This window comes from Notechis scutatus, chromosome 12 (genome assembly GCF_049901735.1).
Source record: "Notechis scutatus isolate UNSWTSFEM ecotype Mainland chromosome 12, rNotScu1.2, whole genome shotgun sequence".
Taxonomy (NCBI): domain Eukaryota; kingdom Metazoa; phylum Chordata; class Lepidosauria; order Squamata; family Elapidae; genus Notechis; species Notechis scutatus.
The window spans coordinates 1,061,196-1,204,958 of NC_142020.1; the positions used below are offsets into that span (position 1 = coordinate 1,061,196).

At 49.1% G+C, this 143,763-nt stretch overlaps 1 protein-coding gene across 1 annotated transcript; it reads right to left on the reverse strand.

The window, feature by feature from the left end:
• Window positions 1-16,024: 16,024 nt before the first annotated feature.
• Window positions 16,025-112,962, reverse strand: LOC113422566 (heparan sulfate glucosamine 3-O-sulfotransferase 4). Its single transcript, XM_087942170.1, is given in 6 exon segments — window positions 16,025-16,956; window positions 21,166-21,839; window positions 110,945-111,356; window positions 111,359-111,472; window positions 112,074-112,265; window positions 112,926-112,962. Coding segments are annotated over 5 exon segments (1,392 nt in total). The 3' UTR covers window positions 16,025-16,956; window positions 21,166-21,202.
• Between the last annotated feature and the right edge of the window lie 30,801 nt (window positions 112,963-143,763).

Sequence of the window (143,763 nt, forward strand, 5' to 3'; positions counted from 1 at the left end):
GATATCACCAGCTTTGCAACTTCTCTCAACTCATGAATATGACAGGCAAGTTCAAAACAACTCATTGACTTTCCTTTATGGGTTTTAGCAGCCTTTGTCCTTTTGCAGAGGGAATAGATAGAAACCTTTGGGTGCAGTTGGGCCAGACCTCTCTGGTCTTCCTGCCTCAGCAGGTTTGTGTGGCTGGCTGGGGCTTTCGAGCCTACGGAGGTTGCTCGGTGCTGCCCTGGATCTGGTTCAGAGTTCCTAGCACCACCTGGAAATAAGGAGAAACTTTCTGACAGTGAGAACAATCCACCCATGGAACAGAAGTTGCCTTCGGAAGTTGTGGGAGCTTCATCCCTGGAGGCTTTCAAGAAGAGGCTGGACTGCCATCTGTCAGAAATGGTGTAGGGTCTCCCGCTTGGGTGGGGGGGGGTTGGACTAGATGACCTACAAAGTCCCTTCCAACTCTGTTAATCTGTAAACATTTCTGGCTACAATTTTGAGGACAGATCCTTTATCCAAGTGGCACAATGAGTCCATCCCTAATACTTTCATCTCGCGGCCACCTGCTAATTATTTACCATTTCTGCTTTTAAAAATGGGCTTTGGTTTAATTTTTGAGTGTATTGATTTAAAACTTTGTTTGTTTTTATTGTAATTGCCTTATTTAAGAAGATTGCGTTGTAAATCACTTAGGGACCTCTGGGAGGAAGCATGCAACCAGAGCTAACTAATAAACAATCAGTGCTAAATAAATAAAGCATGGAAACACCAAGGAAGGAATCTGGAGTTTTTGAGTTCTCCCCTTCTTCACAATCACGTTGCTCTGCCTCTGAAAGGATGTTGCACAAAATGAAGACATCTAGATTCAGCACGAAACTCGCAGGCTGTCAAACATTCAGAACATCAGGCTGTCAAGCTGGCAGGGCAGGTGCCCAGAAGGCTCCTTGCTGGAAAAAAAAGGTCTGCATCCTGCAGGCAAAGCGGCCCAAAGGGAAGAGCGGCACCGATGCCCCTTCAGCACTGCCCAGGAGGGGCTCCTTCATCTGGCTACAGCGCTCCGCCCTCAGGCCCAGCCCTGGGCTCCCCCAAAGCAACGCTTCCAAGTTCCTTGCAGGAAGAGAAGCATCCCGGACTGCCTACAGCTGCTGCTGGGGAAGGGGGGAGGAGGGCCCAAAAACGGGACTCGGGGGCCTTTGGAAACAAGGCCTGGGTCTCCCTCTGCTCTGGAGCCTCCTCTTCCATTTCCCCTTCCTTCCATCTCACTGCTTTCTCCAACAGGCTCGGAGTGCCAAGGCCCCCTTCCACAGCTGTCGGGCTGCTGAAATTCTCCTCCTTGCTTTCTTAAACTTTCACAGAAGCATTTTGCATCCAGAAAGTAAAATATGCAGATTAGCTACATAACTGAAAAATTGCATGCAAATTAATTCAGAATTACTGTTCCATAACATAAAGAAAAGCTAGGCAGCAAAAAATAAGCTGGAATTAGCCGGTGCCAGAAAGTATTTCCTTGGGGGAAGAAGATGGTGCCCATGAATTAAATATTGTATACTTTTTAAAAAAACAAAAACAAATTAGAATTACTCCTCAGAGGACCTCATACAGGAACCAGGCAGCGGTTGGTCCAAAGAGAGGTGTTCTGTGGGAGCACTGGCCGGGGGGATTGTGGCTTCCCTTCTTGGAAGAGCCGGGGAAGGCGAACCTCCTGTCCTGTGGCAGCAGCCGTGGGATTCAAAGTTTTTAATAACCAGTTCTGTGGGGGTGGCCCTTCTTCTTCTTCTTCTTCTTCTTCTTCTTCTTCTTCTTCTTCTTCTTCTTCTTCTTCTTCTTCTTCTTCTTCTTCTTCTTCTTCTTCTTCTTCTTCTTCTTCTTCTTCTTCTTCTTCTCCTCTCCTCCTCTCCTCTCCTCCTCCTTCTCCTCCTCCTCCTCCTCCTCCTCCTCCTCCTCCTCCCTCCTTCTCCTTCTCCTTTTGCAGCATCCTCCCTGGTTTTTCTGCCTCCTGGGCCTCAGGCAAGCCTGCTCCCGGAAGGCTTCCTGGGGCCCAGGAAGGCAAAAAATGGAGCAAGGGGGAGAGACAGCACCCCTCAGAGTACCCCCTCCCCGCATGCCCCTTTTTGCCTCCTGGGTGAAGCAGTAAGACAGTGAGGAGGATCCTGGCACAGGACCGGAACAGCTGATTGTCAGGAGGGGACAAAAAAGAAATACCCTAAGGAGTGACTGGGTGGGGAGGGGAGGGGCAGGCGGAGAGGGGAGGGGCCAGCCAGGGGCACAAATTGGCTGTTCTCTGAACTGCGCTGAATCATAACAACCGGTTCTATAGAACCGGTCCGAACCGGTAGAATCCCACCCCTGTGTGGCCGGTTGAGAAAGCAACCTCAGGGCAGAGGTTGGCCCTCCGCCTCACTTTAGACAGGGCAGCCTCAAAAGGAAGGAGGACTTGCATTCACAAGATTCCCGGGTCCAGGTTTGATGTAGGACGCCATTCAGTTATAAGTCAGGACGTTTCATGTGAACTGGGCTCCGCTTCCTCTCCCGGTGCTTTAAATTTGGAAGATTTTACAAGCAACTATGATTTGGTCAACCATCCCTAGTATGATACCCTACTGACCCTTGCAAACATTTTTTCTTGTTGGAAGAAAAATAAATGGATGTGTTGGGCTACCCACAGCATATTCTTCCTTCCTCAGGAGTCTAATATGGGCTTGAGAGGTAAACATGTCTGGCGAGCCACAAGTTGAAGCATATTCAGCTGCATCGGCAAAAGGAAACCACAGGTGGAAGCTTAACAGTTCTCCCTTTCAGGACATTTCTCTTTGGCCCCAGGTTGGAGCCTCTTCTGATGGGCTTCCCACCCATTGCTCCTTGTCCTGCCCATAGGTTGCTATGCAGAATAAACCGACCCACTCTTCCCTGCGGCAGCCCTCCAAACCCACAGGTTGAGTATCATTCCCACCCTAATTTCAGCTTTGGGGCATCGTGTTCATTGTGTGAATGTTGCCAGTCCCAAACGGTAACATGTTTTGCACTTTTTCTCCCTGACTGTCTGCAGCTCTTTCTGGAAAGTGGGAAGCTTTCTGCCTTATTGATTTTGCATCTCAAGTGTTTGTTTTGTGTATTGGTACTTGGCTTGCTTGTAACGCTTTTAATTCCCCTGAGAGTATTTCCAGATCAGCTTCTGCGGTGGGGTTAAGCTAGGACTTGTCTCCCTGCACAGCGAGGGGCCAGTCAAAAGCTTGCTCTGCAAAATCTTCCTCTCGTAGACTCTTTTCTCTTTTCCTCCCTGGGTTTTATGTACAAGGCAGACCTTGCTCTACACGTCCCGAATCTCTTCTGTGCCACCATTCATGGGCCTTCCCACCCACGGGAAGGTTGGAGTCCTGAGTTTGCAACAACTGCATCTCTTTGTCTCCTACAGTGACTTTTATATCATACAACACTTTTGATTCTCCTGAGCAGCCCTTCAGATTCTGCTGTAACTGGGTTTTTACAGCTTCTCCCTTTACCTGAGGTTGTACTCCCTTTATGTGATTATATGTATCTATTGGAGAGTACATTCTAATATTCTTTGGAATTGGAACTTGATTTGACCACTCTTCTCCATAGTCACTGTAGAGCCCACCCATGGTCTTTTTCCCTGTAACAAAAAGGCTGAACATGTCAAAATAAGCACCCAGCGTCCTTCTCTGCACACTTACTTGACCTCTTTTTTCCAGAGTTGTGTAGGAAGTTGGCACCCACACCTCTCCTAGAGAAATGAAATATCCTAGGAAATATTTAAAAGGCAGAATATTTCCCCTAAAAAGAGTCAGAAGCAGAAACTCACCTCAGAAGCAGAAGCTCACCCCCCCCACCTTTGCTAATGGGGGGGGGCATTAAGGCCTGGGCCAGAGTATTCTACATAACAAAGGCTTCTGCCCATCTCACCACCTGGCCTGGGAAGACTGCATCAGCCAGCACTCAGGTGAAGCCATGTGGTCCAGACAAAGCCTACAAAGTTAGCTAAGACCCCTCCACCCCAGGGAGTCTGACAGCCAATGGGATACAATTCTTACACAGGAACAGGAAACACTAAGGTGGGGCCCAACAGAGGGTATAAAAACAAGGGTGTCTCAGCATCTTGTCCCTTTTCTTTTCCTTCACCCAACATCTTGAAGCATGTGATCATCCTTTTCACTTTGGAGCTCCAAGCCATGTGGTCCTGCCCACCATTAAACCATCTTTCCAAACATTCTCCATGTTTCCAGTGTCTTTTCCCCCACTTGGAACTGAACCCAGAAGGATGTTTCTTCCAACAGTTAGTTAAGACTCTGTCAACTCTCTAGCATGGTGTGGGTTTGCTCTGATTCCAGCTTTGCCAGCTTTGAAGTGCAAATGGCAGAGGGGAAGAGTGTGGTTTGAATGGCCAGGATCCCAGGCTCTTAATCAGCTCATCAGCCATGGCTGGTGCTGTTGATGATGGTGCAAGATTTTGCCTGGAGCTTTCTAGGGGATGAGTCCCAGATAACCCAACTATGCTGGTTTCTTTGAGTGGTGTTGCAGCTAAACCATGGCGATGCATGAGGTGGACCGGAAGCATGGGTGGTCCTTGCTTCTCCTTTGGCTTCCTGTGCTGCCTAGTGGCCCTCTGGGCAGGACTGGCCATGAGTTCCCCATCCTTGATCACTGCTGGCCAAGAGAATCTGCCTGGAGGTCTGGCGAGAGTTGGGTCTGCCCCACACCATCATCAGAGGAGTTTTGTGCAGGAGGGTCAGCAGATCTGCTGTGAAGCTCTGTGGAACAACAGCTCTGTCCTCGTTCTCTCTCCTGATCCTTTGCCAGCCCTGTCCTCCAATGGGGGGGGGGTCTAAAGGGGGGAGTGCCTCACCCCCCCCATTTCATCCTGATGGGCTGGCCTCCAATTCTGCCAGCTGCCTAAGAGCTGCTTTCCTGGGCCTGGAAAGAGGGAGTGGCTGTGGGGAGTTCTTCTGTATCCAGGGGCTTATCATCTCGGCTCCTGGATGGGGTGGCATTGCCCCAGTGCATTATCTGGGGGTCGTCCGGGACTTGCAAATCCTGATCCTAGCCCAGAGGACCTTTCCTCAACTTTGCCTTGTGTGTCACTTATGCCCTGTCTTGGATGAGGAAGTCCTCTCGGTCACTCATGGCCTGGTCCTCTCTTGTATGGACAACATGCTCTGCACTGAGCTGCCCTTGGAGAGGACCTGGGAGCTTCCGCTCCTGAACAATGCAGGGGTGTGGACAGTTAGGGGCACCCCTAAGGCCACCCAGGCATCACCTCCGCTGCATGAACTGCACTGGGTGCCAGTTTGCCTCCAGGTGCAGCTCAAGATGTTGGTTATTTCCTCTGCATGGCATGGGACCAGGTGATCCGAGGGACCCTCTCATCCCTATTAACTTCAAGTCACCCCACCCTGTCTAGCAGGAAGGGCACATTATTGACCTCTTTGGTGGGTTCTAGGATGAGAGCCTCCCCTGCCATTGCCCCACCCCTGTGGGACCTCTTCTCCCTGGGCTGGAAGTGAGGTTGGCAACCCTTCCGGAAGAGAGTTAAGACAGACTCTGCCATCAGACTCTGCCACCTGGCTGGTGCCTTGTGGAAGCGCTCTCTCTCTCTCTCTCTCTCTCTCTCTCTCTCTCTCTCTCTCTCTCTCTCTCTCTAACTTCATAGGTTTTTGTTGTGACTCGGAGGTCTGAGCCTGCCTTGTTAGAAGATACAGACTTAAGCAATGAGGAAGAGAGGGATTTGGCCTCGAGGTTTGAGCCTGCTTTGCTGGAGGATTCGGAATCATCTTCCTCCCCAGGACCTTCCTCCCTGGTTGTGCCTCAGGTGTCGGCAGATAATTAGGAGAGCGTAGCGGAGCCTCTGGCTGAGGATCAAACTGAGGAATGTTGGTTTGATGCAAGGCAAAGACGTAGACATAGACGTGAAATGCAACGTAAAAGGAAATGTCAAATCAGGGACTGAGATGAGAGACTGACACGCCCCTCAGGGAATAAAAGGGGGCGTGTTAGCTCTGAATCCTCGTTCGGGACAACTTGTTTATTTGGGATAGAAGCTTTGACAAATTCTCTGTGCGGCGTTTGCCTTTGATTTATGGTCTTGCCTTATTATCGGACTTGGCAGGCAGCTTTTGGAAGACTGCCAAGGATTTCTCCAGCCAAAGGAATTTAACTCTGTCGTTCCTGGTCCTGTCTGTTTATTTATATTCCTTTGGAAACTTGGACTCTCACCTCGTGGTCACAGGTGAGACAGAACAGGTTTTTATATGATTTCTCTGGTCTCTTTTTACTGAGACTTCCCACATAGAGTACAGACAGATGGGCCGTATATAAATGTGATTAATAAATAAGATAAATAAATGAATGTGATTTGGATGGGAATGTAAAATTGCAGCCAATCCTTCTGCCTCCCTGTCTTCCTTCAGCTTTTCTACATTTTCTCTTGAGACTAACTGTTCTTCTTCCTGCTGATGTTGCAGAGTTGTATCTTTAGCTGTTAGGTGCCCATGTACAGGCAGGTGAATACCAATGGTTACTTCCTCTGGCAATTCAGTCACAAGATTAGCACTGGTTTTCTCCACCTGATCCAAGATTTAAAGGCATAGCAGACAACGTTTCGTTTGCCCAAGGACAGCAGGGACAGCCTCTGAGCCCATATGGGAGACCTTCTGCCTGGCTCAGTGGCTGCCAGTGTCCAAGGTGCCTTTGGCTTCTATGGATGCCGTGACCCCTTTCGGCTGGGGAAGCTTCGTTCGGCGTTTTCTTGAATTATATGTCAGTGTTTCCCAACCTTGGGAACTTTTAAGACGTGTGGATTTCAACTCTCACCCAGAAAAGCTGTGGTGGCACAGTGGTTAGAATGCAGTACCGCAGGCTAATTCTGCTGACTGCCGGCTGCCAGCAGTTCGATCCTCACTGGCTCAAGGTTGACTCAGCGCTCCATCTTTCTGAGGTCAGTGAAATGATGACCCAGATTATTGGGGGCAAGATACTGATTCTATAAACAGTTTAGAGAGGGCTGTAAAGTCTAAGTGCCATTGCTAACCCCCAGAATTCCCTCTGAGAGTTAAAGTCCACACGTCTTAAAGTTCCCAAGGTTGAGAAACACTGCCCTACGTTACTACAAACAGACATTTTTGAACTACTTTTTCTACTTCTTAACAGGTTTTTGCCTTCTTTGGAGCTTCTCTTCTTTCTGGTTCAGATTGTCTAAGAGGTTTTCTTCTCTGGACATCGCTTTTTCCCTTGGAATTTTGGCTATTCCTGCTCTTTGGCCAAATTTGAAACTCCACTGTGAGTGTCTTCTGAATTCCTGGCTGCTGAATAATTCTCCACCCGTTCCACTGCCTGTTTTGCATTCAGACAGGAACAGACTGGGCTTGGCAGGACTTGGAAGGACTGTTTGTGGGCTATTTCTGCTACTTCTCTGCCCTGGCCACATGACTCCTAAACCCAGTAACTTTGCCCTTAACTAATCCCGTGCTCACCAGAACGCTCTCTGTATCTCTGCTGGATGCATCCTTGGTTCTTTCACCAGGGCCAGCATCCTCTTCTTTGCATCCTCTTCCTCTCTGACTGGAGGAGCAGGAGATTCTTGGACCAGGACTTCAACTGAGGCAGGAAGGCCTCTCAACCATTGGAGGGAAAGCTTTGGCCTCTCCTCCATCTGCCAACTCAGGGACTTTAACCTGGCAGGCGAAAGCTCCCAGCAGCTGCCAGAACCTGTCACTTCGTCTCCCTGGTCCAACCGTTGCAATTGGCATCGGGTCCTGGAGTTCTTTCTGCCTCTCTTGGCTTAAACTCATCCTGGGTGTTTGGCCTCATTAGGTGCTTTTTCTTCTACAGGCTTCTTTCTGCAGAGTTGTCTGTTGCTCCTCCTGCTGCTGCATAAGCCTTTCTTGGAAAAGTTCTAGTTATTCCCCTCACCCTCCTGGCAAAGATAGGGATGCAGTTTGGGAAATATTGTCTCCACCCTCAACGGCTGTGAGGTGTCTTGGATTGACTCTGGGTTCTGCCACCTTGACAACTGCTCTTGCCTGGAGCTCCAACTGTGGCTGGTTCTCCTCCCTCAAGCGCTGCAGCCTCGGCTCCTCAGTCCTGGCTTTGGCCAGCCTGCATCTCTGAGCATCTCCGCCAACCTTTGACCCGCGGGACCTCACCTTGCAAAGCCTCTGGATCTCAGCAGAAGAGCTCAGCCCAAACCCTCCTTTCTGTTTTGGCCGCAGGCTTTTATTCACAATACTGTGCCATTTGTCTCCCAGGCCCCATCCCTGCCAACACATTGTCCTGGAGGCTAGATGTTTGCAGGGTGAATCAGATGAACTCCACATGAAAACCTTCCTTTCGTTCTGCTTTATTCCTTACACAAAGAACACTGGTTTCTCTTTCACTCATGCAAGGCGAATCAGGTGAGCTGTAGTTTATCTTACCCAAACAAATGTCTTTGTCCAGTGTCTCTAATAGTTTAGGCTGTAAAGGATCTTCGTAAGCAGTAAAAGTGCCAGTGAATTAATTGATTGCTTGGTCTCGCGTTCCTAGGTTATTAGATTGTCTGGTTTCCTGTCTGCCATATAATTCTTCTAATGAGGCAGTGTTTAACTTCATACTGTAATTCTATGTATAGCTACCCCTAAAGCTCCCACCAGAGTTAATCAATGGCTTTATTTATGCTTAGCTGGCAACCTCTCATGGCTGTCATATTCAAGTTCATATTATTTCTTCTGCTTCTGCTTCTTCTGCTCAGGTAGGCAGAATCCTTCAAAGTCTGGTCCCCTTTTACCTTCCTTAGTTTTCTCACCACCCCAAATTCTTCAGTGTCCATCCTAGAACCAGCAGATCTTCAACAACAAATGCTATCTAGATTCATTTTGATCGGATTGATCCATTTTGATACTAGCCATCTTCTTCCTCTCAAAACTCCAGTGGCAACTGCCCCTTCCTGCCCATTCATCTGCACGTCCACTTCCTTTCTCTCCTCCCACCTCAGTGAGAAATCTCTGGGTGTGAAATTGCTTACATGTTTCATTCCCTGCTATTTCTTAGATTGAGTTTATCACCTCCAGGCACAGCTTGCCTGTCTGGAAGATTATGTGAACGGATGGCAGGAAGGACTTCGCTACACAGTTGTGTCACAATCTGCCTTCTTGGAACTTAAGCCCAATAATCTGTGTCCTATTCAGATCTTCATTCTAAGTTGTCATAAGATGATAATAGAATTACAGACTTGGAAGAAAGCTTGGAGATCTACTTCAACTCAGTTGAAGCCCAGGCCGAACTATAGGCCAGTGGCTGTTCAATCTTTCCTTGAAAACCTCCAATAATGGAGCACCCAGGACTCCAGGAGGCAGGCGGGTTGCCCAATGATTGTGGTCAGGAAATTCCACCTTATTTTGACTTTGGATTTCTCACTGTAGCATGTCCAGCCATTGGTTCTTGTCCTACACTCAGGTAGTACGCAGAACAAATTCAGAGCCTTTTCCCCTGTAATAATATTGGAATAATATCAGGTCTGTCTCCCCCTCCTCCCAGCCTTCTCTTTTTTAGGTAAACGCAGCAACTTCCATTAACTGTTCTTCCCTCACCATTTTTGTTACTTGTCTTGCACCCCTTCTCTTCTTCAATGTTATTCTTTTCATTCTTATATTGTCACAAGACACTATAAATTATTCCAGGTGCAGTTTGACGATGTCAGGCTACAGAACTTTTCCCATTCACTCAACTAGAATGAACTTCTGAAAACGTATCAAAACATATCAAAAAGGAATCCTTTATTGAGATGAGACAATTCATGTAGGAGTTCAAAGCGGCATCTGAGGTCTCTCAGGCATACAGGGATACGGAAGGGAGTTTAGAACCGCTCCCCTTGTCTCGATGTGTATTTAGTGAAACAAAAGCCAGTATGTTAATTCCTCCCCACCCCTTTTGTAAGGAACGATCTTTTTCACAGTGTCCCAGGGCATACCTAATTCCCCACCCCACCCCCTTTTTAGAGCGAACTTTTTCCAGAGATTCCCAGGACACATCTCACTGTGGAATTTTTATGATCTTCTCATCTCCTGGCTGTGCTTCTCAGAGGTGATAGGTTCTGGCCATCTGGCTTTTCTCCCTCCATTGTATCATGTGTGGGTTATACAAATTCGATATAAGATTACATATATTCAGGTTACATCAAGAAAGGATTTCTTTATCAGCCTCCCCCCCCTTTTTTTTCTTCCACTGAAGAAATGACAGATACACGGATCTGACATTGACCAGTTCAGTTTACAGCAGAACTATCACTTCCAATGATCTCAATATCATCTCTTGGTTGATGCAGCCCAAGATTGCATTGACTCTTTTAGCAACTGTAGGAGATGGTTGGCTTGTGTTTAATCTGTGGTCTACCAGGATGCCTAGACCATTCTCACCTTGTACCTGTGCATCTGGTTTTACCCTACTAAAATGTAGAAATGCAGGGTGTTTGGTGCTCTCTGAGTTTGGTTGTTTTCTTGCAGACTTTTCATTACCCAAACTAGATAACATCATAATCAACATCAAATTATGATGTTACCTAATTTGGCTAATGAAACATCTGTAAGAGAACAACCAAGTTCAGAGAGCACCAAGCATTGTTCATCTAATCCCTGAGCTACAAATATTCTTGTTTATTGGCATGTAGAACTGTGCATTTCTCTTCATTTAATTATATACTGCTCAAAAAATAAAGGGAACACAAAAATAAGACATCCTAGATCTGAATTAATGAAATATTCTTATTAAATACTTTGTTCATTACATAGTTGAATGTGCTGACAACAAAATCACACAAAAATTATCAATGGAAATCAAATTTAGCAACCCACGGAGGTCTGGATTTGGAGTTACACTCAAAATTAAAGTGGAAAAAAACACTACAGGCTGATCCAACTTTGATGCAATGTCCTTAAAACAAGTCAAAATGAGGCTCAGTAGTGTGTGTGGCCTCCACATGCCTGTATGACCTCCCTACAACACCTGGGCATGCTCCTGATGAGGTGTCAGATGGTCTCCTAAGGGATCTCCTCCCACACCTGGACTAAAGCATCCCCCAACTCCTGGACAATCTGTGGTGCAACGTGGCATTGGTGGATGGAGCGAGACATGATGTCCCAGATGTACTCAATTGGATTCAGGTCTGGGGAACAGGTGGGCCAGTCCATAGCATCAATGCCTTCATCTTGCAGGAACTGCTGACACACTCCAGCCACATGAGGTCTAGCATTGTCTTGCATTAGGAGGAACCCAGGGCCAACTGCACCAGCATATGGTCTCACAAGGGGTCTGATGATCTCATCTCGGTACCTAATGGCACTCAGGCTACCTCTGGCGAGCACATGGAGGGCTGTGCGGCCCCCTAAAGAAATGCCACCCCACCCCATTACTGACCCACTGACAAACCAGTCATGTTGGAGGATGTTGCAGGCAGCAGAACATTCTCCACGGCATCTCCAGACCCTGTCACGTCTGTCACATGTGCTCAGCGGGAACCTGCTTTCATCTGTGAAGAACACAGGGCGCCAATGGCGAATTTGCCAATCTAGGTGTTCTCTGGCAAATGCCAAACATCCTGCATGGTGTTGGGCTGTAAGTACAACCCCTACTTGTGGATATCAGGCCCTCATACCACCCTCATGGAGTCTGTTTCTGACTGTTTGAGCAGCCACATGCACATTTGTGGCCTGCTGGAGGTCATTTTGCAGGGCTCTGGCAGGGCTCCTCCTGTCCCTCCTTGCACAAAGGCAGAGGTAGTGGTCCTGATGCTGGGTTGTTGCCCTCCTATGACCTCCTCCATGTCTCCTGATGTAGTGGCCTGTCTCCTGGTAGCACCTCCATGCTCTGGACACTACGCTGACAGACACAGCAAATCTTCTTGCCACAGCTCGCATTGATGTGCCATCCTGGATGAGCTGCACTACCTGAGCCACTTGTGTGGGTTGTAGACTCCGTCTCATGCTACCACTAGAGTGAAAGCACCACCAGCATTCAAAAGTGACCAAACCATCAGACAGAAAGCATAGGAACTGAGAAGTGGTCTGTGGTCACCACCTGCAGAACCACTCCTTTATTGGGGATGTCTTGCTAACTGCCTCTGCTTTCCACCTGTTGTCTATTCCATTTGCACAACAGCATGTGAAATTGATTGTCAATCAGTGTTGCTACCTAAGTGGACAGTTTGATTTCACAGAAGTGTGACTGACTTGGAGTTACATTGTGTTGTTTAAGTGTTCCCTTTATTTTTTTGAGCAGTGTATATTGCTGGAGAGACTCCAATATTCTATATACTAGGATTCTTTCAAACATTGAGCCTGTCTTCTGAAGTGCTAGCAGTCCCTGCCCTAGCTTTGTGTGTCAGCACAAATGAGGAGCCACCTTTCCATGCACTTGTCTGCATCATTGAAAAGCCCAGGACTAATCTTTGGGATGTCCCACTGAATGCCTCAGTAGACCCAGAACTTAGAACACACATTGAACACACTTGTTCCACCAGCTGTGAATCCATTCATGTTATATTGTTCTATTTTATCCAGAAGAAGGCTAGGATCAACTTAAGCTACATCCAGCTTGTTGTACAATCTTTTGAAGAATATGTAACTTCTACCTTTAATTTATATTCAGCTACGAGTCCAAGATCCAGTATTACCCTGTGTACTTGATATATTTCGCCTAAGCAGCAAATTAGATTTATCTGTCAAATTTCAAGCTCTTATTTTCAAACCCTCCCCCCGCTTTTTGCCTCAACCAAGGTTTTTTGAAATTTATTTCTGTCTTTTTAGGTATTCACTACCTTGTCCGTTTCTGCGTTGTCTGCAAATTTAATAAGCATTTCCTTCACCTCAGTCAATTATTTATTTTTTAAGTAGAGTCCAAGCCTGAACTTGGGGCTCCCCATTCAAGTTTGATGAGGAAGAAGAAACCCCTCAGGAGCCCACAGAGTATGATTTTTGAGGCTGGTATGTTGGCCCTTCATTTTTGTGCCCCCCCCAGCCCTAAGTTGCACTTGGGAGGTGAAAGCAGCCCCACATGGGAATCGGGTCCCAACTACACTGCCAAGACAAGGATTGTGCAAGGCCTTGTTCACCGGCCTTCTGTCCTGAGGCACAGGAGCCAGGGCTCTTCCAGCCCCGTTTTCCAGAAGGTGCCGTGGATCAGGAGTGTTGCCTTGGGCCCCTTGAAAGCAACGGCTTTTTTCCAATGCATGAAACCATGGATTGGTCTGAATGCAGATGAGTAACCAACATGGGGGCTCGATGCTTGGAAACACGGCCCTCCAGCCCTCTCAGGGTGGAAAGAGAAGTAGGGGCACCTTGATGCCCTAAGTGGAGGGGGGGGAGAGATGTCATTGTAGTAGGAGCAGATGCCATCCTTTCAGTGTGAAGGGCACGTCAGTCCTGAGCATCTTTTGCCAGCCCAGAAAGGTGTGCGCATGGCCACAAGCCTTGAACACACACCCATATCATCAACTTTTGGGGTGTACCAACCAGATTGCAGGAGGAGGAAATTCTGCCGGGGCTGGCAGTGGAAGAGGAGGCTGCCAGCCAGCCGGGAGGGCTGTTGGACGGGGCCCTTGGCTTCTCCAAAGGGTACCCAAAGGGAAGGTGTGAATTTCCCCCTCCCCTTTCATGCCAGGATCCTCTGGCACAGCTGTAAACAAGGTGCTGAATGAAGCGGAACAGGCTTTTTTCCTCAGGGGATGCTGGAATCCCAGTACAGCAATATCAGGCTTCTTTTTCTGAAAACCCCTCTATTCTAATTTAATACATAATTAAACATTTGATGACTTTTTAAGTTTCTGGCGAAGGGCGGGAGAGACACGCAAGAGGGCAGGCAGTCGGTGCCCGCCTCTGAGCAGGAAGCCAGAGCTTCCACTTGCTTTGCCTGCTGCGAGTGGCGTCCAGCCTTGGCACACCCACCACTAATGGTGCTTAATGGTCCCTGTAATTGGTGTCTCAAGTTATTCAAAAGTAAATTTACTAGAAAATAATTAGCAATTTTATAGTTCACTACTTCTTCATTTTGTTGATTAAAAAAAATCCAGTTGCTTTTTTCCAGTGGCACAATTCTATGAGATGGTAAAATAATTTCCCCCAACCTGCAAGATAGGGATTAGGCACGACAGCGTGGAAACACACCAGAGACGGAGAGAATAGACGGAAGAGGTTCTGCTTGCATTATGCAGCGAAAGGAAGGCCCTTGTCGGCTTCGCAGGGAGCCTTTGATCTATCCTGACTAGTTTCTGAGCACCTGGGAGTTTCTTTCTCCTGGACCAGCGAGATTCCAAGGCTGACTTCAGGCGTTACTCCAAATACGGGCAGTCAGATCCCGAAGCTGGCCCACAACTCCCCTCGAGGGGCTCAAGCACCAAGAAAGCTGCCACCGGAGGAGTTAGGAGTTAGTGAAGCTGGGCAAGGATATGGGTGCCAAAATAGAAAGAAAATAGGGAGTCCTAAGGGAGACTGAGCCCAGGCCAGGGCTGGGAAGGACTGGACCTGAAGAGTTCGGCTGCATGGCCATGGAAGCGGTGCAAGGTGAGGAGGAGACTGGAGAGTCCCCCTTGCAGGGCAGCAGGAAAACCAGAGCATGGGGACTTCTCCCATCTCCACAGTGTAGAAAGTCAGAGCCTATCCCCTTCTAGAAGAATGAAATATTTTTAGGAATATTTATATTTCCCCAAAGGGAGAAATGGAGAAACATGTTTTTAGAGGCAGGAAGCAACCCCGACTTTCCTTAATAGCCCTCAGCAGATGTCAGCACTTAAGAGCCTCCCTTCTGCCCCAGGGACTCTGCCACCAAGCAGTGACAGCTGGTTGTTGAGGTTGGCCTTCAAACTTTGTATCTCGGTTCGAATGGTCGTCTCTTGACTGGGCTCCCAGGACTGCTCTGAAGGTAGCCCAGGAATCTAAAATAATGACTCGGTCCCTAACGCGTCAAAAGAAAGATGAAGTAGAATGGTGACAGAGGGATTATTCATGTATAAAGGACAGGAAATTGGGTTTGACAAGGAAAATGGAATTGATGATTGTAAGTTATATATAGAGGGGAAAAACAGAGCAATTAGATGAACATGAGATCTAACGATGGAAGAATGGAGGGAGACGTTTTAAGGCATACAAGCTTTGATACCAGTATTATGGCTGGTCGATGGTCTCTTATGAGAATAGGAATTTGCCCACTGTGTTATACGGAACAAAGAGTTGGACGTGTCAGGAGAAACATAAATAGTTGAGTTGGTTTGGTGAGGTAAAGAGGGCTGGATGAGGAGGAAATCCCAGACCAAATCTAGGATGAACGAGTGAAGAGACGACCATTTGAACCGAGGCATCAAAGTTTGAATGCCCAGCCTCAACAACCGCCTAACGCTGTTTGGTGGCAGAGCCCCTGGGGCAGAAGGGAGGCTGCATTCAGACACTAGGGCACACCATGGTTAGCAGCAGTCCTAGTTAGGCTCCCGTATCCAAGAAAGTGGTCAAGGGAGAATAGCCAGCCAAGGGCAGGAGAGAAGGGAGAGGCACGGCAGGGGTGCCAAGGAGCTCTAGCTGTGGTTTCTTCTCCCACCATAGCTTGGCTTTCCCTCTCTCTGCATGTTGCACAGTGCTGCTTATTTCCAAAGAGGGTGATGGGGGTGTAATAAAAGGAGGCGTGCCAGGATTAAGGATGTTGCTAAACTACAACTCCCAGCATCCTCCTCTGTGGCCTATGCTGACTGTCATTGTGGTTTGGCAGCAGCGGGAGGCCACACTGCGCCCCCCAACCCCCCACAGTTGGGTCAGTGAGAATCAGCGAGATCTGTTCGGTGTGAAGACCTCTCGTTGTCCAGACAGAAGCGGCTCTGATGAAAATGAAACGAGCATTAAGAGGTTTTTGTGCTTTTTCCCTGCATTTAATTTACTCTTCTAGAGCCAAGAGGGAGTAATATATTTTCAGCGTTGGCACCCCACCTCCCCCCCATATGACCCACCCCTTTGCCAAAGGCAGCTGTCCCCCCCACCCCCGAGAGCTGATAAATGCAGCAGAGAGAAGAAGCTGCTGTTGCAAGATTTTATTGTGGGGTGAGATTAGCTCCAGGTGGAGACTTTGCATGTCTGCCTTGTTCAGGTAGATGGTGGAGACTCGGAGGATGGGGGCAAGGAGGCGGCGGCAGGGGGGCAATTTCCCTTCCAGGCAATGAATCCTTCCATTGTCAATGGCTGAACTATAACATTGCCAGCTTTCTGGGACAATGACTCATCCTGTCCCTGGGAGCAGAAAATTAAGGATAATTTATGCCTTGCTAATTGAAATCAAATACAAAATTCAATCTCTCTGTGCCAGGGAGGCTGACATTTAAACAGGGAAGACAAAACAGAAAAAAAAAGAAAGAACGAACGAAAGAAAGGAAAAAAGGGAACGTTTCCTGAGCTGGTGGCTTCCTCAGAAGACAGACGGTCTCCTCCTCGCACAGCAAAAGGCAAGGCTGGCAGAGGAAACGCACCAGCCGTCCAGAAAACAGGAAACCAACCGGCAGCCCTCCGTACAGCGGAATTGGCCCCCTCCTCCCTTGGAAAGGGCCACACCAAGCATTCCACACCCGGGCAGCCTCCCCACCGGGATGCCGCTTTCCAGAACGGGCTCCCTGAGAACAGGGTGGTCTCCTCCGCCTGCCGTAGCAAAACTAAACATCTGAAGAAGACGCAGCACAGGATGCAGGACGTGTGAAATGGCTCTTCTTCCCCAGCTGGGGAGCAAGGACGCCCAGCTGCCCCCTCTTCTCTCGGGACAGCAGAGGGGTCTCCAGGGCAGGGCTGGGGGCTCTCGGGGCGCCTTCCTGGTCTCAGAAAGTGGGAGGAATCAGGGGCCAAAGGGACCCCCAAAGCTTTGGCTGCCTCTTCAGTCCGCTGAGCCCTCATCCCCAATGCTGGGGTCAGGGGGCAGTTGGCCCTCGGAAGTCAAGTCAGGCTTTTGTCACTGCAGGAGGATCTGTAGGGAGGAGAAGAAGAAGCACCACCTTGTTACTTGAGCAGCAGCACCCCATTGAGAGAATGACCCCCCCCAAGGAGTTGGAGCCCCCGCTTGGGACAACCCACTGCCCATCTGGCAGAAGACAAAATCTCTTGGGGCTCCTCGTGAGTGTCATGCGGTTTGGTCAAAGGCCCCATCGGCTGTTTCTCACGAGGGACGGTGCCTGTTTGCGCCATTTTGTCAGGGGCAAGAAAGAAAGAGAGGAGGGCTGTGGCTTCTCTCCTGGGGGGGAGATGAGAGGGGCCCATGTGCCCCAGGCTGCAAGCTGGAACCTCACTCATCAACCACACCAGCTGATATTGAATCAACCAGGTGGCCTTGATCACCTTGTTCTTAGGCCAGGCTGAGGTTCCTGGCGGAGCACACAGGCCAGGCCAGCAAGCAAGGAGGGGGGTCAATCTGTCCTGAGCACGAGGGAGGAATCTGGAGCCCCAGTCTGACGGGATGCAGGGGCCTTCTCCAAATCCTCCAAGGTGTGAAGCTGCCCCAGTGGGAGCCTGGGGATGGGGAGGAGGACGCAAGGGGCATAGCCCACTCAGACCGTAAACAATGGTTTATTTTCTCTCTTTTTTTTATGAAGCCATCTACCTGAACACTTTAAATCCTTGCAAAATGGATTGCATGACAACATCGTTCTCTTTTAATAGATGAAGTCAGAACTTAATCATAGGTGAAAGTCAGCTCTAGCACACACTTCACTTTTTGTTTGTTAAAATTTATAGTTGCTTTTCCTCTACAAAAGAAAAGAGAACTACACTATGTTAGAATTTTAAGAATTTTTATAAAATGATTGGTATTGTCCTCAGAAAAATTGTTTAGAATACACAGAGGCACTTCAAATGTATTCATTGGAAATGTGAACAAAGGGGGACATTTTACCATGTTTGGTGGAAGTATAAAAAGCTAGAAAATTCTGGATTCAAATACTTGTATCCAGGATCTTAAAGATTACAAACAATTGAGACAAGAGGTTTTTCTTGTGGGATTGTAGACAAACAGTTTGGGGTGGGGGAAAGTCATGGAATGTTGTTTTGTGCATGGTAGTTGCAGTGAGATTATCGTATGCACAAAGATGGAAAGATTCGGCCTTATCCTCACTGGAGGAATAGTTGGTGAAGATGATGGAACTCAGTGAGTGAGGTGGCTAAATTGACTTCTTTGATCAAAGAAAAGACTATGTTTACTGCTGGATGGGCAGCCCCTTATGGACTTTTTGCACAAAACAGAACAAATTTACAATTTATGGATTTGGTGATTCGACATAGAAAGAAGAGAGTTATGTTGTAACCTTATAGTAAGGGATAAATTTATAATTGTGCTTATATGCTGTAAAGAAGATTGGAAGCCATGAGATGCTAGAGTCTTTTTTCTTTCTTTTCTACGTTTTAATCCCCGCTTTTCTTGCACTTTTAGTTTTCTCTTTGATTTCTTTTCCTTTTCCTTTTCTTACTTTATATCTTACTTTTTTATATCTTACTTTACTGCATTAGTTTTATCTTTAATCTACCTCATATTAACTGGACCCTAAACAAATGTACAACTGAACCCATACATGCAACCTCCTACAATGCTGTAACAAATCTGGGACTGGAACAACTAGTAACCAACAATACTAGACTTAACAACTGCCTCGATCTCATCTTCTGCAATAGTTTGAATTCAATTTACGGAATACAAACTAAAGAACCCTTTTCCAACAGTGACCACAACATGATTGACTTTTGTCTCAACATACATCCACACAAAAATCATCACAATGACAAAATCCCCAATTATAACTTCAAAAAAGGCAGCTATGATCTTATAATCAACGATCTCTCTTCCCTTGATTGGCAATTTCTATTCACTGGATGCAATACTGTTGAAGACCATTACAACATATTCTTACTAGAATTCAAAAGAGCCATCAAACTATATGTACCAATAACAACTACCAAAACCAGGAAAAACAGATTAACCATAACAATAAGGAAGCTTCAGTCCAAAAAGAGATCACTTTGGCGAAAAAACAAAACTGGTAACGTTGCCAACTTCAAAAGCCGATACAAAAATCTATGCCACCAGATAAGAACTGAATGCGCTAATTATCACATTAAACAAGAGGAAAACCTTCCACGCACAAATTCCAACCGTGCTTTCTACAATTTTGTAAACAACAAACTAAAAGACTCAAGGTCCATCCCACCCCTGAAAGGACCTAATGGCAAAGACTGCAAGGACACCATCAAAGCAAACCTCTTTAACACATTCTTTGGCTCAGTATTTGTAAACAGCAATGGATCAAGCCCAGTACTTCCTAGTCGAACCACAGACAACTACAATGATCTAATACATATCAATTTTACAGAAAACATTGTTGAAAAAGCACTGCGCAATCTAAAACCATCCCTATCTATTGGACCGGATGGAATATGTGCCTACTTCTTAAAAAAGCTACCCACTGCCATAGCCGAACCTCTAAGCTTAATCTTTGAAAAATCTTTCAGGACCAGCTCCTTGCCAAAACTATGGTCACAAGCCATGGTCATCCCCATCTTCAAAAAGGGAGACCCCAGCCTAGTTGAAAATTACAGATCAATCTCCTTATGCTGCGTCACCTGTAAAGTCATGGAATCAATTATTAATCAATCCATTATCCTCCACTTAGAGACAAACAACCTACTCTCTAATAAACAATTTGATTTCGGAAAAAAACTATCCTGTAATCTGCAACTCTTAACACTGCAAAAACATATGGACTACACAACTCGATCAGGGCAAAGCAATAGACGCAATCTACATAGACTTCTGTAAAGCCTTTGATTCAGTGGTACACGATAAACTACTACTAAAACTAAAATCTTATGGTTTCTCTGGACACCTACATAACTGGGTAGAAGCATTCCTGTCAAACAGACAACAAATGGTCAAAATTGGGAGCGTCCTATCAAATTCTGTACCTGTCAACAGTGGTGTCCCCCAAGGCAGTGTTCTAGGACCAACTCTCTTCATACTCTACATAAATGACCTCTGTGATCATATTAAGAGCAACTGCATTCTCTTCGCTGATGATGTAAAGCTAATCAATACCACAGACAATACTACTACCCTGCAAAAATGTATCAGAATGGTCAATCAAATGGCAACTTCAAATCTCAACAAATAAATGCTCTGTCTTACATATTGGCAGAAAAAAATCAGAAAATAAAATACAAGCTAAGTAGTCAAGACCTTGTTGAAGATCCAAACTTTGTCAAGGACCTTGGAGTACTCATCTCAAATGATCTAAGTGCTAGAGCCCACTGTAACTACATAGCCAAAAAGGCATTAAGAGTTGTTAATCTAATCCTGCGTAGCTTCTTCTCTGGTAATATCACACTACTAACTAGAGCATACAAAACATTTGCTAGACCTATACTTGAATACAGCTCATCGGTCTGGAACCCATATCATGTATCTGATATTAACACAATTGAAAAAGTCCAGAAATATTTCACAAGGAGAGTTCTCTGCTCCTCTACTCATTGCAGAATACCTTATGCCACCAGACTCGAAACTCTAGACCTAGAAAACCTAGAGCTACACCACCTCCGGTCCGATCTAAATATAGCATATAAAATCATACATTGCAATGTCCTACCTGCAAATGAATACTTCAGCTTCAATCATAACAATACAAGAGCACACAATAGATACAAACTCAAGGTTAACCACACCAAACTTGACTGCAGAAAATACAACTTCAGCAACAGAGTGGTCAATGTTTGGAATACTCTCCCCAAACCCCAAAAACTTTAACCTTAGACTGTCTACTGTTGACCTCAACCCCTTCCTAAGAGGTTCGTAGGGCCTCTCCATCTGAGAGCAGCATCACCCACATTTCTGCTTGGAGACCCCCTGATTGTCAAAGCACCAATCGTGCCTACCGTGCCTGTCCTATTGTTTTTTTGTCTTATAAGCATCTATCTCATGTATTCAAAACTATATTTATTCTTATACCTGTATCTTGTAAGCGATTGAGAAATCAAATAAATAAATAAATAAATAAATCTGCAATAACCCCTCCCCCCCTTCTGTTAAATCATGCCCAATTCTCAAAGGCTACTTGGACAGGCTTTTCAGAAGCGGTTTGCCACTGCCTGGTAGGGTGAGAGGGTGAGATTTCCTCCCTGCAGGAAAGCCATTTACCTCTGGAGAAAAACCCGCTTCGTTTGCCACGGCTGCATCACATCCCAGCCTGCTGCTCCTCCCACTGGAAATCCTGGCCTGTCATTTGGTAAAACATGACATTAAAGGGCTTATAAAACTTGTGCAGCCTCTGAATGACGTCTTGGTCGATGACCGGGTGAGTCCGGCCCTTGGACTTGCCAAGGCACCGGGGCGCGCCACTCTCCTCCGGCTTCTTGAGGCAAGGAAAGCCCTTGGTCTGGTTGAAATGGAAGTACTTCTCGGTCACCACCCTCCGCAGGCCCAGGAAGGCCTGCACCTTGGCCAGCTCCCCCGCGGGGTCCGAGATGAGCCGCTCGCCGCTGACAAAGTGCATCTGGGCCAGCGGGAAGTACTGGAGCCAGCTCTCCAGGTGCAGCGCATAGAGGCCGATGCGGAGGGCGCTCCAGGAGGCGTCGATCAGCCCCAGAGTCCGGTTCTTGAAGGCCAGCACCTCGAAGGTGGGGATCTCGGGCTTCTTGGAGAGGGTCTGCGTGTAGTCGGAGATCGCCCGTGTCACTGGGTCCCGAACCACCACGATCAGCTTGGTGTCCTTGGCCATGGCGTGGATGCGCCCGGCCGCCTCGCCGGTCACGAAGTAGCTGGGTGTTTTCTCCATGGTGAGCTGGCCTTCCAGAGTCCGTGGCATCAGCTCCCTGTAGCGCAAGAGAGTGGGAGAGACATGAGGTCCATGTCCACCTGCTTGACTCCAGGCTGGGCGGGTGCGGAACTGGGGTGCCGGGAGCCATTAGCCCAGAGGTCTCCAACCTTGGCCACTTTAAGACTTGTGGACTTCAACTCCCAGAATTCCTCAGCCAGCTTTGCTGTTTGAAGTCCACAAGTCTTAAAGTGGCCAAGGTTGGAGACCCTGGCAGTAGGCTGCCCTTTGCTGAGATCAACAGGCAGAAGTTAATTGGCCATAAAAGCCGCCCATCCCAGCCTGAGCAGCAGCCATCTGCTCAATTAAAGTCTATTCACTTCGGAGTCTTGTATCAAAGTGGAACATTTAGGATTACACGAGACCTTTTTGTTATGATGACACGCTTTTAAATGTCTCTGCTAATAAACTTAATACAGGCAGGGATCCCTCAGCGCTTGTCCCGTAATTAAGTGTATTTACTATCTCGCAGGCGAGGAGCAATGCCTGGCTTTTATCTCACCTTCCCACGCCTTGTCAATAATTAATGGTTGTGGGGTTTGAAGGGGAACTTCCCAGGCACTTCAGGGAACCTGGGGGGAGATGGGGGGTGCGGACTGGCTCTGAGCCTGAAGCCCAGGCCAGGGGAGCGGGGGGGGGGGCTCCTGCCAGACAATATCCTCAATCTGGGGAGACAGCCATTCAGTTTGGACATGCTCAGAGGTGGAACACGACGTCCCAAAGAGGCACACCTGCTCGGGGCCAAAGGAAGGGCTCCTGTGTGGAGCCCCCACCCCCAGCAGAGCCTTGCCAGAGGCTGTCTGGCCTTGCTGGGCTCCCTCCCTGGCAGCCCCTGGCCGGAAGGCAGCTCCTCAACTGCTTGAGTGGCTGGCTCTGAAATGGACCTCGGCATGGGGGGGCAGGAAGGAAGATGGGTGTCCTTAAAGAGAGGCTCCCCTCCCCCCCCCAAGCTGGGCTCCGTTCTTCCAAGGTGGGGGGGGGCAGAGGATGGGGGGGCCAAGGAGTGTCTCCTCCGCTGCCCATTGTGGTAAAGAAAGGCTCTCCTTTACGGCATTGTGGAGAGGGATTTGGTCTCGTGGCCCCCGGCCCAAAGTAAAAGATGCTTGGGAATTCAGAGAGTTGGCAGAAAACTGGGCACCCGGCCCGAATGCCTCCCTCTGCTGCAACTGGCTTTGGGGGGCAGGGGGAGATATGGGGGTCCCAACAGGGGATCCTGCCCTGATACCCATCCCCCATCAAGGTTCAGCCCCCTTGGAGGCCCCGTCTCACTGGGAGAGCAGGGCTGGGGCAGGGAGGCGCTTGGCCCCCTCACCCAACCCTCCGTGGGGGCTGTCTGGGTGGAGATTAGGAATGCCCCCCCCCCCAAATGAGGGAGCTCTGGGCTTCCAATTGCTATGATGGGAAATAACCAACATTTCCAGTTTGGATTTTTGCTTCGTGCCAGCAGAGGCTGCAACTTGCCAGCAGCAGGAAATGCCTCTTCTCCCTTCCTGGGTTCAGCAAATGCTGCTTTTACAAGTGAAATCCCTGGAGAGGAAGCGATGTTTTTGTCAGGGCTGTTCCAATTTTGGAGCCTGCCAGAATTTGTACGTCTCCAGCCTCCCTCCACGTCTCCTGCCCGTCCAGTGGGTTCTCCTGTCCAGTGCCTGCATCACCATCTCTGCTTGGGCAGCCCAGTCATTATTTGGGGGGTAGGCAGAAGGGGTCCCAAAGGGGGCTGCCAAAAATGGGGGGTTTGGAGTGGTGCAAATCTCCTTCCAGCCTCCTGGCGAGGATATTTTCAAGGGGATGAACCCATTTGAGGTAGCAGGAAAGCCGAACCCCTTGGGCTGAATTGGTCCCCCTGAATGGGAAGGAAAGGACCCCCCCCCGTTCCACTTTGCACAGATGAAGCATCTGGTAAGCCTCTTTCTGAGCTCCCAACCCATATTCAAGACTAAAAGCATTAATGCTGAGAACGGTGTCAATCCCTCCCAAGCACACTCTCCAGTCTCTGCCAACTCTTCAGCTGCCATTCTGGGGGGGCAGAATGCAAGCTGCCCACTGGCCTGGCTCAGGACGCTGGATGCATCAAAGACTGATGACAGCCAACATCACCTCAGGGACAGGTATCTCAAAGGGGGAGGTGTTGTGCTTGGATGAAAGCAGCAGATCCGTTGGATGCCACTGGTGGGCACCTGCCTGGGCCACTTTGCAGGAAGGCTGCATGCCATGGCAGGGAGGCCCTTCCTGCCCCACATGGAGGCCTGGCACGCGAGAAGCTGCTCGCTCTTTCCTTGGCCTGCCTGGCACTTCTGCTCCCCCTCTGCCCCAGATGTGCCTGTGGAAAATAATTGTTTACCAGCCACACAATCGGCATTGAGAACAGGCATAACACAGGCGAGGGGAACCAGAAACAGCTGCAGAGGCTGAATGGTAGCCAGAGGTTGAAGGTACCCAGAATCAGAACATCTGGGAACTCCTGAGCCTGCTATAAGTCTGCATGAAGGGACCAACGAAGGAGCAGAGAAAGTAGGCAATCCCTCAGCCCACTTCCCTCTAGTAAGCCTGGGACCAATTGTCTGTCTCTTGCAAGCCCCCCCCCCCCCCAATTTACTGGAAAGGGAGAGAATGGAGAGGCCTGTGGGGGAGCTGCCATTGCCACCTGAACGAGGAGAAGGAAACAGGTGTGTGTGTGTGTGTGTGTGTGTGTGTGTGTGTGTGTAGGGGTTTATGTGCTCTCTTAGAGCAGAGGCCTCCAAACTTGGCAAATATCAGATTGCCAAGACCGATCCCTGCCTTAATGCTAAGCCTAATGGAACACCACCACCACCACCCCCGAGTGCAGCCAGTCCACATGCAGTTGTGGACCTACCTTATTCTAGGGCCGCCCAAACCAAACTTCAAGATCCCCTCAACAAGGACGTCCGAGAGAGCCTTGCCAAACCTTTGGCTGAAATCCAGGCAGGTTCTGTCCACCGCTTTCCCTTGGCCCATTAGAAGAGTTACCTTGTCGGAGGAGGGTTCTGCACAACCTGCAGGCATTGGGCAGGTCATTGGGCGGCATCCTCAGGAGAGTCAGAAAGATGACCCCACCCCATAACATACCATCCCTCCGTGGGCTTGAACAGCCATTGGTCCTCCATGCTGCAGCCACTCAACAGGAGTCAAGAGGAGCCGGGACCGGCCAGAGGCATTCTTTTGGGGGGAACTAAGAGAAGGGGAGACACCGCAGCCCACCTGGAGTAACCTGAATGTAGACCTCGTCTGCAAGAGCCCTCCCACCCCGTACCCCGTTTTCCCCAAGCCTGGCATCTCTACAGGAATTGCACCCTGGCAGATTTCTGCCCCCAACATCCCTGTCCTCACCAAATCAACCATAAAAACAAGGCCAGGTCGCTGATGCTTTTGCAAAACCCAACTGCTCTTTCTAAGGACAACGAGGCTTTTGCCTGGGTGGCTTCCACCCGGCACAAACGAAGAGCTCCTGGCCATTCTGGAGCATCAAAAAGGCTGTGCATGTGGAAAGGACAGGCATTCGGTGCCTCTCTCTCCCGCAGACTGGCTGGCTTCCGACACAGCTCCAAACCACAAGGGCTGGCTTCCCCCAACATGCTGAGCCAAAGCCCAGCAACCAGCATGAGGTGAAAATCAAGTTCCTGCTACAGTCTGTAGCTGTTGCAAGCATATCTGGGTGCCTGTTTTTGTTGCAATCTTTCTGCAGAACTTCAAGGGGAAGAGGAGATCAGGTGGCCCCCCACTGTCCCCCCATTCATTGACTCTCAGGGCACTTCTTCTGATGCTGGGGGAGGAGACCACTGGCAAACTTAGTCATCCCATAGCGTGTTATTTTACACTCTGGTTTCTGGTTTAGACCCTGGATTTAGCAGAAGTTGCCACCCTGACTCAACAGCTCTACCTTCCAGCTCAGCTCTGCTTCCCTAGCTGCACAAGATGAGCCCCGATTCTATCTGCATGATCAGCAGTTCCCAAGTGTGGTAAGTTGTAACCTGATTTTATCTATCCTAACTGGTCATATAATTAATTATATAATTTGTTAAATTTATATGCCACCCAATTTCCAGCTACTCAGTTTATTAATTTTCCAGGATTCTGGGAGTAAAAAGGAAGAAAGGACTCTTCCAACAGCTATGCGAAAGTGTATTTGTAAATAGACAAACACTAACATTTTCGTTTAATTTCTTAAGTCTTCCCCACCTCTTATTTTTGCATCACAGTGTAGCTACACCGAAGGGGAAAAGAAGGCAGGCCCACTCCTCCAGGCCAGGCCATTAAAGAACTAGAAGCCTTGTGTCATCAAACAGCTGCAGCTTTTGAGAAGAAGCACAATATGAATTGATCTCATCATATGGGTGGCTGATCTCTTTTCACAACACAGCTGCCTCCTGTGCCAACCTGGACTTATCCCTCAAGATACGAAGGTGTGTGCAAAACACACTAAGGCTGCTTCCCTCCCCACATTCAACACATATGTTTCAAGGTTTTCTGATACTAACACCAGCAGCAAATTGGTAGAAGAGGGAGAGAAGGCCCAAGTTGCTACAGCAACTGGCAGGTGGTTCTGGAAAATATGCTGAGAAGAAAATCTATGGGAACTAGAGGGCCTCTTTCAGTTCCGGTCACCGCATATCCCCTCTACACACAATCATGAACCAGGTCTTTAGCTTCAACACAACCTGTGACCATAGTGAGCCCATCAAAGGCAACTGGCAGCTTCTAACACCTCCATAGCAGGTGGGAAGTTCCCACACCCCATTCCTTTATTTAAAATCCAGAGGGGAGAAAACAGGAAAGTCTGGGCACTGAATGTGGGAGGTGTTCCCAAGATAAAAGGAACCTGGCCTTTGGAAGGGGATCCTGTGTTAAGAACCTGGTCTCCTGAACTATTAACTTCTCGCACAAGGTGAGGTGTGGTTGGATGCCATGACAACGCCCACAAGGGTCCCTTCTAGGCTTTCATTAAGGACTTAGTAGAGGAGCTGGAGGGGGTGTCAATCAAATCAGAGGTACAATTAGGAGCAAGTGTAGAAGACAAAAATGAAATTCTTGGTAGGTGAGAGAAATGGGCTGAGATTTACAGACCATTAGGAAATACCACCTGAGAAACAAAGAAACATTTCCTGGAGATGCTCCAAGTACATGAGAAGGAGAGTTTGGACGAGCAGTGACCAGAAGCTGAGAATGAGTCAGCAGCCTGATGTGGCTGCAAGAAGGGCAAATACATGGTTTGGAAGTATCATTTCCAAATCGTGGGAAGTTAACTGATATAATCATATCTAAGTTTAAAATGGAAGCATCAGAATAGGAGTAACAATACTCAATAATCATTGACAATAATGAAGTCAGCCTGGAACTCTGGGCAGCCGCATCCATTCTAAGGAAAACAGCCACAACCCCCCGCACAAACATGGCTTTCACACACACACACACACACACACACACACACACACACACAAGGATCTGAGGTGGAGCCTTGGCCCTTCCAGTCACCTGGAGAGGAAGGGAAGCTGGCTTCTCACCCAGGCCAAGGGATAGCGGGACGGCAGGTGAGCTGAAAGCCTTGCCTGCCCCAGGTCCAGCGGTCAAGCAAGTGGAAGGCATGCCAAGAACATCCTTCCAGGCCCTCAAGATGCCACCAGACTCTGATTCTGAGCTGTAAACTCCTTCCATGAAGCACCCTCCCCCGTTTCTTGCCCGCTGGGCTGAAGCCTCCCCTGCCCCACTGGGGTCACAAGGGCAGCTCAACCATGTCCAGCCTGGCGGGGCATGTCAGGATCACCTTGGCTGGCTGGCTTCAGCTTCAAGGCCAGCTGCACCTGAGCAGAAAAGAGCTGCCCCCCCTCCTCCTCCTCCCCCTCCCTCTCCAACGCAGGCTGCCTCCCAGTTCCCATTGATTATGCACGCAGCAGCGGTAATTCCCCAGCACCACCGGGGAGCATCCTGCTTCCCATTATTGGAGGCCCTGCTCGCCCCTTGTGGACTGGCCGGCTGCATAATGGCCTCTGCCTCATTTACTGCTGGTGGGGGCGGAGGGGGGGGAGAGGCTCCACTGCAGCCGAGAGGCAGTCAAGAGAGACCCTGGCCGGTAATTCCGGGGATGCTTAGCCCCCGGGCAGCGGGGTCTCTCTCTCTCCCCCCTCTCTCTCTCTGTGTGTGTCAGACAGTTCCTGCCTTGGTCCAGGAGTCCGGTGGGAAGGGGTTTGCTCCAGCCAAACAGCCATGCCTGTGGATGCCCACCAGGGTGACAGCTCAGGTGCTGATGTAGACAGAATGCTATTTAGAGAGGTTTGCACATTTAATCAGATGTTTCACTGTTTTCAGCAAGATGCGGACTCCATCCCTATCCACAGCATTTGGTTGGCCTCAGCTGAGACAGAGAATAATCAAGATTTATGACGCTCATTCATTCCAACTCTGGATCCCACTCAGTTGCCTGGAACAGCTTGGCTTCCCTCTCGGCATCGGAGCGGCTTCGCTAATGGCACCGCAAGGCTTCCCCCTCGCTCTGCCAGCTCAAGCAGGCACCTGTGCCCCCCAAGAATGCTATGCCAGGCAGGCTGACGGGATGGCACCGTCCTGCAGGCGAGCGGACTCTCTCAGAGACGGATCCTGCCAAGCAGCCTCCCGGATTTTCTTCCGAGCAGGCAAGCGCAACTGAACCCCATCTGCTGCCAAGCAAATGTCACTCTGCTATCTTTCCCCGCTGAGACGTTGGAGGAGAGCAGATCTCGCCACATGCCAAGGAGCGAACACGTCTCCCACATAAACAATGGTTCATTAGCTGGAGGAGGTAATCAAAGGCATGTTTGGTGTTCAGAGGAGCTTCCTATTTGCAAACAGAAGCTTCTCTCACAGGCCTTGAGGCACTTCGGGTGGGCGAGGAGGAGGAGGAGGAGGAGGAGGAGGAGGCGAGCCTTGGCGAGACACGGGAGACGACCAGAAAGCCGAGCAGCCCAAGCCTGAATTTCAGGGGACCGGAGCTTCACATCACTGGGCTGCAACTCAGAGTGATCTGAACCTGAAGAATTTCTCCCCCCCCCGCAGGGAAAAGCGGCTGGTTGGGGCCTGAGGGAGCAGAGGGGTCGGGAGCAGCCCCTCCTTCCTCCTGCCAGCTCAGACGGCATCTCTGAGAGAGAAACGCTTCCTTGTTTGCCTTAGTCAGAGAGAGAAAAGCAGGCGCAGAGCCTGTGAAGCAGAGGAAAAGCAGTCTGGGAGAGGATTAGGAGGAGGCTGACGATGAGTTGTTGATTGTAAATGCACAACACAAACCCTAGTTTTCACACTTGCTTCCCAACAGTGGACACAAGTACGTCAATACACGCGTGCTGGAATGGCACAAATTTATTCTATGCCTCCAGCTACACCCTTGGCTAAAATTCTCACGGTGCCTTTTTCCTTTTTGCCCTTTTCTAGACACAAAGGTTTCTCCTGCCACTTGACTGCCGGCGTCCAGGCACTCAATATCCCCAAGTCAGGGGGGAGGGCTTGCTTTTTCTTCCATGTATTGCTTTGCTGAACAAAGCCTGCCCTGCGTGTTAGCCAGAAATAAAAGAGTGACCCGAAGGAGTCAAGGCCAAGAGAAGTCGCCCTTCCTCTCTCTCTTGCATGGGCCAAAGTGCCCCTGCCTAGTTCTGGCCGTCCTATTTCAGGAAGGACATGGAGAAGCCCAAGCAGGTCCAGAAGAAAGCAAGAGGAGGAAGGGCCGGAAGGAAAAAGACAGCTGGAGGCACTGCAGAGTTTAAGCCTGACTTCATTTAAGACTTGACCTCTTGCCCAAGTCCCCCTCACTTCAGAAGGGGGAAGAGTCAACAGCCTTTCCCAGAGGTTCACAGTGGACAGATTCAATTCTGGTTCATCCCCACAACAACTTTCCCCCCTCACTCTCTTCTTAGCCACATGCTCTCAACTGGACCCAGATGCTCCACCCCTTCCCCACCCCCCCAGACCTCTCGGGACTGACTGAGTGAAACTGAGAAAGATCCAGAGGCAGGGGATGAATTCCCAGATGGCCACTAAAGCAGCCGTCTCAGGAAATAACCAGGTCTTCTTCATCACAGTACCTGAGATTCACCTACATAGGAAGTGACCAGCATATGAGGTGAAGGAGGGCCTCATCAGGTGAGTTTCCAAATGCAACCACCTGTCAACTCATAAATCATTCCTATGCCTGTTTTAGTAGCTGCCATAAAAAAGGGGGGGAGGATGGAAATCTGGAAGGGCAGTGCAGCAGTTTGAAAGCGAAAGTACATTCCAACTCTTCTCTTTAAAAGATTGTAACTAAAATACCAGAGCTTTTGCCCGCAAATATATTTAATTGGAGAACATGAATGATGACACCCAGCCCGTGAAGGTGCTCAATGGGAGAATCTGGTTTAGGAGACCCTCAGGGGGACAGGGGAAACAGAGTCACAGGGGACTGTAAGTTACATATGCCAGAATTGGCTTCATACAGGGCAGGGCCAGTATGTCGCCTCTAATAAATCCTTTGAAGTTTTTTTGTAATTTGGCTGAAGAATCATGATTTAATTAGGGTGATTTCTGGAATCCTGACACCACCCTTTACAAGTATATATCCATATATATGGTGAATACAGAGATACTTGAATTTATTTGGTAGGTACCAGGCATCGAGATTATTCAAAGTGGCAGTATTGTTCTACCTGCGCTAATGAGGCCACTCTTTGAAGACTGCATCCTGCTCTGGTTCCCGTGATACCAAAAGAATAAATAAATGCTGAGACCCTGGAAAGAGTACAGAGAAAAGCAACAAAGATTAGGGGTTCTGGAGGCTAAATTGTATGATGAACGATTAAGGGAAATAGGTATGTTTAGCCTAACCAAGAGAAGGCTTAGGGGCAATGTGATAGCTGTCCTCCAATACCTGAAGGGCTGTCAACAGGTGGATTTATTCTCGAAAGCACCAGGGCAGGACAAGAAGCAATGAAGCTCGTCAGAGGAAAGACAGTGAAAACAATTAGTTAGTGGGATAGCTTGCACCCCGAAGTGGTGAGTGCTCTGTACTGGAGGCTTAAGAAAAGTTTGGACACCCATTGGTCAGGGATGGAATAAGGACTCCTGCCTTGGTCAGGGAGTTGGACTAGAGGATCTCCAAGGTCCCTTCCAGATCAATGATTGGACACTGATAGGAAAATCCGCTAGTGGCTAGTATTACTTAGAAATTGAGAAGACAGACCTTGCTCCTTAGAAGGGAAACTAAGACCAGGATGCCGATCCCTTCGCAAGAGCCAATCTGAAAAAAGGCTGTGGAGCCTGGAGAAGATGCCTTGACTCCCGTGGAATGTAGAGGGAGTTGGGGGAGAAAGTAGAAGCCTTCCTAGGCTATGGAAAACAAGTGGGAATCCTCATGGCAGACATGGAAGTCTTTTGTTGTACCAAAGTCACGGCTCCTAGGAATGAGAGAGCACTAGGCGAGACTTTGGAACACGTGGACATCCCTGGGAGGCTGAAGGAAAGGCTCCAAGAAAAGGTTGTCAGAGAAACCAGGGAGCAGAGAGAGACAAGGGAGACATCCATCAAACACGGAAGGAAATGGGATCTTGCTAAGTATGTGAAAAGAAGCCACACCTACAGCAGTGGTGGGATTAAAAATGTTTTACCACCAGTTTGGTGGGTGCGCTTTGCGCGCACATGCACATCAAATGCACACTTTGCGCAAGTGCAGAGGCGTTCCGACTCACCTCCTGCAAGCCTGCACTCCCCCGGTCACTTCAGCAGCTGCCGCGCAGCACTCTGCTATGCTCAGAGAGATCTATGGTTGAGTTGGCTCCATCATCTGAGCTGGTCTTTCATTTGGCCGTCTCCTCTGGTGTGCCACACAAAGCAGCTGCACTTCAAAAGCAGGGAAGAAAGGTGAGTATGGGAGCCCGGGCAGGCAGGTGGGCCCAACAGCGGAGAGGCGGAGAGAACCAGTTCGGTCTCTGCTGCTCATTGGCGCTACCGGCTCGGCCAAACTGGGCTGAACCAGTAGAATACCACCACTGACCTACAGGTATATACTAATAGAAGGGAGCATCATGTCAGGCCATTTCCAGTGCAAAAGAAATGCCAAAAATTAGAAATCTGATTTCATTTAGCACAAATAAAAACGTTCCTGTAGATGGGCTTGCATGGAACAAGCAGGATCTCTTCTACTTGACTCTGAAGAGATCTGAGAGCTCCCAGGCTGGAAGATGGAAGAAATTGAGGTCAAATTCCTGAAGTCTATGCTGATAAAGAAAATCAGTGGGAAAGAAGGGAAATTGGTCCAATTCCATGATTAAGCAGATATATTGAACAAATGCAGATGATCAGATGCAACTGAAGATGAAGGCCTGACAGAGCCACGTCAGGCTCTCACCATGAAGGGTGAGAGAAGTGGTGGTGAGGGTTAAGGTTTGACTTATGAATGTCTACAGAGATTCTCAGTCATACAGGCTTCTTCAAAGAAAAACAAGAATGTCCAATTGCCTCTTGAAAAAGCACCTTTGGGACAACTTTGATTTCCCTTGCAGAAATGGAACTGCTCCTATCCATGGAATCCTGGCAATTTAATGGTAACCAAGGATGGGAAACCAGCTCCTGAATACCATGGCATTTCACCAGCCTGTCTCAAGGTTGCATAAACACCAACATAGCCATTAAGGTACTGAAATATTTACTGCAGCTTAGGCAGATAATAGCAGACAGATCGTAATTCATATACCTAGCAAAGAGTGCTAGCTGTCCTCAAAAGTAGCAAATACAGTCCAGGAAACAAGAAAGGAGTTTAAATACTTTCCAGGAGTCACAGAATGCCCAATCAGATAGTCAGCCACTCCAAGAGTCACGAACTGGAATCCTGAACTAAGACTCAAAGCAAAGCAGCTACTTCAATCTGTCTGCAGCCAACCGGCTGCAATTACTCATGGCTTGCCCTTTGCCTAGTGAGGAGCCTCACTGAGAATCATTGTCCTGCTTGCCACTGCATGTGTCTAGACCTGGAGCTGTGTGTGTGTGTGTGTGTGTGTGTGTGTGTGTGGTTTCGTGTCTCATCGTTTGACTGCTCCAGCTGAACAGGAGATGCTGGTGTCTGATCAGCCTCAAATGAATCCTGGCTTAATGAATCCTGAGACTAACAATTCTAAAGCAGACAAGCCAAAGGATAAAAAGGACAAGTATAAAAAGTGGAAAGAGGGGCACATCACTAAGGTAGAATATCAGCAAATAGCCTGAGCCTGCAAATATGAAGTCAGTAAAGCTAAGGCTCAAAATGAACTGTGGCTTGCGACTAAACTAAAAAATAACAACCAAACAGTATCTTTCAACATGTAAAAAACAAGGAAAAAAGTCAAGGAAATGATTGGTCCATTAATGGGAGAAAATGGCCAAGAAGATGACAAGCAGCAGGGAGAAAGAACTGCTTAACTCATTTTTATCTCATTTTTACAGAAAAGTGGAGAAAAAAACAGTCCAACCTATCACAAAAAACCCTGTAAAATGCATATTAGAAATGCAAGTCAAAATAAGCAAGAGAATGGTAAGAGAACACCTATCCACTCTGGACGAGTCCAAATCACCAGGACCAGATGCATTACCAGATAGCAGGAGCTGGCAGACGTGATCTCAGAACCACTGGAGCATCGGGGAAACTACCAGGAGACTGGAAAAGAGCTGATGTGGTTCTCATCTTTCAAAAAGGAAAAAAAAAAATGGATCCAGGAAACTAAGACCTATCAACCTGGCATCAATGCATGGGAAGATTCTGGAAAGGAGAATCAAGCAATATATCTGCAAACACCTAGAGGCAAACAAATCATAACCAGACAACAAGGGTTTGTCAAAAACAGGTCATGCCAGACAAATCTTATTGCATTCTCTGACAAAGTGACAAAATTAGTGGACTGGCAAAATGCTATGGATATAATTTACTTGGAATTCGGTAAGGCATTTGATAAAGTAGACCACAAACTACCACATGACAAGATAGAAAAGTGTGGGTTAAGATCATCACTACCAGATGGATTTGTAACTGGCTGACCACCTGCATTCAACGTGTAGTCCATCAATGGAACTGCATTTACATGGAGGGAAGCAGAGGTGGGATTCAGCCAGTTCTGACAGGTTCCGAAGAACTGGGAGTGGAAAATTTGAGTAGTTCGGAGAACAGCAAATCCCACCTCTGGTTGCCCCCCCCTTCTATTTTCTGCCTCCTGAGTCCCATCTGATCGGCTGGGTCTCCCTTTGCTGCCCTGCACAGGAGAATGGAGCTGGAAAGCAGGTTAGTGGGGTGGGGAGGAAATGAGATTTTGCAGTAACCTCCCCCCTGGAGTGGGGTGGATGAGAGTTGGCCTTAGCAATTTCATTGGTCTCATTGGGATCCAACCAAACTTTTTTCTTTCCATCGCAAAACACTGGAAGCCAACCTCTTCTGCAGCCTCAGCATACTCATGGCAGCCTGGGCGATGGCACTGAAAAGCCAACCCTTGAGGTTCTGAAGAAGAGACTGGACAGCCCTTTGTCTGAAATGGTATAGGGTTTCATGCTTGGGTGTGAGGGGTTGGACTAGAAGACCTCCAAGGTCCCTTCCAACTGTTATTCTGTTAAACTGCCCTGGGAGACAGGGCACGACTCTTTCTGCCCTCGGAAGACTGAGGTAAGGTCAGAATCCGATTCTGAATTGTGGGTCACAGCACCATACGTACCTAATCGTTTACAATACACAACCCCTAGGTCTGTACTTGGGAGCCCTTCCTTTCCTAGGGTTTGGCCCCAGAATTCTACTGAGAGTAGTAACTGGGTTGGGACGCCATCATTATGATGGAATTGGGACAAAATTTTGAAATGAGAGTTGGCACCTCCCCTCTTTAATTCTAACTTTCTCTACATGCCAAGCTGTTGAAGAATGGACAGCTTGGTCAGGAATGCTTCTGTCCTTAATTTAATCAAAACTGGGAACAGAAGAATAAGCGCTATAGTAGAAGAGTAATGCAGCTACTGGTAAACAGTCTTTAACAATGTGAGATGACAATTGAACTTTCACACTAACAGAAGGTCCCATTTAGCAGATCAGCTCACCCCAAGAACTTCTGTCCTTTAGAAGGGGCTCAAAGTGTGTCATCTTCAACTGGAATTTTAAGTGCCAATACAGATGGAGATGACTGGATAGAAAAGGCCTTGGAAATATTGCCTTTTGAAAGCTTTGCTTGAATTTTATATACTGATGAAGGATGCAGAAACCCTTATAGTTGTAGTAATTGCATTATTCTGCAGTCCACAAGCACCTGAAGATGCAGGTCCAACTCAATATACATGGAAGGTAAAACATAAATGTGAAATTTGCCTTGGAGGATTGTGAAGAAGGCATGAAAACAATGATTGGTTATAAGGCTCTCCTATTCATGGTTACGTAGAGAACTATCATGATTATATAGAGGAAGAGACTATTATGGAATAGACGACCAATACGTAGCCACCTGCATGTGTGCAGAATGGTTACAGGGACTGGGTACGTCTAAGTCTAATGAAAAGAACTGGGGTGTCAACTCATAAAACATTTCTATGCCCATTTTATAGTTGCCAACAGAAAGGCGGGGGAAGGAGTTTGAAAGAGCAGGGCAGCAGTTTGGAATCGAAAAGTGCATGCCATTTGCATGCAACTTGCAGAGATTGTAACTAGGCGATTGGAGTTTTTGTCGTGCAACTCTCTAATTGGAGAACATGATTGTTCTCTTAGTTCTTGGCTATGGACATGTTTCATAGGAGAATATGAATCGTGATGCACCCAAAAGGGTGGGGGGGAAACCAGGGCCAAGGGTGATAGTGAATTACGTGTCTCAGAATTGGTTTCAACCAGGTCCTGTCAACATCTTTGCTCCTAATAAATTCATTATAGATTTTGAAGTTTGGCTCGAGGCTCATGACTTAATTAGGGTAACTGCCGGAATCCTGACAGCAAGCCGACATGATGTGTGTGACATGATAGCATCTTCCAATATTTGAGGGCTTCTGCAATAATGGGGGGGGGGGGTCAAACTATTTTCCAAAGCACCAAAAAGCAAGATGAGAAACAATGGATGGAAACTAACCAAGGAGAGAAACAATCTAGAACTAAGGAGAAATTTCATGATGGTTAGAACAATGAATGAGTGGAACGGCTTGCCTTCAGAAGTTGTGAGTGCGCTCCATCAGTGGACACTTTTAAGATGAGATTGGACATCCACTTGTCTAAAATGGTATCTCCTGATTGAGCAGGGGGTTGGACTAGAAGACCTCCAAGGTCCCTTCCAACTCTATTATTCCATGCTCTATGCATCACTCTTGTGAGAACAGGTCATTGTGGCAGGTCATCAAAGTAGAGGCCTGGTTGATTCTTTGGGGCTTGAGGAGTATCCTGTTATGCTGGCAATGACGCCAGGATTGATTTGAAATCAAAGAAAGGTGTATCTCCCCCCCCCCCCCAATGTGGTGGCTTTGAGGTGAAATCCAAGAGAGTCTTGATTTCTGTCTTGTGCACACAGAATTGCTCGCTCGTGGAGTTGATGGGCCCCTAGATCCTTTTTCTGCTCTAAAACTAAGCCAAGCCTCCGCAGTCCTGCAGCTGATTTTTCCTACCCAGATGCAGGATGTTTGTCATCCTGTTTGATTTGAGACAAGGTTTAAGTCTTTTGAATGGTGTTACCATCTCTGTGGTATTAACCAAACCCCCCAGCTTGGTGTCATTTGAAATTTAAAGTGTCTTTCTTCTATAGCAAATTCTGGGTAGTTTATAGTACAGAGGATGGCAAGCTGCAATTATAGTACTTTGGGATTGTTGCAGATCCTTGGACCACTATAACTTTTGCTAACATTTATCCACCTCATTTCCTCCAAATATCATGAAACACTTTATCACAGTGATTCTCAGTGTGGCAACTTTAAGGTACACAGACTTCATCTCCCAGAATGCTGGGAGTTGAAGTCCATGTGTCTTAAAGTTGGCAAGGCTGAGAACACTGCTTTATTAAATGCTTTCTTGAGAATGTGATCATATATATAGTTAAAAAAATAACGCAATGAAATGGTGGTTTTCCATCTAGGAAACAAAAGTCAAATGCACAAAGATAAAACCTGCTGGGCAGACGTCCTGGTGAAAAGGATTGTGCTATAGTGGCTAACTAGAAAGTGAATTTGAAGTAACACTCTGATGTAGCTACACAAAACGCAAATGCTATTTCAGGCTGTAGCAAGAGGAAGGTTGTTTTCTAAATTGCAGGAAATAATTGATCCATTTAATTCTGCTTTTGGTCAGATAAAAATATGTTGCTTGGCAAAAAAACAACAACCACCCAGCATGAATTTATCCAAAACAATTCATGCCAAAGCAACAAAGATCTCTTTGTTTGATAAAGTGGCCATTTTAATTAAAGACAGGAACGTAGAGCATTTGACAAAGGCTGCCATGAGGTTTGAATCAAGGAGGTTGTAAAATGGAGATTACAAAAAAAGAAGAAGAAGAGGAAGAAGAAGAGGTTCCAAGGCCTGAAAAAGTTGGAGCACCACAGTAAGCTGTGCCTCTGCATTCCTAGTCCACCACTTAATGACCAGACTGGTGTGGCTCTGCCATTTCACAGATGCAGAGATGGTTGAATGATCATGCCCACAAGTCTGATGGGGCCTGCAACACGCTGGAGGGAAACGCCAAGAGACTTCAAGGCTGCATGCCACCCCTGGGCCATTCAATATATGTAACTGATGTGGATGAGGGATTATTCAATTGGAGGGGACATAAAGGGGGGGGGATAAAGGGGAGAGGAATAGCAAGAATGTCCAGATTCAGGGGAATCTTGACAAGCTGGAACAGAAATCCATCTTGCTGAGCAAAAATCACTTCATCAGAATTCAACTGGCAAACATTCCATCCTACATTGGGGTAGGAAAAATCAAGGAAACAAGCAAAGGATGACATGTTGGGCCGCAGTAAATGCAAACAATAATCTAAATCCTGGGCAAAGTGGATCAAGCTGAACCTACACCAAGAGTGTGATGCAACTTCAAGACAAGCAAGTAAAATCCTGGACAACAATGGCTTAGTTCAGATGAGCTATCATTTTCTACCTATAATTGTGCTGGGTGGACCACCCCAAGAATATTGCCTCCAGTTTGGGGCACCTGAAGTATGTCTGAGTGGGAGCAATCAAGATGGCAAAGAGCTGGGAAGAAAAGCTGGCTAGGAATCCTTGGAGAGGAGGAGGGCTTGCTTAGTCTGGGGAGAAGACAGCAGGGTCGGCTAGAGGTTTTGCATCATTTCTGGATTCATTCAGCTGCTTTTTTTTGTGGTGCATGGTCCAATGTTGGCCAATTCATTGGTTTTTCAACAGAGGCCACTGCATTTCTAGCTAAGTTCATTATCATCTTCATTCAGTAAAGGAATCTTCCAATATAATTTGTTGTGGAGACGGGTTGGACAGGAGGATCCCACACAGCAACATTACTGGTCAAGCTCCCAGGCCGAACTCTTTGTATCCAACTAGAGACTGACCATCCTGCCTGGAAGGCTGCTAACTTAAGCTGTGGCCAGTGCCAGCACAAAACACTTTGAAATATCCTCTGTGGACTTCCAGGTGAGGACTGGTGAACTGAAGACAATGCTGCAAAAGTGGAGCTGTTCACCACATCAAAGACCAAGGAACTGGTGAATAGACCCGTTCCTTGGAACCTCTCCAGATAAGGAGAAGATGGGAGATTGCCCATATAAACTGTGGATGACTGCTCCTTGCAAGGAGATCACAGGAAAGTGGTTTTCCAAAGCTAGGAGCATCCGGCATGAGATGGCATTAAGACAACTTGCTCATAACTATGAAGAATTTTAAAGGAAGTTTGCTACCTTCATTTTCTAATCATTTTGGGAAATCGTTATTGGATATCTTCGGAATGACAAGTTTGAAAACACCAGATGAATCTGCCTTCAATCCTGAAAGAAAATTTTAATCATAAGCTGAAAAATCATATGAACTATGATTCAGAATCTGTCTCTGACCTTGAATTTGATGGTGTTGGTTCAGCTGAACCCATGCTTCAGGATGGTCAGCCTCTGGACCAGCAGGCCAGAATTCAACTGAAGCTGATCAGCCACAGGAATCTCCTGTTCAGCTATAGTGTCAGATGACAATCCCCAAGCATGTACTGAAGTGAGGAGAACAATGTTCCTCAGCGAAGCTTCTCATGAAACAAAGGGCACTAAGATATGAGTAACTGCAGCCAGCTGGCTGCAGAAAGATTTAGTTGGCTCCTGTGTTTACAGTCCTTGTCAGAAACAACCATTTGGCTCTCCAAGTCTTGGCTCAAAGTTATGTTCTTGCTCCTTGTTTGTGACTCTTGACTCGTAGACTGACTGACTATCCAATTTGGCATCCTGTGATTCTTGGAAACATTTTTGGACGATGCTCCTGCTTCTTGGACTGATTTTGGTTCCCTTTGGGCAAGCATTCTTTACAAGGCATCTAAATCACTTTCCTGTCTTCTTTTATCTGCTTAAACTGCAGTAAATATTCCTGCTTCTAATGTACTGTGGTGTGGGTGTGTGTGTGTGTGTGTGTGTGTGTGTGTGTGTCAGCAACCTTGAAAAAGAAGAATTTAAAGAATCTGAAATAAATAGCAAGAAGCTAAATAAGATTTTGGTCTTATAGAAGTTATAAGTTATAAATGCACTAAGGCTTCAGATAAATTTGGAATTTGGAAACTTTTACAATAAGATTTTGGAATTGTAAAGTATAAATGTACTCATGTGAGAAATAGATTCTACTTTGGCTTTTACAAGTCAACAAAGAGAAGCAATTTCATGATTTCAAAAATTGGACACTATAAAGTTTTTAGGTATGGGAAAAATTTACAAGCGTGTAAAATATTGCAAAACATTATAACCATAAAAATACTGAAGGGGGCTTTTGAAGAATGGGGTCAGAAAGTAGTAGCCACAATATCAACAATGATGTCTGCTTCTATGGATAAACTTATATTCAAAAGATTTATTGAAGAAATGATAGATGTAGAACCAATTTTAGCTGGCAAGATAAAGATGGTATCAAGAAGTGGATTTATAACTGGCAAGTTAGAGAATGACTTAGAAAGGATATTTCCCTGATTTATAAAAAATCTGGCTGAGCTTTTAAAATTTAAAAGGGAAATACCAATGGTGGCGCAGTGGTTAGAGTGCAATACTGCAGGCTCCTTCTGCTGACTGCCGGCTGCCTGCAATTTGGCAGTTCAAATCCCACCAGGCTCCAGGTTGACTCAACCTTCCGTCTTTCCGAGGTGGGTAAAATGAGGACCTGGATTGTTGGGGGCAAGAGGCTGACTCTGTAAACCGCTTAGAGACGGCTGTAAGGCACTGTGGAGCAGTATAGAAGTCTAAATGCTATTGCTATAAGCCAAGAAAGTGACCTGGATAATTTTTATTAGCTGTACAAAAGATACCTGTTTAAAGCCTTGAAGAATGCCATGCAATGGGACAAAGAAGTAATAAAATCAAATGGACAATATTTGGATGAACTAAATATTAAGACTATTAAAAATCAAAGGAAGAAATATAAAGTTGGTTTATTTGATCAAGGTTAAAATATGGCATAGTGTTACTTCTGGCAACCCTTTCTATGATATCAGAACCAAAAAGATTGTTTTATGGATTTGCAGCTAATGGCACACAGCTTCTGTCCTGGGTTCAGTAAGTGAGCAGGTAAACGGGACCTCCGGGGGGCATTGTCAAGAGAACCAGGAGGTTGAAGGCCGGGGCTGCTGCTGACCAGGGATGCGGCTGCTCCTCCAGCTGAGCCAAGAAGATCCAAGGCCGGAGCCCCGCATAGACAGCGTGCATTAAAATAAATCTCACGGGGTTTTTTTTGGCATTTGCCAGCCAGCTCATCTTCGGAGCTGGAAACGACCCTTTGAGAGAGAGAAAAGGGCTCCTGCGGTAAAGAAGCTTCTGGAGCTGCTTCTCAGCAGTGGGGGGCATGCTGGGAGGGCCCTGTGGAGTTAATTGGGACAGGCCCAGCCGAGCGGTGGGGTTGTTCCACAGCAGACAGCGCTGGCTCAGCCCCGGCATGGCTCAGGAGGATCAGAGCCGCTCTCCGGTGGGAGTGCAAGCGCTCCTTTCCCCGCAGTGAGAGGCAATTGGAGGCTCCCGTTGCAGCTGCCGGCTGTCAGCACCGGCTGTAGCGTCCTCCTAATAAGCTAGCCCGCTTGGACTCTCCCCCATCAGAGCCAGATCTAACAGATCGATAACAGATAATCAGAGTTGGAAGGGACCTTGTAGGTCATCTAGTCCAACCCCTGCCCAAGCAGGAGACCCTACACCATTTCTGACAAATGGCAGTCCAAGTCTCCTTGAAGGTCTCAAGTGAGGAAGCTCCCACAACTTCCGAGGGCGACTTCTGTTCCAGGGGTTGATTGCTCTCACTGTCAGAAGCTGGGGGTGGGGTGGGGGGCTCGGAAAACGGACTTTGAGCAGGGAGCAAAATGCTCCTCTCCGCCTTGGTTTATGGGGTTGGACTCCAATAACATCTTACGGATGCCCGGATCATAGCAGAACACCCCGAGCTTTGGAAAGTAGCAGGGAGAAGGGCCGCGTTTGCAGCCCTTCCTTCCCTGATATGCTACTGCCTCCAATGAAGCCAGCCGCTACTATTTATCCCTGTAGTAAACAAGATGTTCCGTTCCTCTGGAGAACGTGCAGGATGGGGTTTCTGGGGGTCTCCCCAGAAGGAGTGGGCGGCTCTTCCCTCCACAACTCGGCTCTGTCACCCAGCTCCAGATCTGCACCACATCCTGCTGCGCCTGTGTTTAAACTCCCCTCTGGAGCTGGAGGTGATTTGCAGCTGAGCTGGAAATGGCATCCGTGAATCCTGGCAGCAAGGAATGCCTGATAAATGGGCCTCATATTTAATCCATTTATATGTCTCTTCCCACGGGAGCGATGGCCCAGATTGGGCTCTTCTTCCAGCCTGGCTGGTTGGATGCCACCCAGGGCAGCCGAGAAGGATGGAGCCCTGGAAAAGTCGTTTCAAAAGGAGCAGCTGCTGCCTAGTGTTGCCTTGGCCTTCTCAACCAGGTGTTTTATTTGCTGAAGGGAAGGGCAGGACTAAAGGGGAGGGGGCAAGTGGCAGAGGAAGGGGAAGTAGGTCTCGTCTGCCTTGGGTGGCTGCAAACTCCCAGCACAGCTCCAGGCACCAAGGTCTGCTCCAGGGAGGCTGGTGGGATCCCTCCTCAGATGCTGCAAGGGCCAGCGAGAGTGGCCTCAGGAACACAAGCACCCCAATCCGGAGGGATCAGTTCCCACATCCCCAGAGTAGGAAAGATGGCGTGTCTGCAGAATCCTGGAGAAATGATCACCCCATCAAAGAGCAGATGAACTCTGTGGCCTACCACACAGGCAAGAAGGCCAAGGACAGCCATCTTCCTCCTGGAAAATTTAACCCCCATTCCCGTCTCCTTTGAAAGAGCAAACTTTCTCTTGCAAAACTGCATGCATAATGTAAAACAAGGTAACCTTTCTCTCCCCATCCTTGCTGTGGAATGCTGTCACTTACAGAGCCATCCCATATGCCCAGAAAGCCAAAGAAGCTACGATCTCCCGGAGGTTGTTCACACGTGGGGAGACTGAGAGGCATCATCCCAACAGCCAACCTGGGTCAGCCCAGAATCTCCTTGGGAAATCCACCCGGGACCATTCTAGATCTGATGCTGGTGATGATAGTCCAAGCCCATGGCTCTATGGCAGGGGTCCCCAAACTTGGACACTTTAGACTTAAGGACTTCAACTCCCAGAATTCTCCAGCCAGCAAAGCAAAGTGGCCAAGTTTGGAGACTTCTGCTCTATGGAGAAGCAGTTAGGGACCCCACAGGGCTGACTCTAAAGCCAAAAAGAACAGCTGATGAGGCCAAAAGCACCAGGAGGTTAAAACTTCCCTGCTCTACATCATTGGCATTGCTGATGACATCAAGAGGAGGAAGACCTCCTCAACCAAGCCCACAACAGCTCGGCCTCAGTGGACAGGATGAGCCCAGCCATGTGACTTGCACGCTAAAGATTACAGTTGAGGACCAGTGCTGCCTTTCAAACATTTTTACCACCAGTTTGGTGGGTGTGGCTTGGTAGGCATGCTTTGCGCATGCGCACACACACTTTGCATGTGTGCATGCAACAAACATGCACTTTGCGCAGGTGCAGAGGCTTTCCGACTCACCACCTGCAATCCTGTACTCTCCCTGTCACTTCAGTAGCTGTTGCACAGCAATCTACTGTGCCATGCAAAGCACCTGTGCTTCAAAAGCAGGACATAAAGGCAGGGGTGGGATTTTACAGGTTTGCACCTATTCACTAGAACCGACTGTTAACATTCTAAGCAGTTCGGAGAACCGGTTGTTAGAAGAAATTACTGGCCTAATCCTGTAAGGAAGGCAGGAAGGAAACATTCTGGTGTTGCTTACAGAAACTGCCTCTCCGTTAGCCCTTATTACATTCTTGGCAGGACTAGATTTCCTGTCTCAGGAACTTCTCTGGAGTTTTTTTTCCTTCCTTTGCTGGTACTTTGCTTGTGTGGAGTGACCCTTTAAAGTTACAATGGCACTGAAAAAAGTGACTTATGACCTTTTTTCACACTTACGACTGTTGCAGCATCCCCACAGTCATGAGAGGCCAGGAGAGATGCGTGCCTCGGTGTGAGTGATATTGAGTTGGCCACACCCAGCCAATAACATGACCACCAAGCCATGCCCACCAACTAAGCCACACCCACAGAACCGGTTGTTAAAAAATTTGAATCCCATCCCTGCATAAAGGTGTGTATGGGAGCCCAACAGCGGAATGTCGGAGAGAATCGGTTCGGTCTCCACTGTTCATCGGCGCTACCGGCTCGGCTGAACTGGGCCAAACTGGTAGAATACCACCACTGTTTAGGACTATCTATCCACCAAACCTCTATCATCTATTTTGAATCTCCCACAATTTGGTTTTCTTGGGGTTTCCCCCCAAAAAAATGGCTCCGCCTCCTTTAAACCAAGTGATGGAGGACGGAAGATTTCTGGAGATTTCCACCTTCGGCTGTTCCCGCAGAAATGGAACCTGCTCTCCTCCTGGCTGGGGAACCTTTGCCTCAGCTGAGGTGGAGGTCAGAGCTGCAGCCAGCTGAGCCCCCACGAACTGACTGATTAGGCAGCCCCTCTGCTGGGCCTCCTGCTGAATATGGCAACCCCAGGGCTGGGCCTGTGTGTGTGACTGTGTGCCTTTGTGTGTGTTGGAAAAGGAGGACGGCAAGTCAAATTCACGTGAAATGTGTCTCTACACACAAATGGCCGTCCCCAAAGTGAACCTCTCACACCTGGCGCTCCGTCTCAAGGCCGGTTTGGGAAGGGCCAGTGGCCCACCCTGGCCTTCTCTGGCTAAAAGAGAAGCCCCACCGAATATCCCTGCCTTTCCCCAAGAATTGTTCACAATTCCCCCGTTTCGCTTGCAGGGCCGAATACCTCCCTCCCACCACGCAGTTATGTGGTCATTAGGAGGGCAATTTAGCAATAAAATGTGACTGGCTTCATTACAGGCAAAGAAAAAGTTCTCAGCGGCTCTTAAATCACCAGCTGGCCACCCACAAGGAGGCTGCCAGACACCCACTTCCTTTGGCATAAGTGCCTGGCGGAAGGAAGGGAGGGAGGGAGGAAGGAGGGAGAGACGGGAAGGGAGGGAGGGAGGAAGGGACTGAATAATGCAGAGGGTCTTCCCACCCCAACTCTGAGCATCTTCTGGACCACCACTCAGCACCACCGGAGCCTCCAGGGCTCAGGCTTGGCAGGTCCAAAGAGAAGATGGCAACAGTGCCAGGGCTGAGCTTTGCCTTGCCGACCACCAAGGGGGAGCTTGGTCTGGTCCTCTTGGAAGGGGGGGGCCCCTCTTCAGTCCAAGGGCCACATCTGGCTTTAAGGAGTCGAAGGTTCTCCTGTCTGCTCTAACATGGTGAAAGAGAGGCATGCAGTTTGACTGTCTTTCACCCCAGTTCTTAATAAACCGCTGACTATGGTTATTCCCCACCTGTCTTGATTGAATTATCCCTGCTTGGGGGGGGGAGAGAATGGGAGGACAGCTACTCTAGAGCAGGGGTCTCCAACCTTGGCAACTTTGAAAGCAAAGCTGGCTGAGGAATTCTGGGAGTTGAAGCCCGCAAGTCTTAAAAGTCGCCAAGGTTGGAGACCCCTGCTCTAGAGGCCTCTCATTGGAAGCTGTGGAGGCAGGAGGACCTTTCCCAGGCTGAACACTGGGGGCAGTGCCTTCTCCTCCCATTTTCCCCACAACACCAGTCCAGTAAGGTAAACTGGGCTGAGGGAGGGACTGGAGCACACTCGACCCAGCAACTCTGCGTGGTGAGGGCGAGCTTGAACCGGGTGTCCCTTCCCTTGTCCAACATCTTCACCATCCCCTGTGCTGCTCTCCCAATGAAGCCACCACCCTCCTCTTACTTCAGGGATGGCGGCAGTACCCAGGAGCAGCTGGGCCTTGGCACCCTCTGGGCACAGCCGGTCCCCACTCCTCCTTGCCATTGGAGGTCCGAAACAGGCTGTCAAGTGGCGGGCCTTCCCCTCCTCAGCCGCTCTGCCGTTATCGCCCAAAGCCAGAGCTGAAATCAATTTGGCTTGACAGGTGAAGCACTTCAAATCAAGCTGCTCTCCAGGCTCTGCCAAGCGAATGTGAAATAAGCCAGCCTGGGGGGAGGAATGGGGGGGGCAGAAAGGGCCTCTGGCCACCACAGTGGCTCCTTCAGGGTTGCAGCTGTGGCAGAGCTTCTTCTGGAGGCCAGAGCAGGCGCCAGAAACGGCCCGAGCCCAGCCCTTGGGCCCACCCAGCTGCTCCTGGGTCTCTCCCTGGGCCTGAGGGAGAGGATGGGCACTTCCCCAACAGTGAGTCTGTTGCCAGGCGCCTCTCAGCACCAGCGGCTCCCGATTTCCTCGCATTTTCCTCGCAAAACACAGGTCAGCCATCTCTGGGGATGGCGGCATGGGTGACACGTGGGGAGACCCCATGGAGCCTGCAGCCACACAGTGGTTGCCCTAGAGGGCTGCCCCCCTCCCCGGCCAAAAGGCAGCCTTGTTCTGCCCTCTGAAGGGGCCCTTTGGTAACCTTCCTGCCCCTGAAGCCAACCACAGCAGCTCTTTTCCAGTCCTCAGGTAGATCCTCGGTGCTCCAGGAGGTTCAACGGTTCTGGAGATCACATCTGCCAGCTCCTTCAGAACTCTGGGATGTAATCCATCCGGTCCTGATGATTTGAAATCATGTAGAATGGATAAGTGTCACCTTGCCATTTTCTTGCCTATTTGGGCTTCTATTCCTAATCTGTCTTTTATGTACTGCTTTTGTTACGTTGCACTTTTTTCCACCCCCTTTTGTGTAAAGACAGATGCAAAGAATGAATGAAGCGGGTCCACTTTCTCCCTGGGCCCGTTACCTCCTTGCCATCTTCTCCCAATAGTGGATTAATCATTTCCTTGATTTTTTTTCTTATTTTTTACATTTTGAAAGGAGTATTTTTGATATTTATTGCAAGTCGTAGTTCATTCTGGGCCTTAGCTTTCCTGACTTCATCTTCGCAGATTTGGGCTATTTACTGGCGCTCTACTGACCCTCTGCCTCTGAATCTCTCTCTTACTCTATCCTGAACCCAAAGTGATCCAAGGGTCTGAATATTTGGGAAGAGAGGAAGAAGGGAAGAGAGGATTTCTTGGTAGATTATAGACTGAATATGACCAAGCAGGGTGAGGCAGCCACAAAAATAAAAACACTTTGCCCTGGTCCTAGAAAATCGTGCGTCCAGGTCTGGACACTGCATGTCGGATAAACTAGAGTCCGCCCAGAGGAGGACGAGCAAGATGATTAAGAGGGGGAAATTAAGAGGAGTTGGAGGTATTGGCTAGATTTACTCTGGAGACACAAAGACTGCAAGCAAGCCCGGTGGTTGTCTCTAAACATCTGAAGGGTTTTCAGGTAGACCGTGGGCAGAATTGTCCATGGTTGCTCCAGAAGACAGACATGAAGCAAAGGGTTAAATGATGGGAAAGTCATTGCAGCAGGACATCTGTAGAAATCCGCTCAGAACAAGAGTTGTTTCAACAATGGCACACAATGCCTCAAGGGCAGCATGCCTTTTTATCACACTTCTTCCAAGTGAGAGAGGCTGGGCAGGGTTTTGTGGAGCCTGATCGCCTCTTCTAAACCACCTTCTAATCCTTACATTCTACAATATGATCCTCTCACCCACAGCATCCACCCACATCAGCCGTTCATTTATCTCCCTTTCTCCTAAATTAAAACCCTCGTAACCTTTATTGAGCTAAAGAAAATTGCTTCAGTTCCTTGATTATCTTGGTTGCCCTTTTTGGAATCTTGTCTGGCTCTACAGTCCTCTCTTGGCAGTACCATGACCAGCATTATGCATGCAAGTGAAATTACAAAGCGTGTCGGTCTAAATTCCTGATAATGTTGGCTTGGCTGATACGGGGCTCTCATGCCACTCTTCCCACCTGGGCTGAGCAAAGGGATGCAGTGGAAATTCCGTCAGGGTCTGCAGGAGGAAAGCCCACCCTCAGCTCAACCGTAGGAAGGTGTCAGCCTGAGCCTCCAGTGCGGGGACTGGTTCTGGAAAGCAGGGACTGGTTCTGGCTCCCTGGGAGAGCACTCGGGGGTCACGGGGCAGGTGGCAAGCTGGCCAGAAGGGCTTTTACGCTGCTTGGGGTTGTGTGCCAATCGGGCCTCTTCCTGGACGAGGAGACCTGATGCATGGTCATTCATACCAATCCCGGAGAATCTCTGCAGCTCAGGGTTGAAATGAGGGCTCCTCGGTGCTCTCTGAGCTGGCTTGTTTCTTTGCAGGTGTTTCATTGCCCAGACTAGGTAGCATCATCAATGCTAGTAATGTTGTTAACTAGTTTGGCTAATGAGATGTCTGCAAGGGAACAACCAAGCTCAGAGAACACCGAGGAGCCCCCATGGCCACTCATGCTTTGGTCAGCTCTTGAGTGATGGAAGCAATGCCCTCCAAATTGAGACCTTCTTGGAAGAATATCTGGATGCTGAACTGGGCCCAGAACGTGGCAGCAAAAGCAATTATGGGCCTGCCACGTTACAGCTTTGCGTTCTGAGCTGCACCAAGCGCTGGTGGGCTTCTGGAGGCACTTCAGGCCTCTCCTAGACAGCTGCTCATGGCATGGGGCCAGGTTATGTGAAGGACCAGCTTTCTCCAATGGTCTCTACTCATCTCATCAGGCCTGGAAAGAGGGGCCTGATCCAAGCATCCCCAGTTGCAGAAAGTCGTCCTGTCTCCCTTGGGACGTGTCCTTTGCAGCACCAATTACCCCCTGGAGCCCCTTTGCTGCTGGCTTTCTGCAAAGCCCTTAAGACCCGGCTATTAACACCAGCCAGTCCAGATTTTGGAACTGATTGGAGAAGAGACCAGGAGACAATTTGGGGTGTGTGTGTGTGTGTGTGTAAGCAGAAAGGGGTTGATTTTGGTATTGACATCCCTCTTTGTATTTTCTTGGATCGCTTTCAAAAGAGAGCAAGCAGAAAAATAACAGTTCCCTTCTGTGTCTGTTCCTGGTTAGGTTCCTGCCTGTTAAGCCTTTGACGCAAACAGCGTTTGAGGGCATGTTTCCCTCTGAACTGCCATTCAGATTCAAGCCGCTTCCTTCCAGACCGGATCAGAAGCAGCGGTGGAACCCGAGGCTGCAAGGAGGCAGCCACTTCCGTGGGGCAGGACGGGATGACAGTCGTGGGAGATCCGGGAGATCCTTCAGGGGAAACTCTGCGAGTGTCATGGGCGTGGGAAGGGTCTCCCGGGACCGTTTCTAAGGCAGAGGAGGCAAAGCTCCAGAACGTGCAGCCGCCCCACGGCAGCCTCCAAAGGGCCGTCAGAGCTGGAGTTTCGGCTGAGCCAGGATTCTGCCCTGCTGGGAACACGCCTGCTGAGTCAGTCAGCAGAGGAAGCAGAAACAGGTTAGGGAAATGGCTGGGCTGGGGGCCGGGCAGCCTGGCCACTGGAAAACGGTTTTTTCAGGCATTCGAATGCCAACAGCTGCTCTGGCCACCCTAAGGCACTTCCATGGTTGGCAGCCTGAGACCTGCCCCAGGTGTGCAGCAGTCAAAGGAAGACCTGAGCCGAGGCTGCGTGCTGGGCTGCTCCTCCTTGAGCCCAGATGCAGAGGGGGAGCTGAGCTGCGGCCAACCAACTCAAGCTGCAAAATCCACCAGCCTGAGAGAGCACAGTTGGGGGAAGAGGGGGGCAAGGTTGAGAAGCTGAGAGCCGCATGACGAGCCTGGCAGGCTGCTTCCCTGCCAAGATCTGGCTGGCAGAGATGAACAGGAAGCTTTACAGGCAAGATGCTCCTGTCCTAGTCTTTGTTCTGACCAAGTAACAATCACACGCTGTTCCCCAAAACCTTTTTGTTTTATTTCAGTGGCTGTGAATTATAGGCATTCACAGCCCGTAATGAGTCCCACACAGTTTGTGACTAGTCCAACAGAAGTTCTGCCACAGTCCTTCGGGATAAGGCTGATAAGCACCCACCTTTATCTCCTTTGAAATGCTGCCAATGACTAAATTGCCCATTAGCTGTATTACAAGGCCAAACAGAGCTTCAGAGTTTAAACCAACCAGAATGAACAAACTTGCTTCCTGCAAAGGCTCCTGTCCTTTTGCTTCTCCTTTATGTCTTATGGGAGGGCCAATCACCTCCCAGCCTTACTCCTGAGTCGTCTCTTTTGTCTTAACTGTTCTTGCCTTCTGGCAGCTCTGCACAAGTGCACACTGGGAACAGGCTCCCCCTGTTCCTCTGCCTCACTGATGTCAGATTCTGGAGGCTCTGGAGTCAGCACATAACTCCCAGATGGCCTTGACCCCATCTCTGTGTTGGACACAGATACCTCGTCTGAGTCCTCCCCAGACTCCAGGACTGGCCCATGGTCCTCCCCACTGTCCGACTCTGCTACCAGCTGCACAGGCTGCCGGCAGACCACAACAGTCAGCATCATGCTAGTTAAGATGCTCCCCCCAATCTTCCTCTTGGGATGGAAAAGCAGGCACAGCATTATGGTTTGTCTGCTATAAACCCAGAAGCTCCACTAGGGTGGTCTCTGTGAAGCACTCCTTGGAAGCAGCTTCCATTGCTTATCTGCCTCGATGGGAGATCTGATCAAAGCTTCCCTGAATCCATTTCCCTTTGATGCTTTGATTCAAAGCCCCCCCTTCTCTAACCATTGAGGGAGACCTTCTGGTGGTCTGCAAAGCACCATGGCTGAGGCGGGGTGGTGGAGAAAGAAGAGCACGGCTTCCACTTTTCTCCCTCGCTTGGGAATCTCTGGCCTGGGGGTTCTTGTGCACACCTCCCTCCAGGCAGGTCTTCCTTCTTCCCGGGTCCTTTTCCAAGGAACTTCATCGCATTCTTTTCCGCAAAGGGGATAAACAACTGGGGGAGCTTCCCTTCCCTCCCCCCAAAAGGACTGAGTGTTGCATTCTTTTCCATGACAGTTTTGCAGATTGTCTTCCTTTCTGTCCTTCCTTGGAAGCGCCTCTCGGCTATACGGGAAACTCCAGAGACAGCTATACGTCAGCACCCTTGGGAAACAAGCTCTCCCTGCTCAGAGTAGACGATGTTGGGCAGATCTTCTGAGGAGGCCGAAGCTGTTGGGCTTCCAGAGCACACAAGAGGGCCCGGAAGAGAAGGTAGCTTCTCCACATCATCCTGGCATGCCAGGCTAAATCCACACACGAGTCACAAGGGTGAAGGTTGACCTCACAGTGTCTGAGGGGTGTGTAATTTCTCCAAGGAGCTCTTTGGTCAATTCACCTGCAACCCCGTGCACAGGAATCTGCCTCTCAGGGGCCTCCACCAAGTTGCAGGGATGTGAGTGAGAGGTTCCTGGTCAAGGATCTTGTCCACCTGCGTCCCGGGAGGTAATCTGTAGTCTGTTGGATGTTTGAGGCCAAGTTGCGACCCAGTTTCTCCTCTTTCAGACCACCTGAAAAAGGCCCGAGGCACACACGTGGCCCCCTCAGCTCAGCTGCTCCGCCGAGGGCTCCCCGGGCTCCTGCCAGAGAGTTGAGGCTGAAGTTCTCCGGGAACAGTTCTGTGGGCAGCAGAATCTTCCAAGAGTCCATAAATTATCTCTGGATTAGTTTTGATTTCCTTGATTTGGTCTGTAAGCCGTCCAGCGTCCTCTTGGTCTCCTGAAACATTTTCCTCATGAAACCCTATATTTGCAAACACTGCTAACCTTTCCATTCCAATCCTTTTCTTTCAAAGCTGCCAGCCTTGCATTTGGGCCAATCCTAGCCCCCTCCTCCCCCAATAGGAGCGTCCTTTGCTCAGGCTTCCAATGGCCCTTCCGCCTGTATCTCCTCACGAGCTCCCTTCCTGGCCAATCGTGCCCCCCCGCCCCTGCCCCCCCCCCATGAACCAGCCACACAGCCTTCTGCTAGACTTGGCATAGATGCAGTTTTCTAGTCAACAACCCCCCCCCAAATAAAAATATTGTTTTCATTTAATATTTCACGGAATTACTGTGTTTATGGTATTTTACATATGATTCTAATTTGCTTGATTTATTTACAACCTCTGTTAAATGTTTAATGACTCTTGTTCCTGCAATGCATGCTCCAAGGCTGCCTACTTCATCTTTAATAACCAAGCCTTTATTTTAAGAGCTCCGAGGGGGGTGCTGGGGGCTCATTAATTTCCTTTACAGCCAGGCGGCTCAGGCTCACCAGGGGCTGCCAGTCGTGAGGGGCCTGGACGGGCCAGGCACATTCCCCGATACGCAGGAGCAGCTCCCTTCTGCGGCCAGAGACTGGATGGAGGCCGTGTCTGCAGGTACCCGGCCTTCCTCCCACTGCCCTGCGCCATAAGCCCCACCAGGGAGAGGCTCACTTTGGGCCCTGCTTTCCCCCATCCCAGCCCTGCAGGAACTGCTCATCCTGTGTAGCAGCTCAAGAGACCAGCCCTGCTTGGAAGAGCCGCTGGCTGGCCTGAAACAGCACTTCTGCAAGGAGACCTTGGCTTCCACTTCTCAGGCATTAATGCTCCCAGGGAAGTTGCTGCCTGGAACCAGAGAAACCCACAATCAGGATCTCTCCCACACTGGATGCCCCTTCTCGAACCTCCATCCTGCAAGAATTCAGCACAGCCTCCGATCTCCTCCCTCTGCTGGAGGCCTCTATCTGGATCTGTCTGTCTGTCTGTCTGTCTGTCTATATCTATCTATCTATCTATCTATCTATCTATCTATCTATCTATCTATCTATCTATCTATCTATCCTCTCTCTCTCTGTCTATCTATCTATCATCTATCTACCTATTAGAAAAGGCGGGAAGACATAAACTACCTACCTACCTATTATCTATCTATCTATCATCTATCTATCTATCTATCTATCTATCTATCTATCTATCTATCTATCTATCTATCTCTCTAATTCTATCTCTACCTAATTCTACCTACCTACCTACCTTCTATCAAATGTATACGGTTGACCATCTCACAAAGGTCATTGGGTATAATAAGACAAACCACTAAAAGGAAGTTTAAACAACTATTAAAAACAATAAACCTTAAATATAAATAACCTTACATATAACTGTGAGTAAGGCCAACATCCTAATAATCTGCATTTTAATGTAATCCCCAAGGCTGCTAAGAAAAGCCCCAGCTTTTAAGAGATTTCCAGCAGGCCAAAGGGGCTAATCTCACTCCGGGTGGGGGCGGGGGTTTCAGTGGCCAGGGCCCCACCTGAAAAGGCTCTTCCTGGGCCCCACCCAATGGAGTTCCTTAGCAGACAGACCCACCGCACACAGGCCCCTCCTATGGGGCCTGACAGGACATATAAATGGGGGTGGGGGGCGCTGACCGCTCTCTCCAGGGTGGCCCTGGGCCGCCTCCTGGAAGCCTCTTTCTCACACAGCCCCAGTGCTGGGGGCTCCCCCCCTGCCCCCCACTTCTCGTCAGGCAGGATCGGAGCTCCCGGCTCCCCCTTTTGAGGGGAGCAAGAGCAGCTTTGCAAGCCTCCCTTGGCCAATGTCCTGCACGACTCCTTGGCCCATCAGCCACGACCACTGGGCTCGAGCGACGTGGAAAGGAAGCTTCTGTGGCACCAACCCCAGAGATCCCACCTGCCTGGCATCCAGAAGACGCTCTCAAGCACGACCGTCCGAATGACAAGGCGGAGGCAGCTGTGGCTCAGCCAGGAAGGGTGGGCTGCACCTGGCCCACCAGCCAGCTGTTCCCCCACCTGGCCCTGCAGGGAAGAAGCAGTGCAGGGCTTCCTCTGCCCCCAGGATGCCACCTGGCTAACCTAAAAGCCCCCCCTCCCCGCTCCTGCATGATGCTCTCTGCCCAGCAGAGGCAGTTTGCCAACCGCCCGATCGCATTTGTACAGGGCCTGCCTCTCGAGACTCCATGTTTCTGCTCATTTCCCAGATTCTCTTTTCTCGGATGCTCTAACGAATGACCCCCTTTGCGCTCTGCCCAGGCTCCTCACTTGCACCGGCCTTCCTGGCAAGGAAGGGAAGCGTCAGGGGCAGAGAAGCATCGCCTGGGGGGTCGGGGGGGGGTGGAAGGCTGTGGGCGGCTGCGAAAAGCAGGGTTAGGACTTTCACAAAACGGACACGTCCTGGGTGGAATCTGTATTTTTCTTCAACACCACCCACTAATCTTTGTCATGTTGATCTCACACTCACCCACTTAATTCAGCTTGAAATGACTAATTTTTACTCAGCAACAGCGGCAGCTGAGGTGGGAGGTGCACCAGGCAGGCTGGGCTGTCTGCAGGCACAGTTTTGCTTTGCACAAGATCAACCCACAGAAATATCTGCTTTCAGCCCCAGTCAAAAGACGGCAGCTCCACAGCCGCACTTCTGGCTGCGCAACCCAAAGGGCCCCGCAGGAAAGACTCGCGGGGCAGGCTGGGCTTTGTGCTGTGTGGGGAGCCCACAGGAGAACCTGGATGGAAATGAGGCCCTGCTGGCCTTTAAGGGGCCCCAATAACATCTAGGGTGCTCCTGGAGGGGAGGGAGCCTGGCCCAGCACACCCAGTGGCCGAGCTTCCGTCCTGCGCCCTGTGTCGCTGCATCCTGGAGCTGGCTCCCCCTCCCCTGGCTGAGAGCTGCGGCAGAGAGAGGCCTCCAGGGTCTGCTGAATCCTCCCAGCCCAGCATCCGATGATGGCCACTGACCCCAGCAGCTCCAGGGAGGGGGGAGGACAACGGTTAGGGATAGAAGTGGTGCCCAGTATGGGCAGAGGTAGAGGAGGCTGGGTGAGGCGATGGGTCCAGAGGTGGCCTTCAGCCAGCTCTGACCAGTTCTGGAGAACCGGGAGCGGAAATTTTGAGTTGTCTGGAGAACCTGCCAATCCCACCTCTGACTGGCCCCACCAACCCCGTCTATTCTCTGCCTCCCATTGAGTCCCATCTGGTCGGCTGGGTCTCCTTTGGTTGCCCTGCCCAGGAGAACGGAGCTGGAAAGCAGGTTAGTGGGGTGGGGAGGGAAGGGGGATTTTGCAGTATATCCTTCCCCTGCCACGCCCACAAAGCCACGCCCACAGAACTGATAGTAAAAAAATTTGAACCCCGCCTCTGGATGGGTCCCTCTCAGTCTCTCAACCAAGACCCGCCAGAGCACCCAGGCCCTCCAAGCATGTTTGCCTGTCCTGCTTCTCAAAGCATCTGCTGGAAGGTTTAGGGTTTCCTGCCTAAGCAGGGGGTTGGACTAGAAGACCTCCAAGGTCCCTTCCAACTCTGTTATTCTATTCTATTCTATTGTAGGTGCCAGACCTACAACCGGGCCTCTGGCAGAGTCCAATTCCTGGGAGCTGCCTCCCCACAGAAGCCCTTTCCGTGCTGCCGGCATGGGTCACCGTCCCAAGGGGTGCCAGGAACAGCAGCAGGCACCCCCAGGAGCTGCTCAGCTCAGCCAAGGCTTTGTTTCCACCCATCCGGGCCTGGAGGAGGAGGTGCCTTGGGACCAGCTGCAATCCCCCCACGGCCCCCAGGTGGGCTGGGAAACGTGGCCCACTGCCCACCAGCAGGAACAGCAGTCCATCCCCTCCCCTCTAGCCCAGCCCAGCCCAGCCCAGATGGGGGGGGCAGCCTCCCCGAGCCCAGCAAGTCTTTGCAAGGAGGACACAGAGACTCCAGGCAGCCTTTGGAGGAGAGTGCCTCCCCGGCAGATGAACTTGGGCAATGCGGGGACCTCCCCACCTCCACGAGCTGAGATCATTAATCCCTCTCTATTCCGTGGATCTATTATTTATTGGCTCGGCAACCCTTATCAGCCCATGAATAATGCACAGGCCGCTCTCCAGCAATGGGCTGGCTCTGAGGGAAGAAAGCAACGGGGCTCAGAGCAGGGAGGCTCCGCTGCCACCCTCCTGTGGGCCCAGGTGCGGAGGAGGAGGAGGAGGGGCAGACGGATCGGGGGCCAGATGCCCCCAGCCCAGAAAGGGCCCCTGGGCAAAGGCTGCCGTTTTCCATCTCAAAGGGCTCCCCAGGGCCGAGCAGGGGCGCTGGCGTTCCCCTCTCTGCACCTTCTTGCTTCTCCCCTGCCCTTGGCTGAGGGTTCTGGGTTGCTGGCATTGGCACAGGGCATCCAAGCAGGCTGCATGCCCGTTTATTCGGGACGGAGCCTCACGAGCTGCTCTCCCAGCAGAATTACGTTTGGCATCAAATCCCTCAATGGTTTTTCTTAAAAAAAACAAACCACTAAAACACGCCTTGCCTTTATGAAGACATTAAAATTTAAAATAAAGAAACTCATTTTTACAGTTGTTGATTTTATGAGTTGTCCTGAGCCTTTTAGTCTAAAAGCCCTTATTTTATACTGTGGTTTTTAACTGCGGTTTTTGTCTCATGGCTCTGCTGCATTTAATTACAGGCGTGTGAGAAATGAATTCATTAATTTACCCGCTAATTCACAGCTGGGGCAAGCAGAGTGGCCGGAACCCCATCTTGTCCCTGGACGGGACCGGCCCATTGCCCTTCGCAGCTTCGTTTGGTGAAATCAATGTCATCACCAGAAGCCCACTGAAGCAACATTCAGAGGGCAAAGGAACCACAAACCGCAAATGGCATCTCACTGGCTGAGTCCCCCCGGAAGGGCAGAACCCCTTCTATCCCCAGAGTTGGGGAGGGGGCTGGCTAGACCCTCCTTTAACCAATGCAGGCTGTTCTGCTGGTCCTTGCTAGGCCTACAGCCAGTCGAGATGCAAAGGGGCCTGGAGGGGGCTCTTTGTGCCCCTCGACTCAGGAGTAGGACAAGGATGCCTCAGCATCCTGAAGGGGGCTGAGGTCCTCAGAGAGCGGCCGACCTGCCCTGGCTTTGGCAGTTCAAACGGGAGAGGTGGGATCATCCTGTGAATCTCACCCGTCCACAAACCATTGTTCAACCGACCAGCCATCGTATTTTGGGTGCAGCTTTAGATCAGCTGTTGGCTTTGCAGATAACAAAAAATTCCCCATGAAGATGAGCTCTTCAAAGCTCTTCAAGATCTTCGCTTTGCAAATGTTTTTCCAAGACCATCAACATTGCTGAACAATTCACTGTTTTCCAATAAAGCATAGCTTTGGTAAATTATAACTGGTTTGAGAGTGCTATCTTTTTGAAAAATTATTGGTTTTAACTGCCAAAATATTGGTTTTAACTGTCTGTGGAAACGCAAGTAGTCACGCTTGTGCAGCTTCTCCCCAGCCAGGGATGCTGGCCTACCTTACTGGGATGTTGAGAGGCTTTGTAAACATTTGAAACAGCAATTCAAAATATTCTGCCTTCGTCACTATTTTTACCTAAGACAGAGGTCTCCAAATTTGGCAACTTTAAGACTTGTGGACATTAACTCCCAGAACTGAGAGTAATCAGAGTGCAAATCCATGGAGTTCCAGAGGTTGGAGAAGGGCAAGTATTGTTCCTTGCTTCAAAAAGGGAGAAAGGAAGGACCCAAGTAACCAGAGATTGGCCACTGAGGTGGGAAGATTGGAACAGGTGAACATTTTGCCAAGACTGCCTGGTTGCCAAGAGCTAGCATGGGTTTACCCGTGAGAAGCCTTTCGCAAACAGCCTGACCAGTTTAGTTCACATGGGGAATGAATGGACACGGGGAACCAGCAAAGGGTTTGTCAGGGTTCCAAAGGATGATCTAATTAAGTCATGAGTCTCAAGCCAAGTTTCAAAATAAATCCAATTATTTATTAGGAGCAACACCTTGGCATTTTTCCCAAGTGCAGTCAGCTCTGCCCTAGGTAATTTACTGCCCACCTATAACCCTGTTTCCTCTCTCCTCCAAGAGTGTGTCATAAATCACATTCTCCAACAAAGCACTTTCCCTGGGCTATGGAAAACACGCCTCTCCGGCTGGGCTTGGTAACCTGAGACACAATCTGGAGAAAGGTATGTGTGGAATGTGCTTCTGGTCATAGCAACAAACTGCTCCATCAGATCTCCTCCCCTCTCCTTCTTATGGCAACTCAAAAGCAAGCCAGGAATGCTTTACGAGTTGACAGGGTTCAGCAGACTCTCTCACGAGACTCTAGTGGAGAAATGACAAAATGTGGGCTGCTCCCTGCTGCCATCAGGTGGGGAGAGAGCTAGTTGAATAACCCTACAACAAAGTTGCAGAAAGAAATGAATACTGTGTGCCATCCTATCCTGGAGTCACTCACCATATTTATAAATCACTCACACAAAAGGTTAGATTATCAAATTTTCAAGTGACACAAAGACAGGTGGGCTAGCAAAAGCCTCTCAGTGACATGATTCAGGAGGATCTTGACCAACCAGTCTAGCAAAACTGAGTCTCAGCAGCGATAAAGGCAAACTCCTGAATAGGAAAACCAAAAGTGTGCACAAAGGATGGAAAGAATCATACCAGGCAGCAGCAGGTGAAGGAAGAATCTGGGCTGCTTGGTGGTTCCAGGGCTGAACTTGAGCCAACAATGTGATACAAAGGCAGTTCTTGGCTGTAATCACAAGAGGCAGAGTCAAGACCGAGAGAAGGGATTATTTCCATTTTGCATTGGTTAGATCACACCTAGAAAATTGTGTCAAATTCTGGAAATTTCATTTTAGGAAAATCCTGCACAAACTTAAGCGTAGTACACAAAATTATCTGCTACAATGTCCTACCAGTCAAATGACTACTTCAGCTTCAACTGCAACAAGAGAACACAACAAATACAAACTCAATGTAAACCGCTCCAAACTCGATTGCAGGAAGTACGACTTCAGCAACGGAGTGGTCAATGCCTGGAATGCACTCCCTGATTCTGTTGTTACATCCTCAAACCCCGACTCCTTTAATCTCAAACTATCCACTATTGACCTCACCCCGTTCCTAAGAGGTCTGTAAGGGGCGTGCATAAGTGCACCATCATGCCTCCTGTCCCTGTCCTATTGCCCCCATTTATTCCTACCTCTTTCCTGTGTTCTTACTCATGTTTATACTTATATACCTATTATCTTGTAAGCAATTGATAAATCAAATAAATAAAATGAAATAAATATCTAGAAGAAAGAAATAACGTTGATGAAAGAAGATCTATTTCAGGTATTGGTCCAGTTCTGTTTAGTTAAAGAGAAGAGAAAAAGATGGGGAAAGGTTGTTCAGAGTTGTTCCAGAAGGCAGGAAAAGGGGCAATGGATTTAAATTATAAGGAAGTTAATTGTCATTATCGATCAGGAAAAAAATGGCTAAACTGTTCAACAGCCTGCCTGGGAAGTGATGGTTTCTCCTTCCCTGGAGGACTTTAAACACAGGCTGGATATCCACCTGTCAGGAATGCTGCAGTGGGGGATTCTTGTGCTGCTGTCCATGGAATTGGAGGACTAGAGGATCTCCAAGATCCCTTCCAACTCTTACATTCTCTGATTCTACCGGAATCCCCGAGAACCTGCTCCTCTCCCTTGCTGATGAAGCCATCCATCTGCAGCTGCAACAGGGAACAAATAATCTTCTTTCCCGCTGCTACTTGTGGCAAGATAAGTGGCCACCTGCAGCACAATAGCTGCACAGTATTGTGTGTGCCGTTTTTGCAACCATGCTACACTAATGACTTACATTCACTCTGCAATCAACTCCTATTCCAAGATCTCTTTGGGGAAAAATACTCTTTAGCAAATTGCATGTCTCCTACCCCAACATGGTGTGTCACCTGCAAGCCTTCTCCCAACCTCTTCATCCAAATGTTGAAGAGGAAACTAGTCAGAACCAACCCAATTTCTTCCTCCAGTTTGAGGAGGGGCCACCAGATGAACACTCTTGTCTGAATGCAGCATTCGGGACATCTTCTTAATTGTCATGCCAATCCAGCACACTTAACTAGGTGGCTAATTAGAATGAAATGGGGAAATCCGTCAAAACTTGATGAAAACAAGATATATTACCTCTACAATATTCCCACAATCTACCTGATCAAAAATGTGATCAGGTTAATATTAAGAGTCGCGGTGGTGCCGTGGTTAGAATGCAGGCTCCTTCTGCTGCCTGCTGGCTGCCTGCAATTCGAATCTCACCAAGCTCAAGGTTGACTCAGCCTTCCGTCCTTCTGAGGTGGGTAAAATGAGGACCCAGATTGTTGGGGGAAATAGGCTGACTCTGTAAACCGCTTAGGGAGGGCTATGAAGCACTGTAAAGCGGTATATAAATCCAAGCGCTATTGCTATCTTCCTTCCTTCCTTCCTTCCTTCCTTCCTTCCTTCCTTCCTTCCTTCCTTCCTTCCTTCCCAGTGATTAGAATGCAGTATTGTATGCTAACTCTGCCTACAGTCAGCAGTTCGATCCTGACTCTGCCTTCCGTCCTTCCGAGGTGGGTAAAATGAGGACCCAGATTGTTGGGGGAAAGAGGCTGACTCTGTAAACCGCTTAGAAAGGGCTGTGAAGCACTGTAAAGTGGTATATAAGTCTAAGTGCTATTGCTATTTGTTCTTGACAAATACATGCTGACTCTGTTAATTCCCACATTATTTTCAAGCTGCTTACAAGTCGATGTTTTTATTACGCTGAATCTTCTCAGTTATGAGTGTGAGACGGACTGCTCTGTTGCTTTCTGAATCTTCCCTTCACCCCTTTTGGGGGACACCTGCCCTCCTCAGTCACCTGGCACTTCATCAGGATTCCTCAAAGGAAATGCTTAAAGAGTCCGGGCAGGCTTTCAGCTCATGCTTTCATTCAAAGAAGTATTCGCTGCCCAGGGGCTAATCCTGCCTCTTCAGATTGCTGGTAGGACGCCTTCCTTTTGGCTGGAGAAGAATGGCCCAGAATAGGACCACAATAGCTTGGTCTGTACTGCCAGCTACCACGCAGCCACCTTCACTGAACAGCCAGTGAGCTGAATCTTTTCCTTTTATTCTGGGTTGATTTAAAAGATCCCTGTTTGTGGTTCCTGACATCCTTTGCTAAATTCCACTCATCCTGAGCATGATTTCATGGATGCCCTCAGTAAGCAGTTTGGCACCAACTGTTTTTGTTCTCTGACCGTCACCCAGGCTCCCTTCTGCAGCCAACTCCCTTCTCCATTTTTCCTTCACTGATTGCAACTATGGTTCAGGAGCTCCTTTTGTAAGGATTCCAACCCATTCACCTCCCTTTTCATGGCATCCTACGGATCGGATCACGGATCTGATTTCTGCTTTTTGGACTACACTCATCGGACTACACTCATTGTAGCTCCCATTAAAATTAAGAAGAACTAGATAGTCACTTTCTACAGCATTCCTGCAGCTACCTGCCTCCTACAGGTAGACCTTGACTCACAATAGTGACCGTTCAAAGTTGGAGTGGCACTGAAAAAAGTGACCTATTTGCACACTTGCAACATCCCCATGATCATATGATCAAATGTTGGACATTTGGTAACTGGCTCATATTGATGACCGTTGCAGTGTCCGAGGGTCATATGATCACTATTTATGACTCTCTGACAAGCAAGTCAGTGAGGAAGCCAGATTCACTTAATAACTTAACAACTGCAGTAATCCACTGTGGCAAGAAAGGTCATGAAAGTGGCCAAAACTACCTCCTTGCTTAGCAATCAAAATTTTGGACTCACGTGTGGCTGCAATACTTATACTAGGATAGAAGGTCTTTTGTGGGGATCAGTATCAAGTTAGTAGTTTTGTACTTTCCTCCATCTGCTGAAAGAGAAAGTTGTCAGCAAGACAGTTCAAGGACCTGAAAAGGATGTTATTAGCCAGAGTTGACTTCCCAACGGATATTAGGTAATTACAGTTCCCGTCCTATTGCTTCAAGTCTGTTTGACAGATCTTCAGTTTGCTTTTGAGAAGTGTCATCCACATCTTCCCTTTGGTTGGGTGGACGATGGTGGTTGCCAACTGTGGAATTGCTTTCCCTGGATCTTATTTTCCTCTGTGCGTTCTCTCTAGCACCAAGTTCGTTCACTTGGATTTCTGAGACGGAGCAGTTTCTTTCAATGCACCATGTTTTTCTGCTGGTCTCCTATTTCTGTCCTTTTTGAGAAATTCATCTTTTTAATTGGATGTTCCAATCCCACTGAGTTACACCTATGGAATTATTCTTGCTTTTGTGCAGTAAGAGTTCTAGGTTCATCATATTTATTTGCAGTAATCTGGGCATTAGAGAATAGACAAAGATGGACATGACTTTTATGAGGTAGGGTCCTCTCTGTAAAGTAACTGGCTTGTTTCATAGCCCCCTCCCAGCGCCATGCCTGCTTCCTTCCAGGGGCCTTTCCATAGGCAATTCCCTTCACTTTCATCTCCAGCACACACTGGAGTCAGATCGAAAACTACCAAACGTGTTCCTGCCAATCCTCATGCCACCTTGTGCCAGCAGCCCATCATCTAAAACTAAACATGTTCCAAAAAAAAAATTTCCCTTATAATCAAAACAAAAAAAACCACTTCCCCCTTTCCTTTTTTTTTTTTTCTTTTTTTTTTTTTTTTTAGAATCGCTCCTAGTGATGACTCCAGTCTCTCACGGAGAATTCCTTGAAGACGGAAAGAGACAATCCTGGCCAAGGCAGAGCAAAACTTTCACCTGGCCTGAGCAAGGCCCAATGGTGTGTGTGTGTGTGTGTGTGTGTGTGTGTGTGTGTGTGTGTGTGAAAAAAGGGTTTCCAAGCAGGAGCTTCCCTTTTCAAAAGCAAACAGGAAGTCCAAGAGAGCTTTCCTTCCAGAGGCCACCAGGAGAGACCCAGGCCCTGCAGGGTTTTCCAAAACAGGACTTGGAATAATTAACCAAAAGGATGCGGGCACAGGAGAGGCAAAGGAAGGCTCCTCCCAAGCACCTTTGCACCTTCCGAGGCCCTTCTGAATGAAGGCATCAAAGCAGGGGGAAAGAGAGGACTCCAAGAGACAGCAAAGGGATTTTAACAAGGGAACAAATAATGGCTTGCAAGCAGGCAAAAGATTAATGGAGTGGATCCGCGTTTGCTGTTAACAAGCTATCCATTAAAGGGGGTGGCAAGCTTGGTCTCCTCCTCCTCCTCCTCCTCCTCCTCCTCCTCCTCCTCAGATTGGGGGTTTCTGGCTCTCTCTGGGAACAACCAGCAACACAGAGAGATGCTCCTGGTAAGGCTGCAGCACTGTAGAGTCAGCATAGCACCTTCAAAATCACCGCTCCCCCCCATTACTGGGGTGGTCAGGATATGCCCACCACAAGCAGCCTACCTGGAAGCCCCCCCCCCCTTCCCCTCTACCTCAACAGCCCCTCCTGCTGCCTGGGCTGGAGGCAGACATCCCACCAGGGAACACCTATGACCTCAGAGGGCCAAAGGACCTGGGTTCAGGGGAGCCTCATGCATGGGTTTTTCCAACAACGTTCAGCCACATCTGGCTGGCTGTCCCAAAGGTACTTTTTCCAAAAGGCAACTGGACTTCCTTTGTTTTTGGCTGAAGATCTTTCGCTTCTCATCCAAGAATCTTCTTCAGGTCTGATTCAGGTCTGAAGCTTCCTGGATGAGAAGCAAAACATCTTTAAGGAAAAGTCAGCTGCCTTTAAAAAAAAAAAAAAAAAAGCACTGTGACCTTAATGGCTGAGAGTCTCCATAGACACCTGGTTGTCTGGAATGCAACACTCTATTAAAAGAGATGCAAGGTTGGAGGTCACAAGAAAAGAAATCTTTATTAGCCCAATCCTCTACAACAGATATTGAAATGCCAAAAGGTAACAGCAGGTATTAAATGATAAAAAAGAGAAAGAAGAGATACATTTAGAGGAAACAAAATTCTCCCAACCGGTAATCATAGACTCAGCTCCACTGCTGAGTAGCGTCCAGGAGGAACAAGAGCACACGGAGCATCTAAATAGACTTCAAGCTCCATTATGGCAGAGAGATCATTTTGGCCATCTTCATGGATGATTTGCCCAGGATGTGAGAAACAACATAACTACAGATGAAATTGGTGAAAAGTTAAATACCCATTTTCTCAATTCATTAGAAAGCAACGGCTACCTCCCTATCAAATTAAATGGGGTTGCAAGTGTGCTACTTTTTATTAAATGAAAGGATGAATGAATAATATACAATTATGCAAACTTCAAGATAATTACATGAGGGACATCTGGGATTCAAGGCTTTTTTTCCAAGAGGGGATTTAATTTCCTCAAATCTTTTCTTTCTTTTTTCTTCAATGTGACCATCCCGATTAATGTTTCCTCTTATAATCACAACGAGGGTAAAAATAATAGCAAAATATACCACAAGAGCCACACTCGTGTTTGTCCACATATCCAGGTCAGAACTTCTGATCTGCCAGAAAGGAGGGATTTGTACTTCTGTGGTCGATCTAGCATCCCTGATTATTAGGAAAGTTTATTAGAAAATGGGGGTTCCAGAAAGAAATTACTGCTTCAGCAGAGAAGAATCCAAGTTCTACTTCTGCCAGCTGGCTGACTTGGACCAGCTGCCCCCCTTCCCTTCCTGCCCCAAAAGAAGAAGGTGGTGATGGTGGAAGAGATTGACCAAAAACTGCAACGACCAGCACAGCCAATTGCCAGAATTCACACTGGCTTGAAGGCACCAAAGGAAAGAAAGAATTGAGAGGAATAAAACAGAAATGCCTTGATGGGTCTGATTATTTAATCTACAAATCAAAGCAAAAAGAGCTCCCTAAAACAGCTGCCATTTCTAGGAAGCATCCCACAGCAATCCACCTGCAGAGGCACTTCCACTCGAGGTGCCTCAATCCTCATTACGTCACTGCTACATTTCACTTGTGGCCGACCCACCAAAGGTCTCACTTGGGCAATTTAGGAGATTTCAGAGCTGATGCCAACTGACCCCAATGTTTGGACTCCTGCAACATGTTCTGCATGGGGCTACACTTGAAAGTATACAGAATCTTCAACCGGTACAAAACGTAGCCGTGCAGACAATTCTGAGCCCTCAAAGAAAGGAGCAGGTAACCCCTTTGCTGAGCAACCTGCACTGGGGACCAGTTTTCCTCTGGGTCCAATTCAAGGTTGTGGCCTATAAAGCCTGACATGGTTTCATCTCATGGGCCCATCCCACCCGGTCAGGCAGGGAAGGTGCGTTGCAGACCCCGTCAGTTAAAGGACGCCGACTGAAGGGATCTGGGAAGAGAAGGAACCCATTTTTTTTTTGTCTACTAAGCATGTTAAATTATCCCTTCTTATTCAGGTTTCCAACATCCAATTGAAATTCCTTTGTATATTCTAGATAATTTCTCTGGTGTCATGTACCAATGATATACCATTGAATAAAAATTCTCTTTAAGATCATAAAAATAATGAAAATTTCAAGCCTTTTAGCCACATATTTTCCCATTGATCCATCTGCATATTATAACGAACGTTTTAGCTTACTTTATTGTACTTCTTTAATCCATTCTTCCCGTTTAAAATTTCACCAAAATTTTATACATTTTAGCAATTACATGTTCACCATCAGTCCACAATTGTACTTCAAACGTCTGACTTATCTTACTTTATGCTTTGTACCATAAGTCTTTTTATCCATTTTGAATCTTTCTGATAATTCTAAATGGGAAGACACTGACAATTTTATCTTCTGCCATTAGTTGCTCTCTTGATTTAATTTTATATTCCCCTTAACGATTTTCCAATAATTCCTGGTAGATTAACCATTTGTCTTTTCTTGGTTTCTCTTCTGTAAAATGCTATTTCTCTCTAAGGTGTGTGTGTGTGTGTGTGTGTATATATACACACATACACACATATATATAGCACCAGAATGCAAGACAAGAAACAATGGATGGAAACTAACCAAGGAGAGAAGCAACCTGGAATTAAGGAGAAACATCCTAACAGTTAGAATCAGTGTCTTCAGAAGTTCTGGGTGCTTCATCACTGGAGGTTTTTAAGAAGCAACTGGACAGCCACTTGTCTGAAATGGTATAGGGTGTGATGACCCGGAGCGTGGCCCAAAGTTAACCAATAAGAGTCCCTTTATTAGCTCCAACTTTGCCTCCAATGTCCTGGTTACCTTCTGGCTGGAGAAAAACTCTCCCAGGAACAGCCTTTGGCTGCAGAGAATCAAGTCCAAAACATGGTCAACAAAAACTAACTACAAGTCCAATCAAGGGCAAAATATTTGGCAGGGCAGAAGCAAGAATTCCAGATGTGAAGGCACACCAATAACTCAACATGGTTGGGAAGACGCCAGAAACACAGATAACTAAAGTCAACACAAGATAAACTAACATTTGCTCCCAGCAGCTGCCGCACTCAGCATGCATTTCTTTTAAACTCTCATTCCCAGGTGTGGCTAATGAAGGGAATCAGGGCCCTTTCCTCCACCGTAAGTCATGCAACCCATATTGCTCTCTTCTCCGTTCCTCCCTGCGTGCCCTAGGATGAAGAGGGAGTAGGCCTGGGTCTTCCTCTGAACTCCCTCTCCCTTGAACTCCCTCTCCCCTGCTCTGCCCAGCTGGATTTTGCCCTTCCCCGGTTTTCTCCACAGCCAATGGAGCCACACTCCCACTCCCCGTCAGCTGTTCATCTTCCTCCTCGGATTCAGACTCCAACAGGGGCATGACATAGGGTCTCCTGCTTGAACTTGGGGTTGTCTAGAAGACCTCTAAGGTCCCGTCCAGCTTTATTCTGATTGAAGATGTTTTGGGTACACGGTGGGTTTATATCATTCCATATTGTCAATATGTCAATATGACACATCTAATGAAATTATTTTTTAAAATCCACATTAATTTTAACTTTATCAGTCTATAAGTATCCATGCTATCCAAATCTCATGGCCATGACCTTCTAAACTGTAAAAGTCTTGTTCTCACCAACACCCAACTCTTTTACCCAGGCCAATTTTAAATCCCATAAATCCCAATCCTCCTCTTTCCTTTGCATCTGGTAACACTTTGTATTTAACTCATGATTTCTCCCACCATACAAATTTAGATATATCATTTTGTCATTGCTTGAATGACACATCAGTTGTCAACAGGTATTGTTCAAAACAAAAACACTGTAGACAAAACATTCATGTTTATTACAGAAACATTCCCTAAGTGACAATTTTAATTTCTTCCATTTTAACATATCCTTCTTAATTTCATTCCAAGTCTTAACATAATTATTTTGAAGTAACATGTAATTCATATTCATCATAATACCCAAGTATTGTAGATTTTTCTCAAGTTTAAAATCAGCTTTCTTCATCAGCTCCATTTGATCTTCTAATTTCATATTTTTGTTAACCTTTTTATCTTCAGATTATTGATCTTAAAACCTGCCAGCATACCAAAGTCCTTTAATTTTCCCTCCAGTGTTTCTACTCCCTCTAGCAGATCTTCCAAATTAACACCAGGTCATCTACAAATGCCTTTAATTTCTTTTTTAATCTTAACTCCAGCAACTAGAAGACCTCCATGTGCTGGTTAGACAGTATATGGTTAGTTTAGGAATGAGAGCATCGTGCTGGAGTCTTCCTCTGGTATAACACTATGGGTTGAAGATAACCATCTTTTCACACTATTGAGGTGACTATTGAGGCAAAAATTGGACATTAGATGAATCTCAACATAACTGTGAGTTATACTTTGAGGATGCCTAATAAAATCCAATAAACTAACTTTGCATGGAAGCTTTTATAGTGTTGGACTCTTGTCCCAGGAACTTTGGGGACATGAAAGTACTGCCTGGGACATGAAACTCCATGTTCCCTTCCAATTCTATGATACTCTCACCTTGCCTTACATCTCTATTCAGTATCTCAAGAACCACAGGTCATAGCATCAACTTCAATGGCACCAAAACCCTAGCCACTATAGAAAACCCCAGCCACAGAATTATCAGAGAAGCCATAGACATTGAAAAAAGACCTGAAAGCATGAATAGAAGAGATGATTCCACCAGACTGTCAATCATTTGGAAGCCTGCACTCACAAACAAAAAAAATCTCCACACCACTAGCCAGGCAAACACCTGGGCACAAACAGATCCCCCCTGATACCTCCAGCTCAAACACACCCCAACCAGGCACCCAGATGAAACCTAGCTTCCTAACAAATGATAGCCGTCCATTTACTTGGAGCCAAGCTGCACTAAAAGCCTCCAATACAGGAACACAATGTTGCCAGCCAATCAAGACACACACACACACACACAAAGCTACCAAACAGACAGAAGATATTAGAAACACCAATCAAGCAGAACACAGCAAACTCCAAGACCAATAAACACAGACCAAGACTCCCAACCAATCAGGATGAAGAAAAAACCATTCTGGCACAGCAGATGGCTAGCCCCAAATTTAAAACAGAAATGGCTGTGAAAGTCTGACTCACAGACAAACATAATACAGAAGCCTGAGGATGGCAGATGAGATTCTGCCGAAACGTTGCTACAACTTTAAAAGCACAATTATAATGATGTGGGAAAATACCTGAACAAAGCCGAATACGATAGATAGATAGATAGATAGATAGATAGATAGATAGATAGATAGATAGATAGATATAGATGATATAGATATAGAGATAGAGATAGAGAGATATATACATACATACATACACATACACATACACACATATATGAAAACAAATATATATGTATATGTATATGAGGAATAGGCTAATAAAATACTTCTTTTCTCATGATCTCCAACTCTGGATCTCTTGGAATAGAGATATCCAAGTCAATTGGGCCAACTGCCCTGAACAATGTTGAACATTGAAGGGAATGGAAGAGGAAAAGGTGACTCCACTTGGTGGAGTGGAAACTATAGGGGAATGGAAGCCCTCTAGATGCTCTGAGACTTGGCCCCTCTTTGTTTAGTGGTCTCCAGCTATGAAGGCACCTGTGGCCCTCTAAGAAAACTGTTGGGGAAAGTGGACATAAGATGTGGTTATTTTGCTCCTCTCCCCTAAATGCATTCCAGCAGAAACCAGGTAGCCATTTTTCAGGAGTACTTGAAATTTCAATCAGTAAGGGCTGGACTGCATGGCCTCAAAGGCCCTCTTCCAATTCTCTTGACTCATATTGCATCTCAGAGAACCGCTATATCTTGATGCAGACAACAAGAAGGGCAGATTTGAGGTGTTTCATCATCAGTGAACACCTTGTGAGACAATCTCCTGAAAACAGCCCTTTGAGGTGGTGACTCTGTGGAAAAGAAGCGGAGGCGATCTGCCGGAGCCTCAGAAAGAGAGCTTGGAGGGAGGAGGGAGAGATGCTAGGAGCGTCCCACAAGGAGCCAAAGGACACGGGGGAGGCGCTTCTGCCTAAGCCGTGCAGCAGCCAAAGCATGTGGACTGGCACTCGCCTTTCCTTGCGCTGCTCCTGTCGGGCCATGGGGAGGGACACCATAAGCTCAGGCAAATCCAAGGGCATTTCTTGGACTTGCCTGAGCAGCAAAAGGCACTTGGGCGATTTCCCCTCCAAACACCGGCCCAGACTGGCAGAAAACGCAGCACTTTCTGCACAGACCTGAACCGCTTCCCTCCAGGGTGCCAGCAGGATCTAGTTCTTTGCCTATTAAAATAGAGCCTTCTAAGGGCTGCCTCTGAGCCACAGGGCAGAAAAGGCTGCCCTCCTATCTGGCCTCACAAAAGCCAAGCTGTGGCTGGGTTCCCTCTCTGCCATGGTGCGCTGCCTCCTTCTCTTTTCCCAAGGGGGTCCCTTGCCAAATGGACAGGCAAAAGGGGATGGTATCATGGTATACCAAGTCTTGCTTTTGATTCCTGTGCTGAGGGTTGCAGGCAGGAAGAGCCTGGTGCGTTGCAAGCAGATTGCTCATTGCAGCAGCTATTTCTCCAAGCCTGACTAGAATGATCCCTGCAAATGACTATGTTAGCATGCAGAGACCCAGGAGTGAGCAGCATGTCCCCTCCTCCCCAACTCTCCTTTTTCTAGTCCTCAATCCTCTTTTGATAACAACTGCTGAAAATGGATGGTACAACTATTTGCTCAGCAGCGATAGGAAAACTGCAGTGCACACTCTAATCTAGGCAAAGCTGCCCTTAAAAAGAACCACGAAAACTCCCACGTTCCCTGAAAAAACCCAAGTCTCTCCCACCCCACCCCCCAATAGCTCTTGGCTACACATAATGTGTCACTAAACCAGACAGGAAACACAACTAGATGAGCTCATTCTACTTTATTGTAAGGCTACATTACAGGAATCTTGACAGTCTGAAGTCACTAACTTCCCCCCGGCCTCCACTTTTAACTGCCTGATCCATTAAGGCGGGTCCTTCCTAGGTTTCTTCCTCTGACTAACTAGGGGCCTTCTGCCTTTCTTGTCTGATAGTTTCCTGGGCATCTCTTCCTTTGGCCTCCCAAAGTCATCATCACATTACATTACATATAATTATGATCAGCCAGGATGCCCAGCTAAGGCAGCAAAGACACTTGTAGAACCCGCTCTGCAAAAAGGTGTGTGGGAACTGGCTGCCTTCCCTTTGTGACTGCCCAGACAACCTGGCATGACCTATTCCCCCCCATCCACCCCCCACCCCCCACGGGAGTATCTCTTTCAACACCCACCTGTGTGTAAAGAGCTCCTGCATAGCTTTTTCTCTGGTAATATTGCACTACTAACTGGAGCATACAAAACATTTGCTAGGCCAATACTTGAAAACAGCTCATCAATCTGGAACCCGCATTACGTATCTTATATTAATACAGTTGAGAAAGTCCTGAAATATTTCACAAGGAGAGTTCTCCACTCCTCTCCTCATAACAGAAGACTTTATGCCACCAGACTTGAAATTTTAGACCTAGACAACCTAAAACTACGCCATCTTCGGTCCGATCTAAGTATAGTATATAAAATCATACATTGCAATGTCCTACCTGTCAATGTATACTTCAGCTTCAACCATAACAATACAAGAGCACACAATAGATACAAGTTAAAGGTAAACCACACCAAAGTTGATTGCAAGAAATACAACTTCAGCAACAGAGTGGTCGATGCCTGGAATACTCTACCTGACCCTGTGATTTCTTCCCCAAACCCCAAAAACTTTGACCTTAGACTGTCAATGTGGACCTCACCTGTTTCCTAAGAGGTCTAAGGGGTGTGTGCATAAGCACACCAATGTACCTACCGTCCCTGTCCTAATGTTCCTTTTTATTCATACACATTTCATGTATTCATAACCATGTTTATACTTGTTATCTAATACTTGCTTGACAAAATAAATAAGTAAATAAGTAAGTAAGTAAATAAATAAATAAATAAATAGAGAGAGAGAGAGGAGCGGGAGAAATAGCCATCAGCACCACTTTGTCTCTTCAGCACTAAGGACAGCGCCAGACCAGCCATTCCTGTGCTTTATATGTAAGCAAAAGCCGCCACTTCCAAAAGGCTTTAGGACCAGGAAAAAGAGAGCCGCCTTCTTGGTGATGGACCCAACAGCTCCTTGGCGCTTCCTGAGCCATCAGAGTAGGCAGCAGGTAAGCAGGACAGCAGTCCCAGCAGCAAAGCAGGCAGAGGGGAGGAAGGTCCACGGGAGAGCTAACAGGACGCGATATGGCACAACCTGAAATGGGATGACTTGAGTGTGCTTTAATTGAAATGTCACATAATCACACACTCTCTGGGCTACAATCTCGGACCAAGCTTTCCACAAGCCAAAATCCAGCCTAACAGAAGCATCATCTCAGCTTTAATATTCCCCAACGGAACAGAATGATTAAAATGCCATGAAATGTTACAGTCTGTCCAAACCAAGATACGGAGAGTTGGGGCAATACCTACATATCACAATAAAAGTTGGAAAAACATTGACATTGAGACCAGAGATTTTTCTTTTGGGATTGATGGATAAACAGATGGAAAAAGTCATGGAGCTTTTATTCCGTACGGGACGACTGCAGTGAGATTACTGTATGCAGAAAGATGGAAAGATTTGGCATTATCCTCAACGGAGGCATAGTTGGTGAATTCGATGGAACTCTCTGAGAAAGCTAAATTGACTTTTTTGATCAGAGAAAAGACTGTATCTATGTTTACTGCTGACTGGAATCCCCTTATGGAATTTTTGTATGAAACAGAAAACAATGAACTTTTGATTTATGGGTACGATTATTAGACAGGATATATTATCTATAGCCATACAGTATGAGGTAAATTTGTACAACTGTTCTTATAATGGCTGTAAAAAAAATTGGAAACCACAAGAATTTTTATTCTTTCTTTTCTTTTTTTCTTTTTTTCTTTTTTTGCACTTTTTAGCTTCCTTTTTGAATTATTTCCTTTTCTTACATCAGTTTGTATTAGTGCATATATATATATAATTACCAAATTGTAGGAAAAAAGCCTGAAAGTGCCAGAGAGTCAAAGGCCCGTCCTGCAGGAAAGCCAGAGCATCCATGAGGTGGCACCCAAAAAGAGCTGTCGAGAGACCGCCTGGGGCAGCAGCAGAGGTGGGAGGGAGAACAAGGAGGTACCATGGCCAAGCAAGACCCTGCATGGGATGTACTTTCAACAGGTAACCGAGTTAAGGGGCCCTGGGAAACCCTATTGGTGGCTGGAAAGGGCTGGACTAAAAGGCAGCATTGAGGCACTGATCATAGCAGCAGCAGAACAGGCACGAAATCCACAGAAGTCGGGGTCTACCCCCCACCAGACAGGATCCAAGGTGCAGACTCTGCAGAGACCACCCCACACACTGTGGCAGGGTGCAATTTGCAAACAGGAAGACCATACACTGAGAGGCACAACCAAGTAACTGGCATATCTGCAGGATACGGACCAGACCAGGGGTGTCAAACTCATGTCGTCATGGCAGCATCATGTGACGTATTGGGACTGTTTCCCCCTTCATTAAACTGGGTGGGGGCGGCACAGGCCGTGAGTTTGACACTCCTGGACTAGACCCTTCCAGGTCCAGAGGGGAGACTCCAAAGAAGGTCATGAAGAAAAATAGGGCTAAGATCCAGGCAGGCAGGCAGAATATTAGCCAATCAACCAGATATTGTGGTAGTAGACTAGAGGGCAACAGAGATGATAGATGTAGCAGTGCTGAATGACAGCATTATGTGGAAAAAGAAGGACGAGAAGCTGGAGAAAGACCAGGGTCTGAAGGAGGAACTGGAGAAATGAAGGCCCAAATGGTCCCAGTGGTGGTAGGAGCACTCAAGGCTGTGACTCCTAAGCTGGGAGATGGGCTCCAAGAGGTCCCTGGAAGGACATCAGTCCAGAAGAGGGAAGGGCCAGGAACAGCTCAGACCCTGCAAAGAACCCCCAAACTCCCAGGCCTCTGGGAAATGATCCGAGACTGAGGAAGACACAAATCAACCAGAGGGGTGAGAAGGGATTATAAATTACCCAATTTATATTAAAAGCATGATATGCATGATTTCCCACGTTTTGTCATTTGAGATGTAAGATACAATATTGTGCTTGTTCAAAATTTTGCCTTCATTACCTAACTCCATGTAAGCAAATACATTCTACTAATTTCATCAATTAACCTTAACTCTTTTAAAGCAGGGACGCCAATTTATCCCCGTTTAGAAAACCTAACAAAATTTTGCAGCTGTTAGAAGTTTCTCAATGCCTTTTACAGGCTCCCTTTCTGCTTCTTTGTTAAGATACTGGTGCAAGGCTCACAGATGCAGGATATTAAATTATGCTGTGTTTTTCCCAACAACCTATCCCAGAAGCAACCATGTAATCCAAGCAGGTTTGTTAGCTGCCATGGCTTCCTCCTTTCCCCCTTCCCGGCTTCTATGGCTTTGTATCCAGCCTCATGGAGAACTTGAAGAACAAATTTGGGCCTTTTTTTTTTTTTTACACTTCTAGCTGCTCCTAATACATTTTATTGGCTGACAAGATTTTTGGTAGGTTTTTTTATGCCTTTGCTTTTAAAGCTATGACATAAATCCATGATACATTTGCAACACTAATATTTGAGCATACTACATTTTATAATTTACAAATCCGCCCAATTATAACGGTTCTGCATGTTATTTGCTTATTGAAGCAACGCCACTTCTGAATCTGAAACTCTTCCCAAGGAGACTGCAGGGACTTGTCCAGGAGACGAGACTGACTTGAATGCACCGAAAAGGCAACAGCCCCAAGAGAAGCGTAACAGGCTGAGTGCTGAAGTGGCCTATGACCTTCCACCAACATGCCACAAAATGAATTCAATCCCTTGGAAGAATCCAACTCCTTTTTTATATTATTATTTTTATTATTGTGCAATTTCCATTATTATATATAAAATTTCCATATCTACAATGGCAGTGCACTGAGTACAATCTCTTTTAAATACAAATAACAAACATTATACATTAATTAATACAACTTCTGATCACCCCCAGCCCCCCTTCAATGTTCTACCAACCCTAGCAACATCCTCAGTCCCTGAAAGGACTTCCTTCTGAGGTCTGAGGCCCACCATGCTGGCCATTTAGGTCCTCTGAGTTTGGTGTTCTCAAGTGAATATCGCCTTCCCTCTCACCGGTTATTGCTCTGCAAAGGACTTCCCACCAGCGGGCCAAAGCAAAAGAGCTTCTCCAGCAAGCTAAATGGCCAACTGTGGCATCTCTGGGGCATCTCAAGTCTTCTTGAAGTCCACCTTAGATGCAAATGATCTAAGCAACAACATGGAAGTTTGTTCTGACCAAGGCTTCCTGAGACCGTAATTAAGCACATGCTTAGTCCAAACAACTCTTGTCTAATTTCAACACTGGGAATTATGTTCATTCCCAGCCCGTCATGAGTCCCAAACAGTCCCTCGAGATAAGCACCCACCTTTCTCTCCTTTGAATGGCTGCCAGCAACTAAAGTGCCAAATTAACTTGAAAAAAAACAACCAAACGAAGAACAAAGTCCACACAGAGCTTTGTGGTTTAATCCGAACAGAGTGAACGACTTTGCTTCCTGCAAAGGTTTCTTCACCTTTGTCTTTCCTTTATCCCTTATGGGAGGGCCAATCACCTCCAAGCCTTACTCCCGAGTCACACCTTTTGTCTTAACTGCTCTCGCCTTCTGGCAGCTCTGAGCACACACGCACTGGGAACAGGCTCCCCCTGTTCCTCTGCCTCACTGTGCCGGACTCCAGAGGCTCTGGAGGCAACACCCCACTCCCAGATGCCCCTGGCCCCATCTCTGCATCAGATGCAGGATCCTTGTCCAAGTCCTCCCCAGACTCCCGGACTGGTCCCTGTTCTTCCCCAGTGTCTGATTCTGCTGCCATCTGCACAGGCTGCCAGCAGACCACAACAAAGCTGCTGCCATCTTTCAGGATGCTTTCTAAACTTTCTACAGCCTTGGGTTTTGTGGAGATCTCCCATCCATCTATGGAGCAGGCCCAATCCAGCTTATCTTCTAAGATCAAGCAAGATTGGGTGACACTGTCATTTCCTCAGACCCAGCTAGTTTAGTACTGTTGAAAACTAACCTCGTTCAGTGTGGGGAGAACTGTGGAAAAGATATCTACAGATCGGGACCACCTGCTCAGGAATTCTTCCTAGCTACAGCTGTAGAAGGCTATCCCCTACCTAAGAGGAGGAAGCGGTGGTGGCATTCTACCGGTTCAGCCCCGGTTCTGGCGAGCCAGGAGCAGCGATGAGCAGCGGAGACTGAACTGGTTCTCCCCACCGCTCTGCTATTGGGCCCACCCGCCCACCTGAGCTACCATACTCACCTTTATCCTCTGCTTTTGAAGCGCAGCTGCTTTGTGCGGCACCGCAGAGTGCTGCGTGGCAGTTGCTGAAGTAACTGGGATCGTGCAGGCTTGCAGGAGGTGAGTTGGAATGCCTCTGTGCCTGTGCAAAGTGTGCATTTGGCATGCGCATGCATGCAAAGTGTGTGCACGCGTGCCAAGCATGCCCACCAAGCCACACCCACTGAACCGGTGGTAAAAATATTTGAACCCCACCACTGGGAGGAAGGCTGCAAGTTGCTGAGCTTCCCCCTTCCTTACAATCCAACTTCAGACACTCCATGGTCGAGGAATTCAAGAGCAGCTCCACAAGCCAACACTGATGGACAGAGAGCATTTCGGAGGTTGTCCTCCTTCTCTAGCTCTGGATCTATTCATCTGTGTTATTACAGATTGCAAGTTTCCTTTAAAGGTCAGATAACAAAATGCAATTGAATCATATTAGAGAGCAGAGCTGAGAGATATCTCGGCTTTGGTATGTCAGGGCAAAGCCCGATGAAGCAAGTTGGCTGTTGCAGTCAACACTCTCTGTATAATCAAGTCAGTGTAGCTGCCGCCTCCAGAACCACCACACCATTTATGAGAAACGCTGCCAGGCCTCCAAACAGCTGCTGGCCAAAAAGTGAGCACAGGCACTGCTGGGCGCCTCCCTGCCTGGGAAGAGACGGCTGGGGAAATGAACACTGCAGAGAGTTCTTCAACAGGCTCTTGATATACGGATGGCTGTGAGTGCTTAATCTAAGACAAGGGGGAGAGGGGAGGCAGGTCTGCTGTCACAGAAAAGTTGACCTGATGGAAGACCTCAGAGGAGGGCAATTCCCAGGCCCAGCAGCCCCCTTGCCCTCCTCCTAAGTGCGCCTGTAATTGCTCTACCAAATCCTTTTTATCACATTTATTTCCTTTCCACACCACCGTCCATTTGATTAACTGCTTAGCTTGAATGTCTTTCTCCTCATCTCATCTCCACCCCCTTATTTTTCATCTGCCTCCAGTGGCTTCTTCCCACCCCAAGTGGACACTCTTTCTGTGTAGCTTTGTCACGGCACTGGATTATTAATCGCCGCTTCCAATCAGTTGAAACCCAGCTCCAGAGATATTACTGTGTGGTGTCTTCTATCCAGTCTTCTGCAGAAGGCTAATATAATTGGTAATTTCGGCCTCTCTTAGAAAATCACCTGCATTTCCCACCGTCTGCAGCACATTCCTCCCGAGGTTCAGAAGACTACAGAACCCACTCTCCTGCTCTTGGAGGGGGACTTCTCCAGGGATTTTCAAGCCAGAAGCCCCAAGGGAACAAGGACCATGCCAGCCTAGCAGTGCTGGAAGATCGAGGCTGAATTCCCTTATGGGACTCACCGAATTCTTGTCAACTCATAAAATATTTCTATGATCTTTTTAGAGTTGCCAACAAAAAGGGAGAAGGGAGCAGTGCAGCAGCTTGGAAAGGAAAAGTGCATTCCACAAATGTTTCAAAGATAGTAACCAGGTGAGTGAAGTTTCTGCCACGCAAAATTTTAATTGGAGAACCTGATTCTTGGCTATGGATGTGTCCCATTGGAGAATATGAATTATGACACCCAGGGGGTGTGGGGGAAAACCAGTGTCAAGAGTGACAGTGAATGATGTGTCTCAGAGTCGGCTACACCCAGGCAGTGCCGGACATGTTAACTCCCAATAAATCCTGTTGAAGTTTAGGAAGTTTGGCTCGAGACTCATGATTTAATTGGGGTGACTGCCAGAATCCTGACAGCTAGCCAACTCTGAGACACATAATTCATTGTCACCCTTGACCCTGGTTTCCCCCCCACCCCCTCTCTGAAGAGGGCAAGGACAGATGGACAGCTACAGTATGACACAGGTGTGAATGGTCCATTCCAAGCCCAGGAAAGGAACAAAACAAGAAACAAGAGGGAAAGGAAGACACAGATGGGTGGAAGATGTGGGCTGCCATATGCTGCCCCTTATTGGAACTGCATGCCGTGGAACCAGCCAGTCACTTTTTGTGGGACAGTGGCACTGCAAACTCAGACAACGAAGGACCAGATCTGCACCAACAGAGACACGTCCATTTCCCCAGTGTGGCTACCTAACTAACTCCTGGGCAGCTGTCCTGCCAAAGGCCTTTGATCGAACCTCCCTGTTCAGAGGAAGAAGGGCAGGGAGGGCGAGGGTGGGGAGCTCTCTCCTTCCCAAGAATTCCTCCCTGGCTCTGAGTCCAGGCAAGAAGAGAGGGACCCCATTAATGGGGTTCACCTCTTTTCTCCAGGTCTTGGGGGGATCACCTCTGTGGAATGCCACAAAGCTTGATTCTCTCTCCCCCTGTAGTCAACCTTGATATGAACCTGCTGGGTGAGTCTGGGGTTCACCAGCATCATGATACCCAATTATTCCTTTTGCCTCACTGGCCAAGTGAAGCTATCTAGATCCTGTCCCAGAGCCTGTAGCGTTTGGATGAGGAGGAACCATCTCCAACTCAACTCTGCCAAGGCGATGGATGGAAGGGGCACCTAAATCTGGAGACAGGTAACCTCTGACCTTGGACGGGATGTACCCCCACTTCAATAGTGATGGACAAACTGAGGGTCTTCCAGGATTCAGTTCCCAGGTGAGCAGAGGGCAGCTGTGACCAGGAAGGCCTTTGCCCAGCTTTGTTTGGTACACCCATTATGCCAACTTCTAGAGTGAAAGCCCCTTTGGAAAGTCACTCACACTCTAGTCACCTCAGCTGCTAGATCACCATCACCATCACCATCACCATCACCACCATCATCATCAAGTATTAAATACAGATGCTGACCAGCCCCATCAAGCAGTGCCATCTATCAAGACCCCAGAAGTGCACCTTCTCTACCCTGGTGACTCCCTCTAGAATGAGCATCTCGCCAAGATCTGAGCAGCTGCCACCCTGTAGCCATAGCAACAGCACTTGGACTTAGACTGCTCCACCGATCTTTGTAACCCGCTCTGAGAGTTTACAAATGCCAGCCTGTTGCCCTCGACAATCTGGGTCCTCATTTTACCGACCTCGAAAGAATGGAAGGCTGAGTCAACCTTGAGCCCGTCACGATCAAACTCCAGGCTTGTGGGTAGAGTCAGCCTGCAATACTGCATTCTAACCACTGTGCCACCAGGGCTCAGGTGTTCTGGAGGGCCTTAAAGACCCAGTTCTTCCCCAGGTGCCAGTTGGGAAGCCTCTGGTGGGCGTGAGACCTGCCTATTCCCTTAATCTGTTTTTTGTTTTTGTTTTTGCATACTTGTGAGCTGCCTAGATCTGTTTAGGGTCGGGCAATGTCCAAGTCAAATAAAATAAATGAAAAATAACAGAAGCAAACAAGCACTGCTGGGACCAAGAGAAGCACCCAAACCTGAGCCACCCTGCTGAAGAAGGGCAACCAATCAAGAAGCTGCTCTCAGAGCCCAAGGAAAGGCTGAGCCTTTTCCCCAAATGTCAGCCCTCGTTGTCTGGAATGGAACCAGAAGGATGGTCCCCCCAGGTGCAGGCACAAGTGCTGGGAGTCTCCAAGGGGCAAGGCCTGCTCCCCCAAAAGAAGAGGGGGATGTTTTCATCAGAAGCTGGGACCCACCGCACCCTTCGGGCAGCAGGCAGGATGGGCACAGGGCCAGCCATCTCTCCCCCCACTGTTGCACTTTCCCTGGTATGGAGGCCAGTGCTGTGCCATCCTTACGCACACTCCCACTGCACAATCCCCTCAGCCAGGATCCCTTCTTCGGGGGGAAGCAGGACAGGGACCTGGCCCCAGTGCAGCATCTCATTGCTTTGATGGACACAGCCTCTTTTCGGAGGCTTCGCTCCCAGGGGCCTTGGCTGCACTTGAGAGGGCTGGCCAGTCTGGAGTGGAGGCCACCAGGAAATCCTGAGCTGCTGCCTGGATGGAGAAATCAGGACCTGCTTGAAGGTTGCAGGGGGAGGGGATCCACCTCTCCCAGGTCCCCAGCAGGGCTGCCTCCTCTTCTCCCCATCCCTCCAGGGCTTCCGAGGCCAGCGGCTGCCCTGCCCTGCCAGGGAGGGCTGCTCTTGCGGCAGCAGAGAGCACAGCCAGCCGGCCAGGCCTTCCTGCTCAGCGTGCAGGAGAGAAACTTGTTTTAAGGCCACCGAGGGAATCGGTTTATTGCTAAAGCAGCAAATAGAACTAATTGAACCTGCCATTTAAGAAGAGGAAACAAGAGAGGGGGAGAAAGATGTTTACACCTAAAGGAGGGGAGGGGGCATTCATAGGCCAAAAGCCAGCTGGCCCCTCCCAGGTCCAAATCCCTTTTGTCCTGGCTGGGGCTGAATTCCTGGGGAGCTGGGAGTTGGGGGGCCAGCAGAGACTCCATCAGCCTCAAACCTTGGCTGGACCCCTGTCCACAGTCACAATCCACCTGGAGACCCTCCTGGAGGGAGGAAGCCCATCATCCAACGACACCCAAAGGAAAGAGGGTGGGCAGAGGAGCAGTGAAAGGGCAGCCCCCTCCCTCCCCCTCCCCTTGCCAGAGGAAATCAAACCCACCCAGAGGGGAACCTCTGCCAGCAGGAGGGAAGGAGGGGGCCTCCCCAGAGGAGGAAGAGGGCCCCCTGAAGGAGCCCCCTTGGTGGCCTGCAGTTCTGGCTTCTTTCCTTGCTGAGAAGAAGCCCCCCCAGGAGGCAGAATGGACAACGTGCTGCGAGACAACTGAACCATTCAATTTAATTACTTAAAATAAAATTTAGAAATATTTTAATGTTTGTCATTCACGTTTCATTCTATCCCTCCTTTTGCATCCTTTTTCATCAAATGATTCTATTCCACCAATGTTAAGAGTGACTCTTCTCCTGCAGAGAGTTGGCCCTGGTGAATGGTAACAAATCTCTCCGGAGGAGGACCTCCCAACGTCTCCTGGCCAACCATGGGATGCCCAACAGCAGCAGAATCAGCTCTGAGTCGCCAGCCAAGAGCCAAGTGGGGATGAGACCAGTGGGGCAGCCTTAGCCATCATTGTCAGCATCATGATGAAGATCATGGTCTCCCCATGGCCCGACTGGAGAGCAGACACTACAGTCCAGCTACGGAGAGAAGCTGCAGGGCAGTCCAGAGCCACCGTGGCCCACCTGTCCCTATTCTTCAGGTACACATCAATGAAAGGCACCTCAAGCCCAACCAGTCCAATCCGCCACTTGAGGCAGGGGTCCAGTCTAGCATCTCAAACCAAGATGTCTACTTCCCACCCGAACCCCTTCCTTAATGCCCCCCTCATCTGCCTGGCATTAACCAAAATCCCACCTCCTGCCCTTTCCTTGGGTGTTAGTGGGGCAATGCTGCATCCTCAGCTCTCCTTTCCCAAAGCTAAACCTGCCCAATTCCTTCCTTCAGAGGCTCTACTTTCTGGCCTCTACTTGTGGCAGTTCTTGTTTCTGGGGATCCTTCTTAAAACAGGGTGCCAGAAGAGGGTCCAGGCCTTGAGGGGGGCTACCAATACCGGCCTGATCCTCTTCTGCCCTCCTTGCACCTCAGACGGACGTCTGCTTCTCTTCCAGGCAAGATGGCTGCCTGGGCGAGGCTCTCCTTCAGCCAAGCAGAACAGCCGCTCTGAGGGGAGCCCTTCAGCACAAAGAAACAGGCTTCCACACACTCGGTCGGCCAAAAGCACAAAAGAACCTGTGCCGAGGAAGCCCCTCCTGCCCACTCCCACTTGTGGGCGCCTGTGACAAGCATCCGAGCACAACTGCCAGCTCTGGGACTCTGCACGAAAGTCCTGAAATGGCCCAGATGTTCAGCAGCTGCAAAGCTCTTTGCATCCCACCACCTGCCTGGCAGGAGGCTAACCTGGGCGGAGGTCACTGGCCACCTGGTGGCTTTCCTTTCCAATTCAACCTGTCCCTCAATCCCTGACTCACGGCCATGCAGGGCCTCCATTTTCAAGGGCAACTCAAACATTAATTACCATACAAAAACATGCATTACTCTAACAGCCAGCGTATTCATTAAGTACCAAGGAGTCAAGCAATAAAAATGCTCATACAAAAGAGATTCTTTGTGGTTTGCGTTTCTGAACAACCCTCACTTCACAAACCTACAGCTTGGCCGGCCACTCCTTCCGCCTGCAAAAGCCTTTGTGCCGTGTGATGGGAGGGCAGAGGGGGCTGTGTGCCCGCCTGCGCACCACTACGCATGCCAGCTCCTGTCCCTCCTTGCCCACCTTGCAAGCGCGAACCCTTCACTCTTTGGCACCCAAACAAGGCAGGAGAGGCCTCTCCCCACCAGCCAGACTCCTCCCCCAGTTCTATCCCAAGGCCCCTTTGTGGGAAGCCTTGAGGCCATCCATCCAAGCTTGGATGCCGCTCAGTCACACAATGTTGAATGGCTCATGGGGCTCAGTCTCCCCTTTCCGAATGCAGGAGCTCTATTCAGAATATCACAACGGGTGGGGCAAGGCTACAGCTGTGCCCAGTACCCAGGACAGGATGAAGCGATGGAAGACCTGCCCCTCCGCCTGGTTCCTCCACAGCTATCATGCCAGGAGGGCCCCTGGGAGGCCTTGTCAACAACAGGAAACCTCGTCTCTCAAAGGTTGCTCTTGTACAAAGCTGAATCTTCAATGCGGCTTGAGTAGGGCTGGCCTTCTTCCTGCCACCACAAGGATGACTCTGCTTGCTCAGAAGTACGCAACCAAAAGAGTTTACAGGTTATTTCCGATCCGTTCCAATCTTTGCATCCTCCTCCTCCCCGTCCCTGTGATGGCAGGCCAGCCAAGAGGCTCCTGGGCAAGCAGCCCCTGCCCACTATCCAGCAACTCCCCAGGGCCTTCCACAGGGTTCCCCCTGGATTAGCCAGGGCCAAGGGCCCCTCTGGCCTCCGGAAGGCCTCTTCCCCTGGACGGGGGCAGCTGAGTTCAAGCCCTGGAATCCCCTGGGGAGAGGAGCCTTTGGGGCAGCCTGTCTCAACCCAACCCCCTTCCCCGGTGCTGGCTGTGGGGAGAAGCTGCGGGAGGAGGTGCCCCAGGGGCCACTGTGAGACTCTGGAGGAGAGGCAGGATAGGAATCTAAGCAACAAAACAAGAGGCAGCTTTTGTCAAGTTGATCACCAGCTCCAGGTCCTTCTGTGGACACTTGACTGGGCCTCATTTTGGACCCTTTAAACAACAAGCACACAGCCAATTGTGGGTTGTGAATAAAAAAGCAGCATCACAAAACTTAACTGTCACGATTGAGCCACTTTGTTCTTTCAAACCTTAGTTTTTCAATTTGCCAATGAACTGGGAAGGGGGAAATGGAGAGCATGGAAACCATCAAGGTTGCCGCTGCAGGTGCTGGAGAAAGAGAGGGACTGTTCCCATAACAAAAGGACGTCTCCTTGTCCAATTGGGCAATGTGATCACCCAGATGTGGGGAGAAGGGGAAGCCACTGTTTAATTGGGCAAGCATTTGCGGGGCAAAACCAGAGCTGGTTTTATTTCTTCAGTACCAATATGGTGTATATCCAATAAAGTTTTACTTTGGGGGATTCAAATCTCCCGAGAATGTTTCCTTGTTTTGGGTTCGCTAGTTGGACAATTGACATTAACTTCAACCTCACTGGGGAGGACACAATCCTGTTCCCAGACCCCAGAACAACACAAGGTCTGATGTTCCAGTAGGAGAGATTACGATCGAGCTTCTTAACGGGAGGAAAGTGGGCGCCTTTGTTGGTCACTCAAACGGGCAGGGGGTGCCTTCCTTGGGGTCCCTGCCCTGATCCCCATGGCCTCAGGGGGCCTTCCTGGGATTCTAGGACAATGTGGAGGAGCCTCATTTGAAGCAAAACCCCTCCTGGCCTCCCCCATCGACACAGGCACTGCGGTGGTTTGCCGGCAGCCTGTGCAGACGGGAGCAGAATCGGACAGTGGGGAAGAACATGGGCCAGTCCAGGAGTCTGGAGAGGACTCAGACGAGGGTCCTGCATCCAATGCAGAGAAGGGGCCAGGACCGTCTGGGAGTGGGGTGCTGACTCCGGAGCCTCTGGTGTGAGGCAGAGGAACCAGGGGAGCCTGTTCCCAGTGCACATGTGCACAGAGCTGCCAGTAGGCAAGAGCAGCTCAGACAAAAGGGGTGACTCATGAGTAAGGCTTGGAGGTGATTCCCCCTCCCCTAAGGTATAAAGGAAGTGGAAAGGTAGAGAAACCTTTGCAGGAAGCAAAGTTGTTCGTTCTGTTCGGATTAAACCTTGAAACTCTGTGTGGACTTTGTACTTTGGTTGGCTTTTTACAGTTCATTTGGCACTTTAGTTATTGGCAGCCATTCAAAGGAGAGAAAGGTGGGTGCTCATCTTGAGGGACTGTTTGGGACTCATTATGAGCTGGGAATAAACAATATAATTGTTCCCAGCACTGAAATAAAACAAGGGTTATTTGGACTAAGCGTGTGCTTAATTACGGTCTCGGGAAGCCTTGGTCAGAACAGGCACCCGCCTGAAATGCAGTAAAGCCGCTTTTCTGCTTCCAGAAAAAAAGGGTGTGCCAGGCAGGCCAAGTCTTGGTGCAAAGCTCTCAGCCACTGTAACGGAAGCCTAACAACGATGGCTCTAACATGATCAGTACAATTAAGGGAAATAAAGCATGAGACCCGAATCAGCGCAAATAAGCTTTCAGCTCAGGTCGCACAGTTCAGCTCGTTAAATAAGGCCCAGCCATCACCTCCCTGCAATGAGCAATGGTGCAGAATAACATTTAGCACCGTCACCCCCTTTTCCACAGAGGAACCAGCATCAGACTCCCAGGGGTCTGGAAAGGGGTTCAGGGGGCCTGGGGGAGGGGCCTCAGGGTCCTTCTCTAAGTTGTCCCTCAAAAGGAAACAGCCAACTGCAGGATGGAGATAGCTGCAAAACCTACCCAGCCACTGTACTGAAACTGGGGGGGGGGAGTTTACCAGTCTCCCCCCAAACCTCTTGGGTCCCCATTCCTGCTCTCCACCTGTGTGCCCTCCAGGTGGGTGATCCCCAATGCCCAGAATGCTCCAACCAGCCCGTCCATCGCTGGGTATTCCCAGCACCGGAAAGTACCTGCCAGGTGGGCAAAATGGCATCAGAGAGCAACCAAGGAAATGGGCAAATCCAGAAGCAAGAGTGAGGGGATGCAAAGTGAGGCCCACTCCTTTCTGTCCTCCTCCTCCTCCTCCTCTTGTTTCTCTTCCTTTCTCCATCGCCAGGAAAGGCCAGAAGCCTCAGCTGATCACCTGGGGGGGCAGCTTATGAAACCAGATGGAAAGTCTGAAATCCGTTGCAAGTTGCACACTCCTGCTTGCTCCAGGGGCCAATGATGGGCCCTCTTGGTAGACCCTTTCCATAATAAGATGAATAAAACAACACCGTTGTAGCAATACAGTACAAAAATACAGTTTCTATTCTAAAACACCTTAAAAAGTTCAATGAAATATACAGTTCAAAATACAATCGTGAACAAATATTACAATTTTATTCCACTGCTCTTGCTAGTATAGGAATAAGGAAGAAATTAACAAGCCTGCTAAGAAAGTCCGAAGACCAAGAAAGCCAGGAGAACAAAATACAGTACATCCATACAGCATATCAACACTAGCCCTGATGATGTTACCTACTTTGGGTAACTAAATGTCTGCAGGAAAACCACCAAGCACCAAGGATCCTCGGATATCCGAATATGCTCAGGTATCAATATAATAGGCAAAAGCACCAATTCCTCATAGCTTGACAAAGAAAGTCAGGGCCTCACAGCCTCATTATGAGAAATGCTTCAGTTTGGAGAGGAGGACTACACGAAGAACTCTTTGCTTATTTGGCCTGCAGCGGCTTCTCAAGTTGGCTTTGGGGTCCTTCTTCCTGGTTAAAATATGATTGTTTTGTTTTTTTAAGGTAGGTTAACCAAGTTAAAACAGACATTCAGAGTTTCCACCCCTCCTCGGTAATACCAAACAAGCCAAGGATAGGTAATTACATGGACTTATTTACTTTGGCTGGTTACATCCTCAGAATAAATGGCTGGACTCCCTTTAATACCATCCTTGGTACTAATTATATTCATTATTTAGTAGCCGTGTTCCGGACACAGCATGTAGGTCAGGAAGACTTCATATATGAGCCGAACCAGAGAAGGCAAGCCCTGTCATGTGGAAATGGATAACCTGGAATAAAAATAAAGCAACTGATGACACACCACCAAGTCTCCTATCCGTATGGCTGAGAACACACCCCTCAGTGGACGAGGCTTAGGCGTTGTTCTGACCAAGGCTTCCTGAGACCATAATGAAGCACATGCTTAGTCCAAACAACTGTTGTTTTATTTCAACGCTGGGAATTATGTTCATTCCCAGCTGGTAATGAGTCCCAAAGAGTCCCTCGAGATAAGCACCCACCTTTCTCTCCTTTAGAATGGCTGCCAACAACTAAAATGCCAAATTAACTGTAAAAAAACCAACTGAAGTACAAAGTCCACACAGAGCTTCAAGGTTTAATCCGCTTTGCTTCCTGCAAAGATTTCTCTACCTTTGCATTTCCTTTATCCCTTATGGGAGGGCCAATCACCTCCAAGCCTTACTCCCGAGTCGCCCCTTTTGTCTGAATTGTTCTTGCCTTCTGGCAGCTCTGCGCATGTGCACACTGGGAACAGGCTCCCGCTGTTCCTCTGCCTCGCTGCTGCCAGAATCTGGAGGCTCTGGAGTCAGCACTCCACTCCCAGATGGCCCTGACCCCATCTCTGCATTGGACACAGGACCCTCATCCAAGTCCTCCCCAGACTGGTCTCTGTTCTTCCCCCCCTGTCCGATTCTGCTGCCGTCTCCACAGGCTGCCGATGAACCACAACAGTCATTCTAATCAAGACACAACCCACCTAACGGTCTTTCAGAGACATGCCGGATGCAACGCAGAAAGAAGAAATGCACCAATAATCTAGACCGGGACATTGTTAACTTGAGCTCTGATGGCCGGAGCAACATCCACGGAGATGCTGAAACAAAGGAGTCATCCAGTTGGGATAGACACACACATAGCTGTTCTCATCACCCAGTTCCTTTTGTGTGTAAGCAACAGGATGCAAAGTAAATCGAATAACAAAAGCATGTGACAGAACTGCCACCTCTGGCTTACTCTCCTACCACCCCCCCGGCCCCCACCACATCCAACCCGTCCCCCTGGTCTTTTTAATCCGCCCGAAGATTGGTACAGATTAGGTTTGATGAATGATTGATGATTGCATTCTTTGTTTTACTTGTAATGACGGCTTTTTGGGCGCAGGACTTTTGATTTTGCGTTTTTTTATTGTTCTTGTGCTACCGGCCCGTCTGTCAAATTAAATCAATGCGTCCCTCTCTACTATCTCTTGGTGCCAGTCTGCCAGGAACTCGGGGGAGACTAGATGGGAGGGGGTAACCAAGAGTTCCTAAGAGGTCTGTAAGGGGCCTACATAAGTGCACCATCGTACCTACTGTCCCTGTCCTACTCTCCCCATTTATTTGTACCTATTTCCTGTATTCATACTCATGTTTATACTTATACCTATTATCTTGTAAGAGTTTGACAAATCAAATAAATAAATAAAACAAATAAATAAAATCTGCCTGAGAAATAAATCTCTTTGAATTTGACTGGACAATGGGGCCCAGCAGGGGAATGTCCCGAAGGGAGGGAAAGTTATTCTTTGGGATTTTTGCGCTTTTCAGTTCTGACTTTGCTCTACTGTATTTCACTTGATCTTTAATAAATTATACCTTGCTCAACTAATGGAGTCAAGGATTGTTCTTACTTAAAGGTTCAAGTTGAGGCAGGTCTGACAGCAGGAGATAAGAAAATAAAAGGAAACATGAGCTAAGTCTAGTTTACACCCAAACCATTCACTTTACCTGTTCATCCCATCCTTGCTGGGGCTGCCTTCATACGGTAATTCACTCCATTCTGTGCCTTTGGTTCTTTTAATTTCCTTCTCAGCCTTTGCCTTCCTCTCAACCTCTACAACTCTTCCGCTGTCTGTTTATTTTTACACTGATCCTAATTCATTCTCTCTGTACGGCCAAACCACTCCAGTGTATTTTGTTTGCACAAAACACTCGTTGTGTGTATTCAGTCCTCATTCATTCTTGTTTTACCACCCCTATCCCCACAGCATTCCACTCACTTGCACGCTTCTCTTTCTGTGCCCAGATTTCTCTCCACACATTTTCCTGTCTTTAATAAACATTCTACCAAAGTACAAATTCATCTAACTGGTCTAGATTTTTCCTGTTGAATAACTTCCCATCATCCAATCCAATCCATTGTCTCTGTGCACAATGCAGCATTTATTTCCAGATCCATCCAATTTATTTCATCCTGTCTCGTATTTGTTGCAAAACAAACATGGCTTTGTCTGCACTGAAAAACACAGGAACATCCACATCTCCGAGCAAAACACCTCTAAGCTCCCCAGAGGCTTTTCATATGCATTGATTATCGATTTGTCCGTAAATTGAACAACCAAGTAGGTATCACACATTCTTGTCTTCCTCCCTGCTGAATCACTTCCCAAACATTTTATAGGTAGTCCGCAACTTACAAGTTTGCTTAGTAACCATTTGAAGTTACAATGGCACTGAAAAACACCCCTGAAGGACTGGGGCCAATAAGGCAGGAGGAAGTGGGAAGGGAATAGATGGCTCCACATCAAATCACGGAATAGAGCAGGGGTCTCCAACCTTGGCCACTTTAAGCCTGGCAGACTTCAACTCCCAGAATTCCCCAGCAAAGCTGGCTGGGGAATTCTGGGAGTTGAAGTCTGCCAGGCTTAAGGTTGGAGACCCCTGGAATAGAGAACCCAAGCAAAGAGAAGCTGAGAGTCTAACACATAGGATGCCACAGGTGTGATGATTTAAGATTGGAACAGCGTGTCAGCTGGTGCTCCATTCAAAATCCAAGAAAGAAATACTTGGACTCCTTTAATCAGAGAAAAGATATCTCTTACTGGAAATCAAGTGGTAGCAACAAAAGAATTCTGAATCTGAGAAAATGGGCGCGTAAATCACCTATACAAAGCAATGGCAACGTTCCCATCGCCAATAGTTCAATTGGCTCATCCAATTAAAAGTTGTGTATATCATCATGTGGGCATCTCCAGGTGGTGATGAGGCCTCTGTCCATTGACCTTGACATATTTTGATAAAGAGTTGCACATAGCATAGGATAGAAACCTAAGCAAGAATCTACCCCCCCCCCAGCTTATACAGTTCTGTTTTGTAACACCTCCAGCTCGCTTCCCATAACCATGTTCCCCCTCCTCCCCCCCGTTACTTATGACAGCTGAAAGATGCAAAGCAAAGGGAGAAAATCTTGAAGGCTGGCACAGAGTCCTAGAACCTTGGCTTCAAGTGGCCAAGGTTGGAGACCCCTGTCCTAGAAGGCTACAATAACTGAAAGGAACAAACACAGTGGGGAGGGCCAGGCGCAATCGGCATGAAGGAAGGCAACCTGCCTGAAAATTCACGCTCTAAAACATGGAAATCCTCCCGAGGATGCCTTCAGTCAGAATGAAATATCTACGATTATTGCTGACTGGAAACCCCTGACAGATTTTTTGTGTAAAAGAGAAAAATGAACTTATGATTTATGGCTGGATGGATTACAGGATGGATTATAGAAAGAAGACTTATGTTGTAACTGTAGAGCAAGAGTTAAATTTATAATTGTACTTATAACTGCTGTAAAGATGATTGGAAGCCACTGGGTGCAAGAATCTTTTTTTCTTTCTTTTCTATTTTTCTTTTAGTTTTCCTTTCTTGCACTTTGAAAGGGAGAAACGAAAGTGATCTACCACTGTGGGAATTTATTATTGCAGAGGCATGAACTACAGAGGTCATTCTGACCATCAGTGACAATTTCAACAACTCTGACATCTGCTAAAAATCCAATTCTGCCAGGAGACAAGTTGGTCCCACGAATTTCTACTCTGGTTTGCTGAACATTTGTCAGAAAATGGAAAAGAGGAACCGGGAGGTCTGCTATTTTATGAACTTTATTCATCCTCATCCACAAAGAGGCATTAATTAAAGAAGTGAAAGTGATCGGAGCCCAGGTTACCTTTGAGTTCATACTACCAATGAGAGCAGGAAGAGAAGGAGCCAGAGCTGTAGACTCCAGAGAAGTGGGGTTTGGATCAGCTCGGATGTAAAGCCAAATGGCTTAAAACCCAGAAGAAAAAAAGGGTTCACAGAGGAGGGAGGAAAATCCTCACAATTGTCACTAATTGGGGAGAGCAAGAGAGGCATTTCAGAACCCCATGTGGAGAGTTTACCAAAGAGCTGAAAAGGAACTTCTTGGCCCATAAGAAGGAGGTGGGAGAGGATGAACAGTTTTCCAGTTCATCCTAGAAAAGGAGGATGGGACTTAGCAGAGCACTACCTTGACCTTATGGTCCATGAAAAGGGACAGGGAAGAGTTTGGGCAGGTTCCAAAATTCTACAAATCATGCCCCTGTCGGAGTCTGAATCCGGGGAGGAAGACGAACAGCTGACAGGGAGTGGGAGTGTGGCTCCGTTGGCTGTGGAGAAACTGGAGAAGGGCAAAGTCCGACTGGGCAGAGCAGGGAAGAAGTAGAACAAGGGAGAGGGGGTTCAGAGGAAGACCCAGGCCCACCCCCTCTTCATCCTAGGGCACGCAGGGAGGAACGGAGAAGAGAGCAACATGGGTTGCGTGGCTTACAGGGGAGGAAAGGGCCCTGATTCCTTTCATTAGCCACAGCTGGGAAGAGAGTTTAAAAGAAATGCAGGCTGAGTGCGGCAGCTGCTGGGAATAAACATGAGTTTATCTTGTGTTGACTTTGGTTATCTGTGTTCCTGGCATCCTCCCAACTGTGTTGAATTACTGCCGTTCCTTCACGTCTGGAATTCCTTCTCCTGCCCTGCCAGACTAATTACCTCATTTTGCCTTGATTGGACTTATAGTTACAGTTTTTGTTGACCATGTTTTGGACTTGAGTCTCTGCAGCCAAAGGCTGTTCCTGGGAGAGTTTTTTCTCCAGCCAAGAAGGTAACCAAGACATTGGGGGCAAAGTTGAAGCTAATAAATGGTCTCCTACTGATTATCTGACTATCTTGCCTTTGTGCCACCCCCACTTTGGGTCATCACATGATCTGTCTCAAAAGGGCTGATACATAATAGGAAAAAAGTGTGGCAATTGCATCCAGAAGGTTGGAGTGCACACACTGAGGCTTGTGAGAAAGGCCACAAACAAGAAAAAGGCTTTTTCAGGTATATCACACACAAAAAGACGGAGAACTGGTTGAAATAATCACAGGTGATGGCGAGAACCTCTTTTAAGTCTCTTTTTTCTCAGAAGGGAAACAAAATCTTAGCTGGCCACCATCATGCCAGAGTGGAAGAAGGGAGGGAGCAAGAAAACCCTTAGCCAGTTTAGAGGAGCTGACATCTCAGGCCAGACAGAGGATATCCCAGAGGACCGATGGAAAGATTTCAAAATTAGGACTTCCTGGGGGGCTGGGAGCCCCTGGAGGCTGGAGGAGAGCCAATGTTCCCATCGCTGAAAACAGAGAGGACCAACGAGAGACCAGCCAGCTTGACATCTGCCCTGGGCAAATCCATAACCAGCCTATGAATCATCAGGATTGTGAGCCCTTGGACAGATGTGCTGGAATGAGCAGGAACCATTGTGAATTGGTCAAGAACACCAGGCTCCACCTCATCTTGGAGAGCAATATCTGGTAGGAAGTCACAGGGATCTTCCTGGACCTTCTGCTGTTCCAACACTTTTAACACTGACTTTGGGCCAAAAGAAAACTTTGAACAGGGAGAAACATCTGGATCTGGGAAGAAAGAAATTAAAGGCACAAGCCTGGGGCAGTGGGGAAACTGAACTGTAGGAAGTAAATGTCCCCCTCTAGACTTTGTTGGTTCTGCCCCTTGGGATGGCCGAGAACAAGTCCATTTCCTCCTGTGTCCACTTCCGAGTAGCACAGCATCAAAAGGACTTTGACCAAGTGGCTCAACTGTGCTGGGAGGCTAGAAATCAATCCTCTGTGGAAAAGCTAGAAGCCCCTGGATATGTTCCTTCTGAAGAAGAGGAGGTGGAAGGCTGGGCAGAAGCCTCCAACCCTGAAGGAGGGAAAGAAATACCATTTGGAGGGAAAATGGACTTCTTCTCTCTCGTGGCAAAGGGCTTGAAACTGGAACGATGCAGATTCCGCTTCCATATCAGGAGGCATTTATAATTAAGAGTGTCAACCAGTCAAAGGGGCTCCTTTATAAAGATGTCTGTCACTCTTCACTGGTTTCTACAAACAGAGCCAAGGCGGCCACCTGTTCACCGCGCTTCAGTAGATCTTGTGCTGATCAGGGAGTTGGACTAGATAGCCTTTGAGATAGCTTCTAATTTTACGATTCTCATTCCACCCAAAAATATTTTTCATGCTTCCCACCAGTGTAGTTCTACAGAGTTTGGTAGCACTCCAACATGAAAAGGACTCCCTTCACTCTGTTCCAAGTAGAATTTACATCCTGTTTCCTTATGTCTACTTTCCATTCGCTCTGTTGGGAAATTAATTTCACTTCCAGTATTTTTTCACACAGGATTCATCCTGGCAGTCATTCCACTTTCATTCTCATTTCCTTGGTTTCTTTCCTTCCCTCCTGTGTCCATTTCTACCCAATATTTGTACTATCAAAAACTGGCCTGCATCACATCCAGAGTCTCTCATTAAGTTTGCATCCTTCACTAAGTTTCTTAATCTTTCATCAAACAGAATCAAATCTGTCCTGCTTTGCTTCAGGTGCAGACGGGGCTTCCAGATGGCTAATAATTACCTGGGTTCTCCTGATAGTCCCCATCCTTCCATTTCTGACACCTAGCAGGACACCTTTTCCACCTGGGTTGCCTTATTTCAGAATATGGTGTAATTTTCTCCAAATTTTGCTTCCTCCATGATCTTCATTCAGTGTTAACATGCAACTCAAACCGATTCAAATCCTCTGACATGAATGTGACCCTTCCTGTTCATTATTAAACCTTCAGGACCTGCACACATTCCTCCTCTCTGCCCCAGACCTGAACCACCTTCAGATCTATTACATCCTCCTCTTCCTGCCAGGCTCACATGTACATTTGCTTCCTCTCTTTGATTTGCTCATTCATACGCTTTATCATTGTCCTTCTCCCATTCCAGGGTGCCAAAATTACACCCAGGTTGACATCAGGTGGACCCACAGATAGTGAGCTAGGGTCCTTCTCCGAGAAATGCCTTGCAAGCCAACTCAGGTTGGCCTGGATCAACCTCACCCCCCTAACTGGGAAGCATGTGCAGTGCACTGGCCAACATCCTAAGGACACAAAGTGTTACATCCAGCCGGACTGAAAGCCAGTGTCAACTTCAAATCGAACCTGGCAGAAGCCATTTTTCTATCCTCAGTTGCCACACAGAGGGGGGAGGGGGGAGGAGGATGAACTGTGTTGCTAGACAAAACACAGAACTTTCTCATGGGAACCAAGGTGGTGGATAGAGATGGGGAGGAGTGCCTGGACAGCCCGCCAATTTAACCTAATTGGCCAAAGTAACCTATGACTTGGGGAGGGAGTTCTTTAATTATACTGAAACCACCAGAAACATTTAGAGCTGGTTTTCCATTTGCTCATGCCCATATGATGTTCTTGTGGCCCACCAGCAGCCAGTAGAGCTAGCGGCAGATTCAGTCGGTGAGGAGGTTGGGGAGGAACATGGGCCAGTCCCGGAGTCTGGGGAAGGCTCGGCGTTGGAGGCAGAGATGGGGACAGGGCCATCTGACAGTTATTTGCTGCCTTCAGAGTTGGACATCAGTGAGACAGAAGAACAGCTGGAGCCTGTTCCCAGTGTGCACATGCACAGAGCTGCCAGACGAAGGGAACAGCTGAGGAACAAGGGCGAACTTGGGAGTCAAGGCTCAGGTGGACGGTGAATGGCCCCTCCCATAGAGGAGCAAAAGGAGAGTGGTGTTTGCTGGAGACAATTACTTCATTTAATTAGGGTGAAGATTTGTTCCTGGCTCCTTGTCAAGTATTTTCTGCTACAGAGTGGCGTTTGGAAGCTATCAGCCAGGCAACTCTCCAAGCCTGATAAGGTCTGTAATTGTAAAATTTCTTGAAAGACTGTTTGCTGGGATTTGCTGGGTGTGAATGAGAGGAACTCACATTAACCTAATAAAAAGGGGTTTTGTGGGGACGAGAAATCTGCTTCGTGATTTGGTGAAGCCTAGGTCGGAACAGATGGTCCTCAATAAAGAAGTTCGTAGGGGAAGACCTCAGCCTCAGAGTTTTGACTTGCTTGGGTTCGTTAGTCGGGATCATGACAGGCAGATTCTGCTGGGAATTCAGGGGCCTATTTTCCTGATGTTTTGCCTGGATGCCCAAATATTGACAAGCCACAATCAAAGGTGTAATTCATGAAACAGAAGGAATCTGAACTGCACAAGACCTTCTAGGCCCGTCACCCCAACTCCTCCTTCTAGAGGTGACCTGAAATGCTCCAGTGAAACGATTCCACTCCTTTTCCCATCAGGAATTCCTCCCAGCCTGAATCTCAGCTCTTTAGTCTCCCTCTCTGCGCAGGACCCCCTCTCATCCTTCTATAATCGCTTGATCGTCCCCTCTTTTGCTGGCTTGCCCAAATCCTTCACTTGCTCCCCGCAGAGGTTTGATCTCCTGCACCTGCTCCATTGGTCTCCAAAGCCAAACCCTCAACTGGATGCAGGATCCCAAGTGCAGAGGAAACCTGACCTCTGCTACGAGAATGTCTAATTTCCATCTGCAGCCTTTTCATGCCGAATGCCGCAACCGTATCCAAGGTCAGGTTTGTTTTTAAAAGCAAGGAATTATTATTAATGCCATCCAGTTGCAAAAATCCTTTAATGCGGTTCCTTGAAGAGACGTGGCTAATGCACTGGACATGGAAAAGCCCTCCAAAATACTCTTTTTATGTCAATTTGGAAGGGGGGGGGACCAAATGCCTCCTTTGGAATCCGCTATTATGAGCTGGCCTCTTCTTATGGCCAGGGCCTGGGTAGAGCCAGTTTGGCCTAGTGGTGTTGGCCTTATATACTGGGAGGGCGTGGGTTCTAGTCCCAACATGGGCAAGAAAACCAAGTCACTCCATCAGCCCAACCCAACTCACAGGCTTATGGTGGTGGGGAAAACAGGAGGAGGAGTGTTTGCTGTTTGCTCCCTTGAGTTATTGAGGAAGTTAATTAAGCAAACGAACAAAATAAGGGAAAGGGCCCAAATAAAACTAGACCCTCCTTCTTCTCAACAGAAGGCAGGGAAGGAGCTGAAGAGACAAGCGAGATAGCTTGCAGTGCCGGAGGGCAGAAGACTCAGTTCCTCTTCTCCATTCCCCTCCCCACCAAGCCATGTAGGCTGAACCCTGCAGCCATCCCCCCTCCCTGCCCTTCAATGCACCCAAAATATCTCTCCACAGTTGACTTGAGGGGACTCTCTCTCTTCCCTACCTCCAATTCAGGAGACCCCAACTCGGGAGTGGTACCTATGGGGTGGGATTCCCAGCCCGTCTTGTCCAGCTATCTGTCCTCACAGGGACCACCAAGGAGGCTCCAGCAGGCGGCCTTCAGGTGCAGCCCCTCAGCCAAGGCCAACAGCCATGGGTCCCCAGGCCCAGCCCTGTTTGAAGCCAGCCACGCCAGCCACCACCACATCACGTGGCAATGAATCCCAAAGCCAAATTCCCTGTTTTGTGTAAAACAACCACCACCTCTGTCCCGAGTCCCAAATACTGGAACAAAAGTCGCTCAGTGCTGCCGAATCTTGGAAGATTCAGCAACACTGGGTGACTTTTGTTCCAGTATTTGGAGAAGGAGCAAATGTCCTCCATCTTCTCCCCTTTTTGTACACCCAGCCCTGGAGGGTAGGGGGCTGGCAGGGCGCTAAGCTCATCTCTCAGGGGTAGAGCAAGAGAGGTGACAACCCTGAAGCTGGTCAGATCGAGGCCATTTTGAGGCTTCAGTGTTGCCACACTGGAGCTGAGGGATAGGGAGGGGGGAACAGAGATAGAGGGGCTTGTAGCCAAAACAATTTCTCCTGGGAACCAAGGACATTCCCACAGGGGGCTGGGGAGAGGAGGAGCGACGTCACCTGGCAACCAGACGAGACCTTGATTGGACCATGTGACTGACTGATTGGGAAAAAGGGGAAACATTTACTTTTAATCAGGTGAAAACCGCAGGAATATTCAGAATCGGTTTTCATCAGCTTATGCCAATATGATATGTCCAATAAACCATTTTTTTGGAGGAACCTGCTTGCCTCGAAGCTCTGTTTGTTATGGATGTATTACTTGGAACGCTGACAAGAAGAGGAAGGGGCGGCTGGCTCCAGAGATGCTCACGGACGCAAGAGCCCCAGCCCATCTATGCTGCTCCTCCTGGGGTCCTGCAAGGGATGGGCAAAGGAAGCCCCAGGTCCCTTGCTTGGGATGCCCCCTGCCGTTGGGGAGCGGGGGCAACTTGGGAACCAAAATCTCGGAGGAAAGGGAGAGAAGCATCAGGGCAGCCTCCTCAGCAGAGCGAAGGGAAACACTGAACGCTGAAGAGACTTGCTTGGAGCCTCCTTCCGAGCGTAATAAATGTCAGGGCGGTGGCTTCCCGATGGACTTTAGAAAGAGTGACCTCTTTTTTAAAGGGGGGGTTTAAATACAACAGGAGCCACCTGCACTTTGGGTTTAGGCATTCCTTCCTGGTAAAAAGCAGAAAGTTTGTCTTTCCTTCCCATGAATACAGAGGGGGGGGGCGGAGGGAGGGAGGGAGGGAGGGGAGAGAGAGAGAGAAACAGACAGACAGACAAAGGGAGATTCTACCGATCACCTGCTAGATGAAATTACTAGTGCTTTCTTGGTTGAAATTGCTTCTCTTTTATCTTGAAAAACACATATAGTTTATAAATAAAAGTTAATTTAAAACATCATTTTTTTAAAAAAAAAATCTGTTAAAAAAAACCTAAATATTATTAGTACAATTGAAAAGCCAGTGATGTTTGTTTTCCTCACACATCTCAGCCAAACAAATCCTCTAAGCGTCGACAACAATTAATTGAGTTGGTGCTATACGGCACCTGATGACTTCACAAAGATCTCTCACAAGTTGGCTTGACACAATGATTACTTCCCATTTTCTAATGAAAAATAATCTGGAGGAAAATCTGACTGAATCATTTCTCTATACACTACGTCCTTCCAAAATTGATAGCTACATCTGGTTTTAAGTACAGCGCTAAAGAAAATGTATTCAGATTATATCAAACAAGTAGAATTCCGTTTTACTGGAAAGAATGGTTACAGGATTTTCCTGACTAGTGAATTAATCATGGTTTAAACCATTATTTATTCTGAAATCCTAGCTGGCCACACTCACTCGAGAATAGAATAGAATTCCTTATTGGCGAAGTGTGATTGGACACCCAAGGAATTTGTCTTGGTGCAAATGCTCTCAGCGTCCATAAAAGAAAAAATACATTCGTCAAGAGTCAAGAATCATCAGATGCAACACTTAATAATAGTCACAGGGTACAATAAGCAATCAAATCATACTAGGAAACAGTCTAAAATTGTAAGGATACAAGCGACAAAACTTACAGTCATACAGTCACAAGTGGGAGGGGATGGATGATAAGGAGTGATGAGAAGATTAATAGTGATAACAGTGCAGACTTTGTAAATAGTTGGACAGTGTTGGAAGGAATTATTTGTTCTCTCGACTAGACAGTTGATGTTCCCTGAATTTTTGAAGGAAAAAAACCTCAAGGTGCATTTCCATGGATTTCTATTGCTCTGATTCTGCCTTTGCCTGTGTGTTACTGGCTCAGCTGGAAGTCTCCAAACCATTTTGATGCTCTAGCTTTATGCTGCCGTGGCCTGGAAGTCCCACCTAAGACCCTGTGGAGCACGACTTGGCCTGGCCTGGCCATGAGAGCATGCTTCCTCCGTCAGAAACACCACAGAAAGACACCTTGACCTGGACCCACAGCTCAGCTTCCCGCTACTTCAGCACTCTAAACTGGAGTCATGCCAGGGAAATGCTGTCAGGTGAGGCTCCATTCAAAATCCAAGAAAGAAAACCTTAGACTCCATTCTTATAGAGAAAAGGACTTTTACTGAATATGGAATGGTAGCAACAGAAGAAATACAAGATCTGAAGCAAAAGGGGCGGAAATTACATACAGAAAATTACCCCAACAGTTCAAACTGGACACCCAATCTGAGGAGTGTATCATGTCATGTGAGTTACGTCTTCAGGTGGCGTTTCAGACATCTGGTATGCCAAGACGGCTGACCTTGGCCTAGAAAAGATAGGTGGCTGCATTTGTGCAGTGAGCACAACATGTGCAGTTCACACAACTTCAACCTCCAGCACCCTTCCCCCCACGAGGCCCAATTATTCCCCCCTCCCCCTGTTTCTATGGCAGCCAGAAAGAGTCAAGCAGAAGAAGAAATCTTGGAGGCTGACAGGTGCTTGGCCAACCAGCCCGTCTCCATGCCAGACCTTCAGAGCTCCAGAGGAGAAAGATGTTGTGTGTCCCCCAGGCAAGACCATCTACTGCCAGGATCAAAACCACACACTCTCTTCTCTGTGTCCCTTTGCGTTTCAATGGTCTTTAAGGCCTAGCTGCTACCGTTAGTCCTCGCTTATGGACCACTTGTCTAAGCCAGGGTCTCCAACCTTGGTGACTTTAAGCCTGGTGGACTTCAACTCCCAGAATTCCCCAGCCAGCTGGCTGGGGAATTCTGGGAGTTGAAGTCCACCAGCCTTAAAGTCACCAAGGTTGGAGACCCCTGGTCTAAGCAACAATCCAAAGTTGCGATGGCACTGAAGAACAAGGAGGCCACTCTTCAAGTTTCCAGCCAGCCCAGCACCCCACCAGTCACATTGATGGCTCAGGCATTTGGCAACCAGCCACTTGCAACTTCCCTTACCAGTTCCCACAAGAAAGTCAACGGGGAATCCGGCAGAGGAAACGCAAGAGGCTGGGTTAAGTCCCCCTCGCCTCCTAGCGTGGCATGCCACCCTGCTCCCCACCCCCCCAGCATGCCTGCCCTCACACACAGCCTGCATCCCCCCCCACAGGGCTCCATCAGCCCCCCCCAGCACCCAATACCCTTACCTGGGACTCTGCTGCTTCCCACTTAATGACCCAGGGGATCCTGGTGTTGCCATGGCAACGAGGACTGCCCCATGACTTGTTGACTGCATCACTTAGAGGCAGCAAGCCTGTTCCCAATTGTGCCGTAAAATGGGAGCAACCTGCATTCCTTTAACGGCCAGCCACAGTTGAAGGAAGGCCTTCCTTTTGGGCTGCCTTACTGATCGGGGGGCATGAAAGGAGCCTCCCCAGAGGTTGTGTTACTTTGGGCAGTCAGGCACCCCCCTGGGGCAACAGTGTTGTCACCGACAATTCCTTTCCAACCAGATGCAGCCTTCGGTGAGCGTTGCAGGTGCTTCCGACACCAATACGGACCGACCTTCATCATCATTTAAGCCGCTCAAACGTTTAGTCGCTACTGAATTCAGGTCTACGTATTACGACTTATGACCACAAGTGAGCTCAACGTTTATGTTGTTAAGCAAGATAGTTGTTCAGTAAATTTTGCCCCATTTTGTGACCTTTCTCGTTGCCATCCATCCCACTCAAGTTAGCGAGCAAAGAAAAAAAAAGTTAGTAGCACAGTTGCCAGTTGCTGAGTGAATCTGGCTTCTCCACTGACTCTGCTTGTCAGAAGGTCACAAAAGGGGATCACTGCAAAACCGTCATAAGTACATGCCAGTTGCCAAGTGCCCGAATTTTGATCACATGATCCCAAGGAGGCTGCATAGATCATAAGTGTGACCAGTCCTCAATCACTTTTTTCCATGCCATTGCAACTTCAAACTAAAGTAGAGTTATAAGTCAAGGACTATTTGTGTATCTTTTTTTTTAGTAATTAAGTGGTTGCTTAATAGTTTTAGGAATCCATCAAATGATCTGGATAGATTTTAGAATTGTTTTATTTTACTTAATAATAGTACATGTGCCCTAATTGTTTAAATATTGTGTTTAATTTTGGTCACCGACTATAATTTTATATTTCTCTGTTGGTTCCAATGAGTGCCAGCAAATAACTCCATTCTATCTTTTTTAAAAATAGGGATTCCTAAGAACCAACCTTTTCTCCCTGAAAACACAGAAACAGAAGAAACAGCTGCAGCTGGATGCCTTTTGTTCTTGTTCCTCTTAAAATCCCCAAAAGCATCACAAAGCCCCCCCCTCAACATTCCTGCTTTCCTTAAATATTCCTGGCCTCCCCCAAGGGGGGAACTCTGTGTGTGTGTGTGTGTGTGTGTGTGTGAGAGAGAGAGAGAGAGAGAGAGAGAGAGAGAGAGTTTTGCGGGGATACACACACACACACACACAACCATCAGGTAGGATTAAGCTTCAATTACAGCCTTTAAGCAGCACCTGGAGTTTCAAGGTGGCATCAGATTTTCTCACTCGCTTCCCACTCGCTGGTGTGCTCAACCGCCCTAAGCAAAGAGGGGCCTGCTTCTCTCTGAGGCTGCCTGACAACAGCCTCCCCCTCCCATCAGGGCTCATCCCCTCCCTGACCTGGGGGGTGGGAATAAGACCCCTCACCTCCCTACTTGGAGGACTAAGCCCCGATGATGGAGCAGGAGGATGCAGCAGCCAGGGTCGGTTCCAGCTACAACCAAGCCCATCTGGATGCAGCTCAGGGCCGTGTGTGTGTGTGTGTGTGTGTGTGTGTGTGTGCGTGTGCGTGTGTGTGTGTGTATCTTCTTCCCAGGGTCCCCCATGGCCTCCTTTCTTTGGGATCCCTCTCCTCCCATGCCAGGCCCACTGAATGGGTATGCAATTGTAAGAAGGCAGCAATTCCCATCTTGGGGGAAGGCCAAAGGAGGGGAAATCCGATGACCCATCTCAGCCCAGGGACCCCAGACCCTTCAAGAGCTGCCGCCACCCTCTTCCCCCGAGACTTTCCAGGGCAGAGCGCCATGGGGCCCCAGGCAAAGATCCCGGTTTCGGCACCTGGGATACAGCCGGGAAGCTTCGGGTCCATGAAGCACTGATGAGACTGTGGGAAGAAGGAATAGATGCCAGCCAGTGGTGGGATTCCAATAGTTTTACTACCGGTTCTGTGGGCGTGGCTTGGTGGGCGTGGCAGGGAAAGGTGACTGTAAATCTCCAGTTGCCAGTTCTCTGACTACTCAACATTTCCACTACTGGTTCTCTAGAACTAGTCAGAACCTGCTGAATTACCACCTCTGCTGCCAGCGGAGGAGAGCATTTGGGTCTTGGTGCTGAGAAAGAGCACATCCTGATCAGTGGTGGGATTCAATTTTTTTTACTACCGGTTCTGTGGCCGGGGCTTGGTGGGCGTGGCTTGGTGGGCGTGGCAGGGGAAGAATACTATAAAATCCCCATTTCCTCCCCACCCCACTAACCTGCTTTCCAGCTCCGTTCTCCTGGGCAGGGCAACCAAAGGAGACCCAGCCGATTGGCTGGGACTCAATGGGAGGCAGAGAAGAGATGGGGTTGGTGGGGCCAGTCAGAGGTGGGATTGGTCAGTTTTCTGAACCAGTCGAAATTTCCACTACCGGTTCTCCAGAACTGGTCAGAACTGCCCAAATGCCACCTCTTGTATTCAGATTGGTCTGATTGGCCAAGTTTGCAGGGAAGCTTGCCACATTGTGAGTTGGGGGCCTGGCAGTCCAGCCCACCTGCTGGATGCCCAGAAGTCCAATCAGGAAGCCTGAACCCTGCACCAAGAAGCCCACCAGGAGGCTTATGGCAGGGAGAGAATTGGCTCCAGGTAGTGCCAAGGTAAGCTGAAGGAAATCCTTTCTTTCCAAGAAATAGTACAGTTGGGAAATTTTCCAGAAGGTAAACATCTGACTTCACCCGGAGAGCAGGGCAGGATCTAATTCCCACCTCCTGGGAGATGGAAGTATCAATTCATCCCCAATCCATCAGTTACAAGAAAACCACCCCAAATGCCAGGTGCTTTTCAGCTGTTTTAGATTCTAGCTTCCATCAGCCAGGCCACCATGGTCAATGTTCAGAAATATGGGTAATGTAGTGCCAAATGCCTGAGGCCCTTGTGTTACCTACCCCTCTGTGATCAGTACAGCCTGAAGACACAGCACGAATTCTGAACACAACTTCAAGTCAGGAAAAAGGTGGGGAGGAGGCACAAAAGTATTGTTTTCATAGCAGGAAGAAAAAGAGGAGGTTGTTTTAGGTTTTCCAAAAAAAAACCTTCTGCTTCTCCTAAGAAGCTATTTAAAAGTTGCAAATAGCTTTTTGGGGAATGTCTTAGGGCTCTGCATGCAAGCAAAAAACCAGAAAGTTCAGCAGAACATTCCTAACCTGGGAACTTCATCACACCACCACCGGCTCCCTGCTCATCAACCGTAAGGTGATATTTTCTTCTGCAATCCTCCTTCCACACAAAAAAGTTTGTACAATGAAACCATCATCGTGGCCTCTTTTCTGTTTTGCCTCGTCATTATTCAAGGAAGCTAGCAGGGAAAAGGGCAGGTTACAAGGCTGTCTGCTTCAGTCCTGCCATTTTACTCTGCATTCGGATGGGCTCAAAATTCAGCACAAAAGGTGAAATGATACCCGAGGAATCTCGATGCTTCGAATTACAGGACGCACAACAGAGAGCTGCAATGAACAGCCAGGGTCAGCCCAAGAAGAGGACACCCTCAGGCTCTCTGATAATTGACAGCTCTGGGCAGATACAGCAAGCAGGATGCCTTGAATTATGACCGTCCCGCAATGAGAAAAATGGGACATTAGAAAATCATTTGCGGCCAAGTGTTATTTTCAGCCTTTGCAATGCTGAACCCCTGGATATCCATCTCCACCTCCAACCACAGGCTGAACCTCAGGATATGAAGGGGTGCCCACCTGCATTTTAAAGAAAGATGCAACAGATTCTTGATAACAGTAAATTGTCTGCCACCCTGGAAAGCTCCTACGGCAAATAATTCCATGCGTGCAGAGCCCTCAATGGAAAGGAAAAGCTCTTGCTGGGATGTTTTGGTCATAATAATCCCCTCTCTCTTTTCTAATGAACTTTACTGGTCAGAGCTCTGAGGTCCTCTTCTGGGACCGATTGTTCCTGGTTTAAACTGCTACAAAAGACATCAGACAATATGGAAAAACATTCCTTGCTTGAGGGGTGAGAAAATGAAAATTGCTGCAAAGTATTGACATTAATAGAGAGCCAGCAGGATAAAACAAACATGACCATGAACATTAAGCACAACAATAAAAGCTGTATTTCTGCTCATCAAAAATCTAGATAGGGAAGATCGATATAACATGGCTCTCAAAATGTAGCAAGCCAAGTCTTTGTCAAGCCCCAAACAAGATTTACATAGAGATTTATAAACCAGGTTTAAATGACAGGAAAAAGGTGTCAGGACACAGAATCTTGAAAAACGAAGAAGCAAAATGGCAGCCCTAATCTTGAGTGAATTACCTAAGAAAAGAGTTTCTGTGAAATGTTTGGATTTGTTTCTCAGAATGGCTAAACTAAAGAACCATCAGGCCTTTTGGCAAGTACTGAAATATTTCCTTTTCCCTATTTTCAGTGTCTGAGAGCCTCTCTAGAAGAGGATCGGCCCTACAGCCCAGGTCCTCAGGCTAATCTCACTCACTTCATCTCATGAAGACAGACAGGGGCATCCAGAAAAGGACTTCAGATTTTGGAACAGCTGCGTAGATCAGAAGTCCCAAACTTGGCAATTTTAAGACTTGTGTACTCCAGCAAGCTGGAGAATTCTGGGAGTTGAAGACCACAAGTCTTAAAGTTGGCAAGTTTGGGGACCCCAGGCATAGATTAATTGGGCAACAGCTGCCATCATTTCATGGATCAGACATGGCATTTTGGCATTTGACTACCTAGACATTTAGAGGAAACCAAAGAGACGTTCCATGTAGTTAGGATCAATAATTATATTTTATGACTGCTGAAGTCCCAAGGTAGTCTCTGACTGGGCCTTATTTCAACAGGATGTATTGCACTCCTCCAATATGATGTTTTCAGGGTTTGAAAATATAACTTTTTTCTAGAGTAATGCAAAGCCACTGGCAATGAGGCAACCTTCTCATTGAAGGTTGATGCTCACTGCTTCCAATGGGCAATTGGAGCATGGAAACACATCCTCCAGAACAAATAATCTTAAGGTCATGGGTAGGGAGACCAGAGGGGATGAGATCATTGGTCAACTTTGGTTTATCACCAGTATTCAGCAGGGGCACCTGAAAACCTACCAACGAAGCTGAAGACCAAGGGGAAGTCACTCGCGCTGACCAAACTACCTTGACCTCTGGTCTCTGATCCAGCTTGAACATTCAGAAGCTCATGTTCAGGTAATAAGACCTCCCCAACTGCAGTGAATTTACTCAGGGACCGTCCACTGGATGTCCATTTGTGGAGCCATGCATCTCCTTGGCCACCTCCTCTTTGCTCAGGAGTTTGCATCAGGCTCCCCCCTACCTTCCTTCCCACACTTAGTTCCTCAGATAACTTCCTTGCTCATCTTATTCATCTTATCCACCTATCCATCCTGTAACCTTGGAGGTGAACAGTAATTTAAGGTGTAGTCTTCTGTTTATGTTGCAATTTTTTAAAGAATTCACAGGACAGTTTGTCAAGGTAAATGCCTTCAGTTATATAAGGGTGGTGGTGTTAGTAATAGTTGGAGTCATAAAGAGCCCAGGAGTTTATGACCCATCCTCAACGCCTGCAGCGTGTAAAAGCTGATGTGAGGCAGGAGGGTGATGCTCTCTCTCTAAGTTGGACACTTTCATGCATGGAAGGAAAAACAGCTAATTTTCCTCAAATACACGCACTCTTTCTCCAGCTCTCAAACACTGCATATTTAAAAGGAATTTTTTTTTCTCTCTCTCTCTCTCTCTTTCTCTCTCTCTCTCTTTTTTGCATATGACATAAAATGAATCAGTGAATAAAACTGCCAAGCTTGGAAATAAAAAGCAGTAATGCCCACTCTGCTCACCAATCTTTTGCAACGCCTCCCTCTCCCCCCCTCTCTCACACGCACACCGACAGACGCTCATTTGTCATCCCCCAACCTGCTGGCGAAGAGCAAGGCCGGCCCTGGGCAGTAGCACCAAGGGCTCCGTTTCTGGACCTCAACCACACCAGTAAAAAGGTTCCAGAACCAAGACACAATTTCCTGCCTAGAAAACCCAGACTCCAGTCTGACATTATTTCTAGTGCAAAGACCCTTACGGAAGGACGATCTGGTGAAGTCTCACACAGGCAGCTTGAAGGTGTCTAGAGTTACAGCCCACAAAGACACACCAGCACAGGGGTCTCCAACCTTGGCCCCTTGAAGCCTGGCAGACTTCAACTCCCAGAGGTCCACCAGGCGTCAAGTGGCCGAGGTTGGAGACCCCCGTGCTAGCAGAGCAGGCAATAGCAGACTGAACTGTCTCCAAGGAACAGGATACCCAGAGCGAAGGTCTCCTTCTCCACTGAGTAGACCAGCAGGGAAGGGGGATGAGCAGACTTGGGCCGCACACCACAGCCAGGTCTCTGGGGCTGCCAGGCCAAACAAGTCCTCAGGGTTGCAGAATGCAAGATATATTGGAAGGATCTGACATCTGTCGTTCTTTCAGACTTCCTCGGTCTCTTGGACAAAGGGCGCCTGGAGCGGTGTGATGCACAATTTCTGTGGAGTGCCAGGTGAGAAGAAAATCCGGTCCAAGCAGCAAAAAAAAGGTGATCCGGACCAGCCCACTGTGAACTTTCAAGGTTGCCCCTTGCCCACTGAGCCCACCCAGTAGCTAGGGATGGAAAGCAACCACGGAAGGAGGTCACAATCAATCGTGGGTCCTGGCAGCTGCCTTGGGGCTGCCTTGGAGGAGGCCCCCTCCTCACCCCACATGCCTGGGAGAAGCAAGGCACATGGGCAGCGGTTTGGCCTCGCTCTTAAGGGACGCATTTCCCATTTCTCCTCCAGAGAAGCACCTGGGAGGGGCCTTGAGCAAAAAAGAATAAAATGCACACCCAATTAAATTAAATGCACAATTTCCTATTAAAATGTAATCAATAATTCTGAACAAAGGAATCAAGCCACTCCAAAGGCCGTAATAAGACGCCCTCTCTCGGCACCCCTGCACCCTCCAGCCCTGCATAGGAAGCCAAAGGGCTCCTTCCGGGGAAGATCAGCTGGGAAAGGGTGGCCAGGACCGCAGAGGCTGCCTGACCTTTCCAGAATTCCACTGTGGCGGATGTCCAGAGCACCATCTCTAAAATGTTGCCCGTTGGACTGAAGCAAGGCCTCCTCCTTCTCCAATTAGCCTCCTCACTTTCATTCCTGGGCAGAGATGAACGGGGTGGGAGGGAGGGGGGAGCAGCCTCTGCACGCAGCACATCTGGAAGGAAGCCAGGGCAGCTTCCAGGCCTGCTTGGGGTCTGCACTACTACCAAGGGGCTCTTTCAGTGGGGCCAGAGGCAGGGCTGTTGTGGGGGGTGTGGGGGGGTGGAGAAAGGTATGGAGGTGCAGCGGAGGCTGCAGCAGCTCTGAGCAGCTCTCCAGCAGCCATGGAAACCAACCAGCCCTCCTGCCTTCCTGCAAGGAGCCCCAACTCCCCCCAACGCCCGACAGCTGCAACAGCAAAACGATTCTGCTTTCTCACACTTCCAGTTCTGGGGAAACACGGAGCGATTCGATCGGGATTTCTGGGGAACGGAGCACTCCAAACAAATCCTGCAATCTGCCTCGGAATTCCATCGTCAGGGAGCATTGCGGGAGGAAGGCTATGACTTTCGAGAGCAAAATAAAAAGCCAAGGAAGCTTTAGGGTCTGCTGGGACTGCAAGTAATCAATCACAAAAGCAGGTTCCCAGGATTACTGTAGATAGGTAGAGCCACCAAAATGTAACACCTACGGTGAATCTGTTGATCTGTCTCCCTTCCCAGCTTTTCACACGAGACCTTTGGCTGCTTATTCATACCCCCAAGCTTTCTAAATTCATGGAAACCTTCCCAAGCAAAAATCATTTGAAAGAAATTATTACCGCTACATAGAAGCAGTGGAAAATGTCCCACCTGAACCCCAGCAGTCCTGAACCCATGAAATTTCTGCTGAAGTGCACAGTATAATAACTACCAGAAAAGGAGCTGCCCTCCCCCCCCCACAGCCTGGGGCTCCATCTTTACTCCAGGCACAAAATCACAGAACACCTATCAAGGCAGGAAGTGACACCCAGCAGGGGTGTCAACTGAACACACTCTGGCTAAGGTAGGCTTTCGGGGGGGGGGGCACCCAAACAGCACCTCTATAGACACCCCTGAAATCTCTTACAGCCAACCCAGTGGTGAGATTCAAATTTTTTTACTAGCGGTTCTGTGGGCGTGGCTTGGTGGGCGTGGCAGGGGAAGGAGAGTGTAAAATCTCCAGTCAGAGGGGGTACTTGCCAGTTCTCCGAACTACTCAAAATTTCCGCTCCTGGTTCTCCATAACCGGTCAGAACCTGCTGAATCCCACCTCCGATCCAATCACTCTTCCTAACATCAAGCCCTGCTTTCTTCATCTTCTAAACAGGTCTGGACCACTTTTCTACCTGTCTGCAGAGTTCTCGTCTTCAGGCTACAGAGACCGAGAACTTCCACAACCTCCTTCCAGGCCCCCGATTCTCTTTGTGACTCCCAGGACACTCTCCGCTGAACTCGTGACCGCTGCCCAGAGCTGGCCACGATATCCTCCCTGCAACCAGGCCAAGGTAAAACAGAGAGCCCCTCTGACTACTCTGGCTTTTGACACACGGAAGGGGCCTCTTTTTCTTCTCTCTGCTCAGGTCAGTTCCCACCCAAATGCAAGGAGATGCGGCCTTTGTCCCTGTTGGAACCCCCTTCCCCCCGTGCCTGCTTTGGCTCCTTGTTCCAGCTTGTCAAGATCCTCCTGAGCTCTGATTCCGTCCTCAGATATTTTCTTTTCTATCCCCACAGTTCAACTCTGGGCTGCATGTTTTTCTTCTACTGGAACTCTCCCATCTTTGTGTTCTCCGCAAATATTGTGTAATGCCTCCTCCAGGCCATTTGTAAACATGGGAGAAGAGCCCAGGGCCTAAACAGACCCTTGCAGAGCCACACAGCAGCACTCATTCTCCAGACAGTTCTGGGTCCGGCTAATCATAGGATGATCCAGCAACATTTTGCCAGTTTCTCTATCAAAAACTCACAGAAAAGTTCTTCAGTCACCATGTCCACAATTCTCCTGTGGTCAACTGAAGTCTCACTAGCAAATATAATTTGTCACGATTTGCTCTTGATAAATCCATGCTGACATCTGCTAAGCAACAGCATTCTTCTCCAAATGCTGACGGCTTAATAATTTATCCCCAGATTTTGTCCAGTACCAACACCAGCGAACAGGACTCCCTGCCCTCCCCCCCTTCTCTCTTTCTGAGGCCAGCCCCATCCCTCTCTAGGGAGAAGAGCTGAGCCACGCAGGAGCAGCCTGCCTGTCTCTTCCCTGCAGACCCAGCTCAAACACTCTTTGCTCTTGTGAGACTTCGTCTTTTGTACTTCCTATGCCTTTCTGACACATTCAAAATCCTGCCAATTTTGGTGGCGGCGGCGGCTGGAGCCTCACCCGGAGAATCAGAGAATCCCCTTGGTGAAGTAGGAAGGAAGAGGTTGCCAGCGACGTCCCCGGGATCTTTGGTTGAGGCCACCTGTGTGACAGCGTGACCCTTGCAGGAAAGGGGGCAGAGCTCACAGGGCAACACTGCTTTTGTCAGCCTGCCCCCCTGGTCTGCCCCAGAGGTAGCCGTCTGCCACCAAATCCTGCCGCTTCCTCTCCAAAACTCAACCGGCCAGTTGGGAGACACCTAGATATGCGTCAGCTCTCTTAATGCGGAGGCAATTGAAGTGGCTGACCCCCCCCCTTACCCCCTCCTCCTCCTCCACCATGCGCTGCTTTATTGCCAATGTCAGGGGTTCCAAGAAGAGTGACGGCAACTGCCACCAGCATCGCCTCGGCAGAGCCCAGCGGTAAAAGCTCAGGACTTCCAGAAAGCAGGCTGGGCGTGGCAGGGCTCGATTTGAAAGACAGGAGTGACCGGAGCTCTTCAAGCCCCATTGAATCACCAGAACCCCCCACTGACCCCCAAAAGTGGCAATCCACCAAGTCGATTCTGCCAAGCTGCTCTGGGCCAGAGGAGGCAGCCCCACGGCCGAGGGAGGCCGCAGGGACCAAGGAGGCCAGACTCTTAGGCTGCACCCATCTGTGGTCTATTCCTGCTGAAAGCTCTGGCAGCGCACCGGGATTTAACTCAGGGCAGAGCAAATGGGTGGGTGAAGGGAGGGGTCTTTCCACCAATCAGTTTTTTTCTGGAGGACCTGAGAGCGAGAGGAAGCTCTTCTGGGCTCCCTCCCCACCTTCTGGCCCCCCGTTTTCCATGAAGGATGTGCTAATGTGACATCCTCAGCCAAGCCAGTCACAAACCCAGCAGTGCATTTGCAAGCATTCCAGGATAAGAGTGATTAGATGGCTGGGTTCAGGAGGTTGTGTGTGTGTGTGTGTATACTGAGGGGGAAGCAGCCAGGCCAGGCGTTCTCCGTCAACTCCCCCCCCCCTCTCTTCAGTCAGCAGCCCCACCTGCCCGCTCCCCAAACAGGTTGCTCCCACCGCCAGCCTTTCCTTTTCAGCACTGAAAGTTTTCCCCGGTCAGGACGCTCCCCAACATTCTCCCTGCTGGCTTTTCACCGGCCTTTGACAGCGATCCTGCCTGCCCCCATCTCGAGGGGCAGAACGAAACCCACGGACATCACGCTGGGCTCCAAAGCCAAGCCGGACCCCCTCTTGGCTGAGAAGCAGAGCCTGTATAGCAAAGCTGCAGGAATCTTCCAGGAATTTGGGCTACCCCAGCCCCACCGCGGCTGATATGGCCACGTCTTCTAAAGAGGGCTGAGGTGAAGCCAGAATGAGCAGTGCCACCTCTTGCTGTGGGAGCCATTAACTGGGCATGCACACCCACGCACAGACACACCGCTCAGAGCAAACGTCAGAGTGGAACCAATCTGAACACCCCACCCCACCCCCGAATGCCTGAGTTCTGAATCCACAGAGCTGACAATTCAGCTGGAGCCAAAGGGCCAGCAAAACCCCAGCCAAGAGAGCTGCTTCTGCAGGAAGCCCCCAGTCTGGCCACCTGTCTTGCTGGCACTAGCCAAAGCAAGGGAGGGGGAGCTGCAGGGGAGGATCCTGGATCATCTCTGTCATGTTGGAGCCTTCACACAATGCAAAATGCCCTGGACCTTCCTGGCCCACTTCATAGATAGAAGCCAGGAGAGAGGTGACCTGCATACAGGAAGAACTTTGGGGTGCTCAATGCTCCCCCAGTCACAGGGCTGGGCTAAGACTAAGCACTCAGGGCAGCAACACCACAACCAGAGGAGAACCCCCATCCCGGGGCAACGAGGGGCTTACCAAGGGGGCACCAAAAACACCGAGCCCCACTCCAGGGAAGCCAAAGCAGGCAGGCGAAGCCACATGAGCGACACAAACCCCACCAGAAGCAGAAAGAGCTGCCCTGTGTGCAGCACCCACTGGTTGCAGCTCCCTTACAGAGAGCAAAGAGTCTGGAAACAGAATTGGCCCCTCCAGTCTCTGCACCTGGCAGGCAAGGCAGCTCCTGGCTTGAAGCTCCCCCCGCCCACGCTGGATGCGGCTAGATGCAAACCGCACATCAGAAGAAAGAAGAGGGGCCTCTCCCGCCCCAAAGGGCAAGGGAAGAAGGCTCCTTTCAGACTCCAGGCAGCAAACCAGACCCACAAACCCGCACAAGCACAGCAAAGCTAGCTGAACCAAGTGTGTAAGGATGCAGGTAAGGACATTCGCCCTGCCTCTTGTCACCCCCCTGGCCCCAGGGAAGCCCTTGTTTTCGGGGCATCTCTACCTTCTTCCCTGGTGCCCCCCAGGAGGGCTGAAAGGTAGGCCCAGAAAATGAGCAAGCAGCTGAGCAAGGAAGGCGGCCTGCCAAGCTCAGCACCAATGGCCGCCCACGTAGCCCCCCTGGGCCCCTCGGCCGAATCTCCTAAGGATGCAGACAATCCTCCCCCTCCCTCCTCAGCTTTCAGGGCCCCAGGGAGCCTTAAACTTCGGGAGGGGCAGGAGACGCTTGTGCAACCGGGCGCCGCCACAGGCTCCTTTCCCACAGCAGCTCAGGGGCGACCGAATGACCCGGGCAGCCTTTTCCAGCAGCTGCCACCCCCAGAGACGGCACCTCCGACCCCGACCGCCTGCCCTGGGATCCCCAGGAATCTGGGAGGAGGCCCGCGTTCCCTTCAGGGCTGCAGGTCGCGAAGCCAAGCAGCAGCCGCTCCGCAAGGGGGAGATTGCCAAGCGGTGGGCAAAGGCACCAAGGGGCGAGTGGGGGCGCCGTCCCAAAGCGGCCGGGGTTGCTCCACAGCCTCGACGTTTGCCTCCTGCCTCCCCGAGCAGCAGCTCCTTCGGGGGCACCTTCAGGCATGAGGAGGCTCCTCGGGGCAGGCAAGCAAACGCCTCCTTCCTCCCCACCCGGGGCTGCTCCCTTCCAGGAGCCGATCCCAGCCCCGCCGCAGCCGCCGCCCCCGCTTCTCGTCCGCCCCCGCCCGCCTCGGGATACCTGGGCGAGGGCCGGGGAGCGCGAGGCTGCTGCCGGGCTCGACCCTGCGCTCCGCGGCGCTCGCGGGCTGGCGAAAGCGGCCGAGCCGGGCAGCCTCGCCACCGCCGCGCGCCCGACCGGCATGCAGCCGGCTCAGAGCCGAGCGGAGCCGTTTCGCTTTCCGGGCCGGGCGTCTGTCCAGGCCGGCGGGCCACTTACACACCTGCGGACAGGCGGAGGCACCGGCAGCGCTTGCACGGCCCGAGCAGCCCCAGCCCGTCTGGAAGGCGCGGGAGCCGCGGAGCTCCGTGCGAGCGGCCCAGACACCCCCCCCCCGCCCTGCCGCCGCCTCACCTGTACCAGTCGAGGCCGTGACCGTAGTTGCGATCGAAGAAGTGCGGCTCGGTGCCCACGGCGCGGACGTCGGGGTGCGCCCGGAGCGCCTCCAGCAGGGCGCGGGTGCCCCCCTTCTTCACCCCGATGATCAGCGCCTGCGGCAGCCGCTTCTCGCCACAGGCCGGCGTGGCCGTGGCGTCCGCCAGCTCGTCCGCGGAGCTGCTGGCGTTGCCTTCGGCCGGTCGCCCGGGGACGGTGGCGGCGGGAGGGCTGATGGCGGCTGCCTGCGCGGCGGCGGCGGCTGCGGAGCTGCTCCGAGCCGCCGCCGGCCCTGCTGCTGCTGCTGCTGCTGTGGCGCCCGGCGGCGGCGGCGGCGGCGAGGAAGTCGGTGGCTGCGCGGGGCGGCGGGGCTGGCCGGCGGGGCTGGGGAGCCCTGGGCGGCCAGCGGGGAGCGGAGGGTGCCGGGGCCGCCCATGAGGCTGTAGCAGGCGTAGGTGAGGCAGAGCGAGAGGCTGCACATGCAGAGCAGCTTGCGGGCGGGGGGCCCTTAGGCGGGGGGCCATGCCGCCTGCCCGCGCCCAGCCCCGGCCGCATCGTGTCAGCCCGGCCGCCGCCGCCCCCGGCTGCAGGGGCCGCTGCCGCCCTCCCGCCCCGCCGCCGCCGCCGCCGCCGCTACGCGAGGGGAGCCCCGCATGGCACAGCCGCCCGCCCGCCGCCTCCCGCCCGCTGCCCGGGCGCCCTCGGCCGGCCAGCCACGCCGCCGGCCGGTCCAGGCTCCGCGCCGAGCCAGCTGCCCAAGCAGGGAAAGTTTGGGGCGGGGTCGAGGCGGGGCGGGGCGGCGGGCGGGGGGGGGGCGGGGCCAGGCAGGACGCAGCGGGCGGCGGCGGCGGAGGCAGTTCGGCTGGTGACGCCGGCCGGCCGGCTGGCCGCCTCCTGAAAGGCTGGCAAGGGAAGCCCCGCCCCCGCTGCCCCGCCGCCTCCAGCTCCGCCAACCCGGCGCAGGCAACCTGGGGGGCGGGGCTGCTGGCGTCGCGGGAAGCCGAGGTGGGCGGCGTGTTTCGGGGCGCGTGCAAAGTGCCGCGGCGGCAGCTGCCGAAGCCCGGCGCCCCCGCGACTTGTGCCCGAGGGGGGCAAACGGCACACCTGCCCCAGCTCCCCGCGGGCATCTGCGCCTCCTCCGCTCCTGTCCCCGCCAGCCCTGGGCTGCCTCCTCCCTTCCCGCAGAGCCGAGGGCCTTGGCGGGCAGCGTCCAGGTGCTGCGCTGGATCCACGGAAGCGGCCGGAGAGCGGCGGGCGCCCGGCAGGCGGGTCAGCGCCTGGGCTGGCCGCTCTCCTGGGCCTGCAGATGCAAGTCACTGCTGCTCTCGGTCGGGCAAGCCGCGTGCCGCCCTTGGCTCAGCAAGGACTCGCCCCTTCCGAGCTGCTGCCGGTCACTGGAAGCCTCCGGACTGTGGAGTCGGGCGGCCCCAGACCTCGTGGGTCAAAATGGACAGGCCTGCCTCCTGCTGCTGGGTGGGGCAGAGAGATTGGCCGGGCAGGTGGGCAGGCGAGTGGGGTGAGGCAGTGCCCCAGGAGGCCCCCTGGCTGGCGCTTCCTTCATCTTCCCCTACTGCGGTGAGTGGGGACGAAGGGGCTCGGTCAGTAGTCCCACTTCCTCCTCCCCCACCAAGGACGTGGCGCCAGACTCTCTGCAGTTCTTCCCCTGACCGCCTGGTTATCTGCTCTGTCCTGCAAAAGAGGCCAGGACTCCCCTGAAAGGCACAGCAGGGGTAGGTTTGAGCTGCTGGTTTCCAGGCAGTGTGTCCCTCCTGGACCCTCCACCCTTGGACTCCAAGCACCTCTTTCATCAGCAGGGCCCCAGCCCCAGGGACCTGGGAATCCAGCGGGGGGGGGGGTTCAGAAAGTTCCTTTTCAAGGAACGAAAGAGAGGGCGAACACTCCTCCCTTCCCAAAAATCAATGGGATTTTTCCTTTGAAAGTATCAGACTCTGTAATTTACCCAGACCAGAATGCAAGCATTCCAGATGTGCCTGCATCTCCACAGGTGCCTCTGGACCCCGCCCCCCAGCCCATCAGGCCACAGAAACTGAGGGACTTGTGCCAGGCAGCCCCACCCAATGGTTTGTGCCATGCCCCAATTACACCTGAGGGGGAAAAACAGGCATGAAGCTGGTCTGGTCAGGAGGGCAGAATATTTCCCACAGCACGTGGGCAAGTCCCAAGCTGGACACAATTCAGCCTGTCCAAAGAACTTCTTCCCAATGGACGTTGCTGCCTGTGTCCAGGATGAGCCTGTCAATCATCATCCCATCCATTACGGACTCTTCAGCAGCTGTCTGGCACTCAGATGATCTTCTCTGCTTCCAGAGAGAAGACAAACGCTGCTGTGGATAAGGTCCAGGGGCCTCCATATCCTTCTTTCCTGGAGAGCCCCCGTTGCCTGAAGGGCAGGTAGAAGCTGTGGGGTGCCAGATTGAGAAATTGTCCCATACTAACAGGTCCCACCCCCAAAGAAGCCAGTTAATCCCACCCTGGTGGCCCTAAAGAGCTGCTCCAGAAGGATGCCCTGATTGGGGGCAGCCAAAACCAAAGAGCCCTGGGAAGCCCCACAGAGTGACCAGGTGAGGACAAGGCCAGCTTTGGGCCTGAGCCTGAATTAAAAGAGCTGTTCAGAATCCATCTCAGCCTGGTAAATACCACCCAGAAAGTCCTTCTGGGCAAACCAGGCCAGGAGAGAGCAGCCCAGCTGGCCCTGAGCGGAGTTGACTCCGTGGCCCCTGCAGCTTTTAGGAGGCCTGGGGGAGAAAGCAGAGGGCAAGTTATCCCCCCCCCAACTAGAGAAATGAAAGGAGGCTGTTATCTATGATCTCAGTTCTCCTTAAGTTGGGAGCTGGCATCCACACCCTTCCCTGAGAAAAAGGGGGGGGGGGGAGTTTTATTTTATTTATTTATTGATTTGATTTGATTATCGCTTACAAGATGATAGGTATAAGAATAAACATGAGTAAGAATACAGGAAACAGGTACAAATAAATGGGGACAATAGGACAGGGACCGGAGGCACGATGGTGCACTTAGTGAAAGTAGTGAAAAATAGCCAGTGAAAGCAAGAAGGACTAGGGAGGGCAGAAGATGTGGGGAGAGAAACGCCAGGGGAACAGTCTGCCCGGAAAAGGCACAGACCTGGAATCGGGTAGCTGCCCCCGAGTGGCAGGGGAAAGGAGGGCCAGAGATAGAAAAACTTTCGAATTGCTTTCGAATTGGATCATTTACAGCCCGGCCTTTGATTGGGTAGATCTGGAACTGGATTTTGAATGGAGCCTCACCTGACAGGAACACGTTAAGGTTAAAGGGAGCATCAGAAAAGTTCCTTGTGCTTCTGAAGAGCCGGAACAATGGACAAGGAGAGTCCCTTGTAGAGGCTGGAGTGGAGGAAAAAGAACAGAACCGTGAGCAGCCCTTATATAATATTGAATATAATATTGAAAGAGCAGAGGTAGAATGAAGGACGAGGGAATGGAGAAGGGGAAGGCAATGAGTGGCCCTCGGAAGAGCTGTGGGGGGGCCCAGGAGGACAGGACGAGATGGCCAGGTGGCCCCCACGGCTGGGTGCACCCGGCTTCCTGCCCGGTTTTGGCAAAAGACGGCCACGTGTGGGCAGCCCACTGCAGGGCGAAGACGTCCTTGAAGAAATCTCCCTCTCTGATTTCAGCATCACCGAAAGGAGCCCTGGAGCCCAGCCACGGCCGGTCTCCGGTGCTCTTCGAGGCCAGCAGCAGGGGGTCTCAGGAAGGGAAATGGTGCTGCCAGTTGGCACAACCTTCTGCTTCCCGCAGCTTCCCTGTGCTCCAGCATTACACACGGATGCCTCTTCCTCAGATGGGCAGGGAGCCCGGTGGGCACTGCGAGAGCTGCCAGGGAGCCCAGTGGTGCAGCATTTGGGACCCCCTCCCCTCAGGGCTGAGAGCCAGGGCTAAACCTGCCCGTGGAGGAAGGGCACCCAGGTCTGGTGCAGGGCTTGTGAAGCAAACCCCCCATGTCACCAGAAGCCCCCGGAGATCAGCCCCAGCACGGCAAGGCCCAAGGGCGCCCTCCCCTCTATCCCCGAAGCCGCCGCTTGCTGAGCCCTGGGATAAGGGGCCTGAACCCAAGCCCAGGGGACGCTCCTTATCCCATGGCTGTGCTGCGTGGCTGCCAAAAGCCCCTCGGCCCTGGAGGAGAGGCGCCCTCCCAGCCTTGGGGAGGCGGGCAGTCTCGGTGCGGAGCCCCCAAGCGCCTCTGGCCTCTTCCTTCCCAAGAGGCCACGGAGCGGGGCAGATAAGACAAGCCGGGAGCTGATTAATGTTTTGACTGCGCTGGCAGCTGCCCGCTCTTTGGGCCATTGCAGTAAATAAATGAAGCCTTTCGCAGCTCCGCAACAGGCAGGAGTCTCGCTTCGTCTTGTTTCTGCCGCTGATTTATGACACGGCCGCTAATTTAAACATCTCGGGAGTTGCCGCTTGGTACAGCGGGGAAGGGGGAGGCTTTCGCTCGCCTGCCGACCTCGGCCCCACCTGACGCTACGCGACCCTGCGCCCCGCGTGGGATCCCAGCCGCTTCGGGGAAGACCCGCGCAGCTCCTGCAGGCCCCGGGGGGCTTTGAGGGGGGAACCCCGTGCCAGCCACACGCCAGGGCAGTTGGCCCAAAGAGCCCTTCCGCTGCCAGCCAGCCGGTCCGGGGGAAGCTGAGGGCCCTCCCGCACCGCACTTGCAGAGCAAAGCCCTGGTCAGCCTGTCCTGGGGGGGCCCTCTGCCGTTTCCTCCCGTGAGTGCACCTGGCAGCAAGGGCGGGGGTGGGGGCTCTCTCCCAGCTCCCCCCACTTCTCCCTCCATGCTTCAGTTCCAGAGGGCCGGGCATGACTTCACGCTGGCAGAGCCCGCCTCCAGCTGGGTCCCAAAGCCTCCCTTGCGGGGGAGGGGGGCTGCTCAGTGAGGAGACGCCCCCAAAGCACCAAGGGGCTGCACCCCCTTTCGCCCTTGGGACTTGGATGGGGGCCCATTCTCCAACTCTTGGAGCCTGTAGCCCCTCCTCTCTGTTCGCTTTTCCCCTGGGCTGTGGGGTCCCAGCATGATGTGCGCTGCTGCTGCCAGGGACAGAAGAAGGTTGGGGGAGGGGCCGGCTGGGTCTGGCTGCTGAATTGACTGGCGGGAAAGCTGAAGAGGGAGGGGGTCTAAAGGGGGCAGCTGGTCCCTGAAGCACCCTCTCGGGTTCTGCGTCCCCCTCAGCCCAACCAGCTTTCTTACACAAGTGACATGGATCTCCTCCTCCTCCTCCTCCTGGGATGGGGGGCTGGTAACCAGTGGTGGGATTCAAAACATTTTACTGTGGGTCGTGGCAGGGGAAGGATAGTGAAAATCCCCTCCCCACCCCACCAACCTGCTTTCCAGCTCCGTTCTCCTGGGCAGGGCAACCAAAGAAGACCCAGCCGATCAGCTAGGACTCGATGGGAGGCAGAGAAGAGATGGGGTTGGCGGGGCCACTCAGAGGTGGGATTGGCCGGTTCTCCAAACTACTCAGAATTTCTGCTACCGATTGTCCAGAACTGATCGGAACCGGCTGAATCCCATCCCTGGCTGGTAACACCCCATGGGATCGACCCGGTCCTGCTTGCTGTGGGCTTCCTTCCCTGCTCTGGCTGGTCTGGCTTGAGCCCCCTGCCCCCCCCTCAGGGCCTGCTGTGTGCAGAGCTGCCTGGCCCAGTTGGTCCTGCTGTGCAAAGCTTCCAGCTGCCCTTGGCACCGCTGTCTGGCACTCAGGCTCTGGTGCTGGGAGGCAGACAACTGTCCCACTCTTGCCACTCCGGTGCTCTCACCACCTGGAAATTCTCCCTTTTTGACATCCCTCCAAAGCTTCTCCCCACTGGCTCTGCCCTGCTGTCAGCCCTGAGCTGAATACACCCAGAGCCTCTTCCGTGGGGCAGCCCTTAGAATAACAGTTGGAAGGGACCTTGTAGGTCATCTAGTCCAACCCCCTGCTCAAGCAGGAGACCCTATACCAGAGGTCTCCAAACTGGCTGGCTGGAGAAATCTGGGAGTTGAAGTCCACAACTCTTGCCCATCCCTCGGCATCCCTCTTGCCTTGTGGCAACAAAGCGGAGGCCCAGTCTGACCAGGGCAGCAGAGAGCAGACCTGGTGTTGAGGTGTTGCGTTGGCTCTTTTGGCCGCTGCAGAACCCGGCTGGCTCAGCTGAAGCAGATTCCGTAGGGCAAACGCAAGCAAGACCACTGGGGCGCCACTCTCTGCTCAGTAGGCACCATGCCACCTTCCTGCAAGGAGCAAGGCCAGCACGTGAAGGCTTTGATTCAGAGTAACAAATTCTTCAGAGACAAATTCCTTGTGTGTCCAATCACACTTGGCCACTGGTTCTGTTCTGTTCTGTTCTATTCTATTCTTATTCTATTCTATTCTTATTTTATTCTTATTCTTATTCTTATTCTTATTCTAATCTATTCTGTTCTGTTCTATTCTATTCTATTCTTATTTTATTCTTATTCTATTCTTATTCTTTTCTATTCTATTCTATTCTTATTCTATTCTATTCTATTCTATTCCATTCTATTCCATTCTTATTCTATTCTATTCTATTCTATTCTATTCTTATTCTATTCTATTCTATTCCTATTCTTATTCTATTCTATTCTATTCTATTCTATTCTATTCTATTATATTATATTCTGTTCTGTTCTGTTCTGTTCTATTCTTATTCTATTCTTATTTTATTCTTATTCTACTTATTCTATTCTTATTCTTATTCTATTCTATTCTTATTATTCTTATTCTTTTCTATTCTTATTCTTATTCTATCCTATTCTATTCTATTCTATTCCATTCTTATTCTTATTCTATTCTTATTCTTATTCTTATTCTTATTCTTATTCTTATTCTATTCTATTCTATTCTATTCTATTCTATTCCATTCCATTCCATTCCATTCCATTCATATTCTTGTTCTGTTCTATTCTATTCTATTCTATTCTATTCTTATTCTATTCTTATTCTTATTCTTATTCTATTCTTATTCTTATTCTTATTCTTATTCTATTCTATTCTATTCTATTCTATTCTATTCTATTCTATTCTTATTCTATTCTTATTCTTATTCTTATTCCTATTCTATTCTTATTCTATTCTATTCCGTTCCGTTCCGTTCCGTTCTATTCTTATTCTATTCTATTCTATTCCATTCTTATTCTTATTCTATTCTTATTCTTATTCTTATTCTTATTCTTATTCTATTCTATTCTATTCTATTCTATTCTATTCTATTCCATTCCATTCCATTCCATTCCATTCCATTCTTATTCTTATTCTTATTCTTGTCCTTGTCCTTGTTCTTGTTCTGTTCTATTCTATTCTATTCTATTCTATTCTATTCTTATTCTTATTCTATTCTTATTCTTATTCTTATTCTTATTCTATTCTTATTCTTATTCTATTCTTATTCTTATTCTTATTCTATTCCATTCTTATTCTTATTCTTATTCTATTCTATTTTACTCTATTCTATTCAGAGATGGAGGCTCCTGAGGTTGTCAAGGGAGACTCCTTCCTTGCACAAATGGCACAAGAACCCTTCGGCCAGCCAGTGAAGTGGGGAGCCTGCAAAAGCCCTGGGCAGGGGAGGGGGGGCAGGTGAGATCTCTGGGGCCACTTCCAGCTCTGGGATTGCCTTGTGATGTGGAGGGAAGGCAGGCGTCCTTCTGGCACATGTCGGCTTGTCTCCAGAGGCCAGCCTTTGTCCCTGAAGGCTCAGCAGGGAAAAGGAAGGGCAGAGAGACCTCTCTTTGCAGACAGGGCTTGGAGGAGGAGGAGGAGCAGACCTTGACAGGAGCAGAGGAGGAAGGGCAGGAGACAGGACCCCAGAGGGACGAGGGACACCTTGGAGGGCAGGTAGCACGAAGGGGTCAGGAGCTCAGTGTGAAATCCTTGGACATGGAAGGAGAATGCTGCGCTAGTCTGCCATCCCAGCCTCTTCAGAAGAGCAGCAAGGACTCTCGGCTCCAAAGGATCATGAAACCTAAACTCTCCATTGAGGAGGGGAAGGAGACCGTTGCTGCTGGTTGTGGGGCAAAGGCAGCTGGGCGCGCAACAAGCTTGTGAGAAGCTGCCATATCCTGGACAGCATATTAAGGATCATCACGCCAACAAATGGCTCTTCATCCCTGCTTATCTACATGGGGACAAAGGACAGCACCAGAAGAAGACAAACCCTTCAGGGGATAAGAAGTCACAATAAAGGCCTGCCTAGAGAGCTGAAGGGGCTGGATGTGGAGATGAATGACTGGCCAAGAAGAGCCTGGCTGGGAAAATCGGCCCGGCCTAAGGGAGCTGAGCCATAAGGGAGACTGAGCCCTGGGAAGGGATGGACGCGAAGAGCTCGGCTGCATGGCCGTGGAAGCGGTGCAAGGCGAGGAGGAGATTGGAGAGTCCCCCTTGCAGGGCGGCAGGAAGACCAGAGCATGGGGGCTTCTCCCATCTCCACAGTGTAGAAAGTCAGCGCCTACCCCTCTCCTAGAAGAATGAAATGTTTTGAAGAATATTTTCAAAAAGCAGGATATTATATTTCCCCAAAGGGAGAAATGGAGAAACATGTTTTTTAGAGGCAGAAAGCAACCCCGACTTTCCTTAACAGCCCTCAGCAGATGTCAACACTTAAGAGATAAAGAGCTTATTGAAAAAGGAAAACAAGTATCTAGATAGCTCTATACATAGGCAAAGCAAACCCTGCAGGCAGAAATCCTCTCATTTTGAGATTCCCTGTAGCAAAGTCTGAGCAAAGGGAGAATGGTAGGATTAGCCTTCACTCAAGATCCAACCCAGGACAAAGCTATAAAGACAACAGGTATTGCCCATCACCTTTTCAGAGCACAAGGCCCTTCAAGGTTGAGAAAGGCCTCTGAAGGTGTCCAGCAAAGGGAAACAGAGCCCCCTCACACACACACAAGAAAAGGGTTTGCTTATATAGCCTCCCATCTTTCAACCAACTCTGGGCAGCCCCCAGTCAAAGCTCACGTAACGGCTGCGATGGGAGAGTCCTAGGATGCAGCAGTCCTGCTTTGTCCATCAGCTGTGCCAGACTAATGGTCCCTCTGCCTCTTCCTCCCAGAGGAGTTGGTCGTCCAAGGGCTCCTCCAGAGAATGAATCACAATCTTCCTCTTCCACAAGATCCCAATTCTCCCAATCTCCTCAAATTGCTGCCATGTAATCTATATATATATAGAGAGAGAGAGATTAAAAAGGGGTGTGATAAATCACCATCATCTGCTGGAGTTGCTGCTTCTTGCTCCTTCAGCAGGAAAGTCTGAGCCACAAAATCCTGCCGTTCAAAAGGGACCCTAAAGGTCATCTGGTCCAACCCCTGGCCCTGTGCAAGGAGCCACGGTGGCGCAGTGGTGAGAATGCAGTATTACAGTCTAACTCTGCCAACTGCCAGGAGTTGGATCGCGACAGCCTCAAGATGGATTCCGCCTTCCATCCTCCCAAGGGGGGCCAAATAAGGACCCAGATTGTTGAGGGCAAGAGGCTCCCTGTAAAAGAGAGTGCTGGAAAGCTCCGTGGAGCAGTATATTATAAGCCCGAGTGCTATTGCTATTGCCATCCTCAAAACAATGGCTGGCCAGTCTTTTTTCCAAACCCTCCATGAGCCCAGCAAGCAAGGACATTCTTCCTTTGGATCTCAGTTTTGGTCACCACACTATAAAAAAAGATGTTGAGACTCTAGAAAAAGTGCAGAGAAGAGCAACCAGGATAATTGGGGGAACTGGAGGCTAAAACATACGATGAACGGTTGCAGGAACTGGGCCTGGCTAGTCGAGGGAAGAGAAGGACCAGGGGAGACAGGAGAGCAGCCTTCCAATATTTGAGGGGCTGCCCCAGAGAGGAGGAAGGGGGTCAAGCTATTCTCTAAAACACCAGAAGGCCAGACAAGGAACAATGGATGAAAGCTGAACAAGGAGAGATTCAACCTGGAAATAAGGAGAAATTTTCTGACAGTGAGAACCATCAACCCCTGGAACAGAAGTTGCCCTCGGAAATTGTAGGAGCTTCATCCCTGGAGGCTTTCAAGAAGAGATTGGACTGCCATCTGTCAGAAATGGTGCAGGGTTTCCTGCTTGGGTGGGGGTTGGACTAGATGACCTACAAAGTCCCTTCTCTGTTGAACGTTCCATGACATCCAACCTCGTAGATAGGAACTCTCCGCTTCATGAATCCTCGCCACTTCATTTCAAAACATAATCTGCTTTTCCAATTTAAAAAGCCCATTTTCCAAACAACGGACTGCTTCTTGGGGGCCTCCTCGGTTCTGCATTGCCCAACCTCGACAACAAGAAAGAAGGATGGATGGCCAGTTGGGCTGGTCCAGGGGACACAGTTGAGGGACACGCAAGGAGCCAGGAATAAACCCGCCAAGTGAGCCAAGGAAGGGGGCTGCTGGGTTGATGGCAGATCCCACCCCCGCTCTCTGCTCTGCACCCATCCATCTTGGTGCTTATCGTATTGATGTATTTAGTCTCCTTGGGTTCCTTTGCCATTTTTTGTTTTATTATATTTTTTTCTTCCTTTTTTATTGTAAGCTGCCTAGAATAGCTCCACAGCAAGGTAAGCGGGCAATAAATCTAACAAATAAGGGAAGATCCAGGAGGGCCACTGTTCCTGCTGCTGCTGTTTTAATGTCTTTCTTATTTCCATCTCATCGGGTCCTCGCCCCGAGGGACATCCGCTGGCTGCTGGGGAACCCAGAGAGCAAAGGTGAGGGGAATCAGAGGGCAATTGGGGAGAGTGCAAGAGACCCACAGGGGGTGTCTCTCTGCCTGAAAGGCATCCAAATTGCATCTGCGGCAAACGGCCCCAACTGGAAGGCAGCACCTCCAGCTGCCCCACATCACAGGGGAGAAGAGCTTCCCAGGCAGCTCCCTGGAGTCCTCCAGAAGAGAAAGGAAAGAAAGAAAGAAAGAAAGAAAGAAAGAAAGAAAGAAAGAAAGAAAGAAAGAAAGAAAGAAAGAAAGAAAGAAAGAAAGAAAGAAAGAAAGAAAGAAAGAAAGAAAGAAAGAAAGAAAGAAAGAAAGAAAGAAAGAAAGAAAGAAAGAAAGAAAGAAAGAAAGAAAGAGGGAGGGAGGGAGGGAAGGAAAGAGGGAAAGAAGGAAGGAGGGAAGGAAGGAAGGAAGGAAAGAAAGAAAGAAAGAAAGAAAGAAAGAAAGAAAGAAAGAAGAAAGAAAGAGAAGGAAAGAGAAAAAGAAAAAGAAAGGAAAGAAAGAAAGAAAGAAAGAAGAAAGAAAGAAAGAAGAAAGAAAGAAAGAAAGAAAGAAAGAAAGAAAGAAAGAAAGAAAGAAAGGGAGGAGGGAGGGAGGGAGGAAAGGAAGGAAGGAAGGAAGGAAGGAAGGAAGGAAAGAGGGAAAGAAGGAAGGAAGGAAGGAAAAGAAAGAAAGAAAGAAAGAAAGAAAGAAAGAAAGAAAGAAAGAAAGAAAGAAAGAAAGAAAGAAAGAAGAAAGAGGGAGGGAAGGAAAGAGGGAAAGAAGGAAGGAGGGAAGAAAGGAAGGAAGGAAGGAAAAGAAAGAAAAAGAAAGAAAGAAAGAAAAAGAAGAAAAAGAAAAAGAAAAAAAAAGAAAGAAAGAAAGAAAGAAAAAGAAAGAAAGAAAGAAAGAAAGAAAGAAAGAGGGAGGGAGGGAGGGAGGGAGGAAAGGAAGGAAGGAAAGAGGGAAAGAAGGAAGGAAAAAGAAAGAAAGAAAGAAAGAAAGAAAGAAAGAAAAGAAAGAAAAAGAAAAAGAAAAAGAAAAAGAAAGAAAGAAAAAGAAAGAAGAAAGAAAGAAAGAAAGAAAGAAAGAAAGAAAGAAAGAAAGAAAGAAAGAAAGGGAGGCGGCAGTGAGGAGCCCTTCACCGAGGCAGAGATGGGGAGGAACAAGCCCATCCCCAAAGCCACTCAGTGCCCGTGGAACCCGGGGCCCATGCCAGGCTTCTCTTCTACTCCCAGCCAGTGAGCAGCCGGAGATGACCCTCAGGGCCCCTGGAACAAAGAAACCCAAGAGAGAAGAGGGTGCCCAGCCTTTCTTTAAGCAGCACTTGGAAACCTTCACCTGGGTCCTAGCTGCAGCCCAGCAGATGGACGGATGGACGGACAGACTCTGGCTGGTGGACTCCTCTAGCGCGACGCCTGCAGGGGGCTTCTGAGCTGACTTGGCTTTCCTGCCAACATCGAGGCTTCCAGCCAGCAACTCGCCCAAGTTTCACAGTTATAGACTCCAGGCAAGAAGTCGGTCTTGGCCCTCCATGAGCATTGCCTAATTTATGACTCTTAGCCGGAGCTTATCTCTTTCTCCTCCACGTGAACAAGATTTACAACCAGCCAATTAAAGCTCCAACATGTGTAAATTGCTTCTCCCTCCATCTGCTTTCGGTCTAAGCTTTGCATAGGATGGGCCAGGAGGGGGTGCTATGCAAAACCTCCGGTGTTTCCGCACCTGGCGGGCACCACCAACGAAGGGAGAGAACTGGCAGTGCCAATTCGGGGGAGCCGGCGAGGGAAGAGATGGTGAGGCAGCCAATCCCAGAAAAATACAAAGGAATCTTGGGAAACTCTAGCAGCTGGCTCAGAAACGTTAAGTCCAGAATGAGTGGAACCTTTTAAGAGCTATCAAAAGCAAAACGGGGGAGAAGTTACTTTAGAGAGAAAAGGAAAGCCAGAGAGGGCGAGGCCTGTTGGAAAGGGAAAGGGTGAGAGCCAGGCAGAAATTTTCACTCCCCTCTTCTCTCCTTTTGCCTCTGGGGGAGCCTCGAACTGCAGCTGTGGATAAAGAAGGAGAAGCAGGAGAGGGAACTGGGCTCCAGCCTCAAGGCCTGAGACCTTGCTGGGGGGTGGGGGGGTTAGACCAGAGAAGCTGCCCAGGGTCGCCAGCAGTTCAATGCCAGCATAGAAATGTAAATAAAGAAACCTCGCATGTTCCCTCTGAGGTGAACTTGGTTCCTGTGCACATTACCCATCAACCCCCCCCCCAAAAAACCCATCAGGCTCCCAAGTTGCAACTCACAAGGAGCCCTGCACAAGTTGGCACCTGGTTTAGCTGCAGCAGCCTTGCTCCTTGAATGCTGCTGCTGGGTGCAGACTTGGCAGAGCTCCTGGGAGGGCAGGGCTGAGTTGCCTTTTGCCCAGGGCAGCTGGCTGGTTGTCCTCTCCTGGCTGCCCCTGCATTGGACTCCAACCTGCCCCCAAAATTTAACACGTGCCTGTTGAGTTTCAGGCCACACATGGTCCATAATTGTGACTAACCTTATGAAATGTTCAGTTTTTAAATTAATCATAATTAAAGTGTGGAAAGGGAACTTCACGAAGACAGTAGTGTCACAAAAATAGGAAAAGCCCAAGGGGAACATCAGGTCAGCCAGAAAACAAACTTACATAGGAAAAGGAATCAAATAAAAAGTATTAAAGAATCCCTATAGACAAAAGCCTAAGTAATTAAGAAAACTAGACAAATAGGAAACGGAAACAAAAGATAATTTAGAAAACCCTTACAAACATAGGACATACCAAATAAGCAAAACAAACAGACAAAAGACACAAAATATAAATTACAAAAGGGACAGACAGGAGATTGCCACAGAACAAATATGAAAAATTATCTTAAAGCTAAAAAAGATTAGAGAAAACCAATGATACAATCTGGCCACCCCGCGGAGTTTGCCCTCCGGCGGAATAAAGACAAACTCAAACAGAATTTGAAACATTAGGCACAAATACAAACGCTCACACAAAATCAACTTACAAAGGGAGAAAAGGGTATAAAAAACCAGGGACTTATCATAAGAAGCTAGCTAGCCCAGGAATGCAGACTTCTCGCTGTTCTCCGCCTTCCTGAAAAATAAAAAGATCCAGCTTTCAAGCAGTTGTCCGTATCCTTGTGCCGGAGCTCTCCCAGCGGGAAAATCGAATCCTCGAAAGAAAGGCATTTTGACACCTTTCAACAAAAGTTTTAAAATGTTCCAAGAAAGAAGAACAGGGCAAAAATGAAAGAGAGCCGGCCATATAAATGCTTTTTTGTGTGTGTAATGCTTTTCTTTCTTTTTCCTGAATGTTTATTTCATTCCTATTATCTTTTTTTTTTTAATAATCATTTGTAAACCATTACAAAATATCAGTGATCACTTATCCTTTATAATCTGTAAAGAAATGTGCATAGAACTATTTTGGTGCAGCTGGGTGACCTTAGGCCAGGCACTCCCTCAACCCTGAGGAGAAAGGGGTAGCAAACAGTGCCAAAAAATGCAGCGGGCATCACCAGGAATCAAAACAACTTGAAGGCAAGTCCATTAAATAACTGTCTATGTGATGGGCTGTCATACTTTCTAGTTTCTGTACTTTGAGAAATACATAAATATGTGAGCATAGTATGCATTTGCCATTTACTGTTATGTTCACATAGTGGCCCACAAATTCGTACCTGGTTTGGGAAAAGCTGCATAAAACAGATGCCATGTCAGAAATTAGAGGGAATATTGCCCGGTACTGCAGGAGTTAAGGGGTGTAAGAGCAGCACTGCTAAGAAGACCAAAAGGGAACGAAGAACCTGAGAAACCACAGCCTGCCAGCTGGGGATCTACACTGAGGTACTCAGGTGGATGATCAAGCAGCATCCTTGTGAGCATCTGGATGGGCCTGTTGCAGGTAAAAGGGGCCTGTTCTGTCTCTTGCACAGAGGTAGATTTATAGCTGTGCAGATGCAGATAGATAACTCAACAAAGCTTCCATAACAAAGTTCATTTATTGGTACATCAGGTATCTTCATAACTCACATTTGTGACGAAGTTCTTCTTTAATGACCAATCCTTTGTATATCTGCCTTGTACATGAAAGGTGGTTATCTCCTAATCCATCTCGTAGCGATAGAAGGAAGATGTCATGAGGTGGAGAGTTCAGACAAAGAATGAGGAAAACTCCCTTAACCCACCAAGGGTCAATTCAGTGACCAATCAGGATTACAGATGTAGCCATGTGAGATGAACTACATTTCCCAGGATACCTTTAACTACATTTACCATGATGCATTCCCTTAAGGGGACAGCTCACAATTCCTAAGTAACTATCCAACTCCCATAGAGTGACTGGGACAGCACAGGGCCAACATGCATTGGTCACACTTTGTCACACATTAACCTGAACTCCTCCGCCAGACTTACCTGCTTAGTAGATGAGAGGAACACAGTGGACCTAGGGAAACTTCAGCCAAGGATACGCCTTCCTGAAGTGATAAAAGAGAGGCTAGGTGATGCCATCAGATACCCTCCTCACACCATCGCTGGCTGTATAAACACACTCAAGAATAGTCATTAACGGCTCCATTTTGATTTGGAGGGAAACATTGGATGGACAGCCCACAACTGGATAGATTTCCAGATTCCAAATCTGATTCTACAAGTTCACAGCTCAGAGGACATCCCAACCATGACTTGTAAACATTGATTTATGTCTTTGTGTTGAATCAGTCCTAAGCCGATATGACATATTAAAAATCATGTGCTATCCCAGCCAGTCTATGGGAATTGGACAGTTACTTAGGAATTATGAGCTGTCCCCTTAAGGAAATGCATCATGGTAAACGTAGTTAAAGGTATCCTGGGAAATGTAGTTCATGTCACATGACCACATTTGCAATCCTGATTGGTCACTAAGTTGACCCTCAAGGGGTTAGGGGAGGTTTCCCTCCATTCTTGCCTGGACTCGTGAACTGATAGCAGCTTTTTCTACCGCTACGAGATGGGTTAGGAGAGAACCATCTTTTATCTACAAGGCAGATATACAAAGGATTGGTCATAAAAGAAGAACTTCATCACAAATGTGAGTTATGAGGATACCTATTAAACCAATAAATGTTCTTTGTTATGGACGTCTTGTTGAGTTATCTCTCTGCATCTATACAGTTTATAAATCCACCTCTGTACAAGATACAGAAAAGTAAAAGATGGTTCTGAAACCCATCTCTATAAAACTATAATTTGGATTTATGATAAAGCAAAGTGATATTGAAGCCAGGAGTGAATATGCAATGTTAATATAAACCTGCATTCCCATCGTCTCTGTGAGCATCGGAACTCTTTACATGCTGTTTGCATGGTGGGAGGGTCTGGAGTCCCCCACATACTACAAAGAACTTTCTGACCCACCCACCCCTCTTCTCTGCTCAACTTCTCTTCCTGCTATTTCAAAGACTCATTTTAAATAACAAGAGAGAAAGCAAACTTCCCATCTTTCAAGGGACAGAGAAAGCAGCTTCCTTTATTTCATCTCTCCCTGAGCTAACTTGGGGCTATAAATCACAGCTCCAACAAGTAAGCTGTGTGAACAGAAGCAATTTCCTTTCCCTCACGAAGCATACAGTTTATCCATCTTATGTCTATGCTAGGAAAATTTTAAGCATAACAAGGACTGCAAATAACCCTTTGAACTGTTGTATTTGTTTGATTAATTTCTCTTCCATTGAGTAAGAATTAAATACCTTTGAGACCCAACCACCCCTCTCCTAATGGGCAACACCACACAAATGCATCATGGTAAATGTAGTTCATGTCACATGACCACATTTGCAATCCTGATTGGTCACTAAATTGACCCTCGAGGGGTTAGGGGAGGTTTCCCTCCATTCTTGCCTGGACTCATGAACTGATAGCAGCTTTTTCTACCGCTACGAGATGGGTTAGGAGATAACCATCTTTTACCTACAAGGCAGATATACAAAGGATTGGTCATAGAAGAAGAACTTCATCACAAACCTGACTTATGAGGATACCTGATGTACCAATAAATGTCCTTTGTGATGGACGTCTTGTTGAGTTATCTCTCTGCATCTGTACAGTTTATAAATCCACCTCTGTACAAGATACAGAAAAAATCGATAGTTGAAATTGAAATAGGTGTGGTTTAACTCAAGGTGTGAACTAAGATAATAGCAAAAGCTTTTAGGATTTACCATTATTTTAGAATTGAGTTTTGCATAAGTCCTGGGTCTAGGTTTGCATTTTAATGCCATTATAGGTGGCAAATTGATTCTCTCTCTGTATCTATCTATCTATCTATCTATCTATCTATCTATCTATCTATCTATCTATCTATCATCTATCTATCTATCTATCATCTATCTATCTATGTCTCTCTAAATATCTATATCTATATCTATATATCTCTATCTCTATATTTATATCTCTATATTTATATCTATATCTATTTATATCTCTCTATATCTATATCTTTATATCTATATCCCTCTATATCTATATCTATATCTATATCTATATCTATATTTATATCTATCTATCTATCTATCTATCTATCTATCTATCATCTATCTATCTATCTAATTGATTTATCAAAGGAAATGAAAGGCAAACGATAAGAGGGGGGAAAGCGAGGACCCCAGCCTCTCTCCCGGTCCTTTCAGCATCTTCTCTCCTTGCAAACTGTTCCTGCTCCCTCCTTTCACGCTCTCTCTCTTTTTTTTTTCAATCTCCTCCCCTCCCTCTTTGGAGAATCTCATCCATGCTGCCTACCCACAAGTTTCTCGGTCCTCTTGACCCTCCTGCTCTGCCTTTGTATATTTGTTTTGCAAATTGATTCACATTCATTCTCTCTGCACTGTACCATCAAACCACCTCAGTGTATTTTTCATACTTCTGCATTCAGTCCACATTTATTCAGCCTCCATTCCTTCTTGACCTTCTGTCTCTCCTCTCCACCACGTCCACTTAAATATCCCATGCTTGCTGCATCTGGCTTATTCCATATTTCTCCTGACATCCTGAACTCCCTCGCCTGCATAACAGCCTGGGCCAAAGCACCCTGTTACACCCAGGCATTTTCATTTCTTCCAGCAAATATCCCAAACACAGATCAGCCCCTACAGTTCTAGCAGAATTTGCACATCTAAAAATATTCCTGCTCATGTTTGCGATGTTAGTTTATCTTCTGCCATTTTGCCATTTTGGTCTTTGACAGTTAACATTTACATTCATCCTCCTCACTGCAACCTCCACTCCTTTTCAGATTCTGAAAATCCTTTGATTTCTCAGCCAACAACATCTGCCTGGCACATTCGTGTCCCTACTGGTATCACAAGCATTTATCCTCAAACACACTAAACAACCAAAGGGTAGCACACATTTGGTGTCTTACTCCCTATTTGGTGCTGAACCATTCCCACAAGTATTCTGTTTATTCTCACACACCCTTTCCTTCCCCATATCCCATTATCACACCATTGGCCTTTTGGAAAACTGTTAAAATCGTTTTCCCTGGCACAGGGCCAGGAAGTCAGCTGAGCCCAGGATGAGTTTGTTGCTGGTTCCTCAGCTGCCATTGCATATTATTTATCCTTGACTCTGCTTATTGCTTGTATTTCATTGGTTGTATGTTTTTTTAAATTTTGTTAGCTGCCCAGACTTATGTTTGATGGGCAGCCATATAAATCAGATCAATCAATCAATAACCTTCAGTGATTTATTTATGCAAAATTCCCCCAACCATGGCCTGCTTCCTAGCATATACTTTCTCTACATCAACAAATCATTTTCTCATATCCGTGTATGTTTCTTAAATATTATCTGCACCTTCCATTTATTCTGCAAAACAAGGAAATATAAGAAAAGCTGCAACATATCCTAAAGGTATTCATTATTTTATTTTACATTTATTTATTAAATTTGTTTGCTACCCATCCCACTGCAAAGCGACTCCAAGCGGCACACAACATCGAAATAAAACCATAAATATACAGTGTATACAAATGTACACAATCACAATAAAATGAAAATAAAAACTCAAAATGATAACTAAAGCTAAAAGATGGGGAGAAAAGGAGCAGAATGTATGGTGGTGGTGGGAGGAGCTGCTATTAGTCAATCAACTCCCTCCATTGTGATATTCCCCCAGGAGACCCCAAGGCCAACCAGCAGAGCCAGGCCTTCAGGCTCTTACAAAGGTCAGGAGGTTGAGGTAGATAGATCTCGCCCGAGGGGGCCAGATGTTCCAAAGGGCCAGTGCCAAGGCTCAGAGGGCTCTTCTCCAGAAGACTCGGGCCAGTGGGGCCCACAGCACGGCCCCTTCTGCAGGCATGAGTGGGGTGTGCCTGTCCCATAGGGCTGAGTCAGTTCCTGAGGTCACCTGCACCGGTGGCATGCAGCAGGGCTTTAAAGGTGATTGTTCTGACCCAAACCTTGTTCCAAGGAAACAAACACCAAACAGAGGTAAAAGCAAAACCTTTTAATGCTTCTCTGGGAATACCATTCATTCACAGTTAAAAGGCTATGAAAAATAATTGTCTCTGACAAGAATGAGCCTTGCCAAGGTTGTGCAAGGCTGCCAAGAACACTAGATTAAATTGCAAGGAAATAATCAAAACAAACAGTCTCCAAACACAAACCAGGATAGTCCAAATGTCCACAAGGCTTGAAGTGCAAGAACTTCTTTGCTTCCTGCAAAGAATCCCAGTCTCTCAGGCTGGCTTTTATCCCTTATGGGAGGGGCCATTACCCTGCAGCCTTACTCCCGAGTCGCCCGTGCTGCTGCAGTTGCTCTTTCCTTCAAGCAGCCCTGCGTGCACGCGCACTGGGCACAGGCTCCTCGGGGACCTCTTCATCACTGCTGCCAGCCTCCACAATCTCCAAAGGCAGCACCGCATTCTCTGATAGTCCTAGCCCCATTCCTGCCTCACACGCAGGCCCTTCGTCTGAGTCCTCGCTCTCTGAGGCCTCAGCCATCCGCACTTGCTGCCGGCAAACTACAACAGTGATAACCAACACTTTGAATTGCACCTGGAAGCAAACCAGCAGGCTGTGCAGCTCACGGAAGAGCAGAGTAACATGGACCACCCTAGGCGCCTCAAAGGCTGCCCATGGCACCAGGCTCTGCACCAGTGGAAGCTTCTGAATGCTCCTCAGGGGTAGCCCCATCTAGAGCAGGGGTCGCCAACCTTTTGGACCTCAGGGACCACCAAACTCATAATTTTAAATCCCAGGGACCACTAACCGGTTCTGTGGGTGTGGCCTAATTTGTGGGTGTGGCTTGGTGGTCATGTGACTGGCTGGGCATGGCTTGTATGTAGATATTATAAATATTTATATAAACATTGAATTTTTTATTAAAAAAGAGCAACTTTTACCCAAAATCAGGCAAAGCAGGCAGGCAGATTGAGTTGCTCACAGAATCACAGATTCACTTAGAGATCTGTGTTTCTGCCATCGGCTAGCTCAGTCTGCACTGCTTCAGTCCTAAGGAAGATTCGGCTCATCTAAAGATTAGCTAGAAAGCAAGGAATCCAACCATTTCCTGCTTCCTAGCTAATCTAAATCTCCCGGCACAGCAGAACAGCTGACGGTCGGAAAAAGGAAAAACAGCAATTTAGCAGGCAAGTTTACCGGGTAAGGAGTGAGTGGGTGGGGAGGGTTCCTGCGGGCCATGTGGGCCACGCAGCCTTGTGTTTCTGCGCAGCCTGGATTAATTGCTTTGGGGGAGAGTGCTCTGAGGGGACATTTCTCTGCGGCCCACCAAAATTTTCTCACGGCCCACCAGTTGGCGACTGCTGATCTAGAGCACATGGCAGTTGTCCAAGTGTGAGATGATCAGTGCCTGAACGATGGCTGCAGGGGCTCCTGATCCAGCAAAGGCCACAACTGGCGCACAACCCAAAGTTGTGCAGGCCCTCCCCTGGCGGCACCTGCCCCCTCCCCTGGCTTCTTGCCAAGGAAGGGGCTCCTCCGGACGCTTTTCCTCTCATTTGCCAAATCTCCCCTTGACCCAAAGGTAGCCAAGCTTGCTTCTTACATCCACAATTGGGGGGCTGGACTCTTGAGGTGCTTCCAGCAGACCCCTCCCTCCAGGGAGCTCTGACTTGGCTCTTTCTTTGCCAGAAAAATCAATAGGTTTCCTGGCCTGGCTGTTTATCCCCCCCCTCCTCTGTTTCCTCAATGTTAATATAGAGACTGGATTATTTAGATGTCGGGAGGAGGGACGAGGCCGTCCTCGCATGGCAGGGATCAATTTCTAAAAGTCAATAGAAGACGTTTCCAAGCAAAGAGAGGTTCGCAAACAAGGGGCTTGCTTGGCACAGGCCTCTCCCAGAACAGCCGCGAGGGCAGGCGAGGGGCAGGAGCCGGCACGGTGCCGAAGAAACAAGCCTTCCCCAGAGTTTGGGGGCTCCCTGTTCTGCCACAGCCCGGAAGGCCCACCTGGGCAGGAGCTCCCTGGCTATGGAGCAGCAGCATCGGTGCCCATGCAACCGGGCTCGACTCCCTTGCAGGTGCCCCTGCCTGCCCTGCCACCGTGCCAATATTGGTTGTTCGCTTCAAATACTTGAAGCTACTTTTTGGCTGTGAAAACCCCCTTCAATCCGGCCCTGTCGCTGCTAGAGCCAAAGGGCAGGAGGAGCTGCCTTAGAAAAGGACAGCCAAGGCCCCCGGGTCCACCGCAGAGACCAAGGCTCTGGTGCTTCTCCATCCGGCGGGTCTCCGGGCCGGCCTTGAGCATCCAGACTCCTGCCCAGCCAGAGCTCATACTGGGAAACCCAGCCAGCCCCGGGTCTTTAATAATGCCAGGCAACCACTCCAGGTCAACAATTGCTTATTGATCTAATTGATTCAGAATGTCAACACATTTGGATACCCAAAATGGACTGTTGCTTGCAGGAATGGCTCGTGAGCTCAGCATGTCACCTTTCCCCAAAGAACACAGAGACTCTGTCATGTCTGGGTTCGTGCAAGACGTTTAAACTAACCGGAGTCAATTATTCTGTCATACACACACGAATCCCCAGGCAGGATAGCAGAGTCTGGCTTCATGCAACGACCGTTCCCAGAATGTGCTGAATCACTGGCTCTGCTCCCATAAAACTCTCATCAAACATTCTGGTTTTCTAAATGCAACCCCTCCCCCCTCTCTCTCCCTCCCATTCCCTACCTTTCCCTCCCTCTCCCTCTCTCCTCCCTCTCTCTCCCTCCCTCTCTCTCCCTCCCTCCCTCTCCTACCCTCCCTCTCCCACCCTCCTCCCTCCCTCCTCTCTCCCACCTTCCCTCTCCCTCCCTCCTCCCTCCCTCCCTCTCCCACCTTCCCTCTCCCTCCCTCCCTCTCCCACCCTCCCTCTCCCACCTCTCCTCCCTCCCTCTCCCCCCCCCTCCCTTCTCCCTCCCCTCCCTTCTCCCTCCCTCTCCCACCTTCCCTCTCCCTCCCTCCTCCCTCCCTCTCCCACCTTCCCTCTCCCTCCCTCCTCTCTCCCCCTCCCTCTCCCTCCCTCCTCCCTCTCTCTCCCACCTTCCCTCTCCCTCCCTCTCCCTCCCTCCCTCCCCCACCCTCCCTCTTCCACCCTCCCTCTCCCTCCCTCCCCCACCCTCCCTCTTCCACCCTCCCTCCCCTCCCACCTTCCCTCTCCCTCCCTTCTCCCTCCCTCTCCCTCCCTCCCTCTCTCTCCCTCCCTCCCTCTCTCTCCCTCTCCCTCCCTCCCCCTCCCACCTTCCCTCCCTCCCTCCTCCTCCCTCTCTCCTCTCTCCCTCCTCTCTCCTCCCTCTCCCTCCCTCTCTCCTCCCTCTCCCTCCCCTCCCAGGAGCAGAGAAGATGACCGCTCTGAGCCTTTATATTGAGGTGAGAGAGGAGGCTGTGCAGCCCGTTCTTCACCCATGCTTGAAGCACAAAGAAAAGCCGGGAGCAACATCCAAGGGACAGCTTTCTATTATGGGCTGGCCCCTTTGCCCTCCTCGTTGGGCCCTGACCACTTCTCTGCCTAAGAGTCCCTGGTGGGGGCCTGACCAGTCTCGGGCAACCAGTTGGTCAAAGCTGCCCAGGTCACAGCACGTGGGGGGGGGGCAGGTCCAGCCCGCCGAGGCCGGCTCTTCCCCATTTCCCTCCCGCTGGAACTGAGCTAGTCCAATGTTTGCCCCCTCCCGCTTTTATCCTTACGCGGGGGATGGATGGGGGAGGGAGGGTTGTGCCTTCAGCCTTCTCCCCTGGAGGAGGGCAGATCCTTTGTGCTCCGTCCGCATTGCCCACCGTGGCCACAGCGTTCAAGTGGCCGAAGGGAATCCTTTTTTTTGTGGGGGGAGAGGTTATCCTGCAAGCTCTTCCCTAGACCTCAGCCGCGCCTGCTGAAGCGGGGAGAGCGGGTGGGTGGGGGTCTCGTTGGGCCGCCCAGCTTCGGCCCTGGCTGCCTTCTTGCCGGGCACTGCGGAAGCGCAGCGTTTCGGACTCCCTCGAGGTGTCTGCGGCGAGGAAGGGGCGGCATCCGGGGGCTGCGGGAAGCCGGGGCAGTCTCTCTTCATCACTCCCGCAGGCGCGAAGCCCTTCCTTGGCTCCGAACCCGCTGGAGGGAGAGCCATTCATCACCCCGGCCCCGTCCGGGCTCGGCTGCCAAGGCGCTCCACAGCCTCTCCGGTGCCCGGCGCAGCCTGGCTGAAGGCAAGATGATCGATGCCCGGGCAAGGAGCAATCGATACCTTCGCCGAGGCCCTTGTCTGTCAGCCTGGCATTGTGTGGACTAATTAGATGATAAAATGTGATGAATGTGTATTAAAGTCAACTTCTCCCTGTTAGCACTCCAGGGATCCTTCCCATTTTCTCCCTGACCTTTAGAGCTCAGCTTTATTGTACGTGGATGCAATTAAATCAATTTGTCAGATATTTGCATGGCGTCGGCTTGTTCAGAATTCAATTAGTCAGTGTCACTTTCCTATCCTTGGAGCCTCGGCCAGGAGAGAAACAGCCGCTGCGTCTCAAAGAGCTGCGTTGAAACGGGAGCCTGGAAGCTCTGCTGGACGGGAGCCCGGCCCACGAGACCCCCCCCACGCCTTCAGATCCCCCAAGAGGCGAAACGGGGCGGGGGAGGGAGAAGAGAGGGGACGCGGGAGGCCCCGAGGGTGGGGGGGCAGCATCACCCAGACCCAAGCTGGCCTCGCACCAAACCCTGGTTTGTAAATCATAGCCTCGGGCAAGTGGGCGCTGGCAGAGCTCGGCCCCCGCCTCGGACCTCCTGCTTCGGACGGCGCCCGGGAGCTCAGAGGGAGGCAACTGGGGCAGAGGAAAGGAAGGCTCGACCCAAAGTGCCAGGGAGGCGGGCAGCGTTTAATAAATACATCATAAGGTGCCAGGATTGGAGTTGGATGCTCCACGCTCTATGCCGAGGATTTCCAATTGCGACCGATACAAAGAGAGTCTGGCGTGGAGGAGATGGGAGGATTTTTCTTGGGGTGTTCTTTAGGATTTACACTGGGGGTCCCCAAACTTGGCAACTTGTAAGCCTTGTGGACTTCTGGGAGTTGAAGTCCACAAGTCTTAAAGTTGCCAAGTTTGTGGACCCCTGATTTACACCAACCCCTCCAAATGGTAGGGCTTTTTTTTAAAAGGAGGGGGGCTTGAGTTTGATCTGCTGCAGGCACTTCCCCCTCCTCCGTCAATACCTTCTGCCTCTCCTTCATGGGGCCGACCCAGTGGTGGGATTCCAGGTTTTTTACTACCGGTCCTGTGGGCGTGGCTTGGTGGGCGTGGCAGGGGAAGGATACTGCAAAATCCCCGCCCCACCCCACTAACCTGCTTTCCAGCTCCCTTCTCTGCTGTGCAGGGCAACCAAAGGAGACCCAGCCGATCATCTGGGACTCGATGGGAGGCAGAGAAGAGACGGGGTTGGCGGGCCCAGTCAGAGGTGGCATGGGCCGGTTCTCCCAACTACTCAAAATTTCTGCTACCGGTTCTCCAGAACTGCTCAGAACCGGCTGAAGGCCACCTCTGGACCGACCCCCTCAAGAACAGCCCCCCCCGAGCCCCTGCTGAGAGGCAGGCCTCAGACAGGACAGGTTCCTCTGGGCCTCCTTTGCCACTTGGAGCAAAGCCAGAGAGCCCTGGCGCTGGATGGGACCAAAGGGGGGAAGCCCCACCCCACCCACCCCCTCCCTCAGCGGAGAGAGCAGCTGCCTCTCTTCCTCTTCCTGCTTCTGTTATCACAGGGGACGTCTTGGAGGGCCCGGATGGCAGCAGGTCTTCCTTTGCAGCCCCCAGGCCTGTCTCCCCCATTTGCAGATCCAAAGCACCTCAACTGCAGAGCAGGCTGATCAGTTGGGAAGGAAGCCCCCCCCCCACCTTCTCCACCCCCCATGGTCCCTCCTGCGTGGCCTGGGCTGCCTTCCGACTTTGCAGTCCCTCGGAGCAGAACTCCCAAGGAAGCCAGCTCCCCCTGCAGTTGGGATGGTCCCAAATTGGGAGGGAGGTGGGGAGGGCTCTATCACTCCCTGGGCTGGGCCTCTCTGCTCTCCCCCTCTCCCTTGGGGGCTTTCTCGGGCTCCCCAATGGGCAGACATGTTCGTCAAACCCAAAGGAAATCCAGGCATTCAGCCTAGCCCAGGATTCGGTCAGCCCATTGGCCGCTCCAACTCATACTGAATAATAGAGTTGGAAGGGACCTTGGAGGTCATCTAATCCAACCCCTGTTCAAACAGGAGACCCTTTACCCTTCTGGATCAATGGCTGTCCAGTCCCTTCTTAACAACCTCCAGTGATGGAGCATTCACAATATGCATAAAGTGTTGCAGCGCAGCTGACCTTGGAAGCCAGGCAGAGGAGGAGATGAGGAATCCAGCAGAAGGATTTAGCTCCCTGCATTTTTTCTTTCTTTCTAGAGGCATTTGTTCCAAAACAGTGTAGTTTATGCAGTGCCGTGACTCCCAAGCAGGATGGGACACACGCATCTCCCCAGTCCCTTTGTCGTGTGATGCTATGGCTACAGGTCACTCTCAGAGACGAAATGCCTTCCGGATACTAAAACCACTTCAGTGCTATGAATATGGAGAGGTCAGGGGCCCCCAACACAGCCGTTCTCCATGGAGATTGGGGGCCCTTGTGGCAATTGGTGGGAGGGACTTCCAGTGCTGCTTGTGTGTGCCAATAAAGAAAATGGCAAGCTGGCTACGAAGCCACTCAAAGAACACAAATGGCTCTGGGAGTTTTGCACTCAAATGTTACATCAGACACAACGTGGTCTGAAGGTAACCTGGAAACCCCCATTGTGGAAATGGAAGCCCCATGGCAGGTGGAGAGAGAGAAAGGAATGGCAGCAGCATCCGGGGAAGGGCATGGCATTTGTTCCCCGGGGGGGGGGGGGGAGAAAAGAGGGGAGGGTCCCAAGGATGATCTAAGTTTATAGGTCATAACCATCACTTGAATTCCACCCAGAAACACACCAGCAACCAGTGCAGCTCATGCTGTGGATGGACACATTAGAGACCATCCATGAACCATCCATTCAACCACATTCTGGATATCCAGATGAACATTACCAGCATATCCCCAGGATATTGTTGGATCCTATCTTGGCTGAGGTGTTCTGACCAAGGCTTCCTAAGACCGTAATTAAGCATATGCTTAGTCCAAACAACTTGTTTTATTTCAATGCCGGGAATTATGTGCATTCCCAGCCCGTCATGAGTCCCAAACAGTCCCTCGAGATAAGCACCCACCTTTCTCTCCTTTGAATGGCTGCCAGCAACTGAAGTGCCAAAAGAACGGTAAAAAGCCAACCGAAGTGCAAAGTCCACACAGAGCTTCAAGGTTTAATCTGAACACCGAACAGAATGAATGAATTTTCTTTCTGCAAAGGTTTCTCTACCTTTGCACTTCCTTTATCCCTTAGGGGAGGGGCAATCACCTCCCAGCCTTACTCCCGAGTCGCCCCTTTTGTCTCAGCTGCTCTTGCCTTCTGGCAGCTCTGTGCACACGTGCACTGGGAACAGGCTTCCCTTGTTCCTCTGCCTCACTGCTGTCAGATTCTGGAGGCTCCAGAGTCAGCACATAACTCCCAGGTGGTCCTGGCCCCATCCCTGCATTGGACGTCCGAGTCCTCCCCAGACTCCCGGACTGGTCCCCGTTCTTCCCCACTGTCCAATTCTGCTGCCGTCTGCACAGGATGCCAGCAAACCACAACATGAGGATCCTACCTAGAGGTTCCCTGTAGATGTTAAATGGTTAGCAAAATGGCCCCTTTAGAAGACAAAAGGGGTTTTCTGGAGAACTTCCCAAACCCCAGAAGCAGAAGGACTCCCGTCTTTCCCTTTGCTGGGAAGGGGGCTGCCTCCCTCCTGCCACCTCAGGCGCCTGCGTGATGCTGCTGAACCTTTACAGGGAAGGCAAGTGACCCTTCCAGGCCAGAGGGCTACCGAATCCTTTCTCTGGGTCAGAGGAAACTTTCCGGTCCCTCCGCACAGGTCCACCCCACCCTCCCCCATTACCAGCCCCCAAGGGGGTTCTGCAGGCAACTGGGAAAGGTCATGGGAAGCTGGGAAAGGATGCAGATACCAAAGAGGCCAGCAGGACTTGGTTGGCAGCTGATCCCATCAAGAGCAGTTCAAGAAACCAGGAGAAGAGCAGCAAATCTTTCAGAGATTCCACCACGGGGAACTCGTCGAAGCTGGAAATTCTTCTGACCTTTCCAAAATTTGGCATTGACCCCAGACCAGCATAAGATCATTTCCTGAAGCCCAGGCAGTTCTTAAGGCGGCCCAGCGGAGGAGGGCTGGGCAATGAAGCTGCTCATTCTGGGAATGCAGCAGCTCCTCTGGCTGTTGGAGCCAGAGAAGGGGGGAGCGGCTGGGGTGAACTGGGGGGGACACATCAGATTTCCGACCCAGGAAGCCCCCCCCCACTCCAGCACTCCCTAGGTGGGTAGACACGGTGCAGTAAGTGAGTGCAGCTCATTGGGCTGCTTCTAAATTGTTCAGGGTGCCCCGGATATCCCATCCTCATCCTGAGGAAACATACCCAGGCTGCTAAAAATGACAAAGGACAAAACCAAGATGGTTGAACTTGTCAATGAAAAACACGCCCAGACCCTCCTGCGCTCCTGGAGATGTGCTGGGAGGCCTTCCGGCAGACATGGAGAGCCCCCCGGCCAGAATGAGCAGCCGCTGTGGGCCAGCTTTTCCAGGAAGGAGGGGTCCTCATCTCAGGTCACCCACGGCCTTGACTTCCTCAGCAGCCCCACCTCTTGAACCCTCTGATGGCTTCACTCTGTGCACCAGTGTGTGGCTTCTTTCTCCAGCTTCCATTTCTCCCTTTTTTCCTTTATGGTCTCTTAATAATAATAACAGATAATCAGAGTTGGAAGGGACCTTGTAGGTGATCTAGTCCAACCCTCTTCCCAAGCAGGAGACCCTACACCATTTCTGACAGATGGCAGTCCAGCCTCTTCTTGAAAGCTTCCAGGGATGAAGCTCCTACAATTTCCGAGGGCAACTTCTGTTCCAGGGGTTGATTGTTCTCACTGTCAGAAAATTTCTCCTTATTTCCAGGTTGAATCTCTCCTGGATCAGTTTCCATCCATTATTCCTTGTCTGGCCTTCAGGTGCTTTAGAAAATAGCTTGACCCCTTCTTCCTCTCTGTGGCAGCCCCTCAAATACTGGAAGGCTGCTCTCCTGTCTCCCCTGGTCCTTCTCTTCCCTAGACTAGCACATGCCCAGTTCCTGTGACTGTTCTTCATATGTTTTAGTCTCCAGTCCCCTCATCATCCTGGTTGCTCTTCTCTGCACTTTTTCTAGAGTCTCAACATCTTTTTTTATAGTGTGGTGACCAAAACTGGATGCAGTACTATAGGTGTGGTCTTACTGAGGCTTTATAGAGTGGTATGAGTACCTCCCTTGATCTTGGTTGTATCCCTCTGTTAATGCAGTTTAGGACTGCATTAGCATTTTTGGCGGCGGCTGCACACTGCTGGCTCCTATTTAGCTGGTTGTCCACTAAGACTCCAAGATCCCTCTCACAGCTACTGCTATTAAGCCTGGTTTCACCCAGTCTATATGTGTACTTTTGGTTTTTCTTGCCTAAGTGTAGGACTTTACTTGTTGAATTTCATTTTGTTAGCTAGGGCCCAGGGTTCAAGTCTGTCAAGATCCATCTGAATCTTGAGCCTATCTTCTAGGGTGTTAGCTATTCCTGCCAGCTTAGTATCATCTGCAGACTTGGTAAGTTCCCCTTCTATTCCCTCATCTAAGCCATTAATGAAGCTATTGAAGAGTCCTGGGCCGCCTTCTCTGATTTTGTCTACCCCACACAGTTTTGGCCCTGGGTTCTTTGTGGTCTTATTTATGCCAGCTTTTCTGTTCTTGGAGTGTTTTGATTTAGGGATCTTCTATCAAAGTTTTTCTTTCCTCTGTGGTTAAGGGCCTCCTGATCAGTGCCCACTTTTTTGTGGCAAAAGCTTCTGGTCGCAAGCATAACTTTGTTGTGCTACATATTAAGAGCAATTGCGTTCTCTTCGCTGATGATGTAAAGCTGTTCAATACCACAGACAATACTGCTACCCTACAAAAAGATCTTGACTATGTATCCGAATGGTCAAACAAATGGCAACTTCAAATCTCAACAAATAAATGCTCTGTCTTACATATTGGCAAAAAAAATCAGAAAATAAAATACAAGCTGAATAGTCAAGACCTTGTTGATGACCCAAGCTCTGTAAAGGACCTTGGAATACTCACCTCTAATGATCTGAGTGCTAGAGCCCACTGCAACTACATAGCAAAAAAGGCATTAAGAGTTGTTAACCTAATCCTACGTAGCTTTTTCTCTGGCAATATCACACTACTAACCAGAGCATACAAAACATTTGCTAGACCAATACTCGAATACAGTTCATCAGTCTGGAACCCTCATTACGTATCTGATATTAGCACAATTGAGAAAGTCCAGAAATATTTCACAAGAAGAGTTCTCCACTCTTCTACTCGTTGTAGAATACCTTATGCCACCAGACTTGAAATTCTAGAACTAGAAAACCTTGAATTACGCCGTCTTCGGTCTGACTTAAGCATGGTATATAAAACCATACATTGCAATGTCCTACCTGTCAATGAATACTTCAGCTTCAACCATAACAACACAAGAGCACACAATAGATACAAACTCAAAGTAAACCGCACCAAACTTGATTGCAGGAAACACGACTTCAGCAATAGAGTAGTCAATGTCTGGAATACTCTACCCGACTCTGTAGTCTCTTCCCCAAACCCCAAAAACTTTAACCTTAGACTGTCTACCATTGACCTCACCCCTTTCCTAAGAGGTCTGTAGGGGGCGTGCATAAGCGCACCAACGTGCCTACCGTCCCTGTCCTATTGTTTCTCTATTCTTTTATTTTTCTTATATGTACCCATCTCATGTATTCACAACTATGTATACACTTATACTTATTATCTTATAAACAATTGACAAATCAAATAAATAAATAAATAAATAAATAAATAATAAATAACTGGCAACTGGAGAATAGAACTGTTTTTTTGTCTTTCCCAAAAAAGGCTGGCAATTACTCGAGAGGAGCTCTTTGGTCAAGAGTACTTTGTATCTTGTTTAGCGGTGCCTCCAAAGTGGCTTTTTCCATTTCTGGGGAGAGCCCTTTGGTGATGAGAGGGTCACATGGAGAAGCCCCAACTCAATTCAGCCAGAGCGGCTCTTTCAGGAACAGGAGAAGCGGGCTCATTTCAAGAAAAGGGGGGCTGTTCCCTGGAGAATGGTGAGCACCACATTTTCATCCTCCAGAATATTGCAAAATATACTTGAAGCAACTGAAAATCAGCTCTCAAATCCTCCTTGTTAATAGTGGTCACTTGTTAAAGCCCAGCTTTTCAAGATTGCTTTGATCCCCTGGACAGGCTAGGAAGAATTTGGTTACGTTTCAATTTTTGACAGCTACTTAGAATGTCATTTTTGAATGAACAATATTTCACTCAATTTTACTTCTGTTATTTTTAAATCTGATATTGTATGCGGCCCAAAATCTCTTTGCATGAGATGGACAGTTATAGAACTTAGATAGACAGCAGACAGACAGTCAGATAATAATACATAAATGAATAAATATTAGAGCTTTCTCTCATCCTTATAATTAAGGATGCCTCAGCAATATAAGTGCACAAAATGCTTCGCCTTAACCCAATAAAGCAATTAAAGGAAAATGAACTAAAGAGGCAGAGGTGCCAAAAGACCATAATCAAATAATCAGAATAGATCTGGAAGGGACCTTGGAGGTCTTCTAATCCAGCCCCCTGCTCAAGCAGGAGACAATATACCATTTCAGATAAGGGGCTGTCCAGTCTCTTCTTAAAAGCCTCCAGGGATGAAGCCCCCACAACTTCTGAAGGCAAAACTGTTCCACTGGTTGGTTGTCCTCACTGTCAAGAAGTTTCTCCTTAATTCCAGGTTGCTTCTCTCTTTGATCAGTTTCCACCAGTTGTTTCTTCTATTGATTCATGGAATGCAAGGGCTAGAAGGGACCTTGGAGGTCTTCTAGTCCAACCCCCTGCCAGAGGCAGTAGTCCTTACCAGACAAATGGTTGCCCAATCTTTTCTTGAAACCCTCCAGTGATGGAGAACCCAACACTGTTGTTCCATGGATTAATTGTTCCTGTGGTCAGGAAATTGCTCCTTATTTCCACGTTGAATCTCCCTCTGATGAGATTCACCAGCTGCTTCTTGTCCTGCACTCAGACGTTATAGAGAATGAACGGTCCTCTTCTCTGTGACAGCCCTTCAAGGGTGGGAAGGCTGCCGCCTGGGCCTTCTCTTCATTGGGCCAAATGTACCTAGTTCCCTTAGCTTTTCATTGCATGATTCAGCCTCCAGATCCCTTATCATGTTTCTTGCACTCTTTCTAGAATTTCAACATCTTCTTTTCTCAGGGAAACCCAAACTCGATGCCGTATCCCAAGTGGAGCCTCACCGGTGCAGTATAGAGCAATAATATCACTTGTCATGATGCTGAATTAACCCAGGACTGCATTGGCTTTTTGGGCAGCTGCAGCACACACTGCTGGCTCTCTAAGCTGTGACCCACCAGGACCCCTAGATCCTTCTCAGTTACTGCTGTTGAGCCAGGTACGTCTATTCTGTACCCAACAGTGTGATTTTCACCGCCTAAGTGTAAAACCTTACTTTTCTCCCCACTGAATTGCATTTCGTTGGATAGGGTCAGAGGTTCACCTGGAGATTTGAACCAATCCAAAGCAGAGAGGTCTTCTCTGATCAATCCCTTGCCTGTTTTGACTTGCATTCCTATGCTGTGTCCCACCGTGCTGCTTTTACCCCAGCCCACAGTTTATGCTCCTGCACCATCCAGGGACTGCCATGTGCAGGCAGCCACTGCAGAGGCCCAGTATGAGCCCCGGCAAGCAAGCAAGCAGGCAAGCAGCCAGTCCTCCCCGCTTCTGTCTCATCCTGTGCATCTCTGCCTTCCATGGCATCAGTCACGGCCTCTGCCCCTCTGATAGTTCTATTCAGTCCTCAAGGAGAGGCTTGCAGCAGCCCCAGAGTGGGTGTCTCCGCTGTCAGAGGATCCTGTGCCGCAGAGACGGTGCAGCCAACAGCAGCATCAATCTTCTCCTGACCAAGGCAGCGAGCCCTGGACGGCCAGGGGCCTTGGGGTCCTGCTTCGCTAAGAGATGGTGGACGCCCAGATGGGAGGCAGCCGGACAGCAGCTGCTGCAGCCGCTGCCCAGCCAGGTCCCTGCATTCTCACCGTCACCAGGAGGGAGGGAGGGAGGGAGGGCTGACCCCCTCCCACACCGCGTCCTGCCAAGCCCAACTCCAGTAAAAGCAGGGGGGTTCTGGGCTGGGGGGGGAGGGGGAAGGCAAAGGCTTCCTGGGAATTACAGCCGGCTCAGGAGAGGCTGAAGGGATTCTATCAGGGAGAGGCCGGAACAACCAGAGATTTTGCATGTTGTCAAAGAGCCCAGTCAAGGAGGAGGAAATGGGGGTCTTCTGAAGGATCAAAAATGGAAACTCACATTTCACTGTGGTA